The sequence below is a fragment of the Salvelinus namaycush genome, chromosome 41 (genome assembly GCF_016432855.1).
Source record: "Salvelinus namaycush isolate Seneca chromosome 41, SaNama_1.0, whole genome shotgun sequence".
Taxonomy (NCBI): domain Eukaryota; kingdom Metazoa; phylum Chordata; class Actinopteri; order Salmoniformes; family Salmonidae; genus Salvelinus; species Salvelinus namaycush.
Window position 1 is genome coordinate 8444184 of NC_052347.1, and position 144179 is coordinate 8588362.

At 42.4% G+C, this 144179-nt stretch overlaps 1 protein-coding gene across 1 annotated transcript; it reads right to left on the minus strand.

The window, feature by feature from the left end:
- Nucleotides 1–589: 589 nt before the first annotated feature.
- Nucleotides 590–103479, minus strand: LOC120034560 (heparan sulfate glucosamine 3-O-sulfotransferase 4-like). The gene is made up of 2 exons (XM_038981159.1): nucleotides 102863–103479; nucleotides 590–1244 (listed from the first exon to the last, which is right to left on the minus strand). The coding sequence occupies exons 1-2, from the start codon at nucleotides 103477–103479 to the stop codon at nucleotides 590–592; spliced, it is 1272 nt and encodes a 423-aa protein (XP_038837087.1).
- Between the last annotated feature and the right edge of the window lie 40700 nt (nucleotides 103480–144179).

A 144179-nucleotide genomic window follows, 5' to 3' on the forward strand; every position in this document is an offset into this window, starting at 1 on the left:
CATGAGGGTCACGTCAAGGGATAATTGTACTGTAAGGTTCATTTATTTTCTTTTATCTCTACAGAGTGTTGAAATAAATCATCCAGAATACTTCATGGCCTCAGTCATCTGGGTAGTATGACTGTTTTGTACTGTACGCTGGTGGGTGTGGGTGAAAGGGCAACAAACTGCATGAAAAGTAAAGGGAGAAGAAGCAGGCAGAATACACCCTTAGGGCTCAGGAGGTAAGGACACTTAACTTATCGCATGCATGCATCGTCATATTCGACATGATTCATGTATCAGCTCTATTTTTTTAAAACAAAAGGAATAAAATCATCTCCTCTTCACAAATATAAATATAATTTTATGTATAGTATGTACAATAATGTTTTGCCACCATCAACAACATTAGTTTTGAGGGAGAGAATAGAAGCATATCAGTAAACTCTTTTTTCCTATGGATACAGACACTTTTTCAAAGACAGCCATGATTGATTGACGTACTCAATCACTCTCTCAGAGGATGAAGCGGTAGGGACAGACAGTAGATCTGTTATTGAGAAAGGCTGGTGTTGTAGCTGTGGCTGTGACGTGGGGCAACAGTCTGTTAGTTCTGAGAGCCCCGAGAGTCACTGCCCTCCTCCAGCTCCCACTCAAAGTTCTGGCCAGTCATTTGGTAGAACATCATGTTAAAGGGTTTGAAGAACTTGTGCAGTCGGCGGATAACGTCCGGGTCAATTTTAGGGTGAGTTCTCCCCTTAGATTTGCCGAGACATCTCGGGGTGCTGCTGTCCTCTGGCTTCTTGAGACAAGGAAATCCCTTCGTTTTGTTGAAGTAAAAGTGTTTATCCGTGACGATCCGCTTGAGCCCAAGAAAGTCCTGTACCTTGCCCATCTCGCCAGCGGGATCAACAATAAGCCTCTCTCCACTGACAAAGTGCATCTGGGCGAGAGGGAAGTACTGCATCCACGTCTCCAAGTGGAGCGCGTAGATCCCTATACGTAGAGCACTCCACGACGCATCTATTAGGCCCAGCGTCCGGTTCTTAAAGGCCAAAACCTCAAAGGTTGGGATCTCAGGTTTCTTGGACAGAGTCTGTGTGTAGTCTGAAATAGCCCTGGTGACAGGGTTACGGACCACAATGATTAACTTGATGTCCCTGGCCATCGTGTGGATGCGTTTGGGGGCGTGGCTAGTCACAAAGTAGCTGGGTGTCTTCTCCATGGTGATTTGTCCCTCCAGCGTCGAAGGCATCAGGTCTCTGTGAACACAAAGCAACAGTTACCTCAGCTCTGTTAATACTGAACTCTCTGCACCTACTGCAACACAAATTAGGTACTCAAGGAAAGGGTAAAAGAACATTTGGTATTTATGGAGCAATAAATTATTTGAAATTACAAGTGAAAATAACTGTTATTATCACTGGATATTATGTACCGAGGAGAAACATACAGCTTATTTCATCCGTGGAGTAATATGGGCAAGATAAAAGAAACAGAAGATGTAACGGCAAGTGAGCAAGTATGCTCATTGCCTAATTGGCTCCATCTGTGTTACTCCAGGAGCTGTTTTGGAACTTTAATAATGAGTTCACTGCATATCATTAATACTGCTGGTGCCTGGGGTATTGTTTTGTCATACATTTATTCTGTGTGCTCCACACTGTGTGCCTGCCTTGAGTTTCATTCCTTAGCATTCACTCCCACTTCTGCGTTGTGTGCAAAACACTTATTCCTTTTCTTTCTTAAGGTTAGAGGCTGTTCATTGAAGGGAATAGTGATTAATTTTACGATTCTTTGTGATCATTTGTAGTAGAACAGAAATGCCCCTGCCTTGAGAGATTTATCTCAGGGATAACAGGAAACCATTTGCCAGTGCCGCAAATATTATGTTCAACTTTGTCTCTGGGACTAAGTTGGGGGATAAATCAATGTGGAAGCAAATGTAATTCATACATACGAAAGAGAGATTAGTTCCTACAGTTTCTCTTTTTACCTCTATGGATAATAAAGCATTATGTTTACCTCAAGCAAATCGATATTAAATGCTTACATTGTTTTTCCTTGCAATCCTTGTTCTATTTGTTTAGACATGATTACGGTCTAAATTGGCCATATTAAAAGCTGTGAAGGGCCTTTATATACTTACACCAAATAGAAACATGAAATACAATACAAGTTTATGAACACTGTAATAAATGCTACTGATTTGATCATGTTTTACAATCTCCTTGCTGTATAAAAGTAATTATATTTTTAGTCATGCTATATTTTCTTTGAATTTGTGAAATCTATATCTCATAATTATTCCATTCCTTCAAAACAAATGATTCCACTTTCACAGATACAGAGAGTACAATGTTTTCTCAATTTAGATTGTCATCAGCATAGGCCTAAGATGGTACAATATAGCCACATCAATCGTTTGCATCCCGGACACATTCTATATGAACTGTTCTCTTTGCAAAGAATCCAATTTACTGGAAGAAACAAATCAAGTGTTATGTATATACATATTGACCCCCGTCACACCACATAAACACACACATGGGCACTGGCCCTCAAGTCTCACAAGTGGTCTGGTAATGTCATTTCTGTAACAGTATTGCACTCCCGATGGGTAATTTCCCCCTGGATTCTGTTTGGCTCAAGATACTATAGAGGCTGTGGCTATTTCTTAGGCTGTAATTGGATTTAAAACATACCTACAGATTGCATAGTGACTGGAAGGAGTATTAGTTTTCATTACATTCCATCAATGTTCCACACTTCCTCAGTGGGGTAATGAATGGCTAAAGATTTTTTTTTCTCCCTTCAAGGTCTTCAGCTGATGGCTATTTAAAGTAAAGTCTAAAGCATGTTAGATGGTAGCGAGGGTGTGCCGTCACTGTGTATGAGAACTAAAGCACAGAGAGAGGAAACTCAATAAAACACACCACAATGAATCGCCTTGAAACAACATATGTACGGCACATCCTATATAGAACCATAAGCACAACATAGCATGCCTCAACAGTAATGTGTCATCCCATTGACAGGACAGATAAATGATTCTCAAGGTGACCTCTTCTATATACGTCAGCCACATAATACGCTATTGTCCTCATCAGGCTTCATTCAAAAAAAATAGAGAGGTTGAACAAGCGCGCGATACCTTCATCTCTGATTGAGGTCGAACTCATTTTGATTGAGAATGGATCAGTCATGGATCGTGTACATCGAAAATGTCAGTGGAACAGGGAGGCGGAACAGAAATCACAATGCTGATAAACAAGCTAATTTCCCTGCATGCGCCAGGCAGATGACTCCTCTGGCCTTGCACTCTGGCGGAACTGAAGTAAACAATAGCAAAGAGTTAACTCTCATTTCTCTACGCATCAGCTGTTGAGCTCAACGTGGGTCATTCAGGTGGGTAAGTAAATAAAACACAGAACGCTAAAGAGGCCCGGCGAACCATCTGCTGTTTACTCAGTTAGACCACATAACACATCTCTTAACATTTACCTCTGTACCATAACAGCAGACCCTCTAATTTATACACTAAGGGCTGGATTCAATCCCTATCGCTGTCGTTCAGCGATAAGCGCGCTTGAAATGTAAATGTAATATCTGATTGAGCCAACATATGCAGCGTTTACCGTGAATGCAGTCTCCGCTACATGACAATAGGGCTACAACGCGGAACTTCGGCAATACAGATTGAATCCAGTCCTATCTAACATAAGTGTAAGGACTTCCCGTTTCCTGAAAGACAGTGAGTCACTCACTTCCTGCTCCTGAAGCATACGGGGATGCAGTGGTTATATGACAGAGTACAGTACATGGTGGTCGTGCTTGTACCAACTTAGACAGGAGAAAATACTGTGTGACTACTATATATTATGACGACAAAGCTGCAGTTCTCAATATGAGAGGATAGAAAAGGTCATTTCAATAAGTACTTTGAAAGCATGCTGTTCTGAAGTAGTACAATGTAAACAGGAAAAAGTGATTTTTAAAATGCATTTTCATTTGCTGCTTTGAAGTTAAAAGCAATTGAATTGCTTCTCTTCGTGATTTCTAATATACAGAGGAAAAAAGAGGAGGACAGCACTGATCATTTCTGTCAGGTGTTTCAAACTCATGCAAATGGAATGTCCTTTGAATCCTCCAACCAATGGAGAGCTACAGATGTTGGCCCAGACTCAGACAAACACCTATTATAATATAGTTGCTTCGCCAGATTGGGTGCCACTATCTATGCACTGTGAACTGGGTATAGGTTCACTCCACCGACCATCACAGCTTTAAACCATTTCACATAGAGACAAAATGAATGCTAAATTCACACGTCTGGAGCGGTTACAAAAGATTCAGGAAATGCATATTTTCTTTCAATACGCAGACTACCAACAGTGCCATTTCATGACCATCTCTTAAACACCTACTGAGGAAGTATTCTGCTACATTCACTATGAGTGGGCTCTGGGACATGCCCATGCATTTTCCTCAACGAATATGTTTCATTACGCCCTGGTCAAAACCATTAAAGAAGAACATTTTGAGGCATAACGAGTTGGGGAAAATATTCATTTGCATCCCAGACACTAATAAGGCCAAGCTGTTTCTTGGCGTATAGAAAACATTGCTGCTGAGAGGCTCGGTCATTTCTAATAAAACACTGGCACAGTAATAAAAGCTGCTCCAATCTCTCATTTGGCTTCATCGTGGCACTGGTACTGAATCGAACTCACAAAGCCATGTCATGTCAATGGCATTTGTACAATCCTTGAGCAGTCCACACACAGTGGGTCCTATCCAGCGAGAAAACAACATATGTTTTTTTGTCATGAGGAATACTGTAAATGGACTTGTACTTTCTTTGTTAGTGGATGAAGGCATTATTTTGAGAAGAAAAGCGGGGTACGTTGCAAAACACTTGTAGCAGCTGTGTGCTGGCACACTTCCATCTCCCAGCTTTGCAATTTTACTTGGTATGTGTAATGAGCACAACATTGGTGTACAATTTGCGAGTGCGAAAAGAGGGAGAGGTGAGTTTAATTAAAACATAACACAGCCTCCCCGCTGTAAATAAGCCCATTATACTGTAGAAGAACTGTGTGCTTCAATGGAACAGTTAAGGAGAGAACTGACAGCTGGTCCTGATCAAAACCTTTTCCCGCTCTCTTCTTGAGATCCCCTGAAGACCATTCCACTTCCAACAGTGGGGGAGCCAGGCACTTTCTCTACCCACAACAGCAGACTGCTGCGCTGAGATCTGAAGCAATGTTCACATTTTCTTTGGACATAGAACATCATGAAATAAAACAAAGGCGACAGAAAAAAAACTTTATGGACCCTTGGAACATTATAATAAACTGCATGATTAGGCCATTATTATTATACATTGGCTAGTAAATTAGCCTATTTTTCACAAGATTAAAGCCAGAGGAGGAGAATAGGAGCAATCGCATTTCAAGGATTATAAAGATGTTATCGGCAACTTTCAAGTTCATTTTCTGTGTCACTCTACGTTCTGTGGCTTAGATCAGAACCGAAACCGTACTCTGCAGATCCATCCCTAAGAAAAAAATATTTTCAAACATTACTGTTTTTATCAGCACTCAAATACACAGGTCTACAATACTAGGAACATGCCACTCATTTGAATATATATGTTGTTACTTCTAAATGTTCCTCGCTTGTGTTTGTTTATGTACATTTGGATGAACTGATGAGAGTGCTTCAGGCTACACACATACAATTTGCTGACAATAGCCCTCTATATTATACGATTGGTGTTGCAATTACAACAACAAGTAGATGTGATGGCCTGTAATTCTGCTTCAGAGCACCACAGTGAATAGACAAGTACAAATTATCAGTCACCCTCATTGTCTCTCAATGTCATTTATTTACCTTACCCAAACACAGTCAAGAATATATTGGAATAAAATAAAAGCCCAAACAGTAATTGCTGGTCACACCTGAGTATATCAGAAGCAAAGAGTAAAATGTGTATCCAGGGCATTTTTGCAGATCTGGTTCAGTTATGCAGAACCAACTAACAATATGACAGATTGAACTTGATAGATTTCCTTTCCTGCATGGGAATAACAGCTAGGAACACTCATCTGGCCACTTAGGAGATTCGGCTGCAGCTGATCATGGATGTAAGAAACTCCACACATCTCTCTCATACTAAGGCCTTTGCATGAGTGATGAGTGAAGGACATCTGGGTCAGGTGATGCAGACCTTTGGAACATCTACATTTTAACAAGTCTAATAAATCCATGTAATATAGCCTACACCATCATAATACATCCATTATTTATTTTAGACAGGTCTAAAGAATCATGATATGAAGAAAATGTATATTTCAGAAGAACAGAATAGCATACTCTGCTCTGTCCTTATGTTAGGCCCTGATCTGGCTGTGCCATATGGCTGTGGGCTACACTAGTTAATTTAGCAGACAAGATTTGCTTAGAATTCCGTGGCATTATTTTCTGTTATTTTATAGTATGAAGAATACAATTTAACATAGCTGAATAAAATAGAAAGGACATTTTCTCCAAACGATTTGAGGGAGTGCGCCCATGCGGCTATTCTGTGTTGAGCGGTTAACAAAGAAACAGGTACTCCTATATGCTTAGTTTAGAGTTATTTAGTTGTGATACAAATGTTGGGCTATATGTTTTGATTTTTAATACATTCTAAGGCTGCATGATGCGACTCTAATGATGCTTGAAAGGCATGAGCTCCGCTTTGTTTTTTTGCACAGGCTGTACACACTTCATCAGTCTCTTGTTCACAATTTAACAAGCACTTGATAATGCCTCAAATTTCCCGGGCTGAATCCCCTTTGTGTGGCCATACTCCCCCTAAAAAAATCACAATGCCTTTTGCGGCCAGTGGCCGTTGTGCCCTTGGGCTGAATATAATAATTATAATTCCCTTCTCCCCGCTGCGTTCTGAACCACCTCTCACTCACATGGCACTCAGTCACGTGATCAGGTCATCACAGGCTACAAGTGAAGACAGACACATTCGGGGACGCGCGTCCTTATCCAATTCCGATACACATATGGAAGATATTGGAATAACTGTCCACATTTTCTTTTCGTCAGCCAACAAGATAAGTAGGCCTAACGAACAGCAAAAGCACTAGCCTATGTCAATCTACTATCCCCCATAGTACAACAGTTGACCTATTCTATTCTGTGCGAGAAATAAATATTCCAGACAGTCCGGAACAGTTGTGGGATGCGATAGATCCCAAATTAATACAACCACTAGCATCAAAAAACCTGTTTTAAGCAATGAACCTGACGCAACAGATGAAAACGTTTAGCTTAAAATGTTGATAAACTATTAGGCTATCACATTATAAGCGCAGCAATGCGCACACGGTAGTAGGCTATAAGCGCAAATGTTCCATTAGCAGGAAAACACGATTCTTAAAAGTGACCACAAATGCGATTATTCATGTTATGCTTTTATTATAAATGTGCATTTTTATGGTGAAAATGATCTTCCCCAAACTTGAAACTCACACGCTGCGTATGTATGCCAGTGAGGCTCTACACCCGCTGTAAAGCGGATGAATGTGTTTCCTTTTAAGAAGTTATTTAGCCACTTTAGTTGTGATACAAACCTTATCAAAACATATAGGCCTATGGGATAGGCTACATGAGGTGTGTGACTATGATTTAAAAAGAATGCATTGTTTGCCTTTAGCTGGGCATCATTCACAAGTGGCAATATATCATTTACAAGTGATAGGCTAATATTGTCACCCATCACACTATTCTTGATTTCATCTTGTCTTTACAAAAACTAAATAATATGTGTGAGAAATTTGTTTTGATTTAGAATGGACCATTATCATAAGAGAAGCAATGTGCTTAATATTAGGAAGGTTGAGAAATAAATATAGTAGGCAACATGAGCTCTTGTGCTCTCATGAAGTGTTTGATTCAATTTTCGATTACGTTTGCATTGATGTCAGAGTGATTAGAGGGACAATAGAGTACTGAGTACCAGGCAGTTTAGCACGTTTGGTAGGCTACTAATGACCAACAGCAGCATCAGAGCTTGGAGAAGCCTAATTACCGTGACTAAATGGTCACATGGAATTTGACTACCATCATGCCTCGTGACTGCCGGTGTGGCGGTACTGAGGTCACCATAACAACCACATCTCAGTCATACTAAGTACTTTTTTCATCAATAAAGTATCCATCAGCAAAGTCAGTGCCAGTAGTAAAAAGTCAAGTGTGAGTGTTAGCTCCCGAAAAGCAAAGACTGAATGTCTTTTAGATTGTAGAATATAACAATATTTTATTTATAGATTTTTATTTAACCTTTATTTAACTAGGCAAGTCAGTTAATAACAAATTCATATTTACAATGATGCCTACCCCAGCCAAACCCTAACCCGGGAGACACTGAGCCAATTGTGCGCTGCCCTGTGGGACTCCCAATTACAGCTGGTTGTGATACAGCCTAGAATTGAACCAGGGTCTGTAGTGATGCCTCAAGCACTTAAATGCAGTGCCTTAAACCCCTGCGCCAGTCGGGAGCCCCTAAAAGCTTGGGCAATTCTCTCAGCTTATGCCAAACCCATGATATCCCCCACTACTCCATGGAAACCGCTATTGGCTTGAGTCAGCAATCCTAGCCAGAACTATATTTGTCCACAGCACTGCTATGTCCAAACTAGAATTTGGAGTTGGCCAAGACTCAACTCACGCTCTGTGACTGTCAATTTGTTGGTGTAATATGACCGATGTGATATATGCTCTCGCCCACAAACGTAATATTAAACACTTGTTTACTGTTCAGTGTATGGATTTAATATAAATAATGCTGATGATATCCCTGACAGCATCTGCTCCAAGTTGCAGATAATTCTATAGTTATACGTTTTGGAATTGTCATCATCTTCATCATCCTTAATCATCGTCCTTAATCATCGGCCTCCAATATACTGTATTGTTTTGCTTCCTTCCTTTTGTATTGTGTTGTAGTGGGTGTTGATGAGTGCTTACAATATAGAGGTTGCATTGCTTTGAATAAACCCACCAATGAATCTCCATTAAATGTATTTCTGACTTGTCAATTGTTCCCCCAGTCTTCAAATGAGCTCATGATTCAATGTACTTTCTTCATCTGTGAGAAAAGAACTGGCCTGCAGGAACCTTCAGACATTTACCGTGTTGCTGAGGCATTATTTTGACATTGAAGTTGTGAAATCAGGACACGTCAAGTTAGAGAAGCTACTGTAGATTCCTTTCATTCGTGATCAATTTAATTGGGGGTCAGGATTTCACCGAATTTTTGTCAGTTTAACCTGGTTAAATTCTAATCCGACTCAAATTGTACAATCACACTCCAATCATGATATTGAACCTCCAGTTCGCCTCTGGTCTCTTTCTGTTGTCGGTTTATTAATTACCCCCAGGATATGGAGTCATTAATGGAATCACACACGTGGGATAGTTCACAATACTCTACCCTTTTTGGTGTCTGGGTGAAATCACACGGAGGTTTGTAGACACAAAAAGGTCACGTAGAGTAAATGCCTGTGCAAAGAATGTGGAGATAATTCACTCACTTATCAATCTGCTCCATTAAACCAGCATGATCAGTTCAATAGAGCTCTGAATGACACTTGAAATACTGAAATCAAATCAAATCAGCATTATGAATAGGGTTTAAGTCATAGCTGTCTCTTTACTCTATTACAGCATGTCATAAAAAATTGTGAAATCCCTGAGTTTTGTATACATCATTTCTAAGTGTGGTAGGCTATAGCCTTCCCTTCAAAATCTTGAGCTCTTTTCTGCAACTATTTATAAAGTTACTCAGCAAAGGGCTGCCAGCAAGCCTTTAAACATGCAGTAGTAGGTGGTCACTTAGAATGAAAGCTATTTGCTGCAATCTGAAGACGTCAGTATGTGTCCACATTCATTACGGAATCTGAATAATATTTCAAAATCCTATACCACTCACAGAAGCTCTTCATATGCAGGAGGCTCTTCGAAAATATATGTTTGACTAAATTAAATATATGAATGGAAGGTATTTGTTTCTTAAGCAGTCCTGAGAGGAAGAGGGGTGAACCTTGGTCAGAAGATAACGAGTTTTTATAATGCATTTCTGTTGCAGTGTCAAAACATGTCAGCACTGTTCAGTAGCTAAATCGCAATATCTGCGCTTTACCTGCCCACCTATTTAAGTAGATTCTTCCTATATTATTTGTATTAAGAAAGTTACTTAGACATCTGTATGCACGGCTTAGTTTCCCTGTCACAAAAAGAGCACACCAGGCCTGGGTTTAAGGGGGAAAGCAACATGATTACACCCTGGTGTTTATTCCGGAACATCTGGCTACAAGGAAATAGGCTGCTAAGAATGTTATAATCATGTACAGAAGGCCTAAGCCGCTCCATTAAGCACTAAGCTGACCTATCAGTGGAACCTTTGCTAATCCAAATTGTGCTTTAGCTGGCACAGATTGCTCAATTCAACCAGTGCGCTGAAAATACTCTGAAATGGTAGACCAGGTTTGTGAACGGCCATAGCCATTTATGCAAATGACTTTTCGATTATCTCTTTTCGATTATCTCTGTACACAAAGGCCAGTCTTTTTTCTTTTGATATACAAATGTTCATTTGATGGCATATACAGTCGTTTCCAGAATTATTGGCACCCTTTTAAAGATGAGCAAAAAGACTGCAATAAATAATACAAATACTGAGCTATATTGTATGCTAAAAAAGAAAAGAAAATTATTTTATGCTAATACAATTGCTCAGATAAAAATATTTGGTTTAAAAAGCAATATTTTTTTCTATATAAATTATTGCCACCCGTTTTCAATACCGCACCTTTCGAGGATAACGGCACTGAGCCTTTTCCTAAAATGTTTTATGAGATTGGCCACGCACATCAGTGGTGGGGATTGGCCACGCACATCAGTGGTGGGGATTGGCCACGCACATCAGTGGTGGGGATTGGCCACGCACATCAGTGGTGGGGATTGGCCACGCACATCAGTGGTGGGGATTGGCCACGCACATCAGTGGTGGGGATTGGCGTCGAAATAAGGACGCAACGCTCTATTATAAACTGCGTTCAAATGTTTTCAATACAGTGGCAGCTGCATTCATATTATTGCCAAAGTCAATAATGGGAATGAATGTCGACTGAATGATTTGTTTTCAGCTATTTAACGAAAGACAGAACATTGGAAGGGATCTTAGATCATTTCTCCTTGATATCCTTCGTATGTGCTTATGGACTGCTCTCTTCAATTCAAACCACAGGTTTTCAAATCGGTTTCAAGTCCGGAGACTGAGATGGCCATTGCAAAATAGGCTTGGGCGCTATACTGTATCATATACCGGGGTACTTGGAAAAAGCCACAGGATGTTTTTTCAATACCGTCAAAACTATTTGACATTTGAATATTTGTAGCTACTTTTTAAGTTAACACCTGCAGTCAACTTGTGCAATACATTAGGAGATAAAACAGATTGCGTTCTTCATTTTACATTACGAAGCTTACAGTACCTTAGTTCCCCAGAACAGTTGAGCTAGTCGTGTGTTTGTTTGTAAATAGAACAGCTGGAGAAAGCAGGAGCTAATGAGTCCATAGCGTTCTATACAGTATCTATTGGCGAGTCTCTGTTGTGCGGCACATATGAGTTCATGAAGCTACACTTGTATGCAATTCATTACGACATGTTTGCCATAAGCTATCTTATAACGGCTTTCTGCCGTGAGAAGTTAAGGTGAATTATCTGTACAGCTGCCATTTTTTCCCCTGTGCTTTTTTCTCCTCTGTTCTTTGCCCCTCTGCTCCGTGTACACATGATGCTCTTCCTTCAGAAACAGCATGTTTTGTTCATTTGCACAATATCTCTCGTACAACTTCGCTTGTAAATGTCAACACTCATCGAAAATGACATCCGGTAGCGCCTAGCTATGCTTGGATAACTTTATGAACTGGATTCACCTGTCTTTGCAATTAGTTAATGTTCGCTTTCGCACGTTAGCATTTAGCTAACAGCGTCCATGTGATTTCGCTATTACTTGTGCTGATTTTGTTAGCATTGTGGTAATTGTAGACCCTCAATGGGCTTTTTTTGTGTTTTTTTGCGCCACCTTGTGTGGTGTCCGGCGGTAATACCGTAAATTCCGGAATGGCAGAAGAACGGTGTGATGTTATGAAAATCTGAATACTGGCCAAGCCTATTGCAAAATGTTGATTTTGTGGTCAATTAACCATTTCTTAGTGGATTTTGATGTGTGCTTGGGGTCATTGTCTTGCTGGAAGATCCACTTGTGGCCAAGTGTCACCCTCCTGGTAGAGGCAAATAGAGTTTTGGCTAAAATGTTCTGGTACTGGATAAAGTTAATGAAGCCGGTGACCTTAACAAGGGCCCCAGGACCAGTGGAAGCAAAATAACCCCACAACATCAAAGATACACCACCTTATTTTACAGTAAGTATGGGGTTCCTTTCTACCAATGCATCCTTATTTTGATGCCAAACCCAGCACTGGTGTGCGTGGCCAAAGAGCTCTATTTTCATGTCATCTGAACATAACACCGGTTCCAATCCAAGTACCAACGTCATTTAGCAAACTCCAGCTGTTTACATTTGTTGGATGACATGAAAATAAAGCTCTTTGGCCACGCACATCAGTGGTGGGGATTGGTGTCGAAATAAGGATGCAACACTCTATTATAAACTGCGTTCAAATGTTTTCAATACAGTGGCAGCTGCATTCATATAGACAATATTGCCAAAGTCAATAATGGGAATTTCGACTGAATGATTTGTTTTCAGCTATTTAACGAAAGACAGAACCTGTTCCTATAGAAGAGTTCTATAGGAATTCCTATATTTTATTTCTTAATTTCTTAACTTAGTCATCAACATGCTTTATTGAAAGATAGTGTCATGTCTACTCCCGCTCCCACTCTCTGGCACTCATTGTCGCTAGTTTACTAATTACTACCCGCACCTGCGCCCCATGAGACTCACCTGGACTCCATCACTTCTATGATTACCTCCCCTATATCTGTCACACGCTTTGGTTCTTTCCCCAGGCAGTATTAGTTATTTTTCTCATGTCCAGACACTACTCTTGTTTTGCGCCATGTTTTTTGTACTATTAAATTCACCCCCTGTACTTGCTTCCTGACTCCCAGCGCCTGCGTTACAGATAGCTTTTCGTCAATCCAGATTCCCAGGTATTTACAGTATATGCGGGGACACAATCAATGAGGGCACCATACAAAGTGATTTGGAAAAGAAGTATCAAGTATTGAAATGAAAACAAAGATTCACTAGAAGTTAACAAAACTTACATCGAGCCAGCTAGAGGCTGAGAGAATGGCAGTCAGTCGATTGGCTGACCAGGGTAAATTAAACCACAATTTCTTTCAAATAAAAAGCCTGCCGATATCAAATGTTGATTACAAGCATCACTTAAAGTTTTTCTCAGTAATGATGCCCAAGTGTGACACAACTTGCTTAGGCAGGGAAAGAGAGGAATGTCCATGCTTCAGTACGTTAACTGTTGTCCAAAATGTTGACGGATCACCAGGAGAGTCTGAGATATAGAACTTAGAAAGTAGCCTAATTTAGCTTTCTTGATTGAGGAAGTGCATCTATTTCTCAATTGCCCAAAAATCGGCCAATCAGCTACAGAGTTCATTTTTCGAGCGTGCGCACAGACCTGATTTCTCATCATAACAAGATCTGCAAGTTCTATAGAGAAACAAGGAGACAAAAATAATGAGAAAAAAATATTACTTGTTAAACAAAATGTGTTTCTCTGAACTGTATTAGTATAAAATAATAGAATAAAAAAAATATTTTTAAATACATTACATTACAGCACAGTATTTGTATTATTTATTTTATACAGTCTTTATTGCTCATCTTTATCAAGGGTGTCAATAATTTGGGACCTGACTGTATCTATGAAATTTAGCATGCTATCATTTGGACATTTCAAAGTTCTTCCACAGCTGTGGTATAGTTACATCACACACGGATGTATTGAGCGACAGACCTTTTCACAGGCACGATAGTAGAGTAGGTGAAGCACAGGAAATGCATGCTTATATAAGAACGACAACTATGTTTACTTACATCTGGTTAGTGCAGGGATTGTTTTTCCTGGTAATGTCTGACAAAATGGTTTGAAATGGGTTTAAAATCATTCAATATGTATGGGAAGATGTGTTGTTGTACTGAGTTCTGGCCTGTCTTCAGGGAATAGTCGTATTACCATTACTCTATGTGGGTTGGTTTATGCAAGCCTGGCTCTTTATGGATGGGTTGATGCAGTGGTCAGTTTGAGTACATTTGAGTGAACATGCCACTGGCTACTTGAATTTTCTGTTGATATAATATAATTAATTGCAATCTGATCTCACAAAAACACCAGAGAACAACTTAATCTCAAAATATTGCTTCTAAAGGAATCCCCATAGTGTGCCCTGTTTCTGATCCAGAATCCCTAAGGGAGGGACTGTTGTTCAACAACATAAGGGCAAGAGGGTTAACAACACTGTCAAAATAAACAACTCAAGAGAAAAAAATGCAATGGCCAGACCACTCGATTTAATGTCTCTCTCTACGCTGGACAGGGTTCACGTAACACGAAGAGTCATTTTTTTCATTTTAGGTTATATTTTCATGTACAGTGCCTAGTGAAGGTCTTCACATTTTGACATCATGTTATGGGTATACTTGTCACTGGCAGAGACTGGGGAGTTTATCAGGATCAAAATAAATATGAAAGGAGCAAAGCCTAGGTAAAAAGTGAGAGGAAAATCCGCACTAGTCTTCGGAAAACATTACCCTGGGATCGAGTTTTATTTTTCAGCGGGACAACTACACACATTTTAATGCCAAAGACACACCAGAATAGCTTTCCAAGAGGTGTTGAGTGTTCCTGAGTGGTCTAGTTTCAGTCCTGACTTAAATTTTCTTGAAAATCAGAGACAACATTGCTGTCTATCAATGACTCCAAACAGAATTTACTGAGCTTGAGCAATTTTGACAAAAACAATTGATATATCTTCTCTAGGGTAGGGGGCAGCATTTTCACGTTTGGATGAAAAGCATACCCAAATTCAACTGCCAGCTACTCATCCCCAGAAGATAAGATATGCATATTATTAGTATATTTGGATAGAAAACACTCTGAAGTTTCTAAAACTGTTTGAATCATGTCTGTGAGTATAACAGAACTTATTTAGCAGGCGAAACCCCGAGGACAAAGCATTCCGAATTTTTTTTTTGAGGTCACTCTCTTTTCAATGAGGTTTCATTGGGAAACCAGATTTCTAAGCGACCTGCTTGCAGTTCCTACGGCTTCCACTGGATGTCAACAGTCCTGAGAAATTGGTTGAGGTTATTCCTTTGTGTAATGAAGACGTACGGCCATCTTGAAGTCGAGTCACTCGACGTGTCCTGTTTGTTAGAGGCGCGAGACCAGAAAGCATGCTACAGTTGGTTTTAATCCTGTATTGAATACAGATCATCCCGTCTTCAATTTTATCGATTATTAACGTTAAAAAATACCTAAACTTGTATTACAAAAGTAATTTGCAATTTTTTGGCAAAGTTTACAGGTAAACTTTGAGATATTTTGTCGTCACGTTTGAGCAGTTGGAACCTGTGTTTTTCTGGATCAAACGCGCAAAATAAATGGACATTTTGGATATATATCGACGGAATGAATCGAACAAAAGGACCATTTGTGATGTTTATGGGACATATTGGAGTGCCAACAACAGAAGCTCGTCAAAGGTAAGGCATGAATTATATTTTTATTTCTGCGTTTTGTGTCGCGCATGCGGGGTTGAAATATGCGTATCTCTCTTTGTTTACAATGGTGCTATCCTCAGATAATAGCATCGTATGCTTTCGCCGAAAAGCCTATTTGAATTCTGACATGTTGGCTGGATTCACAACCAGTGTAGCTTTAATTTGGTATCTTTCATGTGTGATTTAATGAAAGTTTGATTTTATAGTAATTTTCATAGTAATTCATTTTAATTTGGCGCTCTGCATTTTCTCAGGCTTTTTGCCAAGTGAGACAGTAGCGTCCCGTCTAAACTCAGATTTTTTTATATAAATATGAACTTTACCGAACAAAACATACATGTATTGTGTAACATGAAGTCCTATGAGTGTCATCTGATGAAGATCATCAAAGGTTAGTGATTAATTTTATCTCTATTTCTGCTTTTTGTTACTGCTCTCTTTGGCTGGAAAAATGGCTGTCTTTTTCTGTGACTTGGCTCATACCTAACATAATCGTTTGGTGTGCTTTCGTCGTAAAACCTTTTTGAAATCGGACACTTTGGCTGGATTTACAACAAGTGTATCTTTAAAATGGTGTAAAATACTTGTATGTTTGAGGAATTTAAATGATGGGATTTCTGTTGTTTTTAATTTGGCGCCCTGCAGTTTCACTGGCTGTTGACGAGGTGGGACGCTACCGTCCCATGTACCCTAGAGAAGATATGTTTCCCTAAGAGCTGTGCAAAGTTGGTAGAACCTTATTCAAAATGATTCACAGCTGTAATGGCATCCAAAGGTGCTTCGACCAAGTAATTATAGTGCATTTGGGAAGTATTCAGACCCCTTGACTTTTTCAACATTTTGCTACGTTACAGCCTTATTCTAAAATGGATTAAATTCAAGTTTTTCCTCATCAATCTAAACACAATACCCCATAATGACAAAGCAAAAACAGGTTTTTAGAACTTGTTGCAAAATTATTAAAAATAAAAAACTGTAACTTACTTACTTACATAAGTATTCAGACACTTTGATATGAGACTCGAAATTTTGCTCAAATGCATGCTGTTTCCATTGATCATCCTTGAGATGTTTCTCCAACATGATTGGAGAAAATATGTGGTAAATTCAATTGATTAGATATGATTTGGAAAGGCACACACATGTCTATATAAGGTCCCACAGTTGACAGTGCATGTCAGAGCAAAAACCAAGCCATGAGTTCGAAGGAATTGTCCATAGAGCTCTGAGACAGGATTGTGTCGAGGCACAGATCTGGGGAAGGGTACCAAAAAATGTCTGCAGCATTGAAGGTCCCCAAGAACACAGTGACCTCCATCGTTCTTAAATGGAAGAAGTTTGGAACCACCAAGGCCTTGGTCTGCGTGGTTACCAAGAACCCAATGGTTACTCTGACAGAGCTCCAGAGTTCCTCTGTGGAGATGGGAGAACCTTCCAGAAGGACAACCATCTCTGCAGCACTCCACCAATTAGTCATGTATGGTACAGTGGCCAGACGGAAGCAACTCCTCAGTAAAATACACATGACAGCCCGCTTGGAGTTTGCCAAAAGGCGCCTAAAGGACTCTCAGACCATGAGAAACAAGATTCTCTGGTCTGATGAAACCAATATTGAACTCTTTGGCCTGAATCCCAAGCGTCACGTCTGGAGGAAACCTGGCACAATCCCTACAGTGAAGAATGGTGGTGGCAGCATCATGTTGTGGAGATGTTTTTCAGCGGCAGGGACTGGGATACTAGTCAGGATCGAGTGAAAGATGAACAGAGCAAAGTACAGCAAGAATCTTGATGGAAACCTGCTCCAGCGCGCTCAGGAACTCAGACTGGGGCGAAGGTTCACCTTCCAATAGAACAATGACCCTAAGCACACAGCCAAGACAACGTAGGAGTGGCTTTGGGACAAGTCTATGAATGTCCTTGAGTGGCCCAGCCAGAGCCCGGACTTGAACCCGATCAAACATCTCTGGAGAGACCTGAAATAGCTGTGCAGCCCCATCCAACCTGACAGAGCTTGAGAGGATATGCAGAGAAGAATGGGAGAAACTCCCCAAATACAGGTGTGCTAAGCTTGTAGCGTCATACCCAGGAAGACTCGAGGCTGTAATCGCTGCCAGGGCTTCAACAAAGTACTGAGTAAACGGTCTGTTTTCAGTTTTTATTTATTTATACATTTGCAGAAATTTCTAAAAACCTTGTCATTATGGGGTATTGTGTGTAGAATCTACAAGGCGTGTGTAGACTTTCACTAGGCACTGTATATTTTATGATTCTCAGGATCAAAGCCTAGCATCTGCAATCCAATTGAACTGTGCCCAAGTACCCCACTTGCAACCATGTTATAAAGATAATCTTAGACAATATTCCACATTGGTAGAGCACTCAGTACAGATTGTTGTTGAAGTTTAGCATTATTTCTCCTCAACAGTATGCTGAGCCAACTCAATATAATGTCCTTCTTTATCTTTGGGAAAAGGGACAGGGAACACGTCAGCTGTGAAATGGCCATACCAAGTCATTGAGCAGACTCACTGGCTTGTAATGCTAAAGATGGGGGAGATAGGTTTGTTATCCTGGAATAGATCTCAGTGCATCCCTCTGAGGCCAGCTTTGTGCCAATGAGCAGCACTTCCAATAAACCACTGTACACATCCTTAATCTCCCCAGCAAAGGTAGTCTGACACTGTGAGTGAATCTGCCATAAACACACATCGCAAATGCAGGATAATGTTTTACAGATATACAGATTAACTCGTGTAATCCTCGCTGCCAAAGGGAGAGCTTAAAAAGGAACGTATCAAACGTTTATGGACAAAATAAAACCCAAATATTAAACCCTCATCTCAGCTCCGGGGGCTTTTTTTTCCTCTTGTTGCTCTAATCTGAAATATTTTTATCTTCTAGGAGTATCTGCAACATCACTGACAAATCTTCTCCCTCTCAAGAGAACTGAAAATCTCCCTTTGCTGAACAAGAGGGTTAAAAATGAATAGTTGAAGAACTTTACCGACTTTACCAACAGTGTCCATGGTGACAAATGACTGTGATCCCGGGGTTAAAACCGTGCTAAGTATAAGCGGTGTTTCTCTGACCACAGCTGAAATAAACTATTTAACAGCACTATTCACCAAGGTTATAGGGAAAAATGAGTGCTAGGGTAAATCTTTTCCAGAATGTCAGTGGGCTGGCTCACACTGCCGAGGCTCAACTGACTTATTCATCATCATCAGCAGCAGTGTTACAGTCTGAGATACCGGACTAATATTCTAAAGGCCTTTTGATGGATTTGAGTTGTGCCTAAACGTGCCTTTTTCACCAAATATTGGCGTTTAAAGGAAGTGAAGTGAGTAAAGCTAACCCAGCCAAGAGGATTTTGCAGGATGAAAGAGTGCTCCAGTACCAGTGAGCATTTCCTAACTGGAAATAAGATACATCTTCAGACACTGATGGAGGATCCTGTCCTTCGATCCCCAGCTGCACAGCCAACCTTGAAAAAAAATTCATTTAGCAGGCAGGGCGATATAAAACATTTTACTGCTAAACAACAGCTTACATCACCTCAAAAATGTAAACAAAATACATTTTACTGGGTGGAGCACTGCAGTGAAACAAACTTCAGGTGGCCTTCTGTACTTACGCAGATTGTCTTTCATCCCAAAGTAGTTGCAGAAATACACATAAATACAAATGTCTAATACTAAATGCGAACTGTTATGATTGCATGACTTTTTGGGTGGTGATGGTCCTGATTAGTTAAAGCAGGGGCATATCTCTGGCTCTGTGCCTGTGTGATGGAGTGATTGACCTGGGACGGTATGCAGCACAGTCAGAGCCTTTGAAGCTGGCCACAAAGAAGGCCTGCTCCACTTAAGAAATGGCAAGGATGTGGACTAAAAGGTGTCTGGCCGATGAATAACCTCTTGGAGAGTTTACTGTCCCCACTTTTATCCATATACTGCTTCAGTTAGATTATATTTTCCACAGTAGCTCAGGAGAATAAAAAAAAAAAAAATACTTTGAAGAAAAGTGAAATGGTACAATTTACAATTTTCCATGACAGTTAGCTCCTTGAAAGGCTGGATTCATCTAAGAATGGTATAATAGAGAGGCAGCAGTGTTTTCTACAAACGAGTATGAATTTGGTGTTTTGTTTATTTTCCTCAGCTAGCTACAGTACATTACACAATTTCTATTTTATTGGCCTATATTCCGCTTCTGCAGATTATTTTTTTTTTACCTTAAAAACTGTTCGAGTAAATGTGTTTCACCGATTTCACGATGCAACTGAATGTCTGTACTTATCATCTGTAGAGTGTCAGTCCATGTCTTCTCCTGATATATACGGAACTTATTTACAAACTAACAGTTTAGCAACCAACCGCTGCAAATATTTGAGAAAATAAGACATCCTTTTAAATGAATGAAGAGAAATTAGGAGGGGAAAGTCATCTTACTTGTGTGGTAATGAAATGATGGCCTTTGGCATCATTTCCACTGAGGCTGATTTCCCTTCCTATAATACATGCAGATATATTCCATGTAATAGTACAGCCTCCCTCTTATGCACCATTGTAGTTCCATCAGCCTCATTTTAACACTCGACCCTCAAACAACTCCCTCATGACCCACTTTAGTTTTCCTCAACTGCTGTGAGAGTCTCTTTTGTTTAAGGACGATCCACTGCCTGTCAATTAACCCGAGTGTCAGAATCATTGGATATAATAACAGATCTCATATCTGACCAAAGATTGTTTAATGTGATCAAACATTACGGAGAATTTCATGACTTTACAAGTTTTAAAAAACCTATCCAGAAATGGTGGACTTTTTTTCTTGTTCATTACATTGTCTACTTGTGGTACTGAATATGTATAATCACATAATACCGCCTTGGCAGGAATCATTCTGCTGATCAGATAAATGGCTTCCAAAGCACTTCTGAATCATGGGGAGCAAGGAAGGTTCACTAGCAGCTTTATACCTTACACTTGATACCTGAGAACTTCCTATAACCTCAGTCACCCCAGTGCCAGAGACGGTCCCTGGGCCCCATTAAGTTGAGCGAGACAGGGTACAAAAGGATAAAACATCCCAGTAAAGCCCTGGAAAGCTCCTGGGGACTGCTACCCGTGCTCCAGCTTGGTTACCGGAGAGCACTTAAGTGGAGGATACTCCACTCATCAGGAACATGTTCCCCATCTACACTATTGTTATAATAAGCCCCTGTTTCTGAGACCACAGCACGACCTGTCATGCCGCGGAACTGTAGGTTATAACAATTGATTTGCATTCCATGAAAGTTCAATGACAGTTCATCACCATACACCTCTGACCACGGAAGGGCTGTATCCCTACATAATAATGATATCAGGCCTATTCCTCTGCAACCAAAGTATCTATCTATCTATCTATCTATCTATCTATCTATCTATCTATCTATCTATCTATCTATCTATCTATCTATCTATCTATCTATCAATCACATTTATTTCATAAAGCCCTTTTTTTACATCAACAGCTGTCACAAAGTGCTTATACTGAGCGGTACAGAGTTTTAAAGGGTAAAATGATCAAAATAATTTGCTATGAACTGAACTGTATATTTGAATTACTTTGAATTTAGCCGGCTGGCTATTCCTTGCTGCCTGGTTCTTGAACAACATTCAATTAAGTACTATGATCTGATGATTTGACACAGCAAACTGCATTGCGGCTTTCTGGTGTCTCCCCTACTGCGAGGAATCCTAACCAGATGTTATTTCAAAGAGAAGACTCTTTATAATGAGGGAGGAAGGAGGGAGTGGAGTCAACCTATATTGAGGGTGCATATTTTTATTTTCCCCTGTCTGAGAACTTGCAGACTTTAGTTCAGAATACATTTGGATTCTGGTCTAGACTGTCAGCATGCCTGGGTATACATTTGTCTGGTTGCTTTTAAATCTATGTGACCTCTAGCTAAACTATAAGACACATGGATAGACCTGCTCTACCTGAAACAGAGCTACTAATCCTGAAACTCCCCATGAAAATGGCTTCAATGTCTATGTGGCTGAAAATGAAACACTCACTACAACAATGCCCCATGTCTTCATCCACACTACAGTAAGTGGTCCATCTGTATACATCATTAACTGCTGGGCTTTTTACTGATTTATCATGTAGTAGAAACTATCATCTCAAAGCAACAGCCATTACATCAGCAGTAAGATGACCGGCCCTTGAACTCCTACTGAAGGCTGCATCTGACACAGGTGGTGTGTTGGATGCATTCCTGTTAGGAGAGGAATGAATAGTTGCTTTGAATAATTTGGTTGGGGCCATCGATCCATAATGCCTCACAGAAGCAACTGAAAATGTGGACCAACAAGAAAGTTAAAGGACATCTGCATAGCACACAACTTTGTATATTGATTGACTAGACTGCTTTTGTTTGCTAGCAAAGAGTGGTGTGCAGCTAACATCAAATAAGTGCACACACACACACACAAGTGAATTCTTTAACCCCACAGTTAGCTAAGATGGTTAGCTAGCTAGCTAAGGTTGTGTACAGTTAGTTTCACAACCATTTAGCAATTGTGACACACCTGCATGCATATTCACTTTCCATGTAATCAAAGTGAAAGTGTGTACATTTTTCTTCAAAATTAGCTTAATTAATTCTGTCTTGACTCATATCTTGCATTGAAAACAGATCTCAAGCATTCACATCTACTGATGAATAACATTGGAGTTATTAATGTTTTTAATAGACCGTTTTCATATGTGAGCACAGCAGTTAAAAGCTTGTCGAAGGAATTTTCCAGGCAATTAATTCCCTGCTTGCTTATTTCACATGATCACATCTCAAATGAGCAGATTCAAAACTACAGGCAGAAATATCATCTGCTGTATACGAGTAGTAGTTGTTTGCACCGTTCAAGATGGAATCAACATACATAGAGCACTGTAAGCTTGAATAATGTGTATATTGACTATCCAAGACTATGGTGAACAATTCAGTTATGAAGAGGGTAGGAGCATGACACGTCCATGCAAGGTTTGTGAGTAAATGGCTTTGCTGTCCACCAAATGAGCAGAAGGGTATTATGATGAGGTCCAAGCTCCTGATGGACTCATTATAAATGGTTTCTACATTAATTCTTGCCTCACACAGGCAGTGAGCTATTACGAGCTTATTTTATCCCTTTAACTGTTCATTATTTCCCTGAGCAAAGGACGCCGGCATCTCACAGTTCTCCCAAGTGTCCTGCCTCCTCGCATGTCCACAGCATGGTTAGGGTTGAAATTAGCCTCATACAGCTTGGAATTCTTTCACACCATTATACCCAATGGCCATGTGTAACGGAGTTAAGAATGTACCGTAAGCTCACTCCACGGATAGCTTGAAATGTCACCGAAGGAGCTATCGAATTAGATATTTGATATAATTCGATAGCTCAAAAAGTTGGTACGTTGTCAAGGAGGGAGATCACGTGTGTCTGCGAGCACAGAAACACTGGTTTGAGTGCAGTATGGGGACAGAGACAGTGGAGGAAGCTAAACTGTTATCAGCACACTGACGTCAGTTTCACATTCAGCAATACATTACTTTCCATGGAAGGATTATCTCTCAGTGCATCAGTGCTGCAATCTACACCAATATCGTGTCTGAATCTGTGGATGTATTGAGGAGGAGTTTGGATTCACAGCAATGTTTATTCAGGTGTCTTATTCAGGGCCGGCTCTAGCCTTTTGGGGGCCCTAACCGAGATTTGATTGGTCCCCCCTGTAATTCTACACATTCTACACAGGCCAGAGAAAATTTTATTCGAATTTTATAAAAAATGTAGCCATGATTTATGCCATGCTAATGATATGAGTGAGAATGACTAACCAAAAAAATTAAAAATTGCTGATGCACAACCAAATATCGAACTTGCACCTTGTGTATTCGATTATTCTCTCTCAACAGTAGGTTTTTGGCTTATGCCTGGAGCCGGCCCTGGTCTTATTAGTACGTTTGTACCAGAGGAGGACTGGTGAGAGGAGCTATATAAGGACAGGCTCATTGTAATGGCTGGAAAGGTATTAATGGTACGTTATCAAACACATCAAACATATGGAAACCATGTTTGACTCAGTTCTATTTATTCCATTCCAGCCATTACAATGAGCCTGTCCTCCTATAGCACCTCCCACTAGCCTCCTTTTGTTTGTACAGTACTCAAAGCCACTCTGTGATTTTCTTTGACCATTACAACAAGAATACTGCAACGCGGGTTTGATGGCCTTAAAGACATTACTAGAGCAGCACGATACAAGCTCAACGGGAGGGCTGAATCTGCCTTTCATTATTGATGTGACAACAGCCCCAGTTGGACAGTGCTGAAATCACGTTGCCCTAATGTGCAGCTGGTGACAGTCATACACAGTCAAATCTCACACACTCACTAGTGATGCTGTTTTCACACACACAGTGGTGTAATGTACTTAAGTAAAAATACTTTAAAGTACTACTTAAGTAGTTTTTGTAGGTATCAGGGCCCCGTTGCAGAAAACACTTTAAGGGGAATTTCCCCCTTAAATTAAGTGAAAAGTTAAGGGTGTCCATGAGGTCCTTTAACTGCTTCGTTCAGTATCGATATCAATGTAAAAAGCATCTGCGGAGGTGAATGTTGCTTTCATCTGATCTGGTTACAAAAGTAAAACCTCAACTAGATAGCTACTTAGATAAACAATGGAAGGTGCACTATCCCTGGCTACAAAGATAGCAGGCTAGTAAGCTAGCTTGACGTATTAGAAAGTAATATAAACAAGTTGATTTTTAAAAAAAGTAGCAAGAAACATGGTTTATTATCTTCTGAAGCAATTTGGTTATCCTGTCTTGATTGTAGAAGTTATATTTTTCCAATCTCACAAGACGAAAGAGATCTCTTTGAGGAGACGTTTAGTCAGTGAATCAGTCCATCTCCATGGTAGCCAGATACTCTTTCTGCCATACATGCTTTCAAACTACCGTAAAACCCCTTAAGTATGCCCTTACCTAAGGAAATATTTGAGGGGCTCTATGCAACGCCCTTAAACAATTCCCTTAGGTAAGGGAACATTATTTATTAAGGTAAACCCTTAAGGGAAACACTTTAGATGTTTTATGCAACCGGGCACTGTACTTTACTTTACTATTTATATTTTTGACAACTTTTACTTTTACTCCACTACATTCCTAAAGAAAATGTTGTACTTTTTACTCCATACATTTTCTCTGACAACCAAAAGTACTCGTTATTTTGAATGCTTAGCAGGACAAGAAAATGGTCCAATTCACAGACTTATCAAGAAAACATCCCTGGTCATCCCTACTGGTCATCCCTACTGGTCATCCCTTGTCGCCCCATCCTACCACAGAGTGTAATTATTCATGCTGCTTAAGTGCTCTCAACCAGACATTGGAATCATTTGTTAGGTGGAACTTGCTTCAGAGAGAAAGTCAGTGACTTGGGTATTTAGTTTCTCCTTATAGTGAATACAATGGACTTGAAATTGCTGCTTGAGATGAGATCCAAAAAGAGAGAAACTGATTGAAAGAACAATTTTGGGGCACCTTCTCTTTTCTTCAAGCACCTGTTTAGCCTAAACATTCCATTTACCAGTCAGCCCAGACTCAAGAGCAGGACTGACAAAAAATATTCTATACAGATGTTGGATCTTCATTGTATCACCCTGTTGCAAGAGAATTTGCAAGAGGACATTTTAAACTTGTAGTGTATTTTACATTGCCGTGGGAAATAGGGGTGCTGAGGGTGATGCAGCACCCCCTGAAAAATCTGAACAATACAACAATATGTTACAAACAATTACATATATATATCACAAAAGTATTGCACTGGGCCTTTACTAGTATTAGCGGACCGATATAGCCATTTGTAGCGTGGACAAAACTATTTTTGCAGCACCCCCACCCCCAAATGTATCTACCCCTACAAAAATATCAATTAATTATAATCCACATAATAATTCACATTTCCTGTTGCTACAGGATTATCTTCCTGCTGTAGCAAACTGGCTCAAATTAAGATCTGTAGCCTACATAGAACCGATTTCGTACTCATTCTAAATCACAAAACACATTAAAAAAAATATATAAAAAGGGAAAAAAAACAGCCCCACTTTAAATTGCAGATGCTTGAAATTTCCCCAACATTTTATCAATTAAATAATATTCTCATTCAACAGCCTCACTCACAGTGACATTTCTGATCTGACAGCTTGCATGCATATTGCATAAACCAGCCATAGGCAGTTTGCTCATCATTGACCAAAGCTCCCCATCTCACCCTCCCTCTCTTCCCTCCTCCCTGTCTTCCCGCTCCCATATGAGATAACACCGCACAGGGCCCTTTGGGTTCCTGATCCTGACACTGAAAGCTGAGTCTCAGAAACCCCCAGCTCCTGCCTGCCTGGCTGTCACTGGCCCTGACGATGACAGAGAGGCATAAGGCTGCAGGCAGCTCACACATTCCCCCTGCACTGAGTCTGCTGCCTCAGACTGTGACAGTCCATCTCATGTGGGATGAGCTATGTTGGAAAGCCCTGGGAGCAACTGCTGGCTGTCTAAAATAGAGGTATGGGGAGTTTCTGAATACCTGTCAAGCTATGCCAAGCTGTGTGTCGTACACTCTAGAAATTTTAACGGCCCTAGACTTAACTAGCTGTATGTAAAGCAGGGATCATCAACTAGATTCAGCAGCGGGACAATTTTTTTGAACAGAATTACAAATAATTTGTAGACTGCAAATTGACCGCAAGAAGCCCAAACAGATATAATGTTTGACTAAAACATAATCATTTCAAACCTTGCTCACGTCTCTTTATTATGCGTGGGAATACTTGGGAACAGACTTCTTAAATTAAAATAATTTGGAGCTGATTTCCTGGTGTTTTTACAGTCTTTTATGTTCAACAATGAAAATATAAAAATAATAATATCATTGTTTTTATTTTAATAATTTTTTTGTTCCGAAATCTTGGGAGGGGGAGCAAATGAAACCACCCGCGGGCCGCCAGTTGGGGAACCCTGATGTACAGTATTGTTTGGTCCCACACATCTCTATCCCATAATGTTGTTAGGGCCATTGAGTTGTGTCACCTGTGTTATTTCACACAACTTTCCTGAGTCACATTTTGCTGACAAACTATTGACAAAATATTTACATTTTGTTGTGTAACAGACTGAATTTAAAATGGATTCAATTTAGATTTTTTTGGTCAGTGGCCTACACACAATACCCCATAATTTCAAAGTGGAATTATGTTTTTCAACATGACTACAAGTTAATTAAAAATGAAAGCTGAAATGTCTCGAGTCAATAAGTATTCAACCCCTTTGTTATTGAAAGCCTAAATAAGTTTAGGAGTAAAAATGTGCTTAACAAGTCACGTAATAAGTTGCATGGACTCTGTGTGCAATAATAGTGTTTAACATGATTTTGGAATGACTACCTCATCTCTGTACCCCACACATACAATTATCTGTAAGGTCAAACACAGATTCAACCACAAAGATCAGGGAGGTTTTCCAATGGCTAGCAAAAAAGGGCATCTATTTGTAGATTTAAAAATAAATAAAAAAGCAGACATTGAATATCCATTTGGGCTTGGTGAAGTTATTAATTACACTTTGGATGGAGTATCAATACACGCAGTCACAACAAAGATAGAGGCGTCCTTCCTAACTCAGTTGCCGGAGAGGAAGGAAACAGCTCAGGGATTTCAACATGATGCCATTTGTGACTTTAAAACAGTTACAGAGTTTAATGGCTTTGATAGGTGAAAACTGAGGATTTAAAGGCAATGCTACCAAATACTAATTGAGTGTATGTAAACTTCTGACCCACTGGGAATGTGATGAAAGAAATAAAAGCTGAAATAAATAAGTCTCTCTACTATTAAAGCTCATTTTGCGATGTTCATGAGAAAAGGTGCAGATCTTCCCACAAATGATACTTTGGTGCAGCACATTAAAATCGATGAATACAAAAGTTATTTGTATAGCCCTTTTCACAACAACGAGTGTTACAGAGTGTTTTACAACAACCTGGTCTAGATGAACAAAGAGCATGCAGCAGCACAGGTTGGAGTGCATATGACCATCTAGGCCAGACAAATTGTCAATTTAGACAAGAGAGTACATGTAAAGTATGTGACCATTAATTAACCAGTTGTTCATTTACGCAATATTCACGGCATGGATGACCATAGTAGATCAGAGCGTACAAGACACTTTAGCCAGAGAGTTGTCCACATAGGCCGACAAACATCTCATATCCTAAATAGGCCTCAATCCGGTCAATCCACTTCATCCCCATTGGGACATAAGTCCATAATGAGTCTAAATCTGGGCATTCTGAGAATGTGGTCAAGCCTTCAGAGTCATGCTGTGACATTTTGGCAACTGGTCTTGTATAGTTTACTGTAGTGCATTTTATTTGTCCAGAAGACGCAGCAGATTCTCGAGACAACCACTGCTAAAAGACTCCACCTGTTACGTCCGTCGTTGAATGAGTGAGACCAAAGCGCAGCGTGGAAAGTGTTCATGATAATTTAATAAAGAAAACACCGATAAAACAACAAAACAATATAAACGAACGTAAAGTTCTGCAGGGCTCTCAGCTACTGTGCAAAAACAACTTCCCACAAACTAGGGTGGAAAAACAGGCTGCCTAAGTGATTCCCAATCAGAGACAACGATAGACAGCTGCCTCTGATTGAGAACAATACCCGGCCAACAAAGAAATAGAAAACTAGAATGCCCACCCAAATCACACCCTGACCTAACCAAATAGAGAAATAAAAAGGCTCTCTAAGGTCAGGGCGTGACACCCCCCTTCTCATGTTCTTGACAACACGGCAACACTCCAAACCATACAACAGAACAGATTTGACAGAGCTGTTCTATTCTAGGTGGATATTTGTTTTGAGGCTGTTCTGCTAAGACATTCAAATGGGATGAGTTTGGCAAATGCACAATGAGAGATTGTTGTCTAGAGATCTTCCAGCTGGGAGAACACTCAATACCACTGGGTTTATAAGATTGACTGAATCATGACCAAAACCAATGTTAATAAGAAAGAGGATAGGAGAGATGAGTGACCCCGGGCCTGTCTCACTCCAGACTGTACAGGGAATCACTTAGAGAGGGTACTGCAAAGAGAATATACATGAAGAGGTCCAGAAACTGCTTCTCTAATAGAAATCCTTCATCACGCTTGTGGGCAATGTCATCGTGACGTTGGCTAGCTAAGCTCATGCACAGAAACACATAATCAGGTCAGTGTCCCGCCGGTCTACGCATGTGCAGGCCATCAAATCAAAGGCACTCCTTTGATATAAAGTTGTTTTTGACTCAAATTAAAACGTGGCAGTTTGTCACTTTTATGAGGTTGTAGTAATTACATGTTCAGCTATTTGAGACATTGGCTTGAATCTAGGTTGTGCCTTCAGAGAAAAGTAACTAGTAATGAAGACATTTTCACTTCTTCCATAGACTCCCCAAACCCGTCTGGTCTGTTAAGTCTGCTTCTTGAGACGTTCCCAGTAGTATTGGCCACTTGTAACTCTGGGTTTGAAACCTCTGTGGCATTACCCTTGAGCTTCACTTTCAAGCATTATGTAAAAAAATAAATGTAATACAATTTTCTAATCAACAACAGAAATAATATTATATTTGGTAGGTTGTCAGAAACGCCAATTTCATTGGATTTCTTGCCATATAATAATCTGAACTGTTTATGGTGTTGTACATGGTACCATTTTAATCTCTTACCATCAAAACATGGGGGTAGACATCATCATTTTGTTGTCATGTTTAGTTCAGCAGATATGATGGAAAATACATTGTCCGGTTATGGCGGAACAGCAAAATGGCCGCCTGGAGTCATTTCTGATGTTTTGTGTGTGTATAAAAGGACAATTGTGAAGTGCACAAAAATGGAAATGTTCTCTCCAGAAATATTATTTGAGGAGTGGTGGGTCGCATTTGTGACCGACAAGCACTTGAGGTACATATGTGCCCATGAAATCACCAAATACCTGGGTCCAGACAATTTCTAAAACCTCCCTTGTGTTCCATGAATTTACACAGTGTCACACAGTATCCACATTCACAACCAGGGACAAGACGACAGCAGTAGACAACTGTATGGCTCTGTATGCCACATAAATAATATTCAATAGGGTACGCTGTCAGAAACAACGATTTTATTGAATTTCATCCCGTGGCTTAACTTGGCAGGCCACCATTATATAATCATCTAACCTGTTTGTGATGTTGTACATGTCACTGTTGTAATCATTGACCATCAAAACAGAGGTGTAAACATCATGGTTGGTTCTACAGATAGGACGAAAAATACATTGTACGTTTATGGCTGAATAGCAAAATGTCCGCCACGGCTGTCTGGAGTCTTTTTTGATGTTGTGCATGGCATCATTGTAATCCTTGACCATCAAAACATATAGACAAATCAAATCATATTTTATTTGTCACATACACATGGTTAGCAGATGTTAATGCGAGTGTAGCGAAATGCTTGTGCTTCTAGTTCCGACCATGCAGTAATATCTAACAAGTAATCTAACCTAACAATTTCACAACAACTACCTTATACACACAAGTGTAAAGGAATGAATAAGAATATGTACATAAAAATATATGAATGAGCGATGGCCGAACGGCATACGCAAGATGCAGTAGATGGTATAGAGTATAGTATATACATATGAGATGAGTAATGTAGGGTATGTAAACATTTTATAAAGTGGCATTGTTTAAAGTGACTAGTGATACATTTATTACATCAATTTTTCATTGTTAACGTAGCTAGAGATGAGTCAGTAGGTTGGCAGCAGCCACTCAATGTTTTTTTTTTTTGTTGTTTTTTTTGTTTATTATTATTATTTTTTTTCTTTGGGGGTGGATCAGCTTAATATTGCGGAAAGAATGTTGCTTCCAATGTAATTGTCTGCATCATTTCCAATCCCCCATATTTTTTTTGGGTAAATATATATATCCATTCACGTATGCATACATATACACATATATACATACACATACCTACATAGACATACATACTTTTTTAAAGAGTATACCTTTATTATTATTCCCCGCAAACCCTACCACCGATCCCCCAATTGGAGTAAACTGATAAACATTTCTGTTTTTACCTTCAATTTATACATCTTATACACATTTTACAGACACAGTCTACTTTATAATAGTTCTCTCTTGTTTGTTCTTAGTCCTTCCTCTATTTCTGTTGTCCATCCAGTTTGATTTCCACTTGTAACTGTGCTATTTCACAATAGCTCCGCACCTATACACATTTCACAGATCCCGTATGCCCTACATTGTTTATCTTGTTATTAGTCCCACCCTTCAGCTCCACTCAACCTTTCCCATCTATCTTCCAACATCATCCATTTCGGATTTTTATTTGCCATATATTTTTCAACTGTGCTGTGATGCTTTACAAAAGATTTGAATCTTCCTATTCTCATAGCTTCCACGGATTGTAAATTAAAAATAAACATTTTTGCTAAAATAATTATTATATTATTGATTGATTGACTATGGCTTTTCAAATCCCCCAGTATTGCTATCTGTAGCGTTAGTTCTACGCAAATGTTGCAATTCTTCAACCATTCCTGGACCTGTGACCAAAAACGAGCTACATGCGGACAATACCAAAATAAATGGTCTAATGACTCTGCCTCCTCACAGCAGAATCTACAGAGCTGGGAAGATTGTATCCCCCATATATATAACATTCTATTAGTTGCAAGAATTTTGTACAATAATTTAAATTGAAAAATTCGAAGTTTTGAATCCGGCGTTGTTTTGCGTATCAATTCATACACCATGTGCCATGGAATGGGTACATCGAAAATCTCTTCCCAACTATTTTGCAATTTATATGGCACAGCTGTAAGTTTTTTGGTCCTTAAATGAAATTGGTATATGTTTTTATTTATCACACTTTTCTTTAACCATTTATGTTCTTTAATATAAGGCCGACATACAAGTTCCTTACTTTTATCCCCTTCCACCTGCCTCTTCCTTTTTTGTGGTAATGCTGCAATTAATTGGTTGTAATTTTGGGTAGAGCAGACATTTCCATATGTCTGTGTTAGCTGCATGTGTGACATTACTCCACCAGTCCTATTTATGATATCATTCACAAAAATTATACCTTTTTTAAACATTTCTTCGATAAATACAGTTTTTTTTATCAATTACTATATTTGAATTTAACCACAAGATTTGTTGTACTATTTGTTCCGTCCTTTCAGGTGGATTAAACTGAAATTGCAACCAACTTTCTAAGGCTTGCTTAAAAAATAAAGATATTTTGGAGATTATTTCCTTTTCAAGCAACCGAAAGTGAGCAGGTGTAATCTGAATAAAGGGAAAAAGGCCCTTCTTGAACATAGGATGAGACATTCGTACCAATCTACTAGAGAACCAGTTTGGATTTAAGTATAACTTTTGTATGACTGATGCCTTTAGTGAGAGGTCTAATGCTTTAATATTTAATAATTTCTGCCCTCCGAATTCATATTCGTTATATAAATAGGCCCTTTTAATTTTATCTGGCTTGCCGTTCCAAATAAAATTGAATATTTTTTGTTCATATAATTTAAAAAGCAGGTCACTAGGTGTAGGCAAAACCATAAGCAAATAGGTAAACTGTGATATGATTAAAGAGTTAATCAGGGTGATTTTCCCACAAATAGACAGGTATTTTCCTTTCCATGGTAGCAAGATCTTATCTATTTTTGCTAACTTTCTATAAAAATTTATTGGAGTGAGATCATTTCTTTCTTTTGGGATTTGTATACCGAGTATGTCCACATCACCGTCAGACCATTTAATTGGTAAACTACATGGCAATGTAAAATGTGTATTTTTTAGTGATCCAATACGTAATATGGTACATTTATCATAATTTGGTTTTAATCCAGAGAGGATAGCAAATGTATCTAGATCCTCTAAGAGGCCGTGGAGAGATTCTAGTTGTGGTTTTAAAAGAAAACATGAATCATCAGCGTACAATGACACCTTAGTTTTTAGGCCCTGGATTTCTAATCCCTTAATATTAATGTTTGATCTAATTTTAACAGCTAACATTTCGATGGCAATAATAAATAGATATGCCGATAGTGGACAACCTTGTTTTACTCCTCTAGATAGTTTAAAACTTTCTGAGATGTAGCCATTATTTACTATTTTACACCTAGGGTTACTATACATAATTTTTACCCATTTTATAAGAGATTCCCCAAAATTGAAATATTCTAGGCATTTATATATAAACTCCAGTCGTACTTTATCAAAAGCCTTTTCAAAATCAGCTATGAAAACCAGGCCTGGTGTCCCCGATATTTCATAGTGTTCTATTGTTTCCAGTACTTGCCTTATATTATCTCCAATGTATCGTCCATGTAAAAAACCTGTCTGATTAGGATGAATAATATCTGACAAAACTTTTTTTATTCTATGCGCCAAGCATTTTGCTAGGATTTTTGCATCACAACACTGAAGTGTAAGAGGTCTCCAATTTTTTAAATGGACTGGATCTTTATATATACCACTTGGGTCCTGTTTCAGTAATAATGATATCACACCTTCTTGTTGCGTGTCTGATAATCTATCATTTATATAGGAGTGGTTAAAACAAGCTAATAATGGTCCTTTGAGTATATCAAAAAAATGTTTGTATACTTCCACTGGTATGCCATCCAGTCCTGGAGTTTTCCCATCCTTAAAGGCCCCAATTGCATCAAGTAGTTCCTCCTCTGTAATTAGGCCTTCACATGAGTCTTTCTGTACAGATGTTAATTTTACATTATTATTAGGGAAAAAATCCATACAATTAGTTTCAGTTAGTGGAGATGGAGGAGCCTGAAACGAAAATATATTCTTAAAGTACTTTACTTCCTCTTTCAAAATATCATTTGGTGAATCATGCGTGACTCCATCATTTGTAACAAGTTTTAATACGTTTTTTTTGGTAGCATTTCTATATTGAAGATTGAAAAAGAATTTGGTGCATTTTTCCCCATATTCCATCCAGTTCGCTTTATTTTTGTAATATATTACACTGGATCTTTCTTGAATAAGTTCCTCCATTTCTTTTTGTTTTTCCTCTAACTTATTCTGTGCCTCTATGGTACCGTTTTTATTGTTATCTAACTGTACTGTTAGTCCTTCAATTTCCTTTGTTAATATGGACTCTTTTGATCGAAATTGCTTTTGTTTTATAGATGAGTACTGAATTGCATGGCCTCTAAAGCCACACTTAAAAGTGTCCCATACAATATGGGGATCTGCTGTACCTATGTTATGTCTAAAAAAGTCAGTTATAAATTCTTCTGTCCTAGTTCTAAACAATTTATCATCTAGTAGGCTTTGATTAAATTTCCAATATCCTCGCCCACGTGGAAATTCTGTAAGAGTAATATATATGCCAATTATGTGATGGTCCGACCGCATTCTGTCCCCTATCAAACACTTTTTAACTTTTGGTGCCAGAGAGAATGATATAAGAAAGTAGTCAAGGCGACTAGCTTGATTAAGCCTCCGCCATGTATATCTCACTAGGTCAGGGTATTTAAGTCTCCATATATCCACTAATTCCAATATATCCATGACATTCATGATTTCCTTAAGTGCCTGAGGGTGATAGTTTGTAGTGTGATTTCCTTTCCGGTCCATAGAGGTATTTAAGACCGTATTAAAATCTCCCACTATAATAATAGAGTCTAGTGTTGCTTGTAGAGTTGATACATTCTTATATATATTGTCAAAGAAGCTTGGATCATCATTATTCGGACCGTATAGGTTAATAAGCCATATATGTTTATTGTCCAATAACATATTTAAAATAATCCATCTACCTTGAGGATCTGTTTGGACAAGTTGCACATTTGGATCAAAGTTATTATTAATTAAAACCATCACCCCTTTTGAATTTCTTTGCCCATGGGAGAAATATATTTCACCCCCCCAGTTCTTTTTCCACAAAACTTCATCTAAAACTGTCGAATGGGTTTCCTGTAAACAGTAGATATTATAATCCTTCTCTTTTAGCCAGGTAAATACTGATCGTCTTTTCTTATTATCTGCTAAGCCATTACAATTGTAACTGGCTATACTTATTTCACCACTTACCATAATGAGACACACCTTTCAATTATTTTTATCAAAATATATGTTTGTAAACGTCCTATTAAAAAGTAACATAATGATTGAGTGTCTATATAGTTGTACCATGACATTTGCATCTCCACTAAGCAAACCTCCAATTGGTCCCCACTATTCCACCCGCCAAAAGCCCCCATCTCGAGTTGGGTTGTCATCCCAATGACCGGCAGACCACCCCCGACCCCCCGCATCGCACAGCCCCGGACCGACTGGGATCCATCCTTCGAAAAGTGCACACAGCGCCATCCACCGAACCGAAGCAGATCCATTGCCAAATGCATTTCCATCCCCCTCACCTCTATTTGTATTACATATTGCTGTGAATCATCCTCTATAGTCCCTAACATCTTTTACTTCTTCCTTCGCAACAGTTGTGGGATACACACATACACCCACACACATTCAGCCCTTACCCCCACACAACCATAAGCTCACCCTCTCAACAATTGCACCATCCCAGAGCCCAACTCAAGATGGATCATGATTTACAAATGTACTTGCAGTTGCAGCTGCATGAGAAGGCCTGCAAGACCGCGCAAAAAATGAGCATAAATGTAGAGATTTATTTACCATTGTCACATCCTAAATGATGGAGGTCAAATGTACACCTTCTTCCTGAAACACCCACAATACGGTCATCCATTTTGACCATGTTCCCAAGCATCTCCATGCAGTCCGACTTGATTTCGTGCCACCAGGGCCACAATAATATACCCCCTCTCTGAATGTCCGAGTGTGACCCCCTCCCCATGGGTTACTGCAGCTAGTGTTGCCAGCACTGCCACTGCCTGGGTGGGGGCACCCCACCGGAATCCCCACCGGCTAGGTACAAGGTCGTCAAGGTTCTCATTAGCAGCTTTGAGAATTTCCTTGTTTATTATGCTCTCCCTTTAGGGGGCTTTGGCTTTGCAGGACCAACCCTGCCAAGCAGGCTCAGAATCTTGAGGGGGCAGTGCTGCTCTTGGTCCCTGACCTCATTTTGGCTGCATACAGACCGCTTACAGCATGCACATAAAACAGTTAGGGACTTCTCCTTAGTATCTGGGCCATTCATGTGGGTGTCTAGGGTATAGGGCCATGGACCGTACCATTAAAATAGGATAATAAATAATTAGATATAATTTATTTTAAAAATGTAGTTCCCCATGATAGGACAATAAATAAATAAGACGTATAATTAATTATAAAAGTATATCCATCATCTGAACAACATTGAAAGCCCTCTCATACCCGGCCCACAGCAATACACTGGCTCTGGGATATGCAACTATTTCATTACTCACTCACTCAACTTTCCAAACATAACAAATAAAAATAAACACACACCACACCATCCACACATACTGTGCCTTCTGTTTACTTAGTTTTTATCTTCACTATGTAGAAATAGTGCTTGTGTTCAATTAGTTATATATGAAGATTTATAGAAAAGCTATATTTTGTATTGTATTGTTACAATCAATAACCGGGCTTGAATTGTGTTTATTTTCCTCATCTATGAGAACTTTGTAATTTTTAAAATAACCATGGAGTAGTCTTTGTGTCTCTGAACAACTGGTTATCAATATATAGTTTATCAACGACGAGAGCTACTCGTTTCGCTTTTAATCTATTTTCTTTGAAAATTGGATACAGAACTTTGCGCCGTTCTGCAATTTCTTTCGGAAACTGATCATTCATGCCAATTTTGGTCCCAGCAAGTCTTTTACCCAGGCTTTTAACCATTATTTTATCTTTAAATGAAGCAAATTTGGCAACGATTGGGCGTTCGTACCTCTGCCCTCTCTGTCCGAGGCGGTGTACACGTTCAAGTTGGATCTTATCGATAACTTCGCGTGGAATCTGAAGCGCTGCAAAAAGGAACTCTCTAACTACAGATTCAGGAACCTCTCCTTCTTTCTCTTGGATACCTGTAAGTACCAAATTCTCTCTCATGGATCTAGTTTGTATGTCTAGTAAGCATTCCTTCAGAACAGTGTTCTCCTTTTTAATTTCATTCATTTCGGTTTCAATTTTATTGACTGTCCCTTTTAGCGCGTGTGTTTCCTTCTCCAATGTCGCAGCTTTTTCATCACTCATCTCTAGGCTTGCCTTCAACTCTTTTATATCTTTACTAACTAATTCAAGTATACCCAGTTTGTCATTTATTGATTTTAACAGATCGGTTTCGACCTTTACCATTGCCGGTGGTGAGAATATTAAATCATCAGTGTCGGTTGAGGAGTCACGTTTTCGTTTTTGAATCGGTTCCCCTGTCTTACTCTCCGTCATGTTTGGGTGTTGCTTGTTTTCGTAATATTTGTCGATAAATGTCTCTAATCTTAGGATTTGTTTTGTGTTATTATCCAGATTGAAGGTTATCACCCACCAGATTATTTAGTGCTAATATTTTAGTCTAATTTAGCAGATATTTCGAATATTATGTTTTATCTTGAGGTGCTCTACATAACTTCGTTCAGTCCGCCATTACCTTTACGTTACCTTCCACTCAATGTTAGTGATGGCTGTTTAACAGTCTGATGGCCTTGAGATAGAAGCTGTTTTTCAGTCTCTCGGTCCCCGCTTTGATGCACCTGTACTGACCTCGCCTTCTGGATGATAGCGGGGTGAACAGGCAGTGGCTCGGGTGGTTGTTGTCCTTGATCTTTTTGGCCTTCCTGTGACATCGGGTGGTGTAGGTAGTTTGCCCCCGGTGATGCGTTGTGCAGACCTCACTACCCTCTGGAGAGCCTTACGGTTGTGGGCGGAGCAGTTGCCGTACCAGGCGGTGATACAGCCCGACAGGATGCTCTCGATTGTGCATCTGTAAAAGTTTGTGAGTGTTTTTGGTGACAAGCCGAATTTCTTCAGCCTCCTGAGGTTGAAGAGGCGCTGCTGCGCCTTCTTCACCACGCTGTCTGTGTGGGTGGACCATTTCAGTTTGTCCGTGATTTGTACCCCGAGAAACTTAAAACTTTCCACCCTCTCCACTACTGTCCCGTCGATGTTGATAGGGGACTGCTCCCTCTACTGTTTCCTGAAGTCCACGATCATCTCCTCTGTTTTGTTGACATTGAGTGTGAGGTTATTTTCCTGACGCCACACTCCGAGGGCCCTCACCTCCTCCCTGTAGGCCATCTCGTCGTTCTTGGTAATCAAGCCTACCACTGTAGTGTCGTCTGCAAACTTGATGATTGAGTTGGAGGCGTGCATGGCCACGCAGTCATGGGTGAACAGGGAGTACAGGAGAGGGCTGAGAACGCACCCTTGTGGGGCCCCAGTGTTGAGGATCAGAGGGTGAAGAAGTTGTTACCTACCCTCACAAGCTGGGGGCGGCCCGTCAAGAAGTCCAGGACCCAGTTGCACAGGGCGGGGTCGAGACCCAGGGTCTTAATGACGAGTTTGGAGGGTACTATGGTATTAAATGCTGAGCTGTAGTCGATGAACAGCATTCTTACATAGGTATTGCTCTTGTCCAGATGGGTTAGGGCAGTGTGCAGTGTGATTGCGATTGCGTCGTCTGTGGACCTATTGGGGCGGTAAGCAAATTGGAGTGGGTCTAGGGTGTCAGGTAGGGTGGAGGTGATATGGTCCTTGACTAGTCTCTCAAAGCACTTCATGATGACGGAAGTGAGTGCTATGGGGCGATAGTCATTTAGCTCAGTTACCTTCGCTTTCTTGGGAACAGGAACAATGGTGGCCCTCTTGAAGCATGTGGGAACAGCAGCCTGGGATAAGGATTGATTGAATATGTCCGTAAACACACCAGCCAGCTGGTCTGCGCATGCTCTGAGGACGCAGCTGGGGATGCCATCTGGGCCAGCAGCCTTGCGAGGGTTAACACGTTTAAATGTTTTACTCACGTTGGCTGCAGTGAAAGAGAACCCGCAGGTTTTGGTAGTGGGCCGTGTCAGTGGCACTGTGTTGTCCTCAAATTGAGCAAAGAAGTTGTTTAGTTTGTCTGGGAGCAAGACATCGTGGTCCGCGACGGGGCTGGTTGAATTAATTAATTCGTTGAATTACGACTCTACTTTGTCTCTATACTGACGCTTAGCTTATTTGATTGCCTTGCGGAGGGAATAGCTACACTGTTTGTATTTGGTCATGTTTCCGGTCACCTTGCCCTGATTAAAAGCAGTGGTTTGTGGTTTCAGTTTTGCGCGAATGCTGCCATCAATCCACGGTTTCTGGTTGGGGAATGTTTAAATAGATGCTGTGGGTACAACATCACGGATGCACTTGCTAATAAACTCGCTCACCGAATCAGCGTATTCATCAATGTTATTGTCCGACGCTATGCGGAACATATCCTAGTCCACGTGATCGAAGCAATCTTGAAGCGTGGAATCTGATTGGTCGGACCAGCGTTGAACAGACCGTGGTCAGATTTTCCAAAAGGAGGGCGGGGGAGGGCTTTATATGCGTTGCGGAAGTTAGAATAACAATGATCCAGGGTTTTGCCAGCCCGGGTCGCGCATTCGATATGCTGATAAAATTTTGTGAGCCTTGTTTTCAGATTAGCCTTGTTAATATCCCCAGCTACAATAAATGCAGCCTCAGGATATGTGGTTTCCAGTTTACATAGAGTCAAATTAAGTTATTTCAAGGTCATCGATGTGTCTGATTGGGGCGGGATATATACGACTGTGATTATGATCGAAGAGAATTCTCTTGGTAGATAATGCGGTCGGCATTTGATTGTAAGGAATTCTAGGTCAGGTGAACAAAAGAACTTGTAATGTTGTTATGATCACACCACGTCTCGTTAATCATAAGGCATACACCCCCGCCCTTCTTCTTACCAGAGAGATGTTTGTTTCTGTCGGCGTGATGTGTGAAGAAGCCAGGTGGCTGTACCGACTCTGATGACGTATCCCAAGTGAGCCATGTTTCCGTGAAACAAAGAACGTTACAATCTCTGATGTCTCTCTGGAAGGCAACCCTTGCTCGGATTTCGTCTACCTTGTTGTCAAGAGACTGGACATTGGCGAGTAGTATGCTCGGGATCGGTGCGCGATGTGCCCGTCTACGGACCCTGACCAGAAGACCGCTCCGTCTGCCCCTTCTGCAGCGCCGTTGTTTTGGGACGCCGGCTGGGATCCGATCCATTGTCCTGGGTGGTGGACCAAACAAAGGATCCGCTTCGGGAAAGTTGTATTCCTGTTCGTGGGGGAGGGCTTTATATGCGTTGCGGAAGTTAGAATAACAATGATCCAGGGTTTTGCCAGCCCGGGTCGCGCATTCGGTATGCTGATAAAATTTAGGGAGCCTTGTTTTCAGATTAGCCTTGTTAATATCCCCAGTGGTGGACCAAACAAAGGATCCGCTTCGGGAAAGTCGTATTTCTGGTCGTAATGTTAGTGAGTTGATGTTGCTCTTATATCCAATAGTTCCTCCCGACTGTATGTAATAAAACCTAATATTTCCCGGGGTAACAATGTAAGAAATAACACATAAAAAAACAAAATACTGCATAGTTTCCTAGGAACGCAAAGCGAGGTGGCCATCTCTGTCGGCGCCGGAAGTAACACCTCTAGACATCACCTTTTCAGGGTTATTATGTTTGGTTCAGTAGCTACGGTATAACGCAAAATACATAATTTGGTTATGGTGGAATGGAAAATGACCGCCTGGAGGAGTTTTTGAGATGGCTCCATATGTGAAAATATTCAGGGCCCCAAACTTTACAAGTTTCATGCTTTTATGAAAAAGTTAAATTTGGCACATATCGCCTGGACTATTTGGTACCATGCTGCTTTTAGTGTCTCTCAATGTTTTTATTATCAAAGTCATACATGTTTATCTGGTGTTTCTGTTCAACAGTCTCTAAGGGTTGAAATAGATTGTGGAAGAGCACTAAGGGTGTCTAACTATTTCCAACAATAATTATGAGAGCAGAAATAATTACAGGTACAGTATACACAAACAGCTAGCCGTATATATATAATATTGACATGCTTTCAATGGACTATTTAACAAATGTAGATTACAATTACTGTACGTGCACAGAGTAAAATGCATTTAGCGTGTGAGGGGAAATTGATTTTAGTCAGTATTATGGAAATTAAAGGATTACAGAATATTTCTGATTTGGGGGAATTTTTTGTCAAAATGTGAAAACACATGAGCACATGAGTAGCAATGCTTGTATCTACTTAACTGACATCACTGCATACAAATTTGCTTTTGAGAATGCTATTCATTGACTACAGCTCAGCGTTCAACACCATAGTACCCTCAAAGCTCATCACTAAACTAAGGACCCTGGGACTAAACACCTCCCTCTGCAACTGGATCCTGGACTTCCTGACGGGCCGCCCCCAGGTGGTGAGGGTAGGTAACAACACATCTGCCACGCTGATCCTCAACACTGGAGCTCCCCAGGGGTGGAGCACACCCTGTTCACCCACGACTGCATGGCCAGGCACGACTCCAACACCATCATTAAGTTTGCAGACGACACAACTGATTACCGATGTCACGACTTCTGCCGAAGTCGTTGCCTCTCCTTGTTCGGGCGGTGTTCGGCGGTCGACGTCACCGGTCTTCTAGCCATCATCGATCCATTTTTCATTTTCCATTGGTTTTGTCTTGTCTTCCCACACACCTGTTTTCAATCCCATCCATTATCCTCTTGTGTATTTAACCCTCTGTTTCCCCTCATGTCTTTGTCAGAGATTGTTTCTTGTTAGTATTGTTTTTATGTGTATAGGTGCGCGTCGGGTCTTCGTACCCATATTTGTTTTGTTCATTTCTTATTTAGTGTTAGGGAGCATGTATTTGGACTTTCATTAAAAGACTCCATTTTACACTACGTTTGACTCTCCTGCGCCTGACTTCCCTGCCACCTATACATACAATTCTGACAGAATCTCTGACCAAATATGAAGTCAGCAGGAGAGGACACTACGCTCATGGAGGTGGAGGAACGCGTCCGGGAACAAACGGAGGAGATTGAATGTTTGAGCGCAGTCATGGATCGCATTGTCCAGAAAATGGACCGCTGGGAGAGACAGGGAGTTTCTCCAGCACCTCCACTCCCACAACCAGGGTATTCCTTGAACACTTTTTCCCCTCCTGAACCGAACAAAATCCATTTACCCCTACCCATTGGATACAACGGAGATACTGCCGGCTGCCAGGGTTTCCTCCTTAAACTTAAGTTGTATCTGGCCACGGTCTCCCCAGTACCATCAGACCGTGAGAAGAGTTGCGCCCTCGTCTCATGCCTCACCGGGAAAGCCCGGGAGTGGGCCAGCGCTGTGTGTAGAGAGGAGGATGCGGCGTTGGACCATTTTGAGGAGTTCATCCGCCATTTCCGGAGAGTATTCGACCACCCATCCGAAGGCAAAGCGGCGGGTGAGCGCCTCTATCATCTGAGGCAGGAGACGAGGAGTGCACAGGAGTTTGCTTTGGAGTTTAGAACCTTGGCTGCCGGTGCTGGATGGAGCGACAGGGCCCTGATCGACCAGTACCGCTGTAGTCTACGCGAGGACGTCCGTCGGGAGCTGGCCTGTAGAGACACCACCCTCAACTTCGACCAGCTGGTGGACATGTCCATCAGGCTGGACAACATGCTGGCTACTCGTGGACGTCTAGATCGGGGTCTGGTTGTTCCATCCTCCCGCACCCTCTCTCCCGAACCTATGGAATTGGGAGGGATGGTGCGCAGGGAGACCGGAGGGGGTTCCTGCTCGAGCACCATTTATGGTCGCAGAGATCACACTGCTGGTCGGTGCCGGGTTGGTTCCTCTGGGAATAGAGAAGGCAGGCAGGGCACTCTGGCATCACCCCAGGTGAGTAGGCACCATTCTCATCCAGAGCCCTCTGTCACACTTATGTTTGCCTTTGTCACTTTTCCGGACTTTTCCCTGCATTCCCAGTATAAGGCGCTAGTAGATTCAGGCGCAGCTGGGAATTTCATTAATAAAGATCTAGCTCATAGTTTAGGGATCCCTATTGTTTCTGTGGATATGCCTTTCCCTATTCATGCCTTAGATAGTCGACCATTAGGTTCAGGATTTATCAGGGAGGTCACCGCACCTTTGTGTATGATAACGCAGGAGGGTCACAAGGAGAAGATTAGTCTTTTCCTTATTGATTCTCCTGCGTATTCTGTGGTGCTAGGCCTACCCTGGTTAACTTGTCATAACCCCACTGTTTCTTGGCCACAGAGGGCTCTCACAGGGTGGTCGTGAGAGTGCTCAGGTAGGTGTTTAGGGGTTTCCGTTGGTGCTACTACGGTGGAAAGTCCAGACCAGGTCTCCACCGTGCGCATTCCCCCCGAATATGCCGATTTGGCTCTCGCCTTCTGTAAAAAGAAGGCGACTCAATTACCACCCCATCGACGGGGGGATTGTGCGATAGATCTCCTGGTAGACGCTGCATATCCCAGGAGTCACGTGTATCCCCTGTCGCAAGCGGAGACGGTGGCTATGGATACATATATCTCTGAATCCCTGCGTCAGGGGTTCATTCAGCCATCCATTTCACCAGCCTCTTCGAGTTTCTTTTTTGTGAAGAAGAAGGATGGCGGTTTACGCCCGTGCATTGATTATCGAGGTCTCAATAAAATCACGGTGAAATATAGTTACCCGTTACCTCTGATAAATACAGTTATTGAGTCAATAAACGGGGCACGCTTCTTCACAAAATTGGATCTCAGGAGTGCGTACAATCTGGTGCGTATTAGGAAGGGTGATGAGTGGAAGACGGCATTTAGCACCACCTCAGGTCATTATGAGTACCTTGTCATGCCATATGGGTTGATGAATGCTCCATCAGTTTTCCAATCATTTGTAGATGAGATCTTCAGGGACCTGCATGGGCAGGGTGTAGTGGTGTATATCGATGATATTCTGATATACTCCGCTACACGCGCCGAGCATGTGTCCCTGGTGCGCAGGGTGCTTGGTCGCCTGTTGGAGCATGATCTATATGTCAAGGCTGAGAAATGCTTGTTCTTCCAACAATCCATCTCCTTCCTAGGGCATCGGATTTCCACTTCAGGAGTGGAAATGGAGAGCGACCGCATTACTGCCGTGCGTAATTGGCCGACTCCAACCACGGTAAAGGAGGTGCAGCGTTTTTTAGGGTTTGCCAATTACTACCGGAGGTTTATCCGGGGTTTTGGTCAGGTGGCTGCTCCCATTACCTCACTGCTAAAGGGGGGCCCGGTGCGCTTGCAGTGGTCGGCTGAGGCGAACAGGGCTTTTGGACACCTGAAGACTTTGTTTCCCTCGGCGCCTGTGTTGGCTCATCCGGATCCCTCTTTGCCATTCATAGTGGAGGTGGACGCATCCGAAGCTGGGATAGGAGCAGTGCTCTCTCAGCGTTCGGGTGTGCCACTGAAGCTTCGCCCCTGTGCTTTCTTTTCGAAGAAGCTCAGCTCGGCGGAGCGAAACTATGATGTGGGGGACCGGGAGCTGTTAGCTGTCGTACAGACCTTGAAGGCGTGGAGGCATTGGCTTGAGGGGGCTAAACACCCTTTTCTCATCTGGACTGACCACCGCAATCTGGAGTACATCCGGCAGGCGAAGAGAATGAATCCTCGCCAGGCAAGGTGGGCCATGTTTTTCACTCGTTTTGTGTTTACCCTTACTTACAGACCGGGCTCCCAGAACGTCAAGTCAGATGCATTGTCTCGGCTGTATGACACAGAGGAGCGGTCCATGGATCCCACTCCCATACTCCCAGCTTCGTGTTTGGTGGCGCCAGTAGTGTGGGAGCTGGACGCGGACATTGAGCGGGCGTCACGTGCAGAGCCCTCTCCTCCTGAGTGTCCAGCTGGTCGTCTGTACGTTCCGTCTGCTGTCCGCGACCGATTGATCTATTGGGCTCACACGTCACCCTCCTCTGGTCATCCAGGGATAGGTCGGACGATGCGCTGTCTTGATGGGAGGTACTGGTGGCCCACTTTAGCCAAGGATGTGAGGATTTATGTTTCCTCCTGCTCGGTGTGCGCCCAGTGCAAGGCTCCTAGACACCTGCCCAGAGGTAAGCTTCAACCTTTACCCGTTCCTCAACGGCCGTGGTCGCACCTGTCGGTGGATTTTTTGACTGATCTTCCACCTTCACAGGGTTACACCACGATCCTGGTCGTTGTGGATCGGTTTTCGAAGTCCTGTCGTCTCCTCCCTTTGCCCGGTCTCCCTACGGCCTTACAAACTGCAGAGGCCCTGTTTACACACGTTTTCCGGCACTATGGGGTGCCTGAGGATATAGTGTCTGATCGGGGTCCCCAGTTCACATCAAGGGTCTGGAAGGCGTTCATGGAACGTCTGGGGATCTCGGTTAGTCTTACCTCGGGTTTTCACCCCGAGAGTAATGGGCAGGTGGAGAGAGTTAACCAGGATGTGGGCAGGTTTTTGCGGTAATATTGCCAGGACCGGCCGGGGGAGTGGGCGAAGTTCGTGCCCTGGGCAGAGATGGCCCAGAACTCGCTACGTCACTCCTCCACTAACCTCACTCCTTTTCAATGTGTATTAGGGTATCAGCCGGTTCTGGCTCCTTGGCATCAGAGCCAGACCGAGGCTCCTGCGGTGGACAATTGGTTTCGGCGCGCTGAGGAAACCTGGGAGGCAGCCCACGTCCACCTTCAGCGCGCCATAAGGCGCCAGAAAATTGGCGCAGACCGTCGCCGCAGTGAGGCCCCGGTGTTCGCACCAGGGGACAGGGTCTGGCTCTCGACCCGAAACCTGCCCCTCCGCCTGCTCTGCCGGAAGCTGGGTCCGCGGTTTGTGGGGCCGTTTAAAGTCCTGAGGAGAGTGAACGAGGTATGTTATAGGTTACAACTGCCCACTAATTACCGTATTAACCCCTCGTTCCATGTGTCTCTCCTCAGGCCGGTGGTGGCTGGCCCGCTCCAGGAGGCTGAAGTGCGTGAAGTTCCTCCACCCCCTCTTGACATCGAGGGGGTCCAGGCGTACTCTATTCGATCCATTTTGGATTCGAGACGTCGGGCGAGGAGCCTTCAGTACCTCGTGGACTGGGAGGGGTACGGGCCAGAGGAGAGATGCTGGGTTCCGGTGGAGGACGTTTTAGATCCTTCCATGTTAAAAGAATTCCACCGCCTCCATCCGGATCGCCCTGCACCTCGCCCTCCGGGTCGTCCCCGAGGCCGGTGTCGACGCGCTGCTGGAGCCGCGCGTCAGGGGGGGGTACTGTCACGACTTCTGCCGAAGTCGTTGCCTCTCCTTGTTCGGGCGGTGTTCGGCGGTCGACGTCACCGGTCTTCTAGCCATCATCGATCCATTTTTCATTTTCCATTGGTCTTGTCTTGTCTTCCCACACACCTGTTTTCAATCCCATCCATTATCCTCTTGTGTATTTAACCCTCTGTTTCCCCTCATGTCTTTGTCAGAGATTGTTTCTTGTTAGTATTGTTTTTATGTGTATAGGTGCGCGTCGGGTCTTCGTACCCATATTTGTTTTGTTCATTTCTTATTTAGTGTTATGGAGCATGTATTTGGACTTTCATTAAAAGACTCCATTTTACACTACGTTTGACTCTCCTGCGCCCGACTTCCCTGCCACCTATACATACAATTCTGACAACCGACAACAACGAGACAGCCTATAGGGAGGAGGTCAGAGACCTGGCCGGGTAGTGCCAGAATAACAACCTATCCCTCAACGTAACCAAGACTAAGGAGATGATTGTGGACTACAGGAAAAGGAGGACCGAGCATGCCCCCATTCTCATCAAAACTCAGTCAAAACAGAAAATGTGTGTCAGTCTGTTTCATGTGAAAACAGTGAACAACTTGGCCGAGGAACAGTGGGTTAACTGCCTTGTTCAGGGCAGAACCACTAGGCTACCTGCCGCCCTGTTCAGATGGCGTGAGGAAATGCATCCTTCATTCCTCCCTTCCTTGAAGAAATCACAGATCTGAAATAAGCTGATTTTTTTTTTTTTTTGATGACCGCAACACTTAACAAAGAGCTGCAGTTAGATTCAGAATGGGTGGAAAGGAATAAGTTAGTCCTAAATGTTTCCAAAACTAAAAGCATTGTATTTGGGACAAATCATTCACTAAACCTTAAACCTCAATTAATTCTTGTAATGAGCCAAGTCACAAAGAAAAATGGGTTGCACATTGACCTAAAGGAGAATTTAGCTTTTTTTTTTATAACCAAATATATTTTTGATGTTTCTCATCGTAGTGGAGCAGGTTGAGAGCTTCAAGTTCAAGACAGTTGTGAAGAGGGCACGACAAAGCCTATTCCCCCTCAGGAAACTAAAAAGATTTGGCATGGGTCCTCAGATCCTCAAAAGGTTCTACAGCTGCAACATCGAGAGCATCCTGACTGGTTGCATCACTTCCTGGTACGGCAATTGCTCGGCCTCTGACCGCAAGGCACTACAGAGTACGGCCCAGGACATCACTGGGGCTAAGCTGCCTGCCATCCAGGACCTCTACACCAGGCAGTGTCAGAGGAAGGCCCTAAAAATTGTCATAGACCCCAGCCATCCCAGTCATAGACTGTTCTCTCTACTACTGCATAGAAAGCGGTACCGGAGTGCCAAGTCTAGGACAAAAAGGCTTCTCAACAGTTTTTACCCCCAAGCCATAAGACTCCTGAACAGGTAATCAAATGGCTACCCAGACTATTTGCATTGTGTGCCCCCCAACCCCTCTTTTTACGCTGCTGCTACTCTCTGTTTATCATATATGCATAGTCACTTTAACTATACATTCATGTACATACTACCTCAATTGGGCCGACCAACCAGTGCTCCCGCACATTGGCTAACCGGGCTATCTGCATTGTGTCCCACCCACCACCCGCCAACCCCTCTTTTACGCTACTGCTACTCTCTGTTCATCATATATGCATAGTCACTTTAACCATACCTACATGCACATACTACCTCAATCAGCCTGACTAACCGGTGTCTGTATGTAGCCTCGCTACTTTTATAGCCTCGCTACTGTATATAGCCTGTCTTTTTACTGTTGTTTTATTTCTTTACCTACCTATTGTTCACCTAATACCTTTTTTGCACTATTGGTTAGAGCCTGTAAGTAAGCATTTCACTGTAAGGTCTACACTTGTTGTATTCGGCGCACGTGACAAAGAAACTTTGATTTGATCATTCTACTCTCGATACCATGTTATCTTTGCCTATTGTCTGCAAATTATTGTACAGCCATTTCTAAAGCTTGCACAAAGAAGACTACTGCCAGGGGTGAAAAGCTATTACCCACATACTGTAGGCAGAAGTGTTTTGATGGGTGCCTTGGTGAACTTGTGAACATAAATTGTGAATAAACTGGCAGTCAAAAGCAGTTAAATGTCATCTGAAAAATGGCATAGATCAGGGCCCTAAAACTTTCTTGGGCCCAATTAAAGATAAATATGCCATGGATTGATATGAGAGCGATCAGGTTCAGGGCACTTCCATTTTACAGCAATTAGTTTGCAGAAGACTGGGAGCTTCTCCGACTGCTGAGCAGTTCAGCTTCACGTGAAGAGTTCCCCAGACCTGTAACACGAAATCAGTTAGTTGGAATCAATGTCCATGACCTTTGCTACCTCCAATATTGCTGGCTTGTTCTGACAGAGTCCTTTATATAATTATAGCGAGCACATGTCATGGGTAGGGGTTCAACCAATGTGCCAATCTGCCAGTCACGATCCCCCTTGCTCATTGCTGCCCGTCATGCCCTACAACACATGCCCTTTATAAACTGGCAAAATAAAGAAATGCCACAGATGACCTTTCTGAGGCCTTGTCATGGACATCTAAATTGACCTGCAGACACTGTTATTCCTCTCACCTCTTTTCTCCTGCACACAAAACAATTCCTTTCTGATGAGTCCCTTTCATATGCCACATTGCTTAGGCACAGAGAAGCAGGCTGGTGGGGGGGATGGGGGCCAGGAATTGCTCACATGAAAAGAATCACACAGATTGCCCCATGAAAAATGCACTTGATGTTGGATGAACTGATGCCAGAACTACCCTGGCTCAGGGTGGATGGCACTCTGGAGAAAAAGGAGAGACAGAAACAAACAATATCATTAAAAATGCATGATTGTCTTTTCTTCTAACATACAGTATTTGACCAAGTAAATGGTTCTTTTACATGGTAATCCAGAGAGACATGGAGACAGGGCTATTAAAGAGAAACAATGCACAGAGAAGGAATACACAAGCCCTGGGAGAGTTGCGACTGAAGGAGAGCTACAAATGCATTTTAAGTCTTTACTACAACACATGCATACTTTTACAGTGTATCAGAAAGTTTAAAAAAAATGGAAACGGTTGATGAAAACATGAAATGAGAAGACCTTTTAGTCAGTGGGCTTCATTTCGTCTGGGGAAATGTAATGTCAAAAGAATTCACCTGAAATATTAGCTATACAGTTTTATCAAGTCTACATTTCTGAGAACTAATCTGAGATTCTGTGCACAAACCACAGGCACAAAACTGGGCCTCTCCGACGCAATTCGCACAGCACACATTCAAAGTCACTTCTATAAGCCAGGTAATTTGAAATGCTACATCATTGAGGTCAGAATTCAATTTTCCTGCTTTGAAGGCAGTCAACTCTTGAATGGTGTCACGTTCCTGACCTGTTTTCTGTTGTTTTGTATGTGTTTAGTTGGTCAGGGCGTGAGTTGGGGTGGGTATTCTATGTTGTGTGTCTAGTTCGTCTGTTTCTGTGTTCAGCCTAATATGGTTCTCAATCAGAGACAGCTGTCAATCGTTGTCCCTGATTGAGAACCATATAAAGGTGGCTTGTTTTGTGTTGGGGATTGTGGGTGGTTGTTTCCTGTCTCTGTGTTTGTGGTCTGCACCAGATAGGACTGTCTCGGCTTTCACGTTTGTTATTTTGTTATTTGTTAATGTTCATTGTTTATTGTTTAATTAAACATGTTGAACACTAACTGCGCTGCATTTTGGTCCTCTCCTTCATCCCAGGAAGAAAGCCGTTACAGAACCACCCACCAAACCCGGATCAAGCAGCGGGTTAACGGGCAGCAGCGACAGCAGCAGTGGGTCAAGGAGGAATGGACATGGGAGGAGATTCTGGACGGAGAAGGACCCTGGGCAGAGCCAGAGGAGTGTCGACGCCCAAAAGCGGAGCTGGAGGCATCGAAAGCGGAGAGGCGGCATTATGAGGCGCTAGCAAGGCAGAGCGGCTGGAAGCCCGAGAGGCTCACCCAAAAATTTCTTGGGGGGGGGGCTAAAGGGGAGTGTGGCGAAGTCAGGTAGGAGACCTGCACCAACTTCCCGGGCTTACCGTGGAGAGCAAGAGTACGGGCAGACACCGTGTTACGCAGTAGAGCGCATGGTGTCTCCTGTACGTGTTCATAGCCCGGTGCGGGTTATTCCACCTCCCCGCACTAGCCGGGCTAGATTGAGCATTGAGCCAAGTGCCATGAAGCCGGCTCTACATATCTGGCCTCCAGTACGTCTCCTCGGGCCGGTGTACATGGCACCAGCCTTACGCATGGTGTCCCCGGTTCGCCAACACAGCCCAGTGCGGGTTATTCCACCTCCCCGCACTGGACGGGCTACGGGGAGCATTCAACCAGGTAAGGTTGGGCAGGCTCGGTGCTCAAGGGAGCCAGTACGCCTGCACGGTCCGGTATATCCGGCGCCACTTTCCCGCCCCAGCCCAGTACCACCAGTGCCTACACCACGCACCAGGCTTCCAGTGCGTCTCCAGAGCCCTGTTCCTCCTCCACGCACTCTCCCTGTGGTGCGTGTCTCCAGCCCAGTTCCGGCACCACGCACCAAGCCTCCTGTGCGTCTCCAGAGCCCTGTACGCACTGTTCCTTCTCCCCGCACTCGCCCTGAGGTGCGTGCCCTCAGCCCGGTACCACCAGTGCCGGTACCACGCACCAGGCCTTTAGTGCGCATCGAGAGTCCAGTGTGCCTTGTTCCTGCTCCCCGCACTAGCTTTGAGGTGCGTGTCTCCAGTCCGGTACCACCAGTTCCGGCACCACCAGTCAGGAGCCGCTAGAGCCGTCCGCCAGTCAGGAGCCGCTAGAGCCGTCCGTCAGTCAGGAGCCGCCAGAGCCGCCAGCCAGTCAGGAGCCGCCAGAGCCGCCAGCCAGTCAGGAGCCGCCAGAGCCGCCAGCCAGTCAGGAGCCGCCAGAGCCGCCAGCCAGTCAGGAGCCGCCAGAGCCGCCAGCCAGTCAGGAGCCGCCAGAGCCGCCAGCCAGTCAGGAGCCGCCAGAGCCGCCAGCCAGTCAGGAGCCGCCAGAGCCGCCAGCCAGTCAGGAGCCGCCAGAGCCGCCAGCCAGTCAGGAGCCGCCAGCCAGTCAGGAGCCGCCTTCCAGTCATGAGCCGCCTTCCAGTCATGAGCTGCCCTACAGTCATGAGCTGCCCTACAGTCATGAGCTGCCCTACAGTCATGAGCTGCCCTACAGTCATGAGCTGCCCTTCAGTCATGAGCTGCCCTTCAGTCATGAGCTGCCCTCCAGTCATGAGCTGCCCTCCAGTCATGAGCTGCCCTCCAGTCATGAGCTGCCCTCCAGTCCGGAGCTGCCACTCAGTCCGGAGCTGCCACTCAGTCAATCGTTGTCCCTGATTGAGAATCATATAAAGGTGGCTTGTTTTGTGTTGGGGATTGTGGGTGGTTGTTTCCTGTCTCTGTGTTTGTGGTCTGCACCAGATAGGACTGTCTCGGCTTTCACGTTTGTTATTTTGTTATTTGTTAATGTTCATTGTTTATTGTTTAATTAAACATGTTGAACACTAACTGCGCTGCATTTTGGTCCTCTCCTTCATCCCAGGAAGAAAGCCGTTACAAATGGTTCATCAATTACAGTTGCTTTGCAATTGAATCCTCTCTACATAATGCTGTAGCTAACTGTCATTGCCTTCCTCCTCACTGGCACAAGAGATGCTGAGCACTATGCACATCCTATAATGTCAGTGGGCAGCACAGGCTTTTGTTTGAAGAGGTTTGTTTATTTATTGCCACTTTATAGCCAACAATATCTCATATCCATTAATGCTAGATTTGTCAGCCATTATGAATCATAATTGTCATCATCATCACCTTCGTCATTATTAATGATAGCATATAGACCTAAACCTCACTATCATCCCATAGGGGTTAGTAGCTACCATCCAGTAGTAGCTACTTTGGCCATCTTCTGTGTTCTCCAATTTGCTGTATAATAATGAGACATGCTTGTTGTATTTTCCCATCAACTGCAGTTAAAAATATACTTCCTCTTCATGTCATCTTTAACAAGCTTGACAAAACAACCTTGTCTCAATTCGTTTTGTCTCCTTATTTCTTGATCAACATTTTACAGTTGCACGCTATATGGCTTTTATATAACGTGTTTCCCAGACAAAATCAAGCCTGCTTTCTTTCATCTCCGGAGGAGATATAACCCTTGTGCAATCCTGCTTTCAGACACTGTCTGAAGTGTACAGAGCTCCACAGAGCTGTGGGACTTATTTACTTCTCTCCTCCATCATCTACATGTCAAAACCACTTTTCAACTCTTATCACTTCATCTGGGGGAAGAGAAATGAAATGGCGCTTCATTATGACAGCAGCGGCGAGCATGATAAAAGGCTGAGGAGCACACTGACATTTCCCTTGACAAGTGTGGCCTTGGAGTCAGCTAATGTTTAAAAAAAAACAATATACAGTATACTCGTTTTTTCCCCGTATTTAAAGTCTCATCTCTAATGGGAGACACAGAGCTATTGTGGGGGACATGTTTACAGCAAACTTTCATCTGCTCAGAGTGGTTACCATGGTAACGATAAGGAGAGGCTCACATCACAATTTTTTCAAATAAAAACTTAATAAAGTGGACTCAAAAGTAATCACCAAACCATGGGGAAAGCAAATGTAAAATGTGAGGAATCAATTTAAATACGAAATGGTAGGACAATGACCACACAATAATCGTAGTTTTGAATGTGTTTTTCTGAATACTGTTGATAAAGTCGGGTGGTGTGTGGGTGAATTAGATTCAATGGAAGTATCAAATCTGTATTGAAAAGGGAAGCATAGGCTAGTTGCTCAAACATGCTGTCAGTATGTACATACTGTACCATGTACGAACTGTAGAATGTAGGAACTGTAGAAGGTTGCTAGCTGTTGTAATCTATAGAAAATTAAATGTACACTGTCATCCTGTGAATATTACCAACTAACAGACATATCTGCAATGACGCGTAGTCATGAACATTCTAAATGGAGGGATCTGAGAGCTGTGCAAATTATATACCATATATATACCATTCTGGCATTGCACCAATGCTACTCAAGCTCATAATAATTAGAATAACATATATTTTTAGCAGTGTTTGAAGTACAGCATTTCAATAAATTTCACTAACATATAATCAGACTGTACTGGTCACATCTTGAGCTTTTATCAACAGCTGTTGACTGGCTGTTAAAGGGCTGAATAGGAAGCATTGTTTCTGGATGATGTAATATTATTTTAGTTTCAGTTTGACGCAACATGGCTTACAATGACAATAGACGGGCTTATGGGTTATGCAAGTGTGCTTTCTTTGCCATGAACCCTATTGATTACAGATAGAGTACCATTCTCATAATGCCTCTTGAACTAAGTTACCAAACATATTTACTAGAATGAACCGGTTATTCCTAAAATCGAATAGAAAGCCTTAGGAAGAGACACCATATCGGGCTACCACTAAGTGCCCTTTTACCTTACTTTTGATTGAATACCCAATGTCCTACTATGAATTTCAAATCAGGTTTAATGTGAACATTTTTATTTGCTAATTGTGACAGTCTCATAAATAGAGCATCTGGCTGTTTATGCTTAAAGCAGAACAACAAATGTAAATTAGATTACTTATCTCTCCTGCCTCATTTGGATGATAGTGTGCTGACTTAATCTGGACCCCACAAACCAAATGACTAATGTGTCAAAAGGCAAAACGCTTAGAGGAATGGAAAAAGCTCTTTCAGGCATGAGTTCTGCTGTTTCCACGCATGGCTGATATGAGGATGAGAATGCCGACCCGCAGGCCCCCCCGGCAGGCAAAGCACTGAGTGAGTAAGTTCCCGTTGGTCACAATGAGTCGTCAGCAGGGGAGTTGAGTGTCTATGCGAGGCTGTGTAAATAAATAAAAACAAGTCAGCCTCTAATTAAGCTCGGTATAGCAGGGGTTTGTTCGGCTCAACTTGTACAGCTGACGCTAATTAAAAGTTAGCTCACTGAACACATCAGATCCATTTTAATTCATGCACTCGAGTTATTTAAATAAAACTGTCTCCACAGCAGACATGTCATATGCTTTGAGTTACCGAGGACCACAACTCAAAATGAAGAGACTTAACTCTCCTGAAGATTAAAACTGGTCAAAACAAGTGATTCATATCTCCTGGAATAGAGTAGCTATTCTTCAGCATGCATTCTGAGTATGTACAAAGAAAACTGTTTCAGCCGTTAATTAAAAAAAATCTTATACAGTCTGATTTGATTTGAAATACATTCCAAGTTGATTTGTCAAGTGGGCCGAATACAAAAGGTGTAGACCTTACAGTGAAATGCTTACTTACAAGCCCTAACCAACAGTGCAATTTTTAAGTAAAAAAATAAGTATTAGGTGAACAATAGATAAGAAATAAAAACAACAGTAAAAAGACAGTGAAAAATAAACAGTAGCAAGGCTATATACAGTAGCGAGGCTATAACGGTATCAAGGCTATATACAGTAGCGAGGCTATATACAGTAGCGAGGCTATAACAGTATCAAGGCTATATACAGTAGCGAGGCTATATACAGTAGCGAGGCTATAACAGTATCAAGGCTATATACAGTAGCGAGGCTATAACAGTATCAAGGCTATATACAGTAGCGAGGCTATAACGGTATCAAGGCTATATACAGTAGCGAGGCTATATACAGTAGCGAGGCTATAACAGTATCAAGGCTATATACAGTAGCGAGGCTATATACAGTAGCGAGGCTATAACCGTAGAAAGGCTATAACAGTATCAAGGCTATATACAGTAGCGAGGCTATAACAGTATCAAGGCTATATACAGTAGCGAGGCTGTATACAGTAGCGAGGCTATATACAGTAGCGAGGCTATAACCGTAGAAAGGCTATAACAGTATCAAGGCTATATACAGTAGCGAGGCTATATACAGTAGCGAGGCTATATACAGTAGCGAGGCTATAACAGTATCAAGGCTATATACAGTAGCGAGGCTATAACAGTATCGAGGCTATATACAGTAGCGAGGCTATATACAGTAGCGAGGCTATATACAGTAGCGAGGCTATAACAGTATCAAGGCTATATACAGTAGCGAGGCTATAACAGTATCAAGGCTATATACAGTAGCGAGGCTATAACAGTATCAAGGCTATATACAGTAGCGAGGCTATAACAGTATCAAGGCTATATACAGTAGCGAGGCTATATACAGTAGCGAGGCTATATACAGTAGCGAGGCTATATACAGTAGCGAGGCTATATACAGTAGCGAAGCTATAACAGTATCAAGGCTATATACAGTAGTGAGGCTATAACAGTATCAAGGCTATATACAGTAGCGAGGCTATAACAGTATTAAGGCTATATACAGTAGCGAGGCTATAACAGTATCAAGGCTATATACAGTAGCGAGGCTATATACAGTAGCGAGGCTATATACAGTAGCGAGGCTATAACAGTATCAAGGCTATATACAGTAGCGAGGCTATAACAGTATCAAGGCTATATACAGTAGCGAGGCTATATACAGTAGCGAGGCTATATACAGTAGCGAGGCTATATACAGTAGCGAGGCTATAACAGCATCAAGGCTATAACAGTAGCGAGGCTATAACCGTAGAAAGGCTATAACAGTATCAAGGCTATATACAGTAGCGAGGCTATAACAGTATCAAGGCTATATACAGTAGCGAGGCTATATACAGTAGCGAAGCTATAACAGTAGCGAGGCTATAACCGTAGAAATGCTATAACAGTGACGAGGCTATATACAGTAGCGAGGCTATATACAGTAGCGAGGCTATATACAGTAGCGAGGCTATATACAGTAGCGAGGCTATATACAGTAGCGAAGCTATAACAGTAGCGAAGCTATAACCGTAGAAAAGCTATAACAGTGGCGAGGCTACATACAGTAGCGAGGCTATATACAGGCACCGGTTAGTCGGGCTAATTGAGGTAGTATGTACATGTAGGTATGGTTAAAGTGACTATGCATATTTGATAAACAGAGAGTAGCAGCAGCGTAAAAAGAGGGCTTGGGGGGGGGGGGGGCAATGCAAATAGTCCGGGTAGCCATTTGATTACCTGTTCAGGAGTCTTATGGCTTGGGGGTAAAAACTGTTGAGAAGCCTTTTGGTCCAAGACTTGGCGCTCCGGTACTGCTTGCCATGCGGTAGTAGAGAGAACAGTCTATGACTGGGGTGGCTGGGGTCTCTGATAATTTTTAGGGCCTTCCTCTGACACCGCCTGGTGTAGAGGTCCTGGATGGCAGGCAGCTTAGCCCCAGTGATGTACTGGGCCTTTGCACTACCCTCTGTAGTGCCTTGCGGTAGGAGGCCGAGCAGTTGCCATACCAGGCAATGATGCAACCAGTCAGGATGCTCTCGATGGTGCAGCTGTAGAACCTTTTGAGGATCTGAGGACCATGCCAAATCTTTTTAGTTTCCCGAGGGGGAATAGGCTTTGTCGTGCCCTCTTCACAACTGTCTTGGTGTGTTTGGACCATTCTAGTTTGTTGGTGATGTGGACACCAAGGAACTTGAAGCTATCCACCTGCTCCACTACAACCCCTTTGATGAGAATGGGGGCGTGCTCGGTCCTCCTTTTCCTGTAGTCCACAATAATCTCCTTTGTCTTGATCACGTTGAGGTAGAGGTTGTTATTCTGGCACCACCCGGCCAGGTCTCTGGCCTCCTCCCTATAGGCTGTCTCGTCGTTGTCGGTGAACAGGCCTTCCACTGTTGTGTCGTCTGCAAACTTAATGATGGTGTTGGAGTCGTGCCTGGCCATGCAGTCGTGGGTGAACAGGGAGTACAGGAGGGGACTGAGCACGCACCTGAGGGGCTCCAGTGTTGAGGATCAGCGTGGCGGATGTTTTGCGACCTCCCCTCACCCCCTGGGGGCGGCCCGTCAGGAAGTCCAGGATCCAGTTGCAGAGGGAGGTGTTTAGTCCCAGGATCCTTAGCTTAGTGATGAGCTTTGAGGGTACTATGGTGTTGAACGCTGAGCTGTAGTCAATGAATAGCATTCTCATGTAGGTGTTCCTTTTGTCCGGATGGGAAAGGATCTGTTTGGGCGGTATGCAAATTGGAGTGGGTCTAGGGATTCTGGGATAATGGCGGTAATGTGAGCCATTACCAGCCTTTCAAAGCACTTCATGGCTACAGAAGTGAATGCTACGGGTCTGTAGTAATTTAGGCAGGGTGTTCTTGGGCACAGGGACTATGGTGGTCTGCTTGAAACATGCTGGTATTACAGACACAATCAGGGACATGTTGAAAATGTCAGTGAAGACACCTGCCAGTTGGTCAGCACATGCCAGGAGCACACGTCCTGGTAATCCGTCTGGCCCTGCGGCCTTGTGAATGTTGACCTGTTTAAAGGTCTTACTCACATCGGCTACAGAGAACGTGATCACACAATCGTCCGGAACAGCTGATGCTCTCATGCATGCCTCGGTGTTTCTTACCTCGAAGCGGGCAAAGAAGTGATTTAGCTCGTCTGGTAGGCTTGTATCACTAGGCAGCTCGTGGCTTTGCTTCTTTTTGTAGTCTGTAACAGTTTGCAAGCCCTGCCACATAAGACGAGTGTCGGAGCCGGTGTAGTACGATTCAATCTTAGCCTGTATGATGGTTCGTCGGAGGGCATAGAAGGTTTTCTTATAAGCTTCCGGGTTAGAGTCCTGCACCTTGAAAGCGGCAGCTCTACCCTTTAGCTCAGTGCGAATGTTGCCTGTTATCCATGGCTTCTGGTTGGGGTATGTACAGTGCCTTGCAAAAGTATTCACCCCCCTTGGCGTTTTTCCTATGTTGTTGCATTACAACCTGTAATTTAAATGGATTTCTATTTGGATTTCATGTAATGGACATACACAAAACAGTCCAAATTGGTGAAGTGAAATTTAAAAAAATACTTGTTTCAAAAAAAAAATCTTTCTTCTTTTTATGGAAAAGTGGTGCGTGTATATGTATTCACCCTTTTGCTATGAAGCCCCTAAATAAGATCTCATGCAACCAATTACCTTCAGAAGTCACATAGTTAGTTAAATAAAGTCCACCTGTGTGCAATCTAAGTGTCACATGATCTATCACATGATCTCAGTATATATACACCTGTTCTGAAAGGCCCCAGAGTATGCAACACCACTAAGCAAGGGGCACCACCAAGCAAGCGGCACCATGAAGACCAAGGAGCTCTCCAAACTGGTCAGGGACAAATTCCAGGTTGTAAGGCAACAAAATAGGAAAAATGCCAAGAGGGGTGAAAACTTTTGCAAGCCACTGTACATACAGCCACTGAGGGGACGATGTCATCGATGCACTTATGGATAAAGCCAGTGACTGATGTGTACTCCTCAATGCAATCGGAAGAATCCCGGAACATGTTCCAGTCTGTGCTTGCAAAACAGTCCTGTAGTCTAGCATCTGCTTCACCTGACCACTTTTTTATAGACCGAGTCACTGGTGCTTCCTACTTTAATTGTTGCTTGTAAGCAGGAATCAGGAGGATATAATTGTGGTCAGATTTACCAAATGGAGAGTGAGGGAGAGCTTGTACGCGTCTCTGTGTGTGGAGTAGAGGTGATCTATAATTTTCTCCCCTCTGGTTGCACATTTAACATGTTGAGAGAAATTGGGTAAAACTGATTTAAGTTTCCTTGCATTAAAGTCCCTGGCCACTAGGAGCGCCACCACTGGGTGAGTGGTTTCCGGTTTGCTTATTTCCTTATTTCCTTATACAGCTGACTGAATGCGGTCTTAGTGCCAGCATCTCTCTGTGGTGGTAAATAAACAGCCATGAAAAAAGTATAGATGCTCATCATAAGATACTCTACTTCAGGCGAGCAAAATCTAGAGACTTCCTTAGATTTCGTGCACCAGCTGTTGTTTACAAATATGCACAGACCGCCCTGCCCTTGTCTTACCAGTGTGCTGTTCTATCTAGCTGGTGCAGCGTATATCCCACTAGCTGAATATCCCGTTTCTGATGTCCGGTTGGTAGGATATTCGTGATAGTACCTCGTCTAATTTATTGTCCAATGATTGTACGTTGGCAAGTAATACTGACGGTAACGAGGCACACCGCTCTGTGTCGTCTGTCCCTGCATCTCTTTCTCTTGCCAATGACGAAGACGTTGGCCTTGGCGGGTGTTAGAAGTACATCCTGTCTAATCCGAGGTGAGTGATCTCTGTCCTGATATCCAGAAGCTCTTTTTTGCCGTAAGATACGGTGACAGAAACATTATGTACAAAATAAGTTACAAATAATGTGAGAAAAAACACATAATAGCACAATTGGTTAGGCGCCCGTAAAACTGCTGCCATTTCTTCCAGCGCCAAGGGGGATTAGATTAGTGTTAATCAATTTCACCTCCAGTAGTTAATGATTTTACTGTACAGCCAATAGAATGTAAAGGATTGCATGTGGTACATCTTATCAGATTCTATGTCAAGGATTAGGCAGGGCATAGAGCAAGATTTGTTATAGCTCATATTTTCTCCTAAATCCAACTGAAATGGCTGTAATCCTTTTCCACTTGCATGTTTGGGAGGTTTAAAGCAATGAACACGTCATTCAGCTGGCATTCAGCTGTCGAGTTACCCTCATACAGTACACATCATAAACTAGTATGTTTACATGCACACTAATCATTCACTATTAAACTGATTATGGCAGTAGGCCCAATACAGCATTAGTCATGTAAACACCTTATTCTGCTTATCTTAACGGCATAAGGTCATCATCGAAACACAGACTAAAACACCTGGTTTTCTGAGCAATCTTTCATATTATTAGGACATGTTAAACAGTTTAGAGTTCCAGCAGTGTATTTGTCCTGCGCATGTGCCAGCACCAGCAGCACAAGCCTCCCTCTTATGTCAAGTGAGTTTGGAAAAACTGAAAGTATGCATCTTAGAAATAGTTTTCACATCCCAAAAATAACATAGTCGCTGTGGTAGAATGTTTATTTTGATTGTTTTTCTGCATTTATCAAAGTCCATTAGGTAGCCTGATTTCAGATGTGCCCATGTAAACGGGATTACTAGGGAAATTGTTCTTCTTGCAAAGCATGTAAACGTTTAAATCAAACTATTATATTAATCTGACTATTCACAATAATCGTGTTATTGTGTGCATGTAACCATACTCACTGACTATCGAAGATATGAGTACTGATGTTCACACTAAACACAGCAAAAAAAGAAACGTCCTCTCACTGTCAACTGCGTTTATTTTCAGCAAACTTAACATGTGTAAATATTTGTATGAACATAACAAGATTCAACAACTGAGACATAAACTGAACAAGTTCCACAGACGTGTGACTAACAGAAATGGAATAATGTGTCCCTGAACAAAGGGGGGGTCAAAATCAATAGTAACAGTCAGTATCTGGTGTGGCCACCAGCTGCATTAGGTACTGCAGTGCATCTCCTCCTCATGGACTGCACCAGATTTGCCAGTTCTTGCTGTGAGATGTTACCCTACTCTTCCACCAAGGCACCTGCAAGTTCCAGGACATTTCTGGGGGGAATGGCCCTAGCCCTCACCCTCCGATCCAACAGGTCCCAGACGTGCTCAATGGGATTGAGATCCGAGATTCCTGTCTTGCAGGAAATCACGCACAGAACAAGCAGTATGGCTGGTGGCATTGTCATGCTGGAGGGTCATGTCAGGATGAGCCTGCAGGAAGGGTACCACATGAAGGAGGAGGATGTCTTCCCTATAACGCACAGCATTGAGATTGCCTGCAATGACAACAAGCTCAGTCCGATGATGCTGTGACACACCGCCCCAGACCATGACGGACCCTCCACCTCCAAATCGATCCCGCTCCAGAGCACAGGCCTCGGTGTAACGCTCATTCCTTCGACGATAAACGCGAATCCGACCATCACCCCTTGTGAGGCAAAACCGCGACTCGTCAGTGAAGAGCACTTTTTTCCAGTCCTGTCTGGTCCAGCGATGGTGGGTTTGTGTCCATAGGCAACGTTGTTGTCGGTGATGTCTGGTGAGGACCTGCCTTACAACAGGCCTACCTTCCCTCAGTCCAGCCTCTCTCAGCCTATTGCGGACAGTCTGAGCACTGATGGAGGGATTGTGCGTTCCTGGTGTAACTCAGGCAGTTGTTGCCATCCTGTACCTGTCCCGCAGATGTGATGTTCGGATGTACCGATCCTGTGCAGGTGTTGTTACAAGTGGTCTGCCACTGCGAGGACGATCAGCTGTCCGTCCCGTCTCCATGTAGAGCTGTCTTAGGCGTCTCACAGTACGGAAATGGCAATTTATTGCCCTGGCCACATCTGCAGTCCTCATGCCTCCTTGCAGCACATTCACGAAGATGAGCTGGGACCCTGGGCATCTTTCTTTTGGTCTTTTTCAGAGTCAGTAGAAAGGCCTCTTTAGTGTCCTAAGTTTTCTTAACTGTGACCTTAATTGCCTACCGCCTGTAAGCTGTTAGTGTCTTAACGACCGTTCCACAGGTGCAGGTTCATTAATTGTTTATGGTTCATTAAACAAGCATGGGAAACAGTGTTTAAACACTTTACAATGAAGATCTGTTAAGTTATTTGGATTTTTACGAATTATCTTTGAAAGACAGGGTCCTGAAAAAGGGACATTTTGCTGAGTTTATATATAGTGTATGTGCAGCCTTTCAGTATGTGTATATATTTATGTTTTGTGTATGTACAGTATATGCAATTTTTATATTCAATGTGATTTTCATGTGGACATTATTTTATTTTACCCTTAAAGTCACTGTAGGTTTTTCCATTAAGCGGGGTGTAAAGATAAAAGGATAAAGCTAAAAACATTTACATGGCACTAACATTTAGAATAGGACGTTTCTCACTAATTGCCAGATTGTCAGTTTGGGAAATTGTTTTATCTCAAGACATGCCGTCAGAAGTCCCAGGTAAGACAGACATCCTTTTTTAGTGCATTATCAAAGCAGTTTGGTGGTGATATACCGTCATGGACATTGACGAGCTTCCAATTCAACTCCCTAGGAAAGAACATTTCCATAGATAAAGTGAAATAAAAAGTAAAAACCACCCACTGACTAGGAGGCAGTAAGCATCAATCATTACAGCTGCAACATCTGGAAATGTCTGCGCACAACAGCTCTATTCTATTAATCCTCTAAAATCCACCAATTTCAGGGAATTTAGGACAATAATCGCCAAGCACGACCACTTTCATCCACTATTTGTCTGTATATTTCTGCTTTTACAAAGCATTATGGTCCAACAGTGCTCTTAGCATCTACAGTAAATCCCAGTTCCATAGATCAATGCAGACCAGCAGGTGATGTGTGGCTAAATCTGTACTCGTTGACATTGTGCAAATACACCAGTTAATTCACTAGAGACCTCTCTCTCTACAGGCGTAATATTTTGTCTAAACATTAGTGTAGAGGCTAGCTCCACAGAGAGGCTAGCTCCACAGAGAGGCTAGCTCCACAGCGAGGCTAGCTCTACGCCGAGGCTAGTTCTACACCGAGGCTAGCTCTCTACAGCGAGCAGTCATGATTTGATTTGACCATAAAAACAGACAATAATTATTATTAAAAGGGGTGACAGCAAAAGCATACACTTAACTAATTGAGCGGGATGAGTATCCTCAAACCAAATGAGCTATGACTAAACGTCTCCTTGGAAATAGAAAGCTCCATTTACTAGGGCAAGCAAAGAGAGGCATGACATTGCACACCACATCTGATAATATACAGGGACATGCTGCTCCGTGTCAGTTCCATAAACACAGCAATCAGTGCAAAACTGGGTGCCAGGGAAAAATCTATGATGCTTAAACATGTGGTGCTAAAATAGGAATTCTAAATTAGGTGTGAGTTGTGTATGCCCATCCTCTTCATCACTGTAGATGCAGTGCCTGGTGTTCAACTTCAAACAGCTAGAGCCACAACCAATCACAAGGAAGTTCCAGTAATGAAAACACATGTGTCGCTAATTTAGCGCCTGCTGTCAAACATCTGAGATGTGTCTTCGGGTACGAAAAATGAGACTGAATTGTTCTACATATTTTGAATGCTGCACAATGCTGTATTTGTTCTAACGATGTATTTGTTCTATAAATTTCACTCCTTGGCGACAATGAAAGGCTCTAAAAATAGACACAGCGATCAAAGGCACATCTGGGACTGGCAACCAGGGAAGAGAACTCTATCATCAGTCAGAAAAAGAGGGTCTGTACGAGTCCTTTCGGAGTGCAAAGGAGAGAAGCATAGCTGTTCCTCACACATCTCCTCAGAGAGGCAGGTGTTCCCATCACCTGAGGTCACCAACACTCTCCTTACATGGGCCTCCATGTTCTCTGCAGGTATTATCAATGTTTAAAAGCTGAACAAGAAAAAACAAGGTGTACATACAAAGCTAGAAGAAAAAAAGAGAGAAGGTAATATAGTGGGAGAAAGAGAGGAAGAGGGAAAAATTAAGCACTCGAAAAGGAAGAGATGAGGGTGGTCAAATTTTTTCTATTAATTTTTCCCACCCATCTTATTCCAGAAATATAAAGTAGGTCATACATTTTCCACATTTTGCGTTGTATAAATCTAGCAAATCAGTAGGCAACTTCCTCTCTCTCCAGTTAAAAGCTAAAATATGACGTAAGTATGAAAAATTGATGGCTAAAAGAACATAGCCATTCCCAGAATGCTTGCCCTTAGTGCCCTGACCAAAAAGCACCATCTCTTCATAGCCTGGACATTGCGCTAAAACTGACAAGCAGCACTGTGAATAACTAACTGCCTTGCAGTGTACAACTGCTGTAATTAAATACTCGGTCACTAAATATGCTCCCCAAAGCTGTGGATGAAGAATGTATTGCTAGCGTTTTAGTGAGTTAGAATTAGCAACATTTTGGAGACTACCCTGCTATTTTGATGTGCAGTCAGACACAGTGTATGACAGAAGGCTGTGGATATGTGTGCTTCACAGGGGAGAGACACTGTGGATGCGTTTTCTTCACATACGGTGTGTGTGTGTGTGTGTGTGTCGGGGGTTTGTGTGTGTGCTACAGAGAGGAGAGTCTGTGGGTGTTTGTGCTTCACAGAGGGATGGGGCGTGAGTCATAATTGAGATCCAGAGCCCTGTGGCAGCCGTCATGTCAATCACAGCCATCAGTTAAGAGCTGGCTGGGAGGCAAACACATTACTGTACACACATATAGTGATCACAATGGGCTCATGTCCAGCAGCCAACAACGCACCAATGATACTATGGAGCTTGGAAAACGAATTTAAGACAATTGGAAAAATCGTTTAAGCTTAGATTTACAATGAGCAAAAGCTTATTAAAAAGGTCAACTATATTAGTTTACTGATAATGTAAAGGAATTACATGTATGATCCTGTTATAACTTGTGCAAGACAGTAAGTCGAGGTGTTAGCGTTAGTGTGAAACATAATAACGTTGAATCATTGGAATCAGTTGTGGGTCAGTGACATGACAAAGCCAACATAGCATGCAGCACAAAGCTCAACCCCATTTTAATGAACAGTTCCATTGCAGCGCAACAGCACAGGTAGCGACATAGCATATCTCTTTCATGACAACTTTCCGAGCCGTCAAAGCAGGCTAAGTGTTTTTGAAGCACAGCATTGATTACATTACTCAAGGTAGATGTAACCCCGTTTACATCCAGTGGACGTCAACATCGGCGCAATAGGTTCTCATCAAAAGCTGCCTCATTACCGGTGGTATCATTAAACTGAATGTTCAGACAGCAGCAGGCGGCCATGTGACAACGGTGCAAGGAACGCGAGGTGACAAGCTCATCCTTAATGAAACATTTGCATCTCAAAACACAGTCTGGAGGTGTTTTATTTATTTATTTATATAGTTTCCAGTAGTTGTCAGTATTACCCACATTCCTTAGCTAGCATAGCGCCCTGTGAGCGGAGCGGAGCACCCACTGTGCTGTAAACGAGATTAGATGAGTCCTGTTGAGAGGTGGCTGTGCAAGCTGTCCTCTTTTGTGTGCCGCTGACCTTCTAATGATCGCGTCACCGACACGGGACAGCACCCCTTGTCTAAAAATGCAACGCAGGACAGTGTCTGAAGAAGAAGATAGACTAGACTTAACCGCCGGTAGCCTACAGACTACTAATTTCATTTAGCTCTTTGCAAAGCTGATAGTGAAATCCGTTAGACATTGGGGAGGCGGTTGGCTTCCCCTCTTAATTACCTGAAAGAACTGCAAGCCAAACAGTACAGATATACCCTCCAGATTCATTGATGGCAATTGCCGTCAAGTAGGCTAACCCCTCTAAACTGGCGCATGGATTTCTAACTAATCCGAGTGGGAGGGAAAAGCCTGATGGATAAACAGTGGATGGAACTGAGAAAAACATTTTAGCTGGGGCTTCAGTATGTCCTAAAGCAAACACCACCCCCACCCCAGAAGCAAGAGGGATGTTCATACACTTGTCTTTACCTTAGAAGTGAAACTACCAGTGATTTCACTGCAGGCCGGGGGTATACCAGATATATGGTTTTCACTTATTCATTGTGCTGTCTTAGTTGTTAAAGGACAGAAAACATCTTCACAGAGGGCACTTCTCATAATAGCCTGAAACACTCCTATGAATAAGCCTGGGCATTTCTTATGGAAATACTGTGTTCCGCCATGTAAGCAATATGCCCCGGGTGAAAAGGCAATAAGCTAAGGTTTGCTCAAAGCTAATGCCTGCTCCAGTATATACCTAATGGCATGGAAACAAGTAAGGCTATGGCAGTTGTTTCTTTAGGGTGTTTGTGTTGGTAATGGTGGAGAGTCTCCAGTGGTTTGGGAAAGAATTATTAACAAGGTCACAAACTCTCTTTATCCCTTTCCAGACTACCAGTATTCCATCCATCCTGACCTGATCGATGCAGCTTTGAAGTCCACAGTTTCATCGCTAGCTTCTTCAATACTTTTTCAATACTTATCTCGTGAAAAAGGGTTGTTGTATTCCACTATTTTGGGCTGCAATCTGTATTGTGCACTTCTTAGTTCATGCGTTGTATTTCTACTGTATCTGACTAGTATGTTTTTGAAACGTACAGGGGTTTTAGTATTAGCGGAAGCTAATGATGAATGGCTCTGTGGAGGCATCCTATTTGTCTCCTTGATCAATGTCATCTTTAGTTTTTCTGAGATGTTCCCTGCACTCCAGTCCTCTCGCTCCCCAGTAGTGTCGCACTTGAGATAATGTCACTGGAAGGGCATAGGCAGCACTTTCACGTCGCACTTGAGATAATGTCACTGGAAGGGCATAGGCAGCACTTTCACCTCCCCTCTGTTCTTGAGACGCTCTTCTCTTTTCATCAAGCACCCAACCAGACATGGACAAGCATGTTAAAAGGTTATCAGTGGTCTTCACAGATCTCTTATCAAAGATAACTCCCCTAGAAAACACTTTGTACACAGAGAGATACAGCAGGGTGACATGGCAGTAAATGTACAAGAGACAAGAGGCAACAAAACAAACCACCTTCTGTTTCAAATCATAAGATGTCAGAATTCTTTCCAAGGAGTGTTGCTAATGCAGTAAACAATGCCCTCAAACCCTGACTAAACTGTTTTATTTTCTGAACCCTGAAACAAAATATCTCTCAGGAGATGGGGGAGGAAAAAAGAGGTCTGTGCTCATTTGATTTAGAGCACCGACTGCAGAGAAGAAACTTGAAAGATGTACATTTACAAGAGTGAAGTAAGGCTTCCCCCGGCACACAGTAAATAATCCTTCTTACTGAAAAAGATACGTAGAACTAGAACCACCAAAATCCCCTTTGGGGGGCAAGTTGGACATCTGTGACACATATCACAGTTAAAAGAAACCTGTGGTGAGAGAAGCTGAGAAGGGATATGAACATTGAGTGTTTATATGTCAATAACAGTCCATATGATGGCCTTCAAAATTGCAATCCAGACATATTTCCATAAACATACATACATTTTAGTACTATGAATATAAAAAATTCTATAAAAGAGATTCTCAATTTGTAAATACAGTTGAAGTCGGAAGTTTACATACACCTTAGCCAAATATATTTAAACTCAGTTTTTCACAATTCCTGACATTTAATCCACGTAAAAATTCCCTGTCTTAGGTCAGTTAGGATCACCACTTTATTTTAAGAATGTGAAATGTCAGAATAATAAGAGAGAGAATGATTTATTTCAGCTTTCATTTCTTTCATCCCATTCCCAGTGGGTCAGAAGTTTACATACACTCAATTAGTATTTTGTAGCATTGCCTTTAAATTGTTTAACTTGGGTCAAACGTTTCGGGTAGCCTTCCACAAACTTACCACAATAAATTGGGTGAATTTTGGCCCATTCCTCCTGACAGAGCTGGTGTAACGGAGTCAGGTTTGTAGGCCTCCTTGCTCGCACACGCTTTTTCAGTTCTGCTCACAAATTGTCTATAGGATTGAGGTCAAGGCTTTGTGATGGCCACTCCAATACCTTGATTTTGTTGTCCTTAATCCATTTTGCCACAACTTTGGAAGTATGCATGGGGTCAATTGTCCATTTGAAAGACCCATTTGCGACCAAGCTTTAACTTCCTGACTGATGTCTTGAGATGTTGCTTCAATATATCCACATAATTTTCCTACCTCATGATGCCATCTATTTTGTGAAGTGCACCAGTCCCTCCTGCAGCAAAGCACCCCCACAACATGATCCTGCCACCCCCGTGCTTCACGGTTGGGATGGTGTTCTTCGGCTTGCAAGCCTCCCCCTTTTTCCTCCAAACATAACGATGGTCATTATGGCCAAACAGTTCTATTTTTGTTTCATCACCCCAGAGAATATTTCTCCAAAAAGTACAATCTTTGTCCCCATGTGCAGTTGCAAACCATAGTCTGGCTTTTTCATGGCGGTTTTGGAGCAGTGGTTTCTTCCTTGCTGAGCGGCCTTTCAGGTTATGTCGATATAGGACTCGTTTTACTGTGGATATAGATACTTTTGTACTTGTTTCATCCAGCTTCTTCACAAGGTCCTTTGCTGTTGTTCTGGGATTGATTTGCACTTTTCGCACCAAAGTACATTCATCTCTAGGAGACAGAATGCGTCTCCTTCCTGAGCGGTATAATGGCTGTGTGGTCCCATGGTGTTTATTGCGTACTATTGTTTGTACAGATGAACGTGGTACCTTCAGGCATTTGAAATTGCTCCCAAGGATGAACCAGACTTGTGGAGGTCTACAATTTTTTTCTCTGAGGTCAAGCAAAGAGGCACTGCGTTTGAAGGTAGGCCTTAAAATACATCCACAGGTACACCTCCAATTGACTCAAATTATGTCAATTAGCCTATCAAGAGCTTCTAAAGCCAGGAAATCATTTGGAATTTTCTAAGCTATTTAAAGGCACAGTCAACTTAAACTTCTGACCCACTGGAATTGTGATACAGTGAAATAATCTGTCTGTAAACAATTGTTGGAAAAATTACTTGTGTCATGCACAAAGTAGATGTCCTAATTTCAAGGTCGACCGATTAATCGGAATGGCCGATTTAATTAGGGCCGATTTCAAGTTTTCATAACAATCGGAAATCGGTATTTTTGGACACCGATTTGGCCGATTTAAAAAATATATATATTTTTTTCATTATATATATTTTTTATACCTTCATTTAACTAGGCAAGTCAGTTAAGAACACATTCTTATTTTCAATGACGGCCTAGGAACGGTGGGTTAACTGCCTTGTTCAGGCGCAGAACGACAGATTTTTACCTTGTCAGTTCAGGGATTCATTTTTGCAACCTTTCGGTTACTAGTCCAACGCTCTAACCACCTGCCTTACATTGCACTCCACGAGGAGCCTGCTTGGCAGGCTGACTACCTGTTACGCGAGGGCAGCAAGCAGCCAAGGTAAGTTGCTAGCTAGCATTAAACTTATAAAAAACAATCAATCTTCACATAATCACTAGTTAACTACACATGGTTGATGATATTACTAGTTTATCTAGCGTGTCCTGTGTTGCATATAATCGATGCGGTGCCTGTTAATTTCTCATCGAATCACAGCCTACTTCGCCAAACGGGTGATGATTTAGCACTGTCGTTGCACCAAACCTAACCATAAACATCAATGCCTTTCTTTAAAATCAATACACAAGTATATATTTTTAAACCTGCATATTTAGTTAATATTGCCTGCTAACATGAATTTCTTATAATTAGGGAAATTGTGTCACTTCTCTTGCGTTCCGTGCAAGCAGTCAGGGTATATGCAGCAGTTTGGGCCGCCTGGCTCGTTGCGAACTGCGTGAAGTCCATTTATTCCTAACAAAATCAGTAATTAATTTGCCAGAATTGTACATAATTATGACATAACATTGAAGGTTGTACAATGTAACAGCAATATTTAGACTTATGGATGCCACCCGTTAGATAAAATACGGAACGGTTCCATATTTCACTGAAAGAATAAACGTTTTATTTTCAAAATTATAGTTTCCGGATTCGACCATATTAATGACCAAAGACTCGTATTTCTGTGTGTTATTATGTTATAATTAAGTCTATGATTTGATATTTGATAGAGCAGTCTGACTGAGCGATGGTAGGCAGCAGCAGGCTCGTACGCATTCATTCAAACAGCACTTTAGTCCGTTTTGCCAGCAGCTCTTCGCAATGCTTCAAGCATTGAGCTGTTTATGACTACACCCCTATCAACTCCCGAGATTAGGCTAGTGTAACCGATGTGAAATGGCTAGCTAGTTAGCGGGGTGCGCGCTAATAGCGTTTCAATCGGTGACGTCACTCGCTCTGAGACTTGGAGTAGTTGTTCCCCTTGCAGAGGCGACTTTTTGGAGCGATGGGTAATGATGCTACGAGGGTGGCTGTTGTCGATGTGTTCCTGGTTCGAGCCCAGGTAGGAGCGAGGAGAGGGATGGAAGCTATACTGTTACAATGGCAATACTAAAGTGCCTATAAGAACATCCAATAGTCAAAGGTATATAAAATACAAATGGTAGAGAGAGAAATAGTCCTATAATTCCTATAAAAATTACAATCTAAAACTTCTTACCTGGGAATATTGAAGACTCATGTTGAAAGGAACCACCAGATTTCATATGTTCTCATGTTCTGAGCAAGGAACTTAAACGTTAGCTTTTTTACATGGCACATATTGCACTTTTACTTTCTTCTCCAACACTTTGTTTTTGCATTATTTAAACCAAATTGAACATGTTTCACTATTTATTTGAGGCTAAATTGATTTTATTGATGTATTATATTAAGTTAAAATAAGTGTTCATTCAGTATTGTTGTAATTGTCATTATTACAAATGAAAAAAAAAAAAAAGAAATCGGCCGATTAATCGGTATCGGCTTTTTTTGGTCCTCCAATAATCGGTATCGGCGTTGAAAAATCATAATCGGTCGACCTCTAGTCCTAATCGACTTGCCAAAACTATAGTTTGCTAACAAGAAATGTATGGAGTGGTTGAAAAATGAGTTTTAATGACTCCAACCTAAGTGTATGTAAACTTCCGACTTCAACTGTTAACAACCATTATTAGGTGAGTTGCTTACATTTCTCCACAATCTACATGTGTGAATTGGAAATGTGTTTTTTTCCCACATATCCCACTCCCACGAAGAGTGGGGTCACAGCCAGGGTCAGCCATTATCAACGGCAACCCTAGAGCAATTAGGGTTAAGTGCCTTGCTCAACGGCACGTTGGCAGATTTTTCGGCTCAGGGATTCAAACCAGTGACCTTTCAGTTACTGGCCCAACACGCTCTAACCACTAGGCTACCTGCAATATTGATGATGAATTGAGTATTGGTTTTAAAAAGTTGTATTTAAAAAAGGAGATACAGTACGAGTCCTTCGATGATTGCTAAAATCAATATACACAATGGTTTCAAAGTCAGTATTCAGAGGTGAGAAGGGCTTTCCTGCGATAAATAAAGTTTGCCCTATCTGCTCTCTGACATGCTCCACACTCCTTGCATTTAACAGTTTATACGGACTGTGGTTTCCAATACGTTCACCGAAGTAAAAGGGGAGAGAAAGAGAACCAGCCAAGCATTTTATAGGCAGAGCAAATGGCTTGGCCACATCGCGTAATGCTCCCTTCCTGGAGTAGTGAGCACGTGTATGTGGAAAGTAGCAGTGCTTAGGTACACATGTGTCTCTGTTTTTGTTTCAGCTGAGTCAGAGGCTGAATCGATGCAGTTTGACAGGTGATGCACCTGGACTAAACCTGCTAAGAATGGCCTCCGGACACCTCTTGAATATTTGAGGTGTAGGGAGCCTGGGATAGAGCATACAGATACCCACAATGCTCCTTGTACAATAGGCCATGTGAAAATACAAATGAGTCAACATCTAAACAGAAAGACAAAATTAAGGTTCCAGGACAATCGTTCCTATCCGGCTCGAAAGACCAATGAGAGCTGTAGAGGGCTTTTATACAATAAACAGCCACAGCGTATACCTAGCTGATATTGCCCAATCTATTGTTCCCGCTTCACTCTCGTTGGCTCGATGCTCATGGTCTGTTGCATGCTTAATTAGATAGGCCACGTGAGTTAATACGATTTGTGATGAAGGCAAAAGCCATAGGTTAGGGGCCACTCTATCCAATACAACTCATCTAATCTGAGGGTCCAATGGAGAAATTAATTGTCTTAAAATCATGGAAGCCAGAGTATTGTGTGGATTACACTAATCTACCTCGTACAGCTAATTGTTTCAAATGAGATAGGGGGATGAAGGAGAGGCAGAATGAAGTAGTGTATAATGCACAAGTCATAACACATGTTCATTACTCAAAATGATGCAGCGTAATTGAGAGTATTACGGTTTGTGTTCTGTGCTGGTGTAGTTAGAGTTCAGTCTAATTTCTCCAACCAATTCAAGTGAAAATAGGCACTGTGAGAGAACCGATTCAAAAGGTACACAGATTGTCTCTTAATTGTGTTTCTGTCATGCCTTGCAGTTGACATGGTTTAATAAGTAGCAGGTGCATATAATTACTTGAATTAGTTCCCCGCAAAAAAATCACAGGATTTTAATTCATTACCATTTATTATAAATATTCAGCACATGCAAATAGCCCTCCACAGTAAATATAAGGTAATTATTTGGATATGCCAGGGATGTACAGTATTATACAGTGCAGTGTATTATACAGCAGAACTGTGAACTATAAGCAGCACATACATCTGATCATAAAAAGCATCAATGCAACCAACCAACCGCACAATCTCTGCTTTGGTAAAGGTTGGAAAAGATTGTCTGTAAGCCTTGCAGTGACCTCACTTTGTGCAGGTTGCAGAAGTAATTTTAGAGGAATTCAAGTCTTCACAGTAGAGCAAACTTTGTTTCTCCCAGCTAGAGATTTAAAACACTAAATCTAAAAAGGTACTAAAACACTTTTACACTTGCTAGACACTATCTGAGAACAACTGATGCTTAATTGATGATACAAGTCTGACATTTTGGCCAGATGGCATCTTTCATAATCCCAAAGCTATTGTGATCGTCTGAGAGTAACACGTCATGTTATTTTTCCTCTGATAACAGAGTCGCCAAAGAATGGATCGAACCTAGCAATTACCAGATTACGCAACACACTTCACAAAAATGTATAAATAATAATTAGACCAAAACACATCATGGTGCCACATTGTTGACAAAAAAATCTGCTCTCTTTAAACATCTCTGGCAGCGATTTCAACTCAGTGCTGCTTGTGCCATGGTGGGCGAGGGACTTAAGACTGCGCCTTGGCAACAGAGAGGAGGCTGAGGAGGCTGTTCTAAACCAACCCATGAAAACGCTGCTGAACAACACACACAGAGATGGGACGGCAACATCAGTGCAGTCATGCCAGATGACAAACACTGGAGACAGCGTGTGCAAATAACCAAACAGCAGGAAAAACATTGAGAATCAAATTCAGCTAATCTTCCTGCAGATTGCTGTGAGGCAGGCAGTGCATGAGATTGCCTATCGTCTGCGAGTTTAATTAATTGTCTTAGAAGTCCCGACTTGTATGCTTTCCACACAGGACGAGAACAAAAGACCAAAGGATAGGAGGGGAGGGTTGTCTCTCCAATATTGCAGACCAGACTATGCCCTAGGAATCACTAATGAACTTCATCCAATTTCATTCTAATGGTTATCAGCGGTGATTTGATTCCACCGGCCTTTGTGTGTAATCATCGATTGTCCCGAGAAAGGTGGGCTGTATAGAGCCCAGTAAACAGCAGGTAATTATCATTGCTGGACCTTTTGGCAGGATTATACTCAACACAGCTTTTATTAGCCTGCATGAATGGAGGAGGGCGGCATTTATTTACACACGTGGAGAGATAACGCTTGCTTCCGTCATAAGTTCTATCATGACTTTCTTTCCAGGATGTATTGCATGACATAATTGAAATGACTGATCTAAATAAAACATATCAGAAGTGACACGGACACATTTGGCCATGGGGAAAGAACATGAAAGCACTTGCAGTTGCATGCCCATAATGCAGCAGGGGGGGGGGGAAATACACATTATTTTAAGAGCATGAAACATGTTTCTTGCTATGACTCGAGAAATCATACTTCATAGACGCTAATAGCATCAGTTCCATGCTTTGAAGAACAGTGGGGGAGACAGTGGTACTGGTATCTCTCTTTTTTTGTCGTTCAAAGAATGTACTGCATCCATTCAAATGACTTTTTCCAGTCTAATTTTACCCTGTAATTACATATCCCTGTATTAATAAACCTCATCAGCTGTCAGGGATGAGCACAGTGGGTCCTGAGTAAACATTGCATCAATGTTTAAGCCTCACACACAAAAATGCTTACTGATTACTGAACTCACAGCGGGTGGCTTTCACAATGTACAGTTTGTGCAACCAGAGCATTAATTCACCATTATGGCTCTCACACAGTAGGAGCACATTAGTCACAGGGTTAGAGTGTCACTGAAAGCTCTGTTCTTAATGAGTGTTGTTTGGTGGGGGCGATGATGATAATGGTTATTTGGCAGGGTCTGTTGTTGTTTAATGTTTATGGCGGATGGAATCGTTGCTTCGATCTTCATCATGAAAATGTGTCCTTTTTAATGATAAACAATTTTCCACATGACTTCCCACGCAGTACAAAAGGGTGGGTTGATCTGACCTATGCACTTGGGAGCACTGGGGTCATGTCCTATGATTCACTGATGTCAGTGTACCTGCCTGTATCATGGTCATAGCAGGGGTCAGGATGCAAGGGTTAAAGGGAAGGCTGACTCATATGAAAGCTGATACTCTGTTAATGTCCCTCTACTGTGGTGCCGGATCACTTACTACAAATGTCACCTCAGTAAGCTGCCTGAGCCTGGCGCTCTGCCCCCTCCGGCCATACAACAGTCAGAGTCAGGCCAGGCAGGGGCACACTCTGTGGGGCAGCAGACACTGTGCCCTAGCCCCTATGGCTCTACTAGTGGAGAGTGACTCACACCGTGGGAAGGTGGACAAACAAATACCATGCCCACTGCAGGCAAGTACTTAACAAATAGATAGAATACAAATGTGGAAGCAGAAATCAATCTCACCAAACTTTGCCCGCTGTATATCGGTGTCTTACTCAGACCAAGTAAGACATAGAGAGAACCTCCAACTGAACTCTTTCACCCTCACACTATAAAGTTCAGTTTGAATATCCACAGAATTGTGCAGAACTGAAGGTCAGTGGTCAACAGAATTCTTGAATCCTTCATCTCCAGCAGCTAAGAGAACTGCTGTACCTGTCCTCGGAGCAACAACTCCCACGCGCACAACTCAAGACTCTAGTGGGGGCGGCTAAGAGGCCAAATCACTCCCCTGATGTCTCAGAGAGTAACAATGCTTTTCAAATCCACGGAGTGGAGAAGGCAAAATATCTACCTTCACCATTCTACCTGATGCATTATTTAACCACATCTTAATGGCACTTAGGAGGCACAGAGGATTGAATAAACTTCAACAGTGCACTACCTAATTAAAACAACCTTTTTATTTATGCACACGGCTGTTGAACTTTTACAAGCCCGGTGGAGATCCAGGTAGTCGTGGAGGCCGGCTCTGCCTGCTCTCCCTGATGGATAGCCAGCCTCTAGGCTCAGCTGTCTCCCCCTGACACAGGATGGCCCGATTGATTACGCCTGCTGCCAGTCTTCCTCAGAACTGCCAATACTCCCTAACAAGAGTCAGACGTGGAAGGCCATGCCAAAATAAAGGCATCAAGTGTGTATCTTGAATTACCAAGCCTACCTCCCCCAGACAGAGAGGCATGGCCAGCAGATGGATCCAACCGCTGACTGACAGAGGATAAGCCCTGGTTGCCTGAAATGTCATATGCTCTGAGCTCCACTGTTAAATATAGGCCTCATTTCCAATAGATTAAAGTAATCAGCAGCTCAATGGCGCTTTCAGTGAAGTTAAAAGGGAGATGGGAGATAAGCTGGCAAAGTGACCGGCTGATAAGGAGCTATCCACAAGGAGGAGAAGGTATGGGGATAATTGTTCATCACTTTTTGTCCCCTGCTATGTTAGATGTGGGTTTAGACACAGTGTAGGAGCCTGATACTGGCATACACTTCAAGAAATGAAACAGAGTTCATACAGCCTGGGTCTCTACCACACAAAGGAACTTTTCCACAGAGAAAATAGAGCCAGGTGATCGTTATTGAAAACTGAATATGAGGGACAATGAAAAGTGAACAAAAAGGAAAGTGTAAATCGAGACAACATGTACTCTTTTTTGCAATTAATTCTGCCACACAGCATTTACCATAGCATCTAAGACTACAGTGGGCAAATTGCTGTATAATTACATGCTAAAAGTTAGACAATTACAGCCATCCTGTCTTCTTTTTCTTCCACAGAAACAGCTGCATAATCACATGTAAATTAGCTCGGAGGATGTAATCGCGGACATATTTGAATGGCATTCTTAAAATCACAGAGGAGCAGTTTCAGTCTCAGAATAACAACAGATCAGGTAGAAATAAAAGTGTTAAGTCATTAATGCATCATGCAGCCTGGAAGACAAAATGTGTCTCTTTTGAGGTTGACAAGGAAATATCTGACATTTATTACAAACTCTGCAATGGATGTTATAGGGGGTATTCTTTGAGTTAATCCCCCTTTGTGCTCATCCTTGTTTATATATATTGTGCTCTTAGTACTAGCATTGGATTCTCACAATCTGTTCCAGGTGTCCCTGAGATTTTCTGCAGTAGGTCATGCGTATATTGTGAGGGGGAGTTGGATGATCAGTGTAGACATCCACCGCCAGCCCAGGTAATGGGAAACCACATGACTCATTGTAACGGGAGAAACCAAGCCTAGACACAGCAGAGAAGTCTCCTTTTCCTGCTCCTTACTGCTGTGTCTCCTGGTGACGGCGTATCAGTAGGCAAATCAGCTTAGTCATTGACCCTGTGCCCTCTGGCGCTCATTAGGCCTGGCTCTGACAGTGATGGAGGGGTGGGCTTGTCCCGAAGTCTGCTACTGACACTGGAAACACGGGTCAGAGCTGGTGGGTGGCTGGCGAGATTAGCGTGCAGCCAGACAGCTCTCTGGTGTATCATGCCCCGGGCGAGCTTGCCTTCTGCATGAGAGGCTTCTCTGGGACTTAGTCGGGAACCCAACCCCCCCCCCCCCCCCCCCCCCATACTATCTCCGCTCTTGTTACCCTGGATAATGGAGGACAAACTAGAATCGGAGAGAGTGGCTACACAGAGTGATGTCATGTGGCTCAGGCAAGCACTCAAGGCATTATGGGCCCAACGTGCTGAGTGCACTGAAATGAGAGAGAATCAACCGGAGCTTTCTGTCAGTTTCCACAGCACGGGCACACGTTGGAATGGTACATCAGTACGAGAGTACTGGGACACACATCAAACAGTGATCTCTGAAATGCTATTTTTTACTGACTAGTCCTAGGGTAATCCCTGTTTTTATATAGTGCATATGACACAATATTCACCAGGATTGCATTACATGAAATGAAGCTCAACTGACTGTAGGGTAGATGTACGCGGTTGTGTATGAAAGTGAGGGAAAGTTTGACATGGTGTGATTGAACTCCTCCTCTCACTTTGAGGCTGACATTTTATGCTCAGCAGTGCTACAGATTATGGCCCACTTTGATTATATCATTTTAATATCATCCATTGGCGATAATTGGAAGTTGGCTAAAGAGCACCTACCAGTGTGCAATCTAGCTGAGATCTTACCAAAAGTAATTGCATCATCTGCTACATGTGTGTGCTGTAAGCATTGTTGTCTTTAAATCCGCCTGAATAGCTGCTGCCTTCTCATTGACAGTGTAAAAAGGGAGGTTACCCAATAAATACAATGGCAAGTAGTGGCCAATCAATCAATCAATCATGGTAACCATGCCATTAACATCAGTTTACTTTGCCTTTCTTCATGGCTAAATGAATATATGCTTAATCATTAGTCACTGAGATGTCTTAGGTTGGCACATATCACATGAATAAAGACATTACTGTCATCACGATTCCTGCAACTTGAGTGAGACCTCAGTCAGGACTAGTGGGAGTTGAAAATCTGTTTAGTTTCACAGCAAGCAAAATTATTTTCAGATTCGCAAATTTCCCCCGTCTTTCCATGGATCCCACAAGGGGACTGGATTCACAGAGCTGATACTAGCTGCAGAAGCTGACGCATTCAGAGGATTTTTGTCGCCCAGCTCTGTGCTACTGTTCACTGCACTTCTATAAATACTCCAACGTGCAGCGTTAAGACAAAAGACAAAATACATTCGATGACTTGATTGCTTGCGATAGAAAAAAAGGAAGAAAAAAACAGAAGGACAGAAAGAAGAGAGACTTCAGGATCTAAAGATAAAGCGTGCAGGAGGTGTCTTTCTTGGAATATGTGGGATGTGTGGCTAATTTCATTCTTTTCTAGGGGCGGGTGTGAACACTATGGAATGGTGAAGCTTCACCCACATACAGCAGTTTATGGGACGGAGCGGAGCGAGCTGGTTGGCTAGAGGCTCTTGTGGTATTTAATCAGGCTCCCCAGGACATTACCTCAGCGGGGGGCGGTGCAAACACTGGGTATTGTCTTCACTCTAATTACAGGCTATATTTTATTAAACCAGCATGACAGACCAGCAAAAGGAATCTTTCTATTGCGATATAGAAAGGAATGGAAAGGGAAAAGGAGCGGCATATTCAGAGCAGGTGCATAAAGGAAGGCTAATGTCCCTTATCTCACCCTACAACAGTGATTTTAATTGGCCATTCAACTATTCAATTACAGAGGATTTTAATAGCACTAATTTCTAATATTTGACCTTCTGTTTTAAGGACAGGTGTGAAACCCATTAACAGAAAACAATCTTGTTATATCAAACTACAGTTGAAGTCGGAAGTTTACATACACCTTAGCCAAATATATTTAAACTCTGTATTTCACAATTCCTGACATTTAATCCTAGTAAAAATTCCCTGTCTTAGGTCAGTTAGTATCACCACTTCTTATTATTTTAAGAATGTGAAATGTCAGAATAATAGTAGAGAGAATGATTTATTTCAGCTTTTATTTCTTTCATCGCATTCCCAGTGGGTCAGAAGTTTACATACACTCAATTAGTATTTGGTAGCATTGCCTTTAAATTGTTTAACTTGGGTCAAACGTTTCTGGTAGCCTTCAACAAGCTTCCCACAATAAGCTGGGTGAATTTTGGCCCATTCCCCCTGACACAGCTGGTGTAACTGAGTCAGGTTTGTAGGCCTCCTTGCTTGCACACGCTTTTTCAGTTCTGCCCACAAATTGTCTATAGGATTGAGGTGTGGTTTTGTGATGACCACACCAATACCTTGACTTTGTTATCCTTAAGCCATTTTGCCACAACTTTGGAAGTATGCTTGGGGTCATTGTCCATTTGGAAGACCCATTTGCGACCAAGCTTTAACTTCCTGACTGATGTCTTGAGATGTTGCTTTAATTTATCCACATAATTTTCCTACCTCATGATGCCATCTATTTTGTGAAGTGCACCAGTCCCTCCTGCAGCAAAGCACCCCCACAACATGATCCTGCCACCCCCGTGCTTCACGGTTGGGATGGTGTTCTTCGGCTTGCAAGCCTCCCCCTTTTTCCTCCAAACATAACGATGGCCATTATGGCCAAACAGTTCTATTTCTGTTTCATCAGACCAGAGGACATCGCTCCAAAAAGTACGATCTTTGTCCCCATGTGCAGTTGCAAACCATAGTCTGGCTTTTTCATGGCGGTTTTGGAGCAGTGGCTTCTTCCTTGCTCAGCGGCCTTTCAGGTTATGTCGATATTGGACTCGTTTTACTGTGTATATAGATAATTTTGTACCGGTTTCCTCCAGCATCTTCACAGGGTCCTTTGCTGTTGTTCTGGGATTGATTTGCACTTTTCGCACCAAAGTACATTCATCTCTAGGAGACAGAACGCGTCTCCTTCCTGAGCGGTTTGACGGCTGCGTGGTCCCATGGTGTTTATACTTGCGTACTATTGTTTATACAGATGAACGTGGTACTTTCAGGCGTTTGGAAATTGCTCCCAAGGATGAACTAGACTTGTGGAGGTCTACAATTTGTTTTCTGAGGTCTTGGCTGATTTCTTTTGATTTTCCCATGATGTCAAGCAAAGGGGCACAGAGTTTGAAGGTAGGCCTTGAAATACATCCACAGGTACACCTCCAATTGACTCAAATGATGTCAATTAGCCTATCAGAAGCTTCTAAAGCCATGACATAATTTTCTGGAATTTTCCAAGCTGTTTAAAGGCACAGTCAACTTAGTGTATGTAAACTTCTGGCCCACTGGAATTGTGATACAGTGAATTATAAGTGAAATAATCAGTCTGTAAACAATTGTTGGAAAAATTACTTGTGTCATGCACAAAGTAGATGTACTAACCGACTTGCCAAAACTATAGTTAACAAGAAATGTGAGGAGTGGTTGAAAAACAAGTTTTAATGACTCCAACCTAAGTGTATGTAAACTTTCGACTTCAACTGTATATAGAGCATAGTAAGATACGGCTACAGCTGAGATCAACAATGAAGAACAGGAACTTTTTCAATTTAGAAAAGTTCAGTTTGGACTTGCCAGCCAACCTGTTAATTTGGAGCTAAAAATCATGTATTGGCAAGGCGTCTGAGGTTAAATAGAACAGGCTGTGAGTGCCGGGTGTCACTGACTGAATCTGCATGTCTCTGTGGGAATGAGCTCTTACAGTGTACTTTAATCACCATGTGTATTTAGTGTACTCTAGTCGAAAGCAAACAATCAGTACATTGCCAATTGTAGTAGTATTGGTATGGTGCATTAAAGGGCAGAGAATTAGCGTATTTTAAATCACTAGTAACATTCTAGACCCACCATTACTTTCGGTGCATAGATGTCTAAATTGATTCTGATTTGACTCCCGAATAACAGTCTTTGGCCAGAACCAAGTCTGCTGTGCCAGTAAAACTGTCAATTTTGTGTTATTCAGAGTGCCAATTAATATTGAAAACATGGGCCAACGTCCAAGACAAACACGAAATATTTGTCTTTAACCTTGACTAATGATTCTAAAGGAACACTTTGGTTTTCATCCAAACATTAATGACTCCAATGAAACCATTCAGGGAGGAAAAATCATAGCTCACATGCAATGAACAAATTCAACAACCTAGAAATATGCCAACCAGAAAACATTTCCTTAGTCAGTTGGACCAGTTGAAAACAACATGTACGTTCCTAACTTAACCTACCGTGTGGCGGAAAAAACGATTCCATTGTCACGCATTTGCAGACAAGACTTATAACAGAACTCACTTCTGACAGATTAATGTGTGGCGTTTCGGCGGGTGTGAGCTCAACTCGGGAAAATGGCTTCGGGTGAGATCAGGAGGGACTGGCATGGTAGACTCTCAGTTCTTTCCCTTAGTGTTGGGTTAATGCAGCTGTGCCACTAAAGCTGTCAGGACTTGTAATAGCACTGAAGATGTACAGCTGCCAGCACTAAAAGGCTATTACTGGTGCTACTGTGAAACTCAAATAAGTACAGCAACAAATATGATGGAGTGAGAGGCAGGGATACACCCAGAGTGACAGCCAAGATGTGATGGGAAAATATACAGCGACAGAAACGATGCATAATAATATACTGCAATCCATGTCAAACAAAACTAGAATTAGATTCAATAATTTACTGTACTTACGCTCATCTTGTCTGAAAGTAGAAAACAAAAACACCCCCTTACTTATCAAGCAAAACAAGTGGTTTAATCTATATCTATTGTTTATCAATTAGTCTAAAGACAGACCATAATCCGAACAGGTGCCTTGTCACAACAAATGCTTTGATACGTATTAAACTTAACTTTCCTCAGAATTATTTCATATTTTAAATCCTACAATCTTCACTCTCCATCCAACTCATTTCCACATACAGCACAATGCCACTAGCACCAATTATACAAACAGAGTTGCTTGTTAGCGTATATTAGCATTTAATTATCTTGTTAAGCACAACATGATGGGATATTAATTTGCAGGCTTAGCATTCTGAACCAGCGCACCACGCTCCATGACATCTAATTAGTCAAAGTCATTGTGCAGGTTAGTCAGGTCACACAAGTTTTAGAAAGGCTCTCATCATCGTTCTGTTGCTGATGCTAACCGTGATCTGCTCTCCAGTCCAGACCTTCATAGTGGGTAGAGGATACAGGAAGAATGTAATGACTTCAGGTCTGTTGTCATTTGAAGGGCGAAATGACTTCTGAAAGCTAAGTATCGTACTGTCAAGCTATCTCCAATATCTTATCTGAAAGTGGAACACAATGCTTTCCCCAAGATATGCACACAGCTGAATGTTAATAGCATAACGCGTAATGCTTTGTAGCTAGCTATTTCCATTTCCACAGCATAAAGACATGGTAAATTTGAATCATAATGGACAGGCAAAACCAGCCGAAGAATAGCAAAATACCCTAGAGTGTATTTTCTTTCTCTAAACCATGTGTTTCTTTATTCCTTTATGTTCTTGAATGAGAGGCCCTCTGAGGAGAAGACAAAGAGGACTTACTATATTCAGTACAATGTAGGCCATGCGCCTTCAAGCACGGGTCAGGCCCCACAGTGGATAGATACTATGGTCATGCTCTGGAAGAGAATCAGAGAGTACCCACCAAACCCACAGAGAACAGTTAAAGACACGCAGTAATAAAACAAACACAACCATTTAAAAAGTCACAATTACATTAGGCTGTTAGGTAACAACTATTTTCAGAGTATTTCTATTTTTTGACGCTACTCGTCTACAGAGATGGAAAATGACGCTTCAGTTATTGTTTAATTTTTATTTACTGATTAGTAGAAGTGTATTTAACAATTCCAAGAGTAATGCAATTTATTGTTAAACAATAAAGCACAGCAATCTTTTTATTGTTTCAAGTTGAATTATATCACCAATACGGCAGTGAACCATAAAATCAAAAGAGCTTGATTAAATTAAATGTACCATTGTCCTGTAAAGTCCACAGTAATACATTTAAGTATAATCATCTATTTCTAACCAGCCCGGTTTTAAAGAGCAACGCAACTGTCTCCTAGTTGACAGGGAATGGTCAGAGCAGACTGACTGGGGGCTATCAGAAATGATGCAGCCGACTGACAGATTTCAACATACCAACCAGGAAGTCAGGCAGGGAATATTAACATCTCTCATTACCATACTAAGAGTGTGTGTTAGGACCTAGACTAAGCAACTGCCACAGACCAGAGCAAGGTGGGCGCCCAAGGTCAGAGTCAAAGCCTGATCTTCCACACTGAATCTAAATCAATCTAATGAGATAATAATAGACAATGACATTTTTTAATGAGCAGAGTCATGATCACCATTAAAACGGTAGCAATCAAACAAGGATGACATGCTACTTGGCCTGTGCTCTGCAGATCCATCCCTGAGCGGAGAAGTTTCCAGTAGAGTAGGCTTTACAACTGGGACTGATAAATTAATAAGCCACACTCATATAAAGTTTATATCCATGTTTTCCACCGGTAGTCAGAGATTTTAATACTGGTGAGTTGTGTGTGACACGGCATCAGCTTCTCCGTCCAATACGAGTGTGAGTGAGCATTCACAGTATAGAACTAAACTACAGTAAAGGACCTAGTAAACCATAAATCTGTATACATGTTGTGCAGTTATCATGACTCCCCAATCCGTTAGCAGTGTTCTACACACAGACACCAACACAGTCTGATACTGTGACACTCGAGATGTGTAATGTCTCGAAGGAAAAACAATTTTTTTGCATGTGTGTTCTGGACGTTCAGTGCAATTCCCCTTTAGTTGACATGTTGTCATGACGGCCTGTCACTTTGAGGAATGGCTCGCCATTGTCATGCCGATGGGCAGTGGGAATTGGTTGCACAGCTGGAGTTATGTTAAGCATAAAGCGAAGTGACAGAAATGCTAATCAAGTATCAAAACTGACACTGCATTCCCATCGGTGCACATCAGACCTTCAATGATTTATTAGCCAAAGTGAACGCATGTGTCAGTGTTGTGAGTGTCTCGTGGGTAAACCCAGCCCTCGCCAAGGTGCACCACTTAGCCACTCCCCCCATTCCCCCTCAAGCATGGTCAGCACTCTTCACTGGGGCCGCTGATAGCACCGCAGAGGAGTAACTCTCAATATAGATGAGATGCACGCAATCCATCTACCTAACTCACTCCCTGTGTACTAAAGGGGCCACTATGAGAGTACAAGGAAGTAGAGGGTGTGTGCATGCCCACCTCAAATGTGTTCCACTGCTGAGTAAGTCTTTTTGACCTCTTCTCTCCCGTCTCCCCTTCCATTGGCTGTCCCTGGATCTGAGAGGGGGATAGAGACCTGCAGCAGACCCCAATTATCTCAGCGTCATTCACAATCCCTCATTCACCTCTCCAATCGCCGTCTACCCCTGCATTCATTTTAGTCAGGATATTCCTTTCGGAGCCTTGGGGATCCGGAGGTGGAGAGGTTAAACACTGCACAACTCAACTGAATTTGGCATTAGAACTGAGGGGATGAAACTTAAAAGACAGCTGGCTCTGCTTTCCAATACTGAATATGATTTGTATCGTGGATCGAGTGAGAAAGGTGTCTGTTTGCTGTGTCTCCATTCTGTTGTTGCCAATTAATACTGAGCTTCTTTGTGAGGATTCTGGAACGAGGCCTGGTTTGACGCATAAACAATGCTATGGTGCATAATTTAGATTGGGTGTTAAAAAAAAGAAAGGAAACATGAGATCCTTTCACTCTCCTGGTTGCCTCAAAATTCCTTTCTGTTGACTATAAAGCCCAATTCTAAATAATGAGATCACTTACCATTGAGCAGCTGAGAACAGTTTATTGGGATATTGTTATGCTAGCACAATACCGAACACTGCAAACCGTATTTAAGGATTTGCATGAAGTGCAATTCTTAATGCCCTCATATTTCATCCTTTAGCGTCCATCAACCAAATGTATGCCTAAATATGTAACAGATATAATGACTTTGGCTTCCCCCATATGCATTAAAGAATATTCACACATAGTGATAAATATTGGAACAGCTGGTTTCTGCATAATTCATATGTCTTAACATCTGAGAATGGCCGCCCCCGCCAAGCCGTTTTATTGGTTCCCCCGCAAATCAAGACCAAGTCCCTGCTGCCAAGTTTTGCAGCCATAGCGGGCCTGTTCATTTTTAATAGCGAGGGGAGAGAAATAGAATTCATAATGATGTTGGTTATTTAGTGGGGCAGACCAACATGTTGCCTTTTTCCTTGAGCAAAGTATGAATCATCATAGACTTTCCACATTGAAAATATTCTCATTCAGCACAAACAAAAACACACAGACAGACTGACAGGCTGACACAAAACATAATGCACGCACGCACACACACACACAATTCTCCAAGGACAATTTTTTTGTTGAGTCCGCCACTACCTTTGATGTTGATCACCATTAAAAAGGCTGCTTTGTTTATGTGTGTAATTAATACCAAGTCTTTGATTACTGCCATTTTTAGAACAGGAGAGAAAATTGATATTCCACTCCTTGTGAAGTTCTCTTTCTCCACAACATAATCAAGTGATACAGGGATGGGCAAAATCTCTACTTTTCAATTGCACACAATTACCGTCCTCCCTCGCTCCTGCTCTTTTGTGACAAGAGGTCCATATTGTTGAAATAGTCATGGTCTCCTGTGAGTAAGGTGAATGCTTTTCTGTGTTATGGACAGTGTGAACCATTGTTGCATGAGAGTAGCCCCAGGCAGTTTATGCTTCATAAGGAAAGTGAAGGTGAGAATGCAGTGGGAGATTGGTGTATGAACAATATGGAGAAGAGTATAAGAAGAGGACTGTGCATTTCCAAGGCAAGTTTTGTAATTGTCAGAAACACTGTAAATCACAAGCTCTAACAGAGAGCTTGCTGAAAGGTTTTTACTCCCTAGAGTATCTGTTGCTCAAATATGCTACCTGTCCTGTCTAAATACAGACATCTGCCTCAGTGATTCAGCATTACTGGAGCTATTTCTGCCTAAAAATCACTACCGTCCCGGGTTTATACACCACAACATGATTCATTTACGATCAACGGCCACTTGGTTTCATACATTTTATAAAACTCTAAGTATATGGCTCTAACCCATAATGAAGGTCTTTAAAGATAAGCTACAGAAGGGTTAACAGTTATGTAGCTTTTCCATGTCTCTCTAAGTGATTGTTGGCAAGTGTTGTGGCCAATTCCCAATAACTATATATAAAAAAAGTGTTTATGGGTAATTTTTTCAAAGCAGCTGTGCTCGTGTAACATCTACAGGGAAGGTTGGTTATGAAAGGCCTCTGAGAAATGCTTCAAAAACAGCCTTTACAGTAAATGCACCCTGGGATCAGAGCAGGCTGGATGGAGGAGCTATAGGAGGACGGGCTCATTGTAATGACTGGAATGGAATAAATGGAACGGTATTAAACCCATCAAACATGTGGAAACCACATGTTTGACTTTGTTCCATTTATCCTAGGAAACATAGTTGATGATTCTCAAATGCTGTAGTCATGACAATACAAATATTGAATAATGAAGGCTCTGATATATACACCCTTGTGCTATATTTACAGCGTGAAATATAAGTAAAATGTTTAACATTGTGTAAGGAACTCATTTTACCACTATTGTTGAAAATGATGTTGTACAGTGCTCCTTAGAAATGCAAGGGCTTTGACTCCAGTGGCACCTGAATGAAATGTGCTTGTTGGATCTAGTTGATTATTGAGGGCTACATCAAGATAAACACATGCTGACAAGAATAATAATTATCCTGTCTGACCAAATACGTATCATTTGATGAAAGGAAATCTTTCATCATACTGCTGCAAAGCCGAGATGTGATTGGAAGGAAAGGGCTGTCTGAGAATAGGTTATTTCCAATTTACAAGCTTCGTTTTCCTGTATGGTTGTGACGGCTTCATATCGGGTATACACTACCGGTATAAAGTTTCAGAACACCTACTCATTCGAGGGTTTTTCTTTATTTTTACTATTTTCTACATTGTAGAATAATAGTGATGACATCAAAACAATGAAATAACACAAAAAAAGTGTTAAACAAATCAAAATATATTTTAGACTCTTCAAAGTAGCCACCCTTTGCCTCGATGACAGCTTTGCACACTCTTGGCATTCTCTCAACCAGCTTCATCTGGAATGCTTTTACAACAGTCTTGAAGGAGTTCCTACATATGCTGAGCACTTGTTGGCTGCTTTTCGTTCCCTCTGCGGTCCGACTCATTCCAAACCATCTCAATTTGGTTGAGGTCGGAGTATTGTGGAGGCCAGGTCATCTGATGCAGCACTCCATCACTCTCCTTCTTGGTAAAATAGCCCTTACACAGCCTGGAGGTGTGTTTGGTTATTGTCCTGTCGAAAACCAAATTATAGTCCCACTAAGGGCAAACCAGATGGGATAGTGTATTGCTGCAGAATGTTGTGGTAGCCATGCTGGTTAAGTGTGCCTTGAATTCTAAATAAATCACTGACAAAGTCACCAGCAAAGCACCCCCACACCATAATACTTCCTCCTCCATGCTTTACGGTGCGAAATACACATGCGGAGATCATCCATACACCCACACCACATCTCACAAAGACACGGTGGTTGGAACCAAAAATGTCTAATTTGGGCTTTCCACTGGTCTAATGTTCATTGCTCGTGTTTCATGGCCCAAGCAAGTCTCTTCTTCTTATTGGTGTCCTTTAGTAGTGGTTTCTTTGCAGCAATTTGACCATGAAGGCCTGATTCACACAGACTCCTCTGAACAGTCGATGTTGAGATGTGTCTGTTAATTGAACTCTGTGAAGCATTTCATTTGGGCTGCAATTTCTGAGGCTGGTAACTCTAATGAACGTATCCTCTGCAGCAGAGGTAACTGTGGGTCTTCCATTCCTGTAGCGGTCCTCATGAGAGCCAGTTTCACTATAGCGGTTGATGGTTTTTGTGACTGCACTTGAAGAAACTTTCAAAGTTCTTGACTGACCTTCATCTCTTAAAGTAAAGATGGACTGTCGTTTCCCTTTGCTTATTTGAGCTAATCTTGCCATAATATGGACTTGGTCTTTTACCAAATAGGGCTATCTTCTGTATACCACCCCTACCTTGTCACAACAACTGACTGGCTCAAACGCACAAATTAACTTAAGGCACACCTGTTAATTTAAATGCATTCCAGGTGACTACCTCATAATGCTGGTTAAGAGAATGCCAATAGTGTGCAAAGCTGTCAAGGCAAAGGGTGGCTATTTGAATAATCTCAAATCTCAAATATATTTTGATTTGTTTAATACTTTTTTGGCTACTAAACTCAGCAAAAAAAGAAACGTCCTATCACTGTCAACTGCGTTTATTTTCAGCAAACTTTACGTGTAAATATTTGTATGAACATAACAAGATTCAACAACAGACATAAACTGAACAAGTTCCACAGACATGTGACTAACAGAAATGGAATAATGTGTCCCTGAACAAAGGGGGGATCAAAATCAAAAACAACAGTCAGTATCTGGTGTGGACACCAGCTGCATTAAGTACTGCAGTGCATCTCCTCCTCATGGACTGCACCAGATTTGCCAGTTCAGGCTGTTAGATGTTACCCCACTCTTCCACCAAGGCACCTGCAAGTTCCCAGACATTTCTGGGGGGAATGGCCCTAGCCCTCACCCTCCAATCTAACAGGTTCCAGACGTGCTCAATGGGATTGAGATCCGGGCTCTTCGCTGGCCATGGCAGAACATTGACATTCCTGTCTTGCAGGAAATCACGCACAGAACAAGCAGTATGGCTGGTGGCATTGTCATGCTGCGGAGTCATGTCAGGATGAGCCTGCAGGAAGGGTACCACATGAGGCAGGAGGATGTCTTCCCTGTAATGCACAGCATTGAGATTGCCTGCAATGACAACAAGCTCAGTCCGATGATGCTGTGACACACCACCCCAGACCATGACGAACCCTCCACCTCCAAATCGATCCAGCTCCAGAATACAGGCCTCGGTGTAACACTCATTCCTTCGACGATAAACGAGAATCCGACCACCACCCCTGGTGAGGCAAAACCGCGACTCGTCAGTGAAGAGCACTTTTTCCAGTCCTGTCTGGTCCTGCGACGGTGGGTTTGTGTCCATAGGCGACGTTGTTGTCGGTGATGTCTGGTGAGGACCTGCCTTACAACAGGCCTACAAGCCCTCAGTCCAGCCTCTCTCAGCCTATTGCGGCCAGTCTGAGCACTGATGGAGGGATTGTGCGTTCCTGGTGTAACTCGGGCAGTTGTTGTTACCATCCTGTACCTGTCCCGCAGGTGTGATGTTCGGATGTACCGATCCTGTACAGGTGTTGTTACATGTGGTCTGTCACTGCGAGGACGATCAGCCGTCTGTCCTGTCTCCCTGTAGCGCTGTCTTAAGCTTCTCACAGTACGGACATTGCAATTTATTGCCCTGGCCACATCTGCAGTCCTCATGCCTCCTTGCAGCATGCCTAAGGCATGTTCACGCAGATGAGCAGGGACCCTGGGCATCTTTCTTTTGGTGTTTTTCAGAGTCAGTAGAAAGGCCTCTTTAGTGTCCTAAGTTTTCATAACTGTGACCTTAATTGCCTACTTCACGACCGTTCCACAGGTGCATGTTCATTAATTGTTTATGGTTCATTGAACAAGCATGGGAAACAGTGTTTAAACCCTTTACAATGAAGATCTGTGAAGTTATTTGGATTTTTACGAATTATCTTTGAAAGACAGGGTCCTGAAAAGGGGGCATTTCTGTTTTGGCTGAGTTTACATGATTCTATGTGTTGTTTCATAGTTTTGATGTCTTCACTGTTATTCCACAATGTAGAAAATAGTAAAAATAAAGAAAAACTCTTGAATGAGTAGGTGTTCTGAAACTTTTGACCGGTAGTGTATATTTAGGTGATAGTCCCTGAACACAACACATGACTCTCCAAAGCCAAGATGCACAATGTCAAAGATTCTGGACTGATATGCTTCTGACTGTCACTGTACACATCTAGTCTTTTTACAAGGCACAATTATCGAACCTCACTGACGAAAGAAACCACTTGAGATTGAGCTTCTTGTTTGGAGGAAGTAGTCCTGTGAAAAGCAGCAGGTCAGGATAAACAGGCTTTACTACAAGCTTTTATGAGGTCACTGAAGAAGTTGATGTGTGACCCTGCACATGACTCTACATACAGTACACATCTTGCACAGACATACCATAAGGATCAGAGGATATGTGACGGAACACTAGCTAAACTATCCTACTGGGAATAATACATTTAATTAGTGTTCACACAGCCCATGTTTTGGAGAGAGAGGGGGAAAAAACCTGGCTAGTCTTTTCTAGAGATATCCTTCTTCCCCATAATAAATCTGTCCACGTCTCCCATCCAAACAGCTCCAATATGCCAGGGAGAGAATTTACAGTGCATCTCTGATTTGTTTGCTGCTATTAATGGGGCAGTGAGGAAGGAAGTGGTCTGTGGCTGCCAGCGCAATATCTGACCTCTGAGAGTGCATTAAATCAAGCTATTAGGGGCCGCTGCAATAAAGAGGACAGCCAAGGAAGGCAGAGTGCTCTCTCCAAAACAAACATGCCCCAGCCAGACACAAATTCAGGCTGGAATCACAACCTCAGGCTGGGCTGATATGGTTTTATAGGGGGTGCCTTGGTGACAGTCAGTCAATCCAGTGGGTTGTCAGTTCTGGTCGGGTGCAAGCCAAATTGATGAACCAGCACAGCGGGCAGCATTGTAGAATGTTAAGAAATGCATGGTTGATGCTGGGGCCAGGAGTTTTCCTAGCCACATGACATTATTAGGAAATATTCCTGTCCCTATTGAAGCTCTATTGGAACATTTTTCTGTATTAAAACATTTACTTTCCTTATAATAAAGAAATACATTATCATTGACAATTATTTTCATCTAGGAGTGGGTGAAGATGACTATTTGGTGTATCTTACACTTCGCCACATGCACAGGTCCACAGGCCTGACTGCATTTTAAATAATTGGGTCTGTGCCATAGGAGGAAAGAAATTACATTCATTATCACACCAGTACTGCTCTAGTGAGTTTCACAAATTGACAGACCATGTGGTGGACTTTGCTGTGTCTTTCAGACTCAGATAATGGACAAGTCTGGTAGAAAAAGGCCCTTGACTCGTGAAACAAAAGGAACTAACATCGGGGAATGCCAAGGCCATGTCTGGCTCTGTGGGGCACCATTTATTTGAGTTGGGGGGCATGCCCTTTCAATGTCAAGGCTTGTCTGAACACTATAGTGTTTTTCACTGATATTCATTACCGTACTCCTGTATTACTAGGGCTAGTCTTCGAATGCCTTTCTAAAGACGCTGTCGCAATATGAAAAAGTTATATTACCTACCTTCTCTTTTCCTGTTCAAACTCGTGAGGATACGGGGGACAGATCATTTTGACTTACACTGCAATAACCTAAACTCAACCTACATTGCAGTCTGACGGTGGCCTGAGTGGACTGGTTTGGGAGCAAGAAGCAGCATCCAGTATTTCAACCGTATCGAAGGCGATTTTACCAAAAAGTTGAGACATTTACAAATAAACTGGTGCACTCAGTCAAGCAAAGACATCTATGATTCAATTGTGAATCGCGTTTATGGTGGAATTATTATGTACAGGAACTTTGCTATATCAGAATGTGAACAACTCATCAAAAGACTATTGGCAAATTACCTGTCAGAACAATTTAGAGACAAGGTGTGGCTAATCTGAGTGTGAAGGCTCCCGGTGAGAGCAGTAGTCCAATGGAGCTGTTACATTAAAACAAAAAAATGCCCAATGCCATCATGCACTGATGATGAAACACTTGAATACGGATAACTAGAACGTAGTAGAATGAAGACAATTGGGGAACTAATGCAATTATCATTCAAGTTGAACCAAATGCCATACTGTATGGAACAATTCATGGAACATTTAATGAGATCTACAAAGACCTTTTCCGCTTCACAATATTTATAGTAAATCGCACAAAAAAAGCTAAAAAAACAAGAGATAATGCAAACAACTGTCTATATCTCATGAATGGGAAAATAATCAGTTATAATTTTAAGACTAATCTTTTTTTTTTTTAAGTCACTCATAGTGTGGAAATATATATAAAACACAGAAAAATCAAACTTTTGACTGCAGTAGGCTTTTAAGAGTGTTAGTCTCTTCATCTATGGGTGGTACCGTGGGATGTCTATCGCCTTTTTGGTTAGACTTTGGACATTCACTCGTCTCGAACACACAACAACACACACCTTGTCACATTCGTTGATAGAAGGATTGGACCAAGGTGCAGCATGGTAGACGTACATCTTACTTTTATTTGATGACACCGAAAAAACAACAAATACAAAATGAAACGCACAGTTCTGTAGGGCTGGAAAGCAACAGTACAAAAACAAGATCCCACAAACTAAAGGTGGAAAAAAGGCTGCATAAGTATGATCCCCAATCAGAGACAACGATAGACAGCTGCCTCTGATTGGGAACCATACCCGGCCAACAAAGTAATAGAAAAACTAGAATGTCCACCCAAATCACACCCTGACCTAACCACATAGAGAAATAAAAAGGCTCTCTAAGGTCAGGGCGTGACACCCCTCTCACAGCTTTAGAGTTGGGTTAGCCCAACAGACAGGTGAGAGGGAGAGTGATCATATTACACCTGGAGTAGCCTATAAGAGAAAATGCCTCAGTTCTAAAAATGTACTTCAATAACATCCACTAGAATGCAGACCGACGCATCAAGCAGCCAATGGCTGACTGAGTGAACTAACCAAACACAACATCTTTGTTTTGATCGGATTCCGCCGTGAGCAACCATCAGTAGTTTGTAGGCACTTTTCAGTGTTTTACACTGTCTTGCCACCACAAACCAAAAATCTACTGAAAGGAAAAACATCAAATGGGTGTGTTTGTGCAGATCCATCTGTGTGGAGGGAAGGAGCCAGCTAAGTGAGGTCCCAACTATTAAATAGCATGAAGAAACACATGCAACATTAGTAGCAAGGCAAATGTAACTATCTGTTATTAAACACAAGGTGTAAAATTCCTTCCTCTTGCATCGCACTGTTGGTTAACTAATTATTATGCAACATTAATTTTGAAACCCTGAAGCGTTTGTTGAGTTTACCCAAGGTGCAGAGAGTACGTGTTTAGCCCTGTAAAAAGTGGGTTTATTACAGCACAGATCTAACAGCGAGTGATTCAGCGTGAGGCTGAGACGACGCAGAGCCAGAGGCTGCTGGGATTGCTTCATTTATATTCCACTGATTGCATCAGAAAATTGTGAGACTGTTAATTGGAGACAATGTGGCCAGAAACAGATACGGAGAGACATGTGACTACAACAATGGCATCAAAGATAATATTTAGCTAAAAGCCGGTGTTAATGATGACAGCAACAACCCTACCAAGCTGTTCTACAGAATTATATACCTTTAATCATTAGGAAAATACTAGCCCTCACAACTATTCCCCCAAATAAACTTCAGTCTGGTTAGATATGCCCAATTGACCTTCCGTTGGCACGTCAACGTTTCGAATCAAGAAGCTATTGTTATTGCAAATGCTCCCTTGCATCCATCTGAGGACATGTTGACAAAGCTTTCATTTATGACCGATGCCCCAGCGTGACGTTGATTAGGTGGCTTGTACGAAATAAGCTTGAGAGGCCCATTTCACCGCAAACCTGTATTCATTTAGTTCTGCAGATTTATACTGGCCTGCTATCTCGGCAAGAAAATCCAGCATGACATGAGTGAAATTTGCCCTTTTGAAAAGAGGGTTAATCTTTCTTTCTTTCCCACTGCAACCTCAAATCTCACTGTGGCCAGCATGCCTCCAATGATCTGGGGGCCACAGCCAGTAAATTAAATTAAATAAACCCATTAGTTACAGCACTGTTACCTTCTCACCCCTGCCCAGATGCGCTTTCATGGTAAGTTGTCCCATCATGAAAAAAAACAAGGGACTCGGTATAGGATTGTGATGCCAAAGTCACCTTGACTCCAAAGACAGGGTGGTCTGTCCTCAATGTTCATCACAAAGATCAATTAAAATAGCCTGTTTTGCAATACAGGACGAGCCCAATATGTTCCGCAGGTGACTGAAGGTAAATGTATGCTTATTTAAAAATCCATTCATACTTAACATTCTCCCTCCTCGAGTCGTGCAGATGTGAAACAAACTGGAGGTCGATGGGAGTGGAAGGAGACCGTGAGTAGAGTCATCCCAGGCATACTGAAAATGAACGGGATGAATAACCAAGTGTAGCTCACATATTTAAAGATAAACCTCAGACAAAAAGAGAGTCTAATCCTGCTATAGCCCTGGGTATGGGTTGGCATGTTTTCACTCCTATCTTTTCTTCCTGCTCTGAAACATATCTTGTGAATATACTGCAACTACAGTTTGACATCTATCTTTTTTTGGAACGATACAAAGCTTCATAGCTAAATCCTGACATTCAACAGAAAAACAAGACCATGGGGAAACGTGATTGTACCTGTGATGTCTGACTGTGTACCCCTTTGTATTTACCCCCATACATAGAGGATTATGGGATATGTAACTTTTCCTTTAAACACACAAGCATCTTTAACATGATTTCACTGAAACACATTTCCTCGTGTGTCGCCCTGCACACGTGTGTGGCTGAGCATGTTACAGGCACAAAGAACAACTATCAGCCACATTAGCTAAGAGTTGGCTTCACATGGTTGGGAGGAGCTAATGGCCCCATTAAAACAGGAAGAGCATGTTAATTTGCAACAAAATCTCTAAACCCAATAATCCAAATTATCCAGGAAAAACAATCACCTTCTTATACACCAATTAGTAATTAGCATAATCCCTAAAAGCACCCTTTTGCATTTCATCGGCTTAGTCCAAGTCTCAAAGGAGCTTGGCACAATGCCACAGCCTCTATATAAAAATCACTTCCACCAGCCTACACAGAGAATAGAGGACAGCATTCTCATGGTGGAGGTCTGATTAATAAAGTGTTCTTGATACAGATGGTTGAAAGTCGAAAACCTAAATACTTATAAAAGGGTTTCTATAAACACAACTCCCAATGAAGATTTCCTACTTGAAAAGCCCAATCAACACAGAAAGGGAAAGGGGGAAACCTAGTCAGTTGTACAACTGAATGCATTCAACTGAAATGTGTCTTCCCCATTTAACCCAACCCCTCTGAATCAGAATACCATCTCAATGTAAGGACTGTGTTGTGCGTAGTTTACACGTCTAATACTCAGCTCCTTCATTGTTTCACACTGTGCTAAAATATTCTCGCGGAATACCCCATGGTGATTTCAGGCAAAGAAAGAGCATGAATAAATAAACAACATAAAGCGATGAGAAACTTCAAAGGCAATGGGGCAATCGCAGAAAACAAGCTCCTGGAAGCCAATGAATGTGTTTGTCTTTGTTTGTGACAGTGACTCAGGGGTGTAAACAGAGGAATTAGCTCACACCTCCGGAGTCTCAGCACATCGCACTGCCATAATTGAATTAAGCCTGTCAAGATTGTTGTGAGCTGTGGATGGCGTCAGTGGCGCGAGGTGCATGTGAGCTCACAGGATATTTCTATAGCTAGAACTGCCTTTTCATTCTGCTCTGTTCTTTGGCGAGTCCTTGAAAAAAAAAAAAGACAATTGCTTTCCATGTCATCCCAGACTATATCTCAAGGTAATTCCTACATATTGATACGGCCAAGCTGATGTATTTCCTATGAATAAGCTCTGTGTGTAACATGTCATGGGCATGCAGGCGGAATAATGCTACTGGTGGAGCGTGGAGGGAGAAGTTATGATTTCCACTCTCCCCACATCCCTCAGCTTAACACACTCCTGGAGTACATGTCAGGTCACGGCCACATATTTGAAACATGCTCCCAACAGCCCTTGCGTGACGTCTTGGCTCCATGGCCAGCCCTGTCAGAGAGAACCCTGCTCTGACTGAACCAATGCATCAGCTTGCTTTTGGGTTTGTGTCATGAGACTGCATCACTCACAACCGATAAGGGGCATGTATGCACAGCACCAAGTGCTCCAGGAGAGGCGAAAGGAAAATTGGAATCTTGACAAGTATGATTGACATGCTTATTTGTCCCAAAAGGAAGTCTTATTCAGAGAGGTTTAAAGATGGCTGTAAAGCAGCATTCTTGCCGAATGGAATCATTGTTCCTTCTGACTAGAAGCACATCACGGCAATTCTGCGGCAAGTAAATAATCCCTGGGAGATAGGAATCCTTTCAAGCTTAAAATGACTTGTGCTTATACTTTATTTTTGGTCCAAAATAAATCATTTAACAGGCGAGACTGGGGCTGTCATTTTCAGGCAATCCATCTATGACATGGAACTGAAATAGGGGTCTAAGAATTCCCTGTTTTCCCATTGGCGATGGAATGGAAAAGAACGCAAGGAAGAATTCCATCCAGTTCTATTTTGACAGACACAAACCTAAAGGGAGGCCGAGCCTTGATGGCAACCATGCCCCAATGCCAATTCATTGTGTTGGCAAATTGAATCAGCAAATTAAATTCTAAACTCAAGTACAGTCAACTTTACTGGAATTGGAGAATGATCACTTTAGGTGTTTGGGTGTAGCTTTGTCCATGACACGGAATAGGAAATGAATGTCGAAGAGAGAGGGTAAGATATTGCATGTGAATAGCAAGAAGAAGCTGGGGTAGAATGAAATTGTCTGAACTAACCCACTGCCAGAGTGATTTGTCCTCTCTCTAAGCCACAAAGGATGCAGCAGTATTACTTCTTTCATAATTCTAGTGTCACAATAGAAATAGACTAAGATAACTCCCCAAGGCTGACCCTAGAGTAACACAAAACAAATTGAATCCACATTCTCCCAACAGAAAACACTGATTCCATCGCAAAAAACAAAAAAATCCCAGGCAGTGCAATGCTGTGTGGATGGTGTTCATGACTAAACTTACTTTGATAATACCTGCTGATATGGTTGAACTGGAAAGATAAAGTGTTGTGAATTGATCCCACAGTTCCGCTCTAGAGACACATACACATAAGATAGCTATTCACACCTAAATATCTAGCTAGTAGACATTTAGCTAGCTACCTTGTAACAGGTACAGTTGAAGTCGGAAGTTTACATACACCTTAGCCAAATACATTTAAACTCAGTTTTTCACAATTCCTGACATTTAATCTGAGTAAAAATGCCCTGTTTTAGGTCAGTTAGGATCACCACTTTATTTTAAGAATGTGAAATGTCAGAATAATAGTTGAGAGAATTATTTATTTCAGCTTTTATTTCTTCATCGCATTCCCAGTGGGTCAGAAGTTTACATACACTCAAATAGTATTTGGTAGCATTGCCTTTAAATTGTTTAACTTGGGTCAAATGTTTCGAGTAGCCTTCCACAAGCTTCCCACAATAAGTTGGGTGAATTTTGTCCAATTCCACCTGACAGAGCTGGTGTAATTGAGTCAGGTTTGTAGGCCTCCTTGCTCACACAGGCTTTTTCAGTTCTGCCCACACATTTTCAATAGGATCGAGGTCTTTGCTGTCCTTAAGCCATTTTGCCACAACTTTGGAAGTATGCTTTGGGTCATTGTTTTTTTGGAAGACCCATTTGCGACCAAGCTTTAACTTCCTGACTGATGTCTTGAGATGTTGCTTCAATTTATCCACATAATTTTCCTACCTCATGATGCCATCTATTTTGTGAAGTGCACCAGTCCCTCCTGCAGCAAAGCACCCCCACAACATGATGCTGCCACCCCCGTGCTTCACGGTTGGGATGGTGTTCTTCGGCTTGCAAGCCTCCCCCTTTCTCCTCCAAACATAACGATGGTCATTATGGCCAAACAGTTCTATTTTTGTTTCATCACTCCAGAGGATATTTCTCCAAAAAGTACAATCTTTGTCCCCATGTGCAGTTGCAAACCCTAGTCTGGCTTTTTCATGGCGGTTTTGGAGCAGTGGTTTCTTCCTTGCTGAGCGGCCTTTCAGGTTATGTCGATATAGGACTCGTTTTACTGTGGATATAGATACTTTTGTACTAGTTTCCTCCAGCATCTTCACCAGGTCCTTTGCTGTTGTTCTGGGATGTGGTACCGTCAGGCGTTTGGAAATTGCTGCCAAGGATGAACCAGACTTGTGGAGGTCTACAATTTTTTTAATGAGATCTTGGCTGATTTATTTTGATTTTCCCATGATGTCAAGCAAAGAGGCACTGAGTTTGAAGGTAGGCCTTGAAATAAATCCACAGGTACACCTCCAATTGACTCAAATTATGTCAATTAGCCTATCAGATGCTTCTAAAGCCACGACATCATTTTCTGGAATTTTCCAAGCTGTTTAAAGGCACAGTCAACTTAGTGTATGTAAACTTCTGACCCACTGGAATTGTGATACAGTGAATTATAAGTGAAATAATCTGTCTGTAAACAATTTTTAGAAAAATTACTTGTATCATGCAAAAAGTAGATGTCCTAACCGACTTGCCAAAACTATAGTTTGTTAACAAGAAATTTGTGGAGTGGTTGAAAAATGAGTTTTAATGAGTGTATGTAAACTTCCGACTTCAACTGCATCGTGCATGTGATTAAACACAAGAGTAAATGGCTACACAAACCTGCCATTCATAGTTGAAGGAACTTGCTACAGAGTGAGTTACACAATACTTTTTAAGTGTGATCCAATATCCATATTTATCCAGACTGACAGTAATTGGTGGTGCAGCAATCTGAAGGTTCTGATTATTCTCCTCATGTTTAACAGCCAGACAGAGATGACACAAAGGCTTTCTGGTGGGAAGGTACCGTCTGTGTCATAGCGCTGTGCCATGTCTGCATCCAGTCAAAGGCATTTGAATGGGAAATAAATATGTTTCTGTTGAGGACACTGGTGGAATCTCTGGGCTCTGTGGTGCTTGGGAGTTTAATCAAGTGGAAAAGGGGAGGGGGGATGTTGAGACCAACCTGACTGCAGCGGTCCACTCTCTTGACAGGCACTGGGGCATGCTGCTAATTAAAAAGTTTAATTCCACGACTGCCGCGTTGGCATCCCAGTACCCAGAGGTGCGTCCTTGCGAGCCTTGGCGCCATCTTATCAGGCACAGACAGATTCTGGCTTGCCGGGGAGGAGCGGAGGATGTGGAGGCGCTGCAGGAGCAGCAACACAGGCCCAGCTGGAAGATGGAGGGGATGGCATCCAGCCTGCTGCTCAGGGATCAGGCCCACCTCCCTCCATCCCATCTCCCCGCTGACTGGAGTCACGGACCCCTAGTCTGGTGGCAAGACTCAGGGAGCTGAGCCGTGGAGCGGCATGCTGAGGTGGGAGCGCAGGGGTAAACAAGGGATAAACACAGGATTTAGACTCTCTGATGCTACTCTCAGCAGTAGATCTCCGACACACACTTCCTGTCAGAGGGTTCTGTCTTACTACACGGAAGGGTGCGGATAAAACTGGGGCTGGAATTCATGCTATTCTCCTCAGAGTCCCCCCGGGCCTGCAGCAGTGCAAAGACATGGTGCTCTGACATGGTCTCTACACTACTAGCATTTCGTATTTACTGAAAAAGAAGAAGCAGCAAACTGGAAATTCTTTCGTCAAGCTTTTTCCACCATTCAGTGGGAAACAGAGCTTCGATGAAAAAGTAGATAAAAGAATGAGAGCACTTCATTGCAAGGCCTTGGCAGAGTGTAGAGCCTGCACTGTGTGGGCTTCTGAGCTGTGTAGGTCCCTATTGATCAGAATGCATTACAACTCACACAAAGAGAGAAAGTCCTTGGTGATGGCAAGGCTGATTCTTTGGCATCTTTTTTAAAGGCCACCTCATATAAAAGCCAGCAGGCAGCAACCAAGACCTCCGCCTGAGGTGAAATAGCTTGGGGAAGGAGAGCACATTCAGAACACCATGCTGCACGTTATAAGGACCACTGTAATATAACATTATTGTTTGTCACATTGTGCAACACAGGGCCATAGAGTTGCAAAGGTACAAAACAGCTCAAAAGATTTACAGTCACATTGCCTCAGCTTTTATCGCTTACAAGGTCCAAGTGTCATTCTCCCAACACAATGATAAGGGGCTCGGAGACCTCAGAGCCGCTTCAGAGCTATGCATCTCATTGACAACTCACACAATATGATCAGCATAGTAGTACAACCCAAATAAACTTCCTGGGAAATCAATTGTATCACGAGCAATAGAGTTGTTCCTAAATACCAGCTCAATGAATCGTCTGCTGTTTTGCAGCACCTATTTAAACCCGAGATAGGCTTCCAGGCAACGGCGTGATTCTTCTAATGATGATGTAGCTATTATGATCTGACACACAGAAAGAATGACCTGCTGGTTAAAGACTATAGCTTCCCTTCAAAAGCGGAAAGGAGTTTAACAAGGCATAAGGTCCTCCCCGACAAGCCTTTTAAACATTGTGTTACCCGGGTAAAACAGATGTCACCAAGGTGCTGCATCATATTTCATGAACAAGAAGATTAACTTACTCCCTGTGAAATATATGCCCAGCGGATGGGGTATAAAAATATGTTTTCACTTGACATTTCTACCAGATGAATTCTGTATGCGTACCGGGATTCTGGAGCACCGTATAACTGTGGCAAGCACAGAATAGCTCTCTCAGTGCACACCTCTTCAGGCTCTGCATTTGTACTGGCTTCTTTTAAATCTTTTACAACGGTACCACATTCATCCTCTGCCAGTGTCTAACTCTCCAAGCCATCAAAAAGTATGAAATTGGCCACCGCTGCACAAACAAATTGATTCAGTGCATGTGATGACATTATCAGACTCAACCTCAGAAGCCAACGTTAAATGGTCGTGATCATGATTTCAGTCATAGGACTAGGCACACAGCCTAAGCCTACACAGTAGGCCTGCACACAACGTGATGTAGTCTATTTCTTTAAACAGAAAAAATCCACAAAAATGACATGCTTTGTCTGTAGCATCAGGACGTGGGCAGATCACATAGTTCTGAGTGTAACCTTTTTTTCCCTTGTCACACTACAACACTGTTCGAATTTGGCAGACAGAACAGCCACATAGCTATATCGTCCCCATGGGTGTAAAAAACACCGCTACCCGATACTTACATTTCTGCATACGTCATCCTGAGGTTAACATTACTCAGAGGACGAAACGCAGAAATAAATGTTAAGAGCGCTTAAGGGATTTGGTTGGCTCAGGGGCACTAAAACACATAAGCACACTTTGGTGTTATTTATGTAAGCCTGTCATCTTGTCGTCTAATGAGCCTGACACCAAAAGCGTAATGAAACGTCTCACATTAACACGGGCTAAATGAACAGCCAACAGCTGAGGACAGAGGAGAGCATAGCTCCCATCCACACTGCAATGAGTTGAGGCAGATGGTCCACTGTATATCCAAAGCCCCGAGCCACTGTACTAGACTGGGTTCACAGGCACAGCACCTCGATCCCTCTGGGCACAAGCATGGAGTCAGGGACTCTGTGTACTACTGGCTGGCTTCATTTTCATTCTCTGTTCACTGAGTCCATTTGAAATCCAGCATTCCTCTGGTTAGTCAGACCATCATCTTGCTAGATGCTGGCGCCTTATTGAGCAAGTGCCACTGTCAAACGGAGGGACGGACGAACCCTCAAACAGACCGTGGTTCAATGCCATGGTTGTTTATCTTTTAATAAACAGGGGAAAAAATCACAAAGGAGGCAGTGAGATGTGCAGTGTTGGAAAACAAAGAAAAAGCATGACTGGGTGATGAACCTGACTGGGGGAATCTTTACCTCGAATGTATTGCATGTGAGAAGACATGGATGGCACAACACTCAGGATCAGCAGAGAAACATCTGGATTAGCTGATCAAAATGATGATCTCTCTAACCCCATGCAGTCATACAGCAAAAACCTGGCCATATGGCTTTTAGATAGATGGACTTAAATAGGCCTTTAGCTACATGCGTTTGGTTTCAGCTCTGTGTCAGATTAAATCGTTTTAAAATGACCACTTTTTCATAATTCCTCCAATATACACTGAATCAGATATGGATCTCGGTGAGCGCAGAATGTTTTCATTTTGTTATCAAGCTACGGGACTTTTTTTCTGCAACGGTGGATATTACAAAGCATTTGCTAAATAAACTCAATATTCCATAGTTGGGAACTAGCTATTATCAGATGGAAATACACTTGGAAATACATTTTGTCGATATGAGGCAAGATTGTCTATATTTGTGACACTATCAGAACATGTCGAGTTAGTATTCATACTGTACCACATCACATCCCAAACCCAGAGTACACTGCTAAGGAACCAGGCCTGTTGCACAGGGGCAGTTCTGAACACTATAAAAAGTTAATACCACAACTGTAGGTGGGATCTGAGTATTGTTCTAATGAAAGCACTCGCATGAACACCTGATCGACTGAATAGTTTGGCTATTGCTGCATGCTATGTTCATATACATGCATACTATGATAAAACATTGTATATTATTGTAAAACTAGGTTCACTGTACTTCAGAAGCAAGATATAAAGGTGTACTGCATAAAGGCTACTTTGTTCCCTAGGTGTGGTTTCTAAGTGATATGAATATTTTAGTTTATCATCCAAATCAGTCTAGCTCTCATTTTGATGCAGCGGGAATAGATAGAATGATTAGGCTAACTGAACAACTGTTTTGTATTGTTGGATGTAAAACAAGTGGGGGATATTTTAGAAACATTTTTAAGCCGAATTACTTGGCAAATATCCAATCTAATAGGTAGGCAATTTTTAAGCAGAGTTGTTATTTTTATTATGATTATGATTATTATGATTATAATGAATAATGACATTGATAGTGGTATAGGCCTACTTATTATTAGTAGTATTATTAGAGGTAATCTAGTGCATTTTAAATATGAACAAATCGAGACTATCTACCAACACATGGTTTATGTTATGTGGGGTAATGAGACCTCTGAACCAGATAGGGTTATTAAGTGAGAGTGGATGCGCGCACCTGTACCAATCCAGCCCTTTCTCGTAGTTCCTGTCGAAGAAATGTGGCTCATTCCCAACGGCTCTGATGTCGGGATGGACCCTCAAAGCTTCGAGCAGAGCCCTGGTACCTCCTTTCTTCACCCCAATTATAATGGCTTGGGGTAATTTTTTCACCCCATAATCCGAGGTGCAGTTCACCCTGAGTTCGTTGTCCGTGGTGCTGAATTCCTGGTGCCTCCGCTCCAGAGCGGGAGATTGATACACCGCGGCAGTTTTAGTCGGAGCTGCCTGATTCCTAACCCAATCCAATGTTCTTTGTTCGGTCTCCACATTATCTTTGACAGTGGAAATTGCAACCGTTTCCTCAGCGGCGGCAGTCACCTCTATCAGCTCCTCGTCCAAATAGCCCTGGGGTGAAGTGGAATAAAGTTTCTCCCTTAATGTTACGAAAGTTGTCTCCTCCGTCACCAGCCTCCCTTGGTACACGTAATTCTCTTGCAAGGGGAACTGTAACGAGTTGTAACAGCTCATCAAACTATAGAACAAGTAGGTGACAGAAAGGGAGAGGGTGAACATGAATAAAATTTTCCTGGGCACTTTAGAGGTAAAAACCGAAGTGCTGGACCAAAATGCCATCTCTGATAGCAGTGATCCTCTCAAAGAAGTGGCCAGACATGTTTCCACCCCAATACTTGCATGGACACTCAACAACAATAATCTGTCACTATCAGCTTTGCTCTATTTGAAAATGTGAGTAGCTGAACCACTCCAGCATACCCCCAATTCGCATGGTTATAAGGATACAGGAAATAGATCGTTAAAATTCCGAAAGAATATCGCATCCCTTTTTTGAGTAGCCTATCGATTTCTTATTCCAACGCTGACAGTCAATGTCACCGTTTATTGCACTGAATTTGCAGATTAGAAAGCCTGCGGTCTGGCGTCCTTCCAAATGAGCAGCCTGGTTTGAAATGGGCAGAGTGTGATGGACGAAGTCTTGGCATTTTACGGAAAAAGAAAAAAGGGAACGCCAAAGTGTTTGAAGTAGTGTGCAAAGCACGTCTTCATCCCGATACACTGACCGCCAATTACAAATCCGGTGGATCTTCCCAACAAGGGTGAAAAAACTGCCACACATTGGTCCTCTCACTGCTAACTTTGTGCAGTAGAAAGTGAACAACCTTTGCATAAATATTAATTGACTCCGCTCTCTCAGTGGCCAGGAATGTTGCTTGCTGTCCTAATGCCTTCTGTTGATTGGTAGATACGATGTGCGCATCAACTGTGTGAGCTCTCCCGCACGGAAGCACTATTATATTAGTAGGAGCACCACAAGCTCAGTAAATGAACACCCACTTTTCGCAATCGGTGCCAGAATGTAGGAAACCCAATGAGACGTCAGATACGACAGCCAGATTGCACTGAGATGACATTGGGAAGGCGGGATGACTATTCCTCCTCCTCTCCTTTTTCTATGCCTTATGATTAGCAAAGATATTGCTGGATGAATGTAAGGGTGAGTAGGGAAAAGTAGTGCCCTGTATGCACTTAAGAAGAAATCTTAAAGATAATTTGCCCGACTAATGTAGGCTACATCTGAATTGCCTCAAATTATTTACTGAATAAAATGCGTCATAATAATAATAATTATTATTATTATTATTCTTCTACGACTAGTACTACTACTACTACTACTACTACTACTAAATAAGTATTCTACAAGCAGCTCATGGCTGCTCCCTACTGGTGTTCTCTGAAACATTGCAATAGTTGTAACCGTGATCTTGGGAGATTTTACACAAGAAGATAGGATGGGTGGTTGAAGAATAGATCAATATTTTTTTAGATGGAAATTATGTGTGATAATCGGCGTTTCACTCCACCAATTCATATCAAAGAGGTTGTTGCTTCTCATGCATGCTGGTCTGATACAAAGGAGGGGCACATGACAGTGCTAGAGAGTGCATTGTAAGTGAGCTGGAACGGACACTAGGCTGTGTAGCCTTACTGAGGTATTTTGCATTGAAGATACTTATGTAGGGAGAACATATCTATACCACATTTATTACACAAAGTGACAGTCAGTATTGTTCTCTGAATTGAAAAATGTTGACAAATTTGACTTATGCCCTTTTGGGAGGTAAAGTAAGAGATTCTAGATTGTGAGCCACTGAGATATGTCTCCTTTTATTAGAGAGTCTCATTCATCATACTCCTCAAACACACCAGAAATATCTGCACCACAGCAATGCCTGGACAACAATAAATGGAGGGCTCATCGCTCTCAAAGCAGAATGTCAGGGGTCATTTTACTGTAATAGCATCTGGAAGTATGAGAGAATGCTTATTTGGCCAAATTTCTCTTCCCATCAGATCTCTAAGATCGTGTAACCAGCAGTTTGGCAAATCAAACAGTGGCTGAAATGACTGAGCAAAGAGGAAAAAAGGTGAGACCAAAGATATTTTATTGCCAAAACGCAATAATCCTGGAGTAGTGAACAAAAAATCAAAGTGCAGCTCTTTTGCGTTAGACCTATGGCCTCCCACAGGACAGGAAATGCTGAACAATCCAATAGGACATCTCTTACACAGAGAAAGGCAGATAAATCACACCCTTCCTTTTTTCTTAGCAGCTGTGGTACATACTGTACAGCCACTTCAGCATACAGTATGTTTTGTTATAGTATCGTTATGTAAAGGTAACTGCCAAAATAATGGAAACACTTGAGTAAATGAGGGATACAAAGTATATTAAAAGCAGGTGTTTCCACACAGGTGTGGTTCCTGAGTTAATTAAGCAATTAACATCTCATCATGCTTAGGGTCAAGTATAAAAAGGCTGGGCTGGCCATTATTTTGGCTACTATTGCTATGCCCCCATAGGATTACAATGCCCCCATCCACAGGGTACGAGTGGCCACTGAATGGTTTGATGAGCATGAGCAGCACCTTGGACAGCGTTTTCCACTGTCTTCAACAAAACACCAAATTATGGAATTTATTGTAAGAGAATGGTGTCCCTCCAATAAAGTTCCAGAAATGTGTAAATTCTATGCCAAGGTGCAGCATTAAAACTGTTCTCAATCAATCAATCAAATGTATTTATATAGCCCTTCTTACATCAGCTGATGTCACAAAGTGCTGTACAGAAACCCAGCGTAAAACCCCAAACAGAAAGCAATGCAGGTGTAGATGCACGGTGGCTAGGAAAAACTCCCTAGAAAGGTTGGAACCTAGGAAGAAACCTAGAGAGGAACCAGGCTATGAGGGGTGGCCAGTCCTCTTCTGGCTGTGCCGGGTGGAGATTATAACGGAACAAGACCATGATGTTCAAATGTTCATAGATGACCAGCAGGGTCAGATAATAATAATCACAGTGGTTGTAGAGGGTGCAACAGGTCAGCACCTCAGGAGTAAATGTCAGTTGGCTTTTCATAGCCGATCATTCAGTGTCTCTACCGCACCTACTGTCTCTAGAGAGTTGAAAACAGCAGGTCTGGGACAAGGTAGCACGTCCGGTGAACAGGTCAGGGTTCCATAGCCGCAAGCAGAACAGTTGAAACTGGAGCAGCAGCACAAACAGGTGGACTGGGAGACAGCAGGGAGTCATCAGGCCAGGTAGTCCTGAGGCATGGGCCTATGGCCAGGTCCTCCGAAAGAGAGAGAGAGAGAGAGAGAGAGAGAGAGAGAGAGAGAGAGAGAGAGAGAGAGAGAGAGAGAGAGAGAGAGAGAGAGAGAGAGAGAGAGAGAGAGAGAGAGAGAGAGAGAGAGAGAGAGAGAGAGAGAGAGAGAGAGAGAGAGAGAGAGAGAGAGAGAGTTCACATAGGACACCGGATAAGACAGTAGAAATACTCCAGATATAACAGTCTGACCCTAGCCCCCCGACACAAACTTTTGCAGCATACATACTGGAGGCTGAGATAGGAGGGGTTCTGGCTTGTGGTGTCCCAACGCCCTATTGAGACGCTTTATGTTGGTGTTTCCTTTATTTTGTCAGTTACCTGTATATCCACTGCCATTCAAGTACTGTATCAGGGATCCTGCAGTCCACACGTACGAGACATTTGGTTGTCTAGAAGTTATAATAACTGTTGATATAATAATTATTGATTGGTAATTGAAGGTTGGTAAGTCAAAATTATATAAAACAACTGGTTGATAACACCTAACTTGAGATAATCCATTTTGCATAATGCATGTATTGGCATCAACAGGAGATGTGTATGAAAAGTTATAAAGTACTTTGGTACAGTGTGGGTTGTGGAATGTGGAGGTAGTTGTAGCTGGCCTAAGGGGATCACTATATCCAGGACTCATTGTCTCCTGGGTGTTTTTTCTTTTTCTGGAGGAAGACAGTCTGTCTCAGAATGTCTGTGTTTTAAGATTAGGGAGGGATTATTACAGTAAATCAATTTTGATTGCATTCTTCAAAATTGGCACAAAATGGAGTCCATATTTCAAAATGAACAGTTCATTTTTAGTTCCTGTCTTACCAAATTATATCTATCCATTCCTTAGAGAAAAATACTTGCTGTAGAGGGTCATAACCTCAACTCATCAATGTGGCAAATCATTATTTGAAGTCATTATGAGCTTACTGGAATTGATATAATTTCCCATCGATACAGGTGGTTTGCATTAATTAACTCCCTGCATGTTTTAGCCTTACACTGACATAACGAGCTGATGTGTTGCACCACAAAAGCACTATATAGTCACACAGTCACAGATACAGTATGCAAAAGAAATGCAATGACAGCAGCCATGTCCAAGACCAAAGTCATCCTTTGCCTTTAAATCGATTGAAATCAATCAATGATATAAATAATTAGCTAATGTCAGTAAACACAGTATTTATTGTAAACTGTCACAAAAGGATGTCAGCACCGGGCTGTAGAGACATGCTGTCTGGCTAAGCGTCACTTCAGTGAGATGCTCAGAACACTTTGCTGAAGCCACATAGATGGTTAGAAATGGCTGGAGTCTGTCAATGCGGAGGTGAAGTGATAGATATCAGGCCTGTATGTGATCGATAATGTTGACCAGCCTGCCATTCTGTAAACTAATTAGATGATAAAAAGTGATGGATGTGAATTAAATTCAGCTGGCCCCTTAAAACAACCTCCTTTGGGCTTTGGATCATCATTTCTTGCTGACCTTTTAAATCCCCACTTTGTTGTATGTGAATGCAATTAAATCAATTTGTTGGATGTTTGCAATGCAGCAGTTGGCTCCAAGGTTGTGGCCGGATAAGGGTGGCCTCTCTGTTCTTGAAAAGCCCACGGAAGACAGCAGAACAATTAAATGTGTAAATATAAGGCAACATCCTACATGGTAAGCAGTTGGAAAATGGACAATGGGTATTTTCCTCTATTCTATTGTAATAAATACAAAAAAGGATAAATCTCTATTGATCCTCATTCCAAATGCACAAGATAATGAGGTTTCACAAATTTGCCCTGATAAAAAAAGTCACCGTCTAGAACTGCAAGAAAAGGGACAAATTATCCACAGTGGGGTTTGTTGGGCGAAATAATCCAATAACCTCAGAATGGGTCATACTGTATGTTCGATATAGCAACCAGTGAAGACCAAGAGACCATACCTAGAGGGAGGACAGAGGCGGTCTGATACTCACGCAGCACCAGAGTTGAGATGTACATGTAACTGCCAAAATAAAGGAAACACCAACATAAAGTGTCTTAATAGAGCCAGAACAGCTTCAATGCTCCTTGGTATAGATTCTACAAGTGTCTGGAACTCTATTGGAGGGATGCGACACCATTCTTCCGTGAGAAGTTTCATCATTTGGTGTGTTGTTGATGGTGGTGGAAAACGCTGTCTCGCACCGCTCCAGAATCTCTCATAAGTGTTCAATTGGGTTGAGATCTGGTGACACACACGCGCGCGCACACACACACAAACACACACTTAAAACCCCTTAGGGTCCTTTGAGAACCCTCTTTCAAAGTCATTGAGATGTCTTCTTGTCACATCTGCTCCTGCTACGCCCTCTGGTGTTCATCCTGGTGTCTTCCTGACCTGCTGTTACTCCCCCTGTACACTCTCTCTCTCTCTCTCCCTCTCTGCAGATCCCTACCAGCTGCAACTCGTTCCATAATCAAGACCTCTACAAATACTCAGTCCTGCCACTTCCACTATGCCAGATTGTAATCTCTGCTCAGTCAGTTCATGATTCTAGCCATTTATTATTATTCAAGATCCTGTTACTCTGCCGTGCCTGTTTCCCTGCCTGACACCGTTTATCCTCTCATTGCCGTTACCGCTCTGTCTCTGTCTCCCGTTCCACATCACACCACCCAACTACCTTGCTCTGGACTTTACTCACAACCACTACCTTGGATTCCCCTCAGGACCTGTTTACCCTGTTCTACTCAGCCAACTCCAACCTCAGTCTCCACATCTGGTTTTTCTGCAACTCATCCGAGCTTCCCCGGATCTGCACTCCATATCTCCCTGTGTAACAATACATATTTTGGTCTGAGTCTGAGTCTGCTCTTGGGTTCCCCTGTGTCGCTCCGCCTAATACTTCTTCTAGCCGTGGTAGCCAAACTAATGGGCAACTGGGCAATTTTATGCATGACCCTAAGCATGATGGGATTTTAATTGCTTAATTAACTCAGGAACCACGCCTGTGTGAAGCATCTGCTTTCAATATACTTTGTATCCCTCAAGTGTTTCCTTTATTTTGTCAGTTACCTGTATTAGGCCTCTCCCACTGGATCACCATAGGGCCACCATCAGCAGGTCCTTGGGGGGCAGAACTTTTATCCCAGCTCTTGCTTCATTAAGGACTATGCTATGGGTTGTACTTTATCATATTGTTTCTACCTGACAGACTTCATGGCAATTTGCAATACATTCTGTATGGTCAATCTGTCTTTGAGAGACAGAAGCATAATACCATCCCTAAACACAAACATACCTTTACAGTATTAAGGGTCTGGCACATTGGTAAAACAGCAGGAGAGGATCAAGAAGAATGTTGAAAGAGACAATGGGCCAGAGAACTTTAGACTCATTTGGTCTTTTGATCCATTTCATGTGTCACTTAACATGGACTTTTTTTGGAATGGTTATAGTTCTTTTCAGAGAAATAAGGTTAATCTGGAATTGTTCAGATGAAATCATTTCCTTCTCTTTCTCCTATGCTGTACTTGTACATTGTGGTACTATTGAGCTATCTTGGGGTCATTGGGTGTGTAGCTGATGCAACACTTGTCCTGCTGAGCACTGTGAATTAATGGAGTGCCATTGGAGCAGTAGTGGAAATTCACCGCACCGTTCGAAGCCACATCACAAGAAAAAAAAAAAGCTCCTTCAAAGAGTCTCACATTCAGAGAGAAGACCTTATGAAATCACTTTGTTCCTAATGACCTATCATTGTGATGTCTGGGATTGATGACTTTCTATTTGCCCTTTCCGCTAAGTTCCACCTGGGGATCATGTCCCACACATCATCTCCTCCCTGGAGTGGTGGCATCAGGAAACATTGTCATCTCTTCCAGGGCGTTTTGGAGCTTCTACTTCCTCGTCCAGCGTTAGGCTGTGGTGAGACGAGAACAACCTGTAAGGTGCTGCGATGGCTCCACTCCTCCTGAGTCCCAGCCAGTCAGCCATCCCTGAATCTGCAAGACGTCCCCACGGTGTGGTGCGACCCGGTGCCTCCCAGATGTGGCTCCCTCAGCATAATTAAGGCGGGATCTGCCAGGGCTTCTGGGCCGGGGTCATTCATCAACCAGATCACCTGCAAGATTAATGTGTCCTCGCTGCAGCGCTGCAATGGATTGCTGCCACTTGCTGAGATCATTAGCGCTGGCCTGCCGTACCACTGCAGATGCACTCCCCGATCAGTGGAGAGGCAGATTTGCAGCTTTGCATACTAAATGAACAGTCCATCATCGCCTAATTAAGGGATTATTGGAGACACTTGTGTCCAGTCCACCGGACAGTAAACCATAACTGAAGGGCAAACGAGATAGATTAACTCCACCTGCTTAGTAGCGCATTGCAAAGTAATAAAACTGCTGACAAAGATAAGCTACAAAGGAGAACTGGGAGGAGGGAGGGTGTCAACAACACACGACATTTAAAACCCCAAAGGATTCAGAGACACTATTTAATAATCCACCGACTCTCCGTACAGCAGTAGGAATCTGGACTGCAACATTTCCCCCGGACTACCACATAAACAGGCTTAACATTATTCTTGCAGGTGATCATAGCGCCCTGTCTATTATTAATGAACATGCTTGGTTTGGGAGCACCAGAGGTAAGACAGGCTAATTATTATTCTCAGACATGAAGTGAACAGTGTATCTCACATACAGATCTCCAAGGTGCTCTGCAGCCTGTATGGGTACACACCCCTCATTAAAGAAGAATGGAGTATGGCAGTGCTCAAAAGACCAATTGCACAGTGTTGCTCAGAGCTGAATACTAAATACGAGGGATAAGTAAGGGTCGATTCCGATAACTCACATTCAAATCCTCCAGATAATTGCTTGCATTCAATTCTCACTCAAGATCAATTCAATCGGCTTACATTAATTTAGTCACATTTGGTGTGAGTGCTACCAATTCTATTTCTTCAACGTCATCAATTCCATCCTTTCAAACACCCCTCATTATTTTCATATTGAGAGTTGATTCATATACCAACAACATAGGGTGAGGGTTGGACCTGCTATGCAACAAATCATGACTTATACAAATTATTCTTATTTCATATGAAATGGAAAATGGCTCTTATTTTTCCCTGAATTAACCTCTAGCTCTGAAGCTTTGATGAATTTCAGTGAAAACTGAAGATGACCCCAGTTTCGACATGAAACAAAACAACAGAGAAAAAGAGCATCCACTTGTTGTGTAAATCATCCCAGCTCCAACACACAGTGTACAGGGAAGGCAAGGAGGGAGGGTTGAGCATGGCTTTGCCGGCTGTAAGCCTCCCAGTGTATGAGGCTTGTTTTTCATTGACTGTGTCAGGAATCAAGAGGGCTAATCCCTCAGAGAATTCAGATGAAAGTTTCAAAAGAAATAATGAAAGGCACACTGCCTGAGGGTGCATATCAGGGTGAGCATACAGCAAGCTGGAGTGAAAAGCAGCAGCCACGCACAACAAGCATACAGCAGGAAAACGGAATATAGCCAGCTTCCCCTGCCTGCCTGCCTCCCACCACCCCCACTACCAATTAAAAATATACATACTCACAATATTTCTCCAAGACATAAACAAATAAGCACATCAAAAAATTGGCATGCTACAGGACAAAAAAAATCACAGCTTGTTTGCTCTCTCCAAACGCAGCATGAAAATCGGAATATTTGTCGAGTTCAAATTGTCGAGCCTGTATAACGAAAACATGGGATAATTGGCTGTTACAATTAGCTATACACCAAGAAGATGATCTTCCATCACATGCTTGTAGTATACATCTCATGCATGTGATATTATTACAAAGACTCTTTGTAGCAGGAGGAAAATAGCAACTGAGCAGCTTGTGTCTAGAATTTCATATTTACATATGTTACGGAATTTGTACTGTTTGTATGTGTGAAGTTGAACGATTCACCAGTGTCTGGAGGCTATGCTTTATATCTATGCATCACAGTATGTATGGTATAAGGGCACTGAGATATATATTTTTTTGCAGGCGATATTCCCAACAGACCCTTTGCAGAATTCCATGAAGCGCTTCACTTTGAACTTCCAGAGCATGGCCTCTGACAACTACCATCCTCTCTGAATGTGTCTTATTTATCAGAAACACCATGCCAGTCTCGTTTTTCTCCTTTTCCCCCTCAGATAGTGAGCACTGAGCCATGTCCACTGTGGTTCTCCAGACTACGTCATTTACACAGCCTCAGTAGGCCACAGCATTCTTTAAGAGGGGGAGTAGTGGGCTGCAGAATGTATGGAGGTGTATGATTCATTGGGCATCTGTGGCCCTTTCAGGACCCCAGGCTAGGAGTCCTATAAAATGGTGAGTTCCACCTGGCCTTTTTATCATTTTTCATGTTATCTTAGAACTACAAGGTGAAAAAGTTTTTCTTGGTGAGGAAGATTTATCGTCCTGAACCACCCAGAGAATCGACACCAGAGATCATCAGCTTTATCATTCTCTAGCAGTGATCATTTGCAGTCGGTGTTAAGCCATTTTTAACAGGCGAATGATCTCTGTGACCTTAAAGGGCTCAGCAAGGTCCCGATGACAACGAGACACAGAACGCTTTATTTCTTCAGCAGAGCAGATGCGTTCGGGCGCAGATTTAGAGCATTACGTATCATATGCTACAGAATTCCATGAGCGTAATTCTCTTTGACTTCCAGGGAAACAGAACATTGTGGTCCCTGTTGAAGTATTTAGTATTAATAAGACATGTGATGTACAAGGGGCTATTCATCAAACACTAAGCATACAGAGATAGAGTACCTTTTCATATAGAGCCTTTGTATACCAGGCGAGTGGGAAGATACACATTTTCAGATGGCGAACTAAGATATATGATCTTGCCCACAGGAGTTGGATAACATATGGACGGAGGTGGTGAGTTTATCCGAGAAAAGATATGTTGCGAGAAAAGATATGACGATTAAGCTTTAGTTTTTCCATTTCTACCCAGGATATATTGCGTTCTTATCGTTGAAGTGTGACATTTTGTGATGAAGAAAAAGCGGTTTTAGCAACCAATTTACCAAAGACCAGACAGTTATTCTAAACACAAAGATAAACGACTATTTAAGCAATAATGCCTGAGGGCTTTTCTAAAACGGTTGCCAACATATTTATAGAAATATTAATGACAAATATTATTTGAATGGGTAAATGTGTTTTTGCATTCTGAAGTTGTTACCCAGGCAGGCTGGTCGTTAGCTATTTTCTCATTTTTTGACCTAGTCGTTAATTCTTATAATTCTATTAATTCGACATTGCTAAACAAATCATTATGTCGCTGGCTAGCAGAGATTCAATGACGATGAGAGACAAGAACCTCAATAAATAATCATTTTATAAATATCTAATCGGCCTAAATAGGCAACAACTATTATGGTTGGCGAGTCAGAGCTAACCAAGCTAGTTAGTGATGTTAATAGGGACGTTTCGGTTGATGGCACATGAGTGTAAGAACTGTCCATGGTCCGGGAGCTGGTTGGTGATAGCCAGTGCTTGCCTCTTCTTTGCTGGTATGGGAGAGATCGCATTAGTCAAAATATACATTATCACACAGGTCGTAGAGGCAGACAGATAGGTTTATACAACCCCCGACTGTTGCAAACCAAATAGTAACATAGAAAAATCATGTGTAGATGTTTTTTTCCAGAGGGAGATGAATTTCCTGCCTGGGCTGCGGGACATGATGATATTGTGTGGATGTTGTTGTCAACCAATCAGCATCCAGGAACCAAACAACCCTTTTATATTTATGATTATTCAAAGAATGTTGTTTGGTGATCCTATTGTGAGTACTCAAAAAGCTACATCTCTGTTTTGAAAAATAAGCCATTTTTAGAGTTTCCTATTGATCAGTTCAGGTAAACACCCACTCTTCCCTCTAGCCAACAACATCAGGCATAATCCCTTCACTGAGAAGAAACACAATAACAAGTGGCATAATGCTTCCACTGCCTGTCGATACCCTTTGATTGCTCTGCTTTAGGAGTTACAGCCTATTGCTGATGGTCAATGGATATGGCATGGAAGAATGGAGACTGTGTTGGGGCTGTGATACTATACTGGACCATGACGTTTTCAGCCGGGTCACCCGTGATACAAGTCAGTATTCGACGTCCATCCATGTCTGAGGATGTTGGGAGATGACCATCCATGTCTGAAGACGTTGGGAGATGACGTGGAAACTGGCATGAGGGGCAACAGTGAGCGCTTTCACCTTCAAGTAGGTTTCGGTTTTGCAATGGCATTGTGTACTGGGATAGTGGATGGGCATAAGCATATGCCTCTGATTCCAAAGGTTGCAAGTTTGAATTGCAACCTTTGGAATCTATAAAGGTTGTTTTTTGAGATTTTTGTTTTAAGCCTAAACTTAACCTTAAACATTTGATGTTTGCAACAACTTAGAAAAGTGACATTTGATAAACATGGATAAACATCTCATTCAGACGTGAGACTGTGAGAGCTAGTTGGCCGTTTTGGCAATGTGAGCAGCTGATTGATTCATGGAAACATTGGTTCACAACAACATAAATAGAACAAGCATTGCCAAGCTGTTCTACACAAAGTTTATTAACAGCCAGCTTTAATGACAGAATAAACCCTCCATAATGCTTATCCACTATGTATTAAGAATTGCATTTCATGTCTGAACAAGGCTTTCAAGGATGAGAAAAGGTTCATACTTTTAGAAAGCATCATTATGGCAGAGACAGGATGGGACTTATTAAAGACCAATGTACTGCTTCCTCTTACTGCAGTCTTTATATTGGCATTGATTTGACCACTAATGACTACTTTAGCGATGACTCAAATCGTTCAGAGAATTCACATTCAGAGTTTCACCCTGTTCCATCCACGCGTCAGATTGGTATGCATGTAAAGCCTCTTTTGTCATTGTCAAAAGGAGAAAAGGAAAAGAGAAGAAAAAAACAAAGAAATATTCCACAAACATCCCCAAGGTCACACAGAACTCAAGGAACCTGAGAAAGACCTTTCATTCATTAATTCCGTCCACATCTTGAATGGAAAGCAACACAAGCCACACCATCAATTCATGAGCCTCTCGACTGTCCAATTAGCCTTATCTGTGCTTTGCAAGAACAAAAATGTGTCATTCAAAAGAGAAATGTGATAGAAATGTGAGAATGTAACTGTCCCCAGAGTCAAGATCAGAATGTATTACCTATTTAATTACTAATGATATAATAATTCAATGCACTGCTTATGTCAGGGACTGTTTTATGCTGTGGAAGATACTCCAAATGACAAACGAAGATTTCAATTAAAGATGGCTTTCATGAATGAAAATGATCCTGCTCTGTCACAAAGCCTCAGTGTCAAGGACCTGTAGGTGTGCTCCTCCATCTTTTTATGATTAACAGCAGTACCGGGGAAAGAAAAGTGGTGTACATTAGAAAGTAACATACATTAGAAAGCAGCAGACATCGGAGGCCATAGTGGCCAAGGGCACTGATTGGAACACTGTCCTGCAAAGGGTGCTGTCCTTCAAACTTTCAAACAAAGATCTACCCCAATACGTTTGGCAATACGTGAGTTTGCAAAATTAATGAATAGACGAAGAGGCCCATCTCAGAGCACGGTGTTCATTTTTGTACATCATCATGGTGAGTAAGTAGGTACAGTGCAGGTAGGTAGGTACAGTGCATTCGGAAAGTATTCAGACCCCTTCACTTTTTCCACATTTTGTTACGTTACAGTCTTATTCTAACATGGATTCAATAAAATAAATCCTCATCAATCTACGCACAATACCCCATAATACTTTCCGAATGCACTGTAAGTAAGTAAGCCTTATCTAAACCAGAGTGGTCTATATCCTCATACTTCCATGGAATTCCTACTGTCGATGTTTAGTTGGCAACCCATTAAATTCCATGTGAGTTAAGATCTAGGGGATTGTATGAGATTGGGCATTTGATCCATAGTTCTGGCTCTGTGGTGACAAAATACCATGGCACTTATTGTAAAAATAAAGGTGTTGGCTGGTGTGCTGCCTAAATTCCCAACCTGCCTCCTCCAATTTACATGGTCATCTAATCATCTCCAGATTCAATTGGTGCAATCATTCCTCACCTCTCCACTGTGATATGCGGTAAGCCACATTTGGTGGGAGATTTACATTAGTGGTGGATGGAAAGTTAACTCAATGGAGACCTAGTGAAAAGCACAGTAAATACAATCCAGCAACAGTAGATACCGGTAATCAACATGGTCCAAAATATTGTTATGTACAAAGTTGTTTCATGTGTTTCACATTCAGAAAGAAACATCATTCTCTACACATTCATAATACATGCCAAGCTTCCTTATGCATGAAGGAAACATGGGAAACAATTCCCCATTCATCCACAGGCGATCCGCATCCCCCTGGGCTGGTGCCGCTCGCTGTGGGAGTGTATAAATGATCCACCGGGAAGTCTGTCAGGCGTGTTGACACTAGTCATAAACACTGCTGACAGGTGGCCATGGCTCTCTACTTCTTCATCAGCTAGCTTCCCCTGGACAACCACAGAGGAAGGCTGAGAGCTGAAGTCATCCACATCACATCAGTACTGCAGATGAGCACACCCTGGTCAACACAGACACAGCCCAAAGTACTATACGTGATTGATTGGATTCCACTGACCCAAATAAACATTGATTTGTTTCAGCGATCTTTGCCTCAAGAAATACTGTGTTCTCGTGCAGTATGATAAATATTTACTGAGTGTACAAAACATTAGGAACACCTTCCTAATATTGAGTTGCACCCCCTTTTCCCATCAGAACAGCCTCAATTCATCGAGGGCATGGACTCTACAAGGTGTTGAAAGTGTTCCGCAGGGATGCTGGCCCATGTTGACTCCAATGCTTCTCACAGTTGACAAGTTGACTGGTAGTGAATCTCTACTCCGAATAGCTCATTCATTTCATCCCACAGATGCTCAATTGGATTGAGATCTGGTGACTGGGCAGGCCCCTGCAGTAAGCTGAATTCCCAGTCATGTTCATGGAACCATTCCTGGACAATCCTAGCCTTGTGGCATGGGGCTTTATCCTGCTGAAAAAAACCAATTCGCAGATAGATACACTGCTGCCATGAAGGGATGCACCTGATTGGCAATGGTGTTCAGATATGCTGTGGCATTCAAATGTTGCTCCACTTTTATCAAGGGGCCCAATGTGAGTCATGAAAACAACCCCCACACCATCACACCACCAGCAGCCTGCAATGTTGACACACTGCATGATGGATGCATGTACTCGTGGTTTTCTCCATACCCTAGTCCTCCCGTCAGCTTGAAACAGCAGGAACCAGGATTCACCAGACCAGGCAATGTTTTTCCAATTCTTCAGTGTCCTGTGTTTTTCGTTCCTTAGCCCACTGCAACTGCAGTTTCTTGTTTCTTCCTGAAAGAAGTGGAACTCTGTTAGCTCGTCGGCTGCCATACCCCATTCGTGTCAAGGCACGACGAGTTCATTCTTTTATAGGCCTTTGGGCACTAATGTTGTTATGGAATGTCAGTTGACTAACTGTAGCCCGTCTGTTGCTCTGCACAATTTGTGTCAGACTCCTTTGTCCTTTGGGTGGTGGACCATTCTTGATACACACGGGAAACAGGTGCATCCTTCTGGATGACAGATATACTCAATCCATGTCTCAATTGTCTCAAGGCTTAAAAATGATTCTTTAACCTTTCTCCTCCCCTTCAACCTACACCGAACTTCAGTGCATTTAACAGGGGTGGCAGCGTAGCCTAGTGGTTAGAGCGTTGGACTGGTAACTGAAAGGTTGCAAGATCGAATCCCTGAGCTGGCAAGGTACAAATCTGTCGTTCTGCCTCTGAACAAGGCAGTTAACCCACTGTCCCTAGGCTGTCATTGTAAATAAGAATTTGTTCTTAACTGACTTGCCTAGTTAAATAAAGGTAAAAAAAACATAAAACAGGTGACATCAATAAGGGATCAAAGCTTTCACCGGATTCACCTGGTCAGTCTATGTTGTGGAAAGAGCAGGTGTTCCTCATTCTTTGTACACTCAGTGTATGCTAAAAATTACAAGTGACACTTTAACTAAAAGTTATTTACCTTGTCTGGTAGCTCGACGGAGCTGTTCTGGAGCGGGTCAGAGCTTCAAGTTCCTTGGCGCTCACTAAGGACTTAACATGGTCCACACACAACCGCGCAGTTGTGAAGAGGGCACGGCAGCGCCTCTTCCACCTCAGGAGGCTGAAAAGATTTCGCATGGGCCCTAAGATCCTCAAAAAGTTACACAGCTGCACCATCGAGAGCAACTTGACTGGCTGCGTCACCACTTGGTATGGCAATTGCACCGCCCTTGACCGCAAAGTGTTACAAAGAGTGGTGCGGACAGCCCAGTATATCACTGGGGCCGAGCTCCCTTCCATTCAGGACCTCTATATCAGGCGGTGTCAGAGGAAGGCCCGAAAAATTGCCCCCCTCAAAAAATGTGCTCACTCTGCTACCGTCCGGCAAACGGTACCGGAGCATCGGCTCTCGGACCAACAGGCTCTGAGACAGCTTCTTCCCCAAAGCCATAAGACTGCTAAATAGTCAATTAATGGTACCCAAACTATTTGCACTGACCCTACGCACACTAGACTTTATATGCACACCATATACACACTAACTAGACTTTATATACACACTCACACACACTACACTGTTACACTGACACAAAACCCTCATAAATTCACAAACCCTTCATACGCAAACACACACACATACACACATAACACACATACGTATACCGACACAAGACAAACACACATACATACACAGACGCACACTCACACACTTTTACAATCATCATTTGCTGGTGCTACTGTATTCTTTATTTGACTCTTATTATCTATCCGAATGCTTAGTCACTTTGCCCTGCATTCATGTACAAATCTACTTCAAGTACCTCATACCTCCGCACATTGATCTGGTACTGGTACTCCCTATATAGAGTATAGCTCCATTCTTGTGTATTTTATTTTATTCCTCTTGTGTTAGTTACTATTTTATTTGTATTATTATATTTAAACTCCGCATCGTTGGGAAAGGCTCATAAGCAATTTCACTGTAAAGTCTATTCCAGTTGTAATCGGCGCATGTGATGAAGAAAATTTGATTTGATTCGAGATGTATTCTGAACCATGCAATGTGACACATGCTTTTTTTTGCTATATAGGCAACACTGATTGGATTTCTCTAGTGCCGCTTAATATTTCACATAAGATTACTGTGATTACCATTGTAAGCACAACCCTGAGTCGACAAAGTTGCACTCAAGCAGGTTAATTATCATTTGGCACAGCAGAGCGATCATTTTTCTGTAATGGAATTCTATGCTAGAGAGTTTTAAATAATGCATTATGGTGTGTATGCTATGCAGCAGAATATTGTAATACTGTACATTTGGTTACATTGAGATGAATGGGGTGTGGCCAGGTTTATCTGGAAAATATGGCTGAGCTGAGGCAGGTTGGTTTAATGAGGGCCAAATAGACTGGATCATTTTGTATGTACTCTCCTAATCCCTCAGAGAAGTCCCGGTCACTTGGCAGCCAACCGTTGTCTTCTGAAAAGGAACTCTTAGCTAAATAATTAAATAAATAGGGAGGTTTTAAGTTTTCTCTAGGTCATAATTTATTGCTGGACGGCAGCAAATGTCTGATCGCTTGTTAAAAGCCTCCAAATGTTCGGACCCGGGCGATGACATTCATTATTTTCATCGTTTCCTCTTGTGCTAACCATTTGATCTCAAGTACATACTTTAATAACTTTTCCATAAAAATAAATGGCATGGGGATTGTGTTAGCAGCAGTCTCTCTTTCCTCGGGGGCATTAGGGACAAAACGCTTGTGATTGATTAATAATTCACATTTCCTATTTGATCCCCATCATCATAGAAATCGTTTCCTCCAGCTTTATCCCCTTCGGTCCCAAAAACTGCAGTCTCCTGATCCCTGCACACCTCGCCTGTCCTGTAAATTAACACATTAATAATGTTTCCATTGCCCTTGCTATCATTGATATGTACTGCAGTTCGTAGACCCATGTGTTGTTGGGAGATGGGAATTGGAGAAAAAAACACACCATTTGCGAGTGCAGATAGACTTCAAGTACCTGGATTAGATATCATCGAGCAGTGTTATTACCGAGAGCACCCTCCTTGTGTGAAGTCATTGAGCTCAGGAGGGATCTGCCTTAGCAGAATGAGCCCAGGCCCTGACCATGGTTCATTTCATAACACCTAGGTGCTCTGAGGGAACATTTTCCTTAACACACCCTCAAGGTCAGATAATCCAGGACAAAGGAGTGAAGCGAAATGTAGAACAAAAAGCAAAGGTTGTGAGTTCAAACCTCATCATGGACATCTTTAGCATGTTAGCTATTTAGCAACTTTCCAACTACTTACTACTTTGCAACTACTTAGCATGTTATCTAACCCTTCCTCTAACCCTAGCCTTAACCCATTCAACTAACCCTTCCCCTAACACTAACCTTAACCCTTTAACCTAACTCCTGAACTTAAACTTAACCCTAACTTTAACCCTAACCCCTAGCCTAGCTAACGTTAGCCACCTAGCTAGAATTCGTAAACATATCATAAATTGATCAAATTCGTAACATATTGTGCGTTTGTAAATTCGTAACATATAATACGCATTGTAATTTGTAACATATCATACAAAATGGGTGATGGACATCCGCAAATGAATACATATCATACGAACATTAGATATCATACTAAATGGAGTATCTCGGATTTACAGACAGAATAATAAGAAATGCTCTGAGACCAGGTTGCATTATGAGACAAAGCCAATCCATATCCCAGCCTTCCTCTTTCCTCAGCTAAAATCCATGGAAACAATCAGTGATGTTCTTATATATCTGTCCCTATGCTAGTGGGGCATCCATCACTTAATCCAATTAGTGGGAAAGTTTCATTCTTTATGTTAACTAATTCAATTCCATGTATTTACGGCCTTGCTGTATTTAAGGCATGGCTGAGTGGCACACAGATGTCTGTTTAGGACTCTTGCTCCTGTGATGTGCCAGGTTCCTGCCTGTCTTTCAGGGTTTAATGGGAAACAATAATGGTAGTGCAGAGATTGGAGATTAAAACAAATAGGTGCATTTAAAAAGCTATCTGAAAAAGGTTTGCTGCACATTGGTCATCTCGTATTAAATTGAGGCCCGGTTGTTCTAAACCTCGGAGGAAGTACTACATTTTTAGACAGAAAATCATGACTGTATTGATTAGTGTTCTACGTATTTAATCCAAACAGAATAGAATTCAAATTGTCAGGGGACATGGATAAGTGCAGTATATATCATACTCTTGAATTATGTGGCTTTTAAGTCAGTCAGGAAGGTAAATATACATGGGAAGATACATGATAATGGATGGATGGATGTTAATATCCTTGTGGCAATGCTGTAGTCTTCAGATGTATCATTTGGGGATTATTGAGAGAGACAAAACCATAACGCTGAGGCCACATAAAATCCATAGTCACCAAAAAGTATACAGATGCCATGTTGTTTATGACCATACATCTGTTGCCTATAACAACACATTTCCTAATGCAATAAAGCTGTTTATAAAACACGTCCGCGGAATATAAATTCAGACTGACTGATACTGAGATGGTTTGAAATATACATGTCTAGGACGACATTTCCTCTGAAAATAAATACCTCAGCTGGACACACGCACACAGTAATGACAATCAAAACAACCTCTTCTATTTCACCATCATAAAACATGGATCAATATCAATAATATAACCTCCTGTACAAATACCACCATTTTGAATGTGCAACATAGTTTATTCCAATTATGAGATTCCCATCAGGCTTCCCAGTAAAGTCGGTGCAGTTAATTCAACAAAAGCTCAAATCTATGACTGCCCTTACGTTTGTAGCTGACCTTCAGCCCTGGCAGTTGTCATCTTTGTTCTGTCCACATCGAACATCTGAGTAGTTCTGAACACTAAAGGCTTCTCTCTAACCCAGTTGGAATTTTATTCTTTAAAGACACGCCGTGTTTGATGGTAACTGGCAGATGTGCTATCTCCTTCATTTCTGATGATCAAAGGTATGCCTTGTGATAGGTGTTCACATCACATTATCAATAGATATTGGTGGCGACAAGGTCTAATTGAACTGGTTAAGTATGCTGTCCGTTCCCAGCACACAGCTTTGGTAGAGCTCCAGCTGTCCCTCCCATTTCATGTAAAAAGGAAATATATATTTTTTGTTAATTGTGGAAGGAACACAAACTTTTGAAAGCCAGATTTTTAATATGATTGATCTTAACTACTTAAAACAGAGTGCGTGCAATTTACGCCCCTGCACACTGAACTAAACAATTTGCTTTGAGAATTACAGAAAATAACATATGCTTCTCTCTCAGAGAAACCAATGCCAGGCAAGCTAAAATAAATTGAGTATTCCCGGAGTCAAGGAAGACTAGTGATATCTGACAAGCAGAGTTTTGAGAGAAATAAGTAATCCGTTTTTGAGAGTGTTTTCAATGCATCGGTAAGTAACGGCATAGCGAAACCACCTGTAATGCATTGTGAATGTATTTGTAATCATGTATTCAACTGTAAAAGCTGCTACAATATTAGGAGTTGTGAGCTGTACAAAATGCTTATTGCATTGATGCATTTACAATGAATGGTGATATGCCACATCAGTGTGTTACAGAGGCATCTGAGTTCAGTGCAGATGAGTCTATAAGCCTGCCCACTGTACCAATCTACATCACACAGAGTATCATCGTTAGCCTCTACAGTAGGTATGAAATATTACCAGTGGAATTCCCTAGCAGTATTGGTATTTGTGCTATAAACATACATCTGAGCTGGTAATGACTGTCATTAGGGTCCTGACAGTGTAGTGTCATAAGGAATATTAGCAAAAATGTATTGTTTGTGTTTTTCAACTCCATACTATCCTCCTCAATAAAAATGAAATGATATGATTGAGAAATGAATCAACTTCTCAGCGGCCTACACAAGCATGTCTAAAAGAAACATAAGCTTGTGCCGCTAATGGACTAAAGAATGTCTGATGTTGTAATCTTGAGCAGAGAGACACAACCTGAACAAAGTATTCTTAACATATTGCTAGCATGACACTAATGACATGAAAACACGGTGTGCCTTCTCTCTCTCTCTCTCTACTCTCTCTCTACTCTCTCTACTATCGCTATTCTCTCTCTCTCTCTCTCTACTCTCTCTCTACTCTCTCTACTATCGCTATTCTCTCTCTCTCTCTCTCTCTCTCTCTACTCTCTCTACTATCGCTATTCTCTCTCTTTTCTCTCTACTCTTTCTCTACTCTCTCTACTATCGCTATTCTCTCTCTTTTCTCTCTACTCTTTCTCTACTCTCTCTACTATCGCTATTCTCTCTCTCTCTCTCTACTCTTTCTCTACTATCGCTATTCTCTCTCTCTCTCTCTACTCTTTCTCTACTCTCTCTACTATTGCTATTCTCTCTCTTTTCTCTCTACTCTCCCTCTCTCCCTCTCTCAGACAGGATTAATTCTAGAGTCCCCTGTGCAGACAAGCCGAATGGGGATTTGCCACACAATAAGCTCAACCCTTTATAATTGCCTTTGGTAACAGAGAGAACCATGTAATATGCAGGAAAGAATCTGGACAGAGGGTCTGAGTCTGAGCTATCCAAAGGACCAAAGAAAGAAGAAGGAAATAACACTGGTGAGAGCTCAAGCCTATATGTTTCTGTCCTTCTGTGCACATAGCAGGCTGCAGGTACAGTACAGTACCAGCCTATCCAGTGTTGAGCCTCTGTGTGGATTCTGCAGGGATTGGATGCAGTTGAGCAGCAGAGGGGAGCTGACATGCACCTTTATCACACGGCTTAGGGAGACTGAGGCTGCACATAGACAGGGCCCAGTGATGGATGTGCTGCAGGCCTTGCCTCCCCTCTTCCTCTGACAGAGCTGCTGTAATCTGTTATAGTGGAGCCTCCATTAACTTCCTGACACGTGCAGCTGCACTCGCCGTCACTGACCCCACACTGGCTCCTCTGCATTCTACAACTCCATTCAGGCTCTGATGGAGAGGAGATAAAGACATCTGGATATCTGCATGCAACATGCAGGCTTTGTGTAATTAGTATAGAGATCCTGCAACCATGTCTATCCTCCCTACTGGTTAAGATGGTATAGAAGTGCACTTCTAGTGGAGATACCTGAGATCCAACCAATGGTGACTTCTAACATGAGGTACCAGTGAGAACCTCCAAATCATTCCAAATGACTCATAAAGGGCAGATAACATATCTTTGTGTTGAATCTGCAAACCGTAGATTATGTTCACGTCTATGTCTAGGATCAAAGCTTTACAAAGATATCTATATCAGTTGAAGCCTGCTAATCCTTTCCTCTTTCAGGTATACATCAAACGTGAAATATCAAATGAACTGAGACCTGTTTCAGAAGTCCATAATAGCAGCAGTGTAAAAGGTGTCCTGTAGTCAGAGGTTGCATATGTCCTGGGTAAAACCCAATCCTTGGTCACTGCACCCAATCATGACTGCTCAGTAAGCAACAAGTGAGTCTTGGAATCTGTCCAAGCTGTGTGATCACTGAGGCAATGTGGTTTATACCTATACTTAGCGCTATGCACAGGCAATCCTAATGACTTCTGAACACTATTCTAATGATATAACATCTGATGTCTTGCTATGAAAGGGCATTAAAGGAGGACACTTGCAGGGGTGACGGATGGAAAACGATGACGACATAGTAATGGTGGTGTATGAAACCCAGTCTGATGGTTAGGCTCTAAGGCAGGAAAATACATCCTAACATTTAATAGCTCTATAAAAAGGGACAGCATTTCTATTGACGCACTCAGTGAATTGCGTTGGGATGCTACCCATAGATCAAGAATTGATAATCACTCATTTATGTATGCAGAGCCAGACGATTTACTTCCACCCTGGGTCAACCTAATCCCCAAAGCCTATAATTGAAGTCAATCATGGGCAGTAGTGGCAATAGGCTTGGGCTACAAAGACCACTACCTGCATTTATTTGAAGACACAAATTCAATTAGCCCCAATCTGAGCTTGAATTCTTGATCTCATTCTGTCTTACTAAACAATGAGGCATGCATGGTTGGAGGGATGCGCCACAGAAGCCAGTCAATGGCTGATTAAAAAAATCCACTATAATTTTGATTTTGGGATGAAAGACAAAGCTCATTTTCATTGAAATCCCATAAAATCAGGGATTACCGTGTTTTACCCTCAATCCCACGCTGACCTTTCTGTACCTTCATGTTAAGCACAACCCAATGAACGTTTCAGCATATGCGAAAAGGTCATTTGGGGTATGGCTATGGCATTGGATTTCACTGTGATTAAACTAAGCCAACATGATGACAATGTCATAACGATTAATAATCTACTTTATCATTTTTATGTTATGACAGTAAGACACAAGATTCATTTTAGATATTCATTAATTTCATAAATCTATTTCATGATCACAGTGCATTACAATCGCTGTCTTTATTTTTCTCCTTGCCATATGACAAAGACTAATGTTCTTTTTAGGCTCAGTCTACTGAAAGTCAACTACGGTACTATTTTTACATGGTCTAAAATATATTGATATACGAGGTTTAGATGGTCACAGTTTCTCACAGGCACTATAAACGTACACATAAAGATGACGGACATGTCTATCCCCCACTGTTTCAGCCACGGGCCACACAGGAACTCTGAAAATCGATTTAACACCCCATGGTTTATGATCTTCCCTCACCAGGAGTGCTTATACAGCACATGCCCTCTGACCCTGGAATGAATTTTCTACACTTGCTCTCTGCTCTTGTCTTTGATGTAGTCCTGACAACCCTTTTGGCCAAAACATCACTGGACAACTGAGGTCACTAAATATCCTTCACTTTTATTTCTCCCCCATCCAATTTTCACCACAATCATATCTCAGTTGCAGCCGTACAGTAGGGCATCTGGACCCTGAGGGGGTGGCGATCAACAATCCCATAATAACCCTGAGCATCCTGTAATGAATTGTTGTCACTAACAATGTTGTGTACTTCCTCGCCGTAGCAACGCAGGTGAGAGTTCATCTGTTTTCATGAGGTGTATCCAGGGGAGCAGCAAGACAAATTATAGACCTGTGTGGAAGCAGCAGTGCTATTTGGCTGAATGCCTTGTCCTGCTGAAACCTTCCCCAGAGTGCCCTGTGCTGGCATCAGGTTCCATACAGGGGAAATGAGAGGGGCTATCGGCTCCTGCCCACACAATCACAATATAACATGCAGCATACTTTACTGAAGCAGGCTGCTCAAGTAACTCAGTAATCTAAAACCCAGCATTGCTGGCACATGATAATTAAGGTCATCTGTTTGCCAGCCAACAAAACAATTATTTTAGGGAGATAATGATATGGCCCTGTGTCTATGGTGAGTGATAGACACAGAAATGGAGACCTTTGGCTGGGAAGAAATAAATCTTTAGATTGATATATCACATTCATCTCTCGCACTCTGGCTTGTCAATTTTTTTTCACAATCTGTCTATTTGTTGGTTGACTCCTCATTTGTCGCTAGAGGCTGGAGTTGGAGTATCAGGTCTTCAGTTCATACATCCGTTGCAATACAATTAATCCGTTCTTTGTGTTCATTGTTGACAATTGCAGAGTTACTCTGTATCTTAAAATTACACTCCCAATTGCAACATTACATTGTATTTCCATATATTCCCGTGTTGGATTTCATATTCAAATCAAATCAAATGTATTTATATAGCCCTTCTTACATCAGCTGATATATCAAAGTGCTGTACAGAAACCCAGCCTAAAACCCTAAACAGCAAGCAATGCAGGTGTAGAAGCACAGTGGCTAGGAAAAACTCCCTATAAAGGCCAAAACCTAGGAAGAAACCTAGAGAGGAACCAGGCTATGAGGGGTGGCCAGTCCTCTTCTGGCTGTGCCGGGTGGAGATTATAACAGAACATGGCCAAGATGTTCAAATGTTCATAAATGACCAGCATAGTCAAATAATAATAATCACAGTAGTTGTTGAGGGTGCAACAAGTCAGGACCTCAGGAGTAAATGTCAGTTGGCTTTTCATAGACAATCATTGAGAGTATCTCTACCTCTCCTGCTGTCTCTAGAGAGTTGAAAACAGCAGGTCTGGGACAGGTAGCACGTCCGGTGAACAGGTCTGGGTTCCATAGCCGCAGGCAGAACAGTTAAAATTGAACTGCTTCCATGGGTATCGTTCGGAAATTAATGAGTGAATAAATAAATTCATGAATAAATCAATGAAGTACAAGCGTACCTAGACGCACAGTACATTTACAGCCATGTAATGGAGAATTCTTAATGGCATGCCCAGTGTTCTTGTAAAACAGCAGCTAGTGTTTTCTCTCTTGTCAGATGGAGGAAGTAGACTTTTATGGAAATGAGGAACTCTGCCACAGGGGTGCACATGGTGAATGAGGCACTAGATACAGTCAATCTATATTTGTTATTCATCATCTTTTTGAGTTCCAATTTCAACATTCTTCGCTTCTGCCTTTCATCTATCTTGGAGTTGCTGCAATTTACACTTCGTCTTTCAATTCATTCCTGTCTGATGTAGTCCTTGGTTATCAGTTCACCTCATGCTTTTCCTCCTCACTCGCACATCTAAAAGGTTGAGAGATGACTCACAACTCCACTCACTTCAGTGAGAGCCGAGGCAAAGGCCTTTTTCTATCACCTTTCAAAACACCCTCCTCTTATTAAATGCCCACACATACATTCTATTTCATCCCGAACAAGAAGCAGGGGGCATTTTCACGCTGTTGACATCATAAATCTGAACTAGATTAAAAAGTGCTACTCTAGTGTTCGGGTGGGTTATACACGTCATTATTCACCTTGGTGGAGTGGATGGACCAGCCAGCCTCAAAGAGAGGAAATCATAGATAGACCAAGCTCTAGACACTCATTCCTGCTCCGCCAGTGCCATCTGCTGTTCACAGCAGGCTTCGCCACATCTTTCCCTCCCTCACTGCACTCCTCACTCTTCAATTCCTGGCTTTGTGAATCTGCTCTAGCTCAGTGATCAACACCTATTTTCTGCAAATGTCAACAAGCATTGTGTTTACCGCTCAACAATTACAGAATAGAATAACTCGTTTCCAGACAATGTACAGTATATGAAGAAGAAAAGCGTTAACCACCAGTATGTTGATGAGACTGGAAACGGAGAGTAAAAACAACAAATAACCCCGGTTATTCTCATTTACTGTGTCAGGCCCTGGGTAAATGATCAGTGTACACTGAAATGAAAAGAGACATGGTCTCTAATGGTGTGGTGAAAGAGGACTTATTATAGGCCTTTCCTTGTGCAGAGCAACACGGTGATGCATTATAGATACGGCCTGCACACTTGATCACATCCCACATTAAATGGCGGAGATTTGGTACGGAGAAATCACATTTCATCTGGGGAAAACTAACAAGCTCAGATAGCAGATGACAGTGGCGCGTCCTCTCTTCTTCAAGAGTCATGAGAAATGTAAGACAATATAAATGTTCAATTTATATTCTGTCTATCAGAAAAAATTGAAATGGAGAGGTGCAGCACCACTAAAGGGAGACATGAGTCAGAATAACTGAACTTTACAAAAAAATTATAACAAAATGTTTTTGAAAATAAAAGACAATGCTGTTTAAAAAGAACATAAAAGGTGCTTTGTTAAAAAGTGTGTGTGTGTGGGGGCTGGGGGGGGTTGGAATGTTATGGGGGAGGTTAACGAAACAATGATACTATGAAGGCCTTGTCAAATAAAATAAAACAAAACATGTCAACCATTATTAGCAGATTGTCCAATGGTAATGTTTCCATTGAGGTGCAACAAAAGGTCTGTTTCTGATGTCTCTGATGTTGATGCTTTTATCCAAAATGATTGTGGGCACACAACCACTTGTATGAGCTACATGAAAATATGAGTCATATTCAATTGAAGTGTCTACAAAGGCCAGTTATGCACAATTAACTTCATAATGAAATATGACTCAAATGCTCGGCCCGAATTTCCACCATGACCACAGCTTCCCTTTGCTTTAAGTATCTAAGGTAGTAGTTCCCTGAGTGTACATAGCTACCATACATGTATTTCATGGTCATGGTCTAATCCTGACATCGGGACACCAACATGGCATCTCTGACAAGTCCTGTAGTTGTGCCTTTAATCCCTCTGGCCTGGTAGATCCTGGGGAGAAGCTCTTTTTCCATGTGTCCCAAACTCCAGACTGAAGACAGAGGATCCCACTGACCTTTGTTCCCAGACACACTGTGGCTCTGACAGCTTAACATTACATTCAGCACCTGGCCCTACTCTCCCGAATTAATTTTTTTTTTATCCCTGTATGAGACGAGGTAATTGTCCACTCTGAATGACAGTCTTCTTGGGCAATGCTCCCCTGATCCTGAATCTAGATGATATGAAAAAGAGATGGGGAATACCTATTCAATATGGGAGGTATTTTACCATCTCAATATCTACACATATCTATTATAACTAGGTCAATCCTCCTTTGCTTAGATGTGGAAAAAAATACATGAAAAGAGTTTTAAATACATAATCAGGTATATATCAAATGCTGCATTTGGCCAAAATTCCACCAGAGCAATGCATTCATTTTGAACTCTTAATTCAACTCCATTGCAGTCCTCTGTCTGGTGTATACTGGAAGATTGAAAGCGCATGGTCGGTACCAATAATTATACATCTACCTGGAGGTGTCAGCTTTGAACTTTGTTCCTTGCCTGATTTTCCAGCCCCCCCAGATTGAATAAAATTACCTGGCTCGTGCCAACCCCTGCAGATTGGAGGAACAAGCACCTGCTGTGCCGGTCTGCAAAGGTGACAGGCCTGGCAGCTTGTAGATTAAATAAAGCTGTCTACTATGTGCCAAGGTAATGGCTTCTCAAACATCAGTTACATGTAACACTGATGCCATGTCAGAGTTGCTTTGTTGGGTAGCTCTCTACAGGGTATTGGGGGAGGCAAAGACTGTTGCTGCTGGACAGGCCAAGGCTCCCGATTTACACTGTTAAATGCATGAAATGCAAATGTTATGTTTTAAAAATACAGCCACATTCTTTTGATGTTTACGGTCACAACTGGGTCGCATCTTGATAAGGATTTTCAATCTGTCAGAGAGAGATGACATTTTTGTGGGAATCCATTTAGTTGAGAACATCATTTCGTATTTCACATCCACATACTGGTATTGATGGTTCCCATGACAAAGAATCAATCCTAAAATATAACAAATGGGTTCAATTCATAGAAGTAAATTGTTCCCATTTGCCCCCAGCTGTTCAATACACATTTGAGGCCCAGTCAAGAGCTGTGTAATGAATGTGTGCTGGCTTGTTTACCCGGAGAGACAGAGACATAATTTCAGACTCCATGTTTCTGGCTTGTACTTTGCCAAGGCCTCATGCCATGATGCAACAAAGCCTGTTTCCCGGGAAATATTCTGGGCTGATTTTCACAGCTGTCAGGCCTTTCTCTCTGGCACTCTCCACGTTACGTCCCTTACCAGGTTATCAGATGCAGATAACTACTGCAGCCATGATTCATCAGCAATACTGGCTTGCTCTGTTCTAAAGGGCAATGTTAAGGAATCTCACGCCACACATACAGTAATGTTAACAGCCTGCATCTTAGTATACATGATGGGCATGGGATAGATATGCATGTTTGTTTAAAAAAGTTGGCAAATAAAGAGATTGAAGCACTCCCTTCACATAAAAGCATTTAGGCCCAGTGAAGGAGTTCAAGGACAGGGACAAATTCATAATCGATAATGGTTAGGAATCCTAATTTAGAGCATTATTCATCTTGACTACTTTGGCCCACAGTTATTGATTGATAGACAATGTTGTCAAAATGACAAAGATGAATGGAGTCAAGTAATATGACGAAGAACCAACAATAAATCTATATTTTTGCACAGATATTAGTTTGGGTTATATTATTAATTCACCTAGACTGGTTGCATAGGCATGCTGATAGATAATATTGATTTGACTTGAGGTTTGGACGTTTGGGGCTCTCCGGTACAGATGTCAATAAGCATCAATTTCCAAGGGCATTCAGCAAATTGAGAAGAAATTCAATTTGCCATCCTTCATCCAAAAGTGTGCTGTTGTGTGGGATTTCATGACATCTTCCATCAAGAGAAGCCAATGCCGTGGAACTCAGAGGGAGACTAAGGGACTTGCAGTGCATGCTAGACATGTTGATGGCTATAACCATTCATCCAAGGAGGTTTCTCCTCTAGCAGTGTTTAGGGCTCTAAACATACCTTCAGCAGAATAACATAATTTTAAACTCAAATAATGGACATTTACTTAAACAACTACAATTTTACTTTCCTAAAGTAATCCTGTCAACTATACCAAAATGTGAAGTGTTTGATAACTTTAGTCAGCATTTCACTGATTCAAGATGTGATATCCTTGCTGGTCTGTAGGGGGAACTCTATCAACATGAGCCCATATATTTAAATGTGCAAGCTGAGACAGGTAGCTGGTTAATTAACATGAAATGTCATCCTGCAGCCCCAACTAGACCTTGTTTCAAATGTATAAAAAATGTATCATATTTGTATGCCTAGCAATCAACAAATGTCCATTGTTTAAATCACACTTTTACACGTCTCTGTCACAAATTCCAGCTTCAATAAAGCCCCTATGGTGAACAACATGTGAGCTAGAGGCTTGTAGAACGGCTATTTAGATTTTCAAGTTCATCGTTCGGTTAGGGGGTCTTGCCTGCCGCCTATGGTGAATGAGATGTGAACGAGAGGCTTGTAGAATCATGACTCTTTTGAGTTTTCAGTTCATCGTTCGCCGGCAGGGCATGCTGTGGGCATTACTGACTCAAATGAACAAAATGAGTCGAAAGATTCGTTATTTTCACTGAACGAGTAACACATACTGTCCACATCAATGAAAGTAGAGTAATATAAATTAACTAAATATGTCAAAAATGATTTAATATTTTAATTTAGGATGATAGTAAATGAAGCCAACCCGCACAGATTTTTACAAAAATCACATTTATTTCTCACTAGTTTAACCATTTAGAGTTTAAAAATGTTCTTATGCGCAATTTAACTGGGAGCTCTAGAAAGAGGTCCCATAGTGACTGTAAAGGTCAGTGTTGCCAATTTAGCAACTTTGTCGCTAAGTGAGTTTTCAGACTATTCCAGTGACTTTAACTGGTAAAAGAGTGGCGCAGCGGTCTAAGGCACTGCATCTCAGTGCTAGAGGTGTCATTGCAGACCCTGGTTTGATTCCAGGCTGTATCACAACTGGGAAATTCTCCCAGCGTTGTTAGGGTTTGGCTGGGGTAGGCCACCTGTCACGTTCTGACTGTTATTTTCCTTTGTCTTTATTTAGTATGGTCAGGGTGTGAGTTGGGGTGGGCAGTCTATGTTATTTGTTTCTATGTTTAGGTTTGTTCATTTAGCCTGATATGGTTCTCAATCAGAGGCAGGTGTTTTGCATTGTCTCTGATTGGGAGCCATATTTAGGTTGCCTGTTTTCACTGTTGGTTTGTGGGTGTTTGTCTTCCGTGTCAGTGTTTGTCGCCACACAGTACTATTTCGGTTTGTTCACATTTGTTATTTTGTTATTTGTGTAGTGTTCAGTGTATATTATTAAAACATGGACACTTACCACTCTGCGTATTGGTCCTCCGATCCTTCTCGCATCTCCTCGTCAGATGAGGAGGAAGAGATAGACAGCCGTTACACCACCATTGTAAATAAGAATTTGTTCTTAACTGATTTGCCTAGTTAAATAAAGGTAAAATAATTCAGATACTTTCAGGCTGCCTTTAGGGAATTATGACATTGAGGATTTCTATTCTGCCGTAAACGAGAGTGCGAGAAGCTGTCTGTGCAACAGAAGTCAAAGCAACAGTGCACAACTTCATCTAGCCACTTCTAGCGATAAATCAAGGAGCCAATAGTGATTTTCACTGAACATTTGTTGGCAACACTGGTAAAGGTTGAGTATGCTATTTTAGAAGATTTCAGGTTGCATTACTTACCAACAACAGCTGCAAATCCCAATAAAACTGCATAATGTTTTGAAGTTTACTTTCCTTGCTTTGTCTACCAACACTACAATGAAACTAGCAAATACGTTTTGTGGTTCAGAGTGCAGTATTTGTTTAGTTTTATAGGACAAACGTTTGCTAGAAAGTTTCTCACACTGGCTTTAGCCAGTGCACTGTTCAGAGCACTGTTCAGGGGGATGTCTAGCAACACGTGCCTCATAGCACTTCGGTGGAAAGCAACTGTCGACGAGTCTGACACCTCAAACCAATGGAACCCAATGAGGCAATGGCAAAAACAATGTTTTTATAAAAAATGTATTCTGTAAATGGCTAAATAATTTGAATAGTGCACCAGGGGTAGTTGCAACTACAATACCTGACATACAGAGACTGTTGGAGAGTGTTTTGAATCATTACACTGTTGCATTGTTTGCTAGCTAGCTGGTTTGCTAGCATTCATTGAAAACGTTGCTAACGCTAGATAGCTAGCTTACCAGTTAGTTAATATAACTTGTTTTCTCCAAATGTATCTACGTTGGCTATATTAGGAATATAACTCTCATCTGCTGTCGACATCAGCAAACGATTTGAAAGCAGTTGTTAGCTCCAAAAGTGGTTCGTAGCTTTGACTGCATGCACAGTGCATTCAGATCCATCCAGTGGTTAGCCACACTACAAACTTCATTTGACCAGTTCCCGTGAAGCAATTGTAATGACAGTTCACCATAATCTACATAGGACCTTCTAATCAGCAGGTTTTGCATGGGTGGAGTTTCATCTTACCTGGTGACATCGCCAGGCGGTAAATTTGCTAATAGACCAATCAGAAAGAGAGTTCTAAACTTCTCTACCAATAACAGATAGTTTTCAGTTTTTCTTGCCACTCAGACCACTCCCAGACAGTCCTAGCGAAAATCTGGATTGAGGAATAGTTTTGCTAAAATGGAAAACTGTTACAGTAAGGGACTTAATTGTTAATCATAAATGATTTGATAATGACATAAAAATGTCTGCTTAGGGCCTTTAATGGTTGTTTTCTCATCTTCTTCCTCTGATCCAGCAAGATTATGTTCAGTCTTTATCCACTGAGTGTCTCCCTTCTCAACCTTTCTGAGTGCTGTCTGAAAAACAGCTGTGATATCCAAGAAACACTAGATCGGAATGCTACTACCTGCCATACTGTAATGACAGTGACAGGACACTGATTTGAGAAACAAAGTTGTCTTGAGTGCTTTTTAGTAGGCTAATCGAATACCCTGACGGTCTTCTAACCAAAATGTTGGTTAAAAGAGGCTTACAGTGGGGCATCAGCAGAGAAAACATTACTACTAATAAATGAGTGGTGAACTAAAACTTGCACTTGACTTCCCCCCCCCCCCCCCTTGCTAGATCTGACTTTGCTGATAGCTATTTTCTTGAGGAAACATTTACTTAGTATGACTGTGATATGTGGATGTCCCACCTATCTACGGTACATTCGGAAAGTATTCAGACCCCTTGACTTTTTCCACACTTTGTTACCTTATATTTTTCTTTCATAAATCTATGCACAATACCTCATAATGACAAAGCAAAAACAGGTTTATAGAATTTTTTGCAAATGTATAAAAAACATTTACATAAGATTTCAGACCCTTTGCTATGAGACTCGAAATTGAGCTCAGATGCATCCTGTTTCCAAATCAAATCAAATCGTATTGGTCATATACACATGATTAGCAGATGTTTTTGCGGGTGTAGCGAAATGCTTGTGCTTATAGCTCCGACAGTGCAGCAATATCTAACAAGTAATATCTAACAAATTACACAACATATACCCAATACACACAAATCTAAGTAGGAATGAATTAAGACTTTATACACATATGGACGAGCAATATCAGAGCGGAACGGACTAAGATACCATAGAATAGTATAAAATACAGTATATACATATGAGATGAGTAATGCAAGATATGTAAACATTATTAAGTGACTAACATACCGTAGAGTAGTATAGAATACAGTATATACATATGAGATGAGTAATGCCAGATATGTAAACATTATTAAAGTGACTAGTGTTCCATTCCTTAAAGTGGCCAGTGATTCCTGATCTATGCATATAGGCAGCAGCCTCTAATCTGCTAGTGATGGCTATTTAACAGTCTGATGGCCTTGAGATAGAAGCTGTTTTTCAGTATCTCGGTCCCAGCTTTGATGCACCTGTACTGACCTCGCCTTCTGGATGATAGCGGGGTGAACAGGCAGTGGCTCGGGTGGTTGATGTCCTTGATGATCTTTTTGGCCTTCCTGTGACATCAGGTGCTGTAGGTTTCCTGGAGGGCGGGTAGTTTGCCCCCGGAAATGCGTTGGGCAGACCGCACCACCCTCTGGAGAGCTTTGCGTTTGCGGGCGGTGCAGTTGCCGTACCAGGCAGTAATACAGCCTGACAGAATGCTTTCAATTGTGCATCTGTAAAGATTTGTGAGGGTTTTAGGTGACAAGCCAAATTCCGTTAGCCTCCTGAGGTTGAAGAGGCTCTGTTGCACCTTCTTCACCACACTGTCTGTGTGGGTGGTCCATTTCAGTTTGTCAGTGTCACGCCCTGATCTGTTTCTCCTGTCCCTGTGATTTTCTCCATCCCCTCCAGTGGTCGCTTATTTTCCCCAGTGTATGTTATCCCCAGTTATCCCTGTGTTTCCTGTCTCTCTATGTGCCAGTTCGTTTTGTATGTTTAGTCAAGTCAACCAGCGTGTTTTTCCCGTACCCCTTTTCCAGTCTCTTTTTCTAGTCCTCCCGGTTCTGACCCCTGCCTGCCCTGACCTTGATTCTGCTTGCCCTTCGATACCTATTGGACTCTGATCTGGTTTTGAACTTTTTCCCTGTCCACGACCATTCTCTTGCCTACCCCTTTGGATTAATAAACATTGTAAGACTCCAACCATCTGCCTCCTGTGTCTGCATCTGGATCTCGCCTTGTGCCTTGATAGTCAGTGATATGTATGCCAAGGAACTTGAAGCTTTCCACCTTTTCCACTGCGGTCCTGTCGATGTAGATGGGGGGTGCACCCTCTGCTGTTTCCTGAAGTCCACGATCATCTCCTTTGTTTTGTTTTGTCATCCTTGAGATGTTTCTCCAACTTGATTGGATTCCACCTGTGGTAAATTCATTTGATTGGACATGATTTAGAAAGGCACACATCTGTCTGTATAAGGTCCCACAATTGACAGTGCATGTCAGAGCAAAAACCAAGCCATGAAGTCGACGGAATTGTCCATAGAGCTCCGAGACAGGATTGTGTCGAGGCACAGATCTAGGGAAGGGTACCAAAACAATTCTGCAGCATTGAAGGTCCCCAAGAACACAGTGGCCTCCATAATTCTTAAATGGAAGAAGTTTGGAACCACCAAGACTCTTCCTAGAGCTGGCCGGCCGGCCAAACTGAGCAATCAGGGGAGAAGGGCCTTGGTCAGGGAGGTGAATAAGAACCTGATGGTCACTCTGACAGAGCTCCAGAGTTCAATGCAGGAGTGGCTTTGGGACAAGTCTCTGAATGTCCTTGAGTGGCCCAGCCAGAGCCCGGACTTGAACCTGATCGAACATCTCTGGAGAGACCTGAAAATAGCTGTGGATCAACGCTCCTCATCCAACCTGACAGAGCTTGAGAGGATCTGCAGAGAAGAACGGGAGAAACTCCACAAATACAGGTGTGCCAAAATTGTCACGTCATACCCAAGAAGACTTGAGGCTGTAATTACTGCCAAAGGTGCTTCAACAAAGTACTAAGTGAAGGGTCTGAATACTTATGTAAATGGTTATATATATTTTTTTTAATTGTAATATATTTGCTACATTTCTAGAAAACAGTTTTTGCTTTGTCATTAGGGGGTATTATGTGTAGATTGATGAGGGGAGAAAAAACGATTTAATCCATTTTAGATTAAGGCTGTAACGCAACAAAATATGGAAAAAGTCAAGGGGTCTGAATACTTTCCGAATGCACTGTAGACAGGTGTGTGCCTTTCCAAATCACATCCAATCAATTCAATGTACCACAGCTGGACTCCAAGTTTTGGAGAAACATCTCAAGGAGGATCAATGGAAACAGGATGCACCTGAGCTCAATTTTCAAGTCTCGTAAACAAAGAGTCTGAATACTTATATAAATAAGGTACTTTTTATTTTTAATATATTTTAGAATAAGGCTGTAAAGTAACAAAATGTGGAAAAAGTCAAGGGGTCTGAATACTTTCCGAATGCACTGTATCTTAAGATGAATTCACTAACTGTAAGTTGCTCTGGATAAGATTGTCTGCTAAATAACTCAAATGGAAAATGAAATGAAACAAGAATACCAGTGTGTTCGAGTTCTGTTTCATAATTATTCTGTATATTTCTCCTAGAACCTGGAACTGCAACGTGCATGCAACTGTATCCTTTCTGAACTAAAGGTATACAGTTCAGGAATTAACTGACCAATACATCCTCTCCCAGCTGCCCTCGTCAGTCATTGCCCCAACTAATAAACCTGCTATCGAACAACCAACAGCATAGGATTTATATCAGACAAAACAAATATCAAATCAAATGTAAGTTCACTTTGGCCATGAGCAAATATCCAAGTGCATAATTCAGTGTGCTCAGGTCAGAATGAACAAACAGCAGACACAATAGAGAAACAGATGGTTTGCATGGGACTCACGTCCGCTGCTGACCTTTCTTGATTGAGTTTAATAGCATACAGAGCAAATGCAAAAAGGTCACTGGTACAGACAGCTTTAATAGTATAATTGGCACTTTTTTCATGGAGATGGTTCTGCTGCAGGGAGCTAACCACTTGCTTTCGAAAAAAATACATAACTTATTCAGCGCATAATCACAGCAGGCCTTTGTCATATCCACGTGAGCTGTGCTACCTGGTAAATCATGGGGAGTCATTGTTCCAACATGGCATAGGATGTGGAGGAGAGCGTGGAGGAGCTGCAACCTGGACTCATAGCATAGTAAATGTAAATCTGTCTCCCTCTATTTAGTATGATAGGTTACCAATTGCAATTAGTACAATATGTTACAACTTTGCCATACGTATGATAATTACGAATTCCAATTTGTTGTGTCCTAACGTCAGCTTGGTGGCTAGGTTTAAGGTTAAGGTTAAGGTTAGGGGTTAGGTTAAAGGGTTACGATTATGGTTAGGGGGAAGTGTTGTACTTGCAAAGTAACTAGAAAGTAGCAAGTAGCGGCAGGTAGCCTAGTTGTTAGAGCGTTGGGCCAGTAACCGAAAGGTTGCTGGATTGAATCCCCAAGCTGACAAGGTAAAAATCTGTCATTCTGCCCCTGAGCAAGGCAGTTAACCCACTGTTCCCCGGGCGCTCTGATTCAGAGGGGTTGGGTTAAATGCAGAAGACACATTTCAGTTGACGGCATTCAGTTGTACAACTGACTAGGTGTCCCCCTTTCCCTAGTTGCAAAGTTGCTAATTATTTAAAGTTGTCCTTGATGAGATTCGAACATGCAACCTTTGGGTTGCTAGACATTTGCGTTATACAACTACCCATCCACCCCCTTTCAATTTTGCCTTAAATAACCTTCTGTCTTATGTAACCATACCAAATGTAAAATATACACATTTCAGTGTCTCGGATTTACATTTACTATGTTACGTCAAGGATATGAGACTAGGCTGCATAACTACCTCACAGCTGTAGAGCTTTCTCTCACCACCTACATCTGTGTAACGGCTGTCCTCCTCTTCTTCCTCTGAAGAGGTGTAGCAAGGATCGGACCAATACGCAGCGTGGTAGGTGTCCATGTTTTAATAGGGAAAACTGAACATGAACACAAATACAAAAACAATAACCGTGAACAAACCGAAACAGTCCCGTGTGGCACAAACACTGACACAGGAAACAATCACCCACCAAATACCCAAAGAACATGGCTGCCTAAATATGGTTCCCAATCAGAGACAACGATAAACACCTGCCTCTAATTGAGAACCAATCTAGGCAACCATAGGCTTACATAAACACATAGAATGAACACAACCCCATAACTCTACAAAAAAAACCTAGACAGTACAAACACCCTAGACGAGACAAAAAACACACAAACCACCCTCGTCACACCCGGAGGGTCCGGGTGGGCCTCATTCATGGCGGCGGCTCGGGTGCGGGAAGTAGACCCCACTCTACCATAGTCATTGCCCTCTTCAAGGGCCTCTTCAGAGGGACAACCCTCGCCTCCGACCTAGGGTCTAAGATCCTAATTAAAGGCCCCACTGGACTGAGGGGCAGCTCCGGACTGAGGGGCAGCTCCGAACAGAGGGGCGGCTCCGAACTGAGGGGCGGCTCCGGACTGAGGGGCGGCTCCGGACTGAGGGGTGGCTCCTGACTGGCGGGCGGCTCTGGCAGCTCCTGACTGGCGGGCAGCTCTGGCGACTCCTGACTGGAGGGCAGCTCTGGCGGCTCCTGACTGGCGGGCGGCTCTGGCGGCTCCTGACTGGCGGGCGGCTCTGGCGGCCCCTGACTGGCGGGCGGCTCTGGCGGCCCCTGACTGGCGGGCGGCTCTGGCGGCTCCTGACTGGCGGGCGGCTCTGGCGGCTCCTGACTGGCGGGCGGCTCTGGCGGCTCCTGACTGGCGGGCGGCTCTGGCGGCTCTTGACTGGCGGGCGGCTCTGGCGGCTCCTGACTGGCGGGCGGCTCTGGCGGCTCCTGACTGGCGGGCGGCTCTGGCGGCTCATGACTGGCGGGCGGCTCTGGCGGCTCCTGACTGGCGGGCGGCTCTGGCGGCTCCTGACTGACGGACGGCTCTGGCGGCTCCTGACTGGCGGGCGGCTCTGGCGGCTCCTGACTGGCGGGCGGCTCTGGCGGCTCAGGACAGACGGGCGGTTCAGGCGGCGCTGGGCAGACGGGCAGCGCAGGCGGCGCTGGGCAGACGGGCAGCGTAGGCGGCGCTGGGCACACCTGTAGGGAGGAGACGGAGAGACAGCCTGGTGCGTGGGGCTGCCACAGGACCCACCAGGCTGGGGAGACCTAGCACAGCTTCACAGCAACACTTCCCCAACAGAAATAATATTATATTATATTAATTGAAACAGTAGGTGGTAATTACCTTCACAGAATATGAATAATCTGGCGGCTCCTGACTGACGGACGGCTCTGGCGGCTCCTGACTGACGTGCTGCTTTGACGGCTCAGGACAGACGGGCGGCTCTGACGGCTCAGGACTGACGGGCGGCTCTGACGGCTCAGGACAGACGGGCGGCTCTGACGGCTCAGGACAGACGGGCGGCTCTGACGGCTCAGGACAGACGGGCGGCTCTGACGGCTCAGGACAGACGGGCGGCTCTGACGGCTCAGGACAGACGGGCGGCTCTGACGGCTCAGGACAGACGGACGGCTCTGACGGCTCAGGACAGACGGGCGGTTCAGGCGGCGCTGGGCAGACGGGCAGCGCAGGCGGCGCTGGGCAGACGGGCAGCGCAGGCGGCGCTGGACACACCTGTAGGGAGGAGACGGAGAGACAGCCTGGTGCGTGGGGCTGCCACAGGACCCACCAGGCTGGGGAGACCTACAGGAGGCTTGGTGTTAGGAGGAGGCACCTGAAGGACCGGGCTGTGGGGGAGCACTGGAGCTCTGGTGCGAAGCCTTGGCACCACTCCCCCAGGCTGGAATACTACTCTAGCCCGGACCCTCCAGAGTGCAGGCACAGGCTGAACCGGGCTGTGGGTGAGCACTGGAGATCTAGTGCCTACTACACGCACCTCTCCCTTAGGCTCCACTCCCACATTTGCCCGGCACGAGCGGAGCGCAGGCATAGGACGCACTGCACCCTCCCAGCGCCCCGGAGACACAGCACGCAGAGCCGGCGCAGGATAACCTGGACTGTAACGGCGTACCGGAGACCAGACATGCTGAGCAGGCACAATACGCCCTGGCTGGATGCCCACACTCGCATGACACTTTCAGGGGGCTGCCCTATAGCGCACCGGGCTATGGGCACGTACTGGCGACACCGTGCGCTTAACCGCATAACACGGTGCCTGACCAGTAACGCGCTGCTTATAATAAGTACGAGGAGTGAGCTCAGGTCTGCTACCTGGCTTAGCCACACACCCCGTGTGCCCCCCCCCCAAAAAAAATTGGGGCTGCCTCTCGTACCTGTCGCGCTGCCGTGCTGCCTCCTCATATCGCCGCCGCTCAGCTTTCACTGCCTCCAGCTCTGCTTTGGGACGGCGATATTCCCCAGCCTGTGACCAGGGTCCTTTTCCATCCAGAATCTCCTCCCAGGTCCAGGAGTCCTGCGATCGCTGCTGCCCGACACCACGCTGCTTGGTCCTTGGTTGGTGGGTGATTCTGTATTTGTGTCGTCATCTTCTTCCTCTGAAGAGGTGTAGCAAGGATCGGACCAATACGCAGCGTGGTAGGTGTCCATGTTTTAATAGGGAAAACTGAACATGAACACAAATACAAAAACAATAACCGTGAACAAACCGAAACAGTCCCGTGTGGCACAAACACTGACACAGGAAACAATCACCCACCAAATACCCAAAGAACATGGCTGCCTAAATATGGTTCCCAATCAGAGACAACGATAAACACCTGCCTCTAATTGAGAACCAATCTAGGCAACCATAGACTTACATAAACACCTAGAATGAACACAACCCCATAAATCTACAAAAAAACCTAGACAGTACAAACACCCTAGACGAGACAAAAAACACACAAACCACCCTCGTCACACCCTGACCTAACCAAAATATTTAAAGAAAACAAAGAATACTCAGGTCAGGGCGTGACAATCTGTGTGAAAATCTCAGTACCATCTCCCATTCTCAATGGATTAAAGAAAGATGTGAATTTTAAAAGTCAGACAACTAACCCAATAGTATACTTATACTGGAAACTATAGAATCGCGTTAGGACCAGGTAAAAAAAGGACTCTAGCTGGGGGGCCATGCAGATTTTTGTTTGCATTAAAGTAACATGATATTTTCAGAGTTACGTATAACTGCAAAAATGTACTCAAAATTCCATTATAAACATTTAAGCGTACTCTGGTCAATGGGCATCCCCACACTATTGGACAAGACTTAACAGAGAAATGGTAAATATCACAGCAGAGACTCTGGAGATTACACTACAATAACAGCAATGGCTGCTGTTTACTGATGCATACTGCCAGAATGTTTGTACAGCCCTCAGGCCATGTTGATCGTTCACAGCTAGATCACAGTCTGCATTACAAGTGGTCAACATCTGTGAGCTTTACCTCCTTCATCTCATATTCAAATGAAGAAAATGTGGTTTTCATTTGTTTATAATTTTGTCAAATCTAATAATTAGATATTTACATTGTCATCCAAACAAAGACAGACAATGAAGCAAATCTCTCATATTTCAAGGTGGCTTGCTTTTCACACCAGCTAGCACAGCTTCACAGCAACACTTCCCCAACAGAAATAATATTATATTATATTAATTGAAACAGTAGGTGGTAATTACCTTCACAGAATATGAATAATTGGTTTAGTTCATTGGATTACTTGTTGTGGGGCATAAATATACATTCTAATTCATGTAAATGGGTGAATGGGAAGGCATGATTGAAAACATCATCATATGATGTGGCAGGGTGTGCTGTGACTGTTAAAAAAGGTTAAGCTAATGTAATCTTGGCATGGTAACGTGCTTGTGTTAAACTGTGCGTCTTAGTATGCTAAGTATACACACTGTATGGACATTGTATGGAGGGTTGTACTGTATGGACACACATGGAGGGTTGGACTGTTTAGACAACACATGGAGGGTTGTACTGTATAGACAACACATGGAGGGTTGTACTGTATGGACAACACATGGAGGGTTTTGCTGTATATACAACACATGGAGGGTTGTACTGTATAGACAACACATGGAGGGTTGTACTGTATAGACAACACATGGAGGGTTGTACTGTATGGACAACACATGGAGGGTTGTACTGTATGGACAACACATGGAGGGTTGTACTGTATGGACAACACATGGAGGGTTTTACTGTATAGACAACACATGGAGGGTTTTACTGTATAGACTACACATGGAGGGTTTTACTGTATAGACAACACATGGAGGGTTGTACTGTATAGACAACACATAGAGGGTTGTAATGTGTAGACAACACATGGAGGGTTGTACTGTATAGACAACACATGGACAGTTGTACTGTATAGACAACACATGGAGGGTTGTACTGTATAGACAACACATGGAGGGTTGTACTGTATAGACAACATGTGGAGGGTTGTACTGTATAGACAACACGTGGAGGGTTGTACTGTATAGACAACACATGGAGGGTTGTACTGTATAGACAACACATGGAGGGTTGTACTGTATGGAAAACACATGGAGGGTTGTACTGTATAGACAACACATGGAGGGTTGTACTGTATGGACAACACATGGAGGGTTGTACTGTATGGACAACACATGGAGGG

What these genes read in the sequence shown, in the direction of transcription:
- LOC120034560 (XM_038981159.1), bottom strand. Translation starts at nt 103,479, where the DNA reads ATGGCATTTTGGTCCAGCACTTCGGTTTTTACCTCTAAAGTGCCCAGG. An exon ending in AAAGGGCTGGATTGGTACAG is followed by an intron (nt 1,245 to 102,862) that starts GTGCGCGCATCC and finishes TTGTGTTCACAG; the next exon opens with AGACCTGATGCCTTCGACGC.